The sequence below is a fragment of the Oncorhynchus tshawytscha genome, linkage group LG28 (genome assembly GCF_018296145.1).
Source record: "Oncorhynchus tshawytscha isolate Ot180627B linkage group LG28, Otsh_v2.0, whole genome shotgun sequence".
NCBI lineage: Eukaryota > Metazoa > Chordata > Actinopteri > Salmoniformes > Salmonidae > Oncorhynchus > Oncorhynchus tshawytscha.
In genome coordinates this window covers 8,406,110-8,528,376 of record NC_056456.1, presented here as the reverse complement: position 1 = coordinate 8,528,376, position 122,267 = coordinate 8,406,110, and the positions used below count along the sequence as shown (strand labels likewise).

Here is a 122,267-nt window from a genome sequence, read left to right as displayed (position 1 = left end):
CGTGTGAACACACACACACACACACACACACACACACACACACACACACACACACACACACACACACACACACACACACACACACACACACACACACACACACACACACACACACACACACACACACACACACACACACACACACACACACACACACACTATTCTAGTATTTACCAATATAGTCCATACAATCACACATACACACACACACTGCCTGAGAGCCATTCTCCCATCTCTATTCCACAGTAGCATAGAGAGCCTGTGCAGTTACTCATAATTTTCGCCTGTTGAGACCTTTACTGAGTAATGACTGTAACAGAAAAAACCCGAAGTGAAAAAACAGTATGGGTAAAATGTGTGTTTTGAGTAATTAAATAAATAAACAAACAATTGGATCTTTGATTTTCATTTAATTGAGAGAGAAATAAAAAAATGTTTTCGGTCAATGCAACACATTCTAATTTATAGACGATGTGTAGAGTTTTCTGACTTGTTTTGGCCTTTGATTCAAATGTAAACTAAAAGTACACTGCTGTTCAAAAGTTTGGGGTCAATTAAAAATTTCCTTGTTTTTGAAAGAAAAGCAATCATTTTTGTCCATTAAATATAACATAAAATTGATCAGACATTGTTAATGTTGTAAATGACAATTGTGGCTGGAAACGGCAGATTCTTTTATGGAATATAGGCGTACAGAGGCCCATTATCAGCAACCATCACTTCTGTATTCCACTTCTGTATTGTCTTAGTTCATCCAAGTTTATAATTTTAAAAGGCTAATTGATCATTAGTAAACCCTTTTGCAATTATGTTGGCACAGCTGAAAACTGTTGTTCTGATTAAAGAAGCAATAAAACGGACCTTCTTTAGAATAGTTGAGCATGAGCATTTGTGGGTTCGATTACAGGCTCAAAATGGCCAGAAACAAAGAGCTTTCTTCTTAAACTCGTCAGTCTATTCTTGTTCTGAGAAATGTGAGAAATTGCCAAGAAACTGAAGATCTCACACATCGCTGTGTACTAATCCCTTCACAGAACAGCGCAAACTGGCCCTAACCAGAATAGAAAGAGGAGTGGGAGGCCCCGGTGCACAACTGAGCAAGAGGACAAGTACATTAGAGTGTCCAGTTTGAGAAAATGCCTCACAAGTCCTCAATTGGCAGCTTCATTAAGTAGTACCCACAAAACACCAGTCTCAATGTCAACAGTGAAGAGGAGACTCCGGGATGCTGGCCTTCTTTGTAGAGTTGCAAAGAAAAAGCCATATCTCAGACTGGGCAATACAAAGAAAAGATTAAGATGGGCAAAACAGACACTGGACAGAGGAAGATTGGATAAAAGTGTAATGGACAGACAAATCTAAGTTTGAGGTGTTTGGATCACAAAGAAGAACATTCGTGAGATGCAAAAAAAATGAAAGGATGCTTGCTGGAGGAGTGCTTGACACTGTCTCGCAAGCATGATGGAGGCAATGTGGTGGTCTGGGGATGCTTTGGTGGTGGTAAAGTGGGAGATTTGTACAGGGTAAAAGGGATCTTGAGGAAAGAAGGCTATCACTCCATGTGGCAAAGCCATGCAATAGTCTGTGGACAGTGCTTAATTAGAGCCAATTTCCTCTTACAATAGGACAATGACCCAAAGCACAGTTCCAAACTATACAATAACTATTTATGGAAGAAGCAGTCAGCTGGTATTCTGTCTATAATGGGGTGGCCAGCACAGTCAACGGATCTCAACCCTATTGAGCTGTTGTAGGACCAGCTTGACCGTATGGCACGTAAGAAGTGCCCATCAAGCCGATCCAACTTGTGGGAGGTGCTTCAGGAAGCATGCTGTGAAATCTCTTCAGATTACCTCAACAAATTGACAACTAGAATGCCAAAGGTCTGCACTGCTGTAATTGCTGCAAATGGAGGATTATTTCAATTAAAAATCATTATTTATAACATTGTCAACATCTTGACTATATTTGCTATTAATTTTGCAACTCAACAAGGACATTTCTAAGTGACCCTAAACTTTTGAACGGTAGTGTACATTTTGTAAGGATCTTGCATGTCATCTAGTTTATGTTTCAGTATTGGGATGCAGAGGAGAGGATAGTCGTTATCAGATGATACTGCTGCCCTCTAGTGGCAAATAACCAGAATGACCAGACGTATTGTGTGTGTCTGTGAGTGTGTGCATGCTGTGCACGTCAGTATGAAATTGAATTCATATTGACTTTAAACCAAGAGGAGACAGATGTAACAGTGTAACAACATGCTTTAATGACAAAAAAGATATATTATTTTACAAGACAGACAGTATAAAACATATGTATAAATAAAAAAGCCTCCAGATAGTCGAGAGACAGATTTATATATATATGTACCTCTTCCTACAAGTCAATTTGCTGTGTGACTGGGTGAAATGGATTGAACACTTAGAGAATATATGCTAGAATATTATAGATACTTCCTATATCCTACACAACCATATCTACACTATTTAAAAATCAACAGTCATTTTACTCTGTCAGGCATGGCAGAAGAAACAGACAAGATGACATGATATATATATAGTATGTACAGTTCTGTTCTCCAAAGCCAAGGGTCCAAGCACTATTTGCAACAGGAAGTGGAACAGTATTTAGGATTTAGCATACTTCCATATCGCCATTGAATTAGAATTGTGATTTTGAGATTAGAACCTTTCCCCTGTAACTGTTTGTGTGTGTGAGTGTGTGTGTCCCTTGGATAACCTTCAGGTGGAGCGACGGAGTTCAGCACCCATTCCGAGGTTTCTCCAGTAATACTTAGACTATATAAAAGGTTCCAAACTTAACGAGGCTATATCGCAAAATACTTTACTACAATGAAACAAACAAATAGAGAGACAAACGGAGAAGCCACAATGTGTGTGTTTCTCATAATGGTCTTGAGTCGCTCCACACAACAACCTGAAATGGCTGTTATTTGAGGTTGCGCAGTGACTCCCTGGGAAGGTACACTTTGGGACCTCAGAGAGGGGTCCCTATAGAAATTAAAATAATAAAGAATAGATAAGGAAATCTATGGTGGTCCCATGGTGGGAATTTGAATGTTGTAGTACAGAGATACTTATTTTATATCTAAACTCTTCTTAGCAGTGGGAGAGGCTAAGTACAGCAGCTCAGACCTGGTTGAGAGAGATTATCTTCCGGGCACTGTCTTGTTTTAAAATATATTACATCATAATAACTTTGAACATAACATTGGAGATTAGAAACCTAGGAATGAGTGCTGGCCAGACTGTAAAGTATCCCTCCTCCCACTCCTGAGGTTTGAATCCTATTCTTACATGGCATTTATCTGAGTCACACATTCATGAAATGTAGTCCTAGAGTAGAACCTATGCACAAAACAAAAACAAAAGATTCCTTTAATTAGTCCTTCATTTACATTTCAAAATATACATGATCTGAGTTACTACAAGATCAAAATCCCCTGAGGTAAGTCTCTCTGTATTCACCTACATCGGTTCGAGAGCTTCAAGGTCCTAGGTGTCCAAATCACTAAGGACTTAAAATGGTGTGGATGCCAGGAGTCAGTGTTTTTAATGGCAGTTGGTTTCACTCAGTCCCATGGCTAGCATCTATTGCATCCATTTCTCTCCATACAGGTGTGAGTGAGTGGTTGGCAAGACCAGGCATGCATACTGTAGATTAAACATGCTAAACTCACAAGAAAATAAAACAGTTTTGCTTGAGAGAGAGAGAGAGAATTGATCCATCTCTTCAAAGTAATCATCAGTCTTACAGAAAGAGATGCAGTAATGGTTCTCTTTCAATTATTCTTTTCGATATCTCAAATGTGGGGTTTCACTAGGACCAGCTACTCTCTTGGAAGTACCTATCCAAAGCTTTTGTTGGAGACAGACAGGTAGAGTGGTGAATGAGGTGAGACCCTCACTTCAATAAAATTCATTTTCTACTTCTCAGTCTCTGTTGGTACTGTAACTAGCGCCACTGCTAGCTATTGAGCTTGCCGAGAAGCAAGGTAGCAACACGGTAGCATTACTAGCTCCCTTATCTCATCTAGTTTAACCTACATTCACCCATTCTGTTAACTAGACCAACCCTCACAGCCTTCTTGTCGGTTGCGGGAGCACTCTTTCTGAAGGCTAACTCAGTCACATGGTTTCCTTTAGCCAGCACTGAGCTAGCCACGACACATCTTCACCACAAGGTAGCTGCTAGCTAGCTAACACTCCACTAGCCTCGTGGCTATAGCGTTATACAGTGGTCGATATTGCTAACTGTTAGCCGCAAAGCTCCTAACTAGCTAGCCCATGCCATCTACATCTATGTTGTTCTTTCAACAGGCATTGCTTGGTCCCACTAGCAAGCCTTGTCCCTCACAATGGCCACTGCTATCCCTTCCCAGAACGAGGCCTAGCACTCGAACCCCCAAGTTCTTGCAGCTCCAAGATTGTGGGGAAAGAGTACCACCCTCTATGCATCAATTGCTTGGGACCCTGAATCAAATGACCACTGCAGACTGCTGACGAGGGCAGGTCTGAAGAGGAGGCTTAAACGTGCTTCTATTTCGATATCCCGTCTGGCCTTCGAGCCAACAGTGACAGCCGAGGCTCAGCACTCCGCAACTGAGCCAAGTTGGAGCGAGGTCATAGATAGCCTCGACTCCCTCCCCTCACTGACCAGAGTTTTTTCCCATCGGCAGTTACAACCCTGCTCACCAAGATGCTTTAGCCTTCGGGGCGTAGCCGGTGAAAAAAATGAAAAAAGGAGATGATACAGGCCACTTATGCACGCTCTCTGTTTTTACCGTTGGTGCGTTTATGTCGTGGAGAAGTGGTGTGACTATACAGATTTTTCATCTCTACACTCTGCTTTCCAGGGTCCTATGCTCCTGGTAGGAGAAGGTTTATCTTTGTTAGGGTCCTTTTGCCGCTTTCTCGGCCTGCCATGGTCCCGCCAGTGATACAGTTTATCCATAACTGTTGGGTAGTCTCTATGGTGGGCACGTCGCTTACGTCCATTCGCCAAGCTTTTAGCTGTCTGTGTCTATTGTGCTTAAAATCCTTTCACAGCAGCTATTAGCCAATTAAAAGCATTGTGACATAATATTCCTCCTTTCGCTTTACTACTGCCCTTGGTGTCCCTAAGCGTATGTGTGAACAGTGCTCTACAAGCCACTGTTCGCGCCCACAGTCTGTCCAGGTGGTTTTCAGGTTAATGTACTTTTTTCCATTGTCACACCTTGGAGCCTGTGGCTTTTTGCCTGTCTCCTTCCCTAAAAGGGCATCCCTGTCGTTTCCCCGATGTTCCCCCGACATTCCCCCTTAGTTTCCCCGTCATTTCCCAGTCGCTTCCCAGTAAGTGTGGTTCACATCTACTTGGATTATAGGAGAGCTCAGGCAAGGCTGTCATGCTCTTCGCTCATTTCAACGATATCCTGCCAGATCATGGGGACCATTATTTTGGCTGATGGCCTTCTGAGGTCCCTCTCCTACATAGGAGTTTACCTCCCGGGCACTGTTTGGGGCATATCTCATTAGATTGAGGTTGTATGCGTCTTGCTTCCCCTCACTTTGTTATGAGATTTTTCCCCTTGGGTTGTCTGTGCACCTTTTTGGTGCATACTCCCTTGGTTTCGGGACCTCTGAGGGTTGCTGATGTTGGGACTTCCCTGGTTTTGGAGAGCATGTTTTGCGATATGGGAGTTGGCAATATCCCCACATGTGAGATATCGAAACGAGTAATTGAAAGAGAACTTACTTGCTTAACCCCAGTTCTCTGAAATTATGAGTAATACATCTTACTGCATTCCTTTTGCTCGCAAGAGAGTCAGGAAGAGAAGCATGCTTGAGAATAACCAGAGGGCGGGACTGGCTCCTTTTATGGAATTGAGGGTCTCAACTTATTCGCCACTCATAATAAGTTACCTTAAGTTATTGATTGTTGCTATCATTGCTATTGAAACCTGAGGAGAGGAGTCAGAAAAGAGTTGAACTCTTTAAACATGATGTTAAAGGGGAGTTGAACTTCAGCTTCAGTTTCAATTCTTCTCATTAGGAAATACGACTGAGAATGAGATTTGGGTCTTGGAGGCCATGCTTTGATGTGGGTGTCTCTTGTGTGTGTGTGTGTTCGAACGTGGTAAGCGTTTGTACTTTCATTGTGCCAAAAAAAGTACACAGTTACAGTCATTCACTGTTCTAAATCAGGCTGGTCACTAGAAGTAGACTGGGATTTCAGATGTTTGAAAAGTTCCTGAGTATATATGCCTCACAAAAAGAAAGCAAACAAATTTCCCAGCACTGGGTGCAAAATCATTTCTTAAAATTGAACTAGACAAGTCAGTTACGTTTAATTACAATGACACCCTACAGTGGGTTAACTGCCTTGTTCAGGGGAAGAATGACAGATTTGTACCTTGTCAGCTCAGGGATTCAATCCAGTAACCTTTCGTTTACTGGCCCAACAGTCTAACACTGCTGCCTCATGAGGTTTGCAGCTGGAGCGTGCTGCTTAGACCACTGACAGTTCTCAATGCTATAGCAAGCCGTGAATACTGATGATACCTAGTGTGTTGCTTTAAAACTTTTTTTTAAGCCTTCCCCATACCGTAGCAAAATCTTAACAACTCTGAAGTAATGCCTAAACTGTTAACCTTTGAATTAATGTTGTTTTAACCCTGTAACGGAATGAATGCATTAAAAAAAGACCATCCATAATACGTTAGACGGGACACGATGAGATCTTGTTGTTCTAGATAACTTGAAACAGTCTAACCAGGTTTTGTGTCTGGAAGCAGCCTAGACTCACTAGCAAGCTAGCCAACTTCTTTAACATTAAAACAGTATATTCAGTTAAACGTTAGCCTTCGATGAGTTATTGTTCTCTACCTCACTAGTCAGGCAAACACTACAAGATATAAAACAAGAACCTTCAAGTTTCACCTACTGTCCCATGTCCCAGCTTCAGCCGGCCATTGTGGCAAAATTGGATTGATTTTGGATTATGGCTGGCCCGCTCATTAGGCAGGATTAGGTGGCCGCCAACAGTGGCAGATTAATGAGGGCGTCATTTTCTGAGCTAAACTGACCAAGACCCATCTCCAACAACAACACATAAATCCTCACATAATTCTGACCCAAAACAATGACAATTTGTCTCAAGCAATGGCATAACGGTTTTTAAGGTGAGCGTTGATGCTGCCCTGTGATAAGCAGAGCCCACTTTGTCAAAGGCAGGTGCACCAAATATTTTGCTTGTCCATTCCCAGTTTGCCTCTCCGAGGTGCTGTTGGAGTGACGCATTGCTGCAGCGCTCCACCAACGTTCCGTCAAAACAATTATCTAACATAAATCATGTAGCAGATATAGGATATGGTAGAATGAATACATGTCCTTTTCTGTAGCCTACAGGCTGGAGATAAAATGTATGACAATGTAATGAGACAGACACTTTTTACATCATGCAGGTTTCTCCGATCAAATAGAAACTGGCTACTCTTTAGTTGAATGATCTAGCTGGCAAGGTAACTGCTGTTTGATAGAAAAAATAGTACTTATTTCCAGTGCTGAGCTAGAAGTGTAACTGTTTCATCCCCTCTCGAGGTATTCTCGAGGTATATATATATATATATATACCTCGAGAGGGGATGAAACAGTAGCGAACATCACGACAGTTACACTTCTAGCTCAGCACTATATATATATATATAGACATGCATACATGTACACATACATATACATACATACAAATATACATATATATTATACTATATATTATACACACACATCTTTTTTAAATATATATTTTCCTTTATTATTCCCTGCAAACCCTACCACACCTTCCCTAATTGGAGTAAACTAATAAACAATAACAACTTCCAACTTATACGTACTATATACATTTTACAGACACAATCTATGTTACAATAGTTACATTTGGTTTGTTTTTTTGTCCTGGCTTTCCTCTATTTTTGATGTCCATCCAGTTTGATTTCTATTTTGATTGGTGGTTTTAAGTTTGTATCCATCAAAGTTGATCATAGCAAAAAATAAAATATGTTTTTTACATTTCCCGCTGTGTAAACACATTGAAAATGTATTCATTTTTTATTGAACCTTTATTTAACTAGGCAAGTCAGTTAAGAACACATTCTTATTTACAATAGTCTCACGATAACTCCTGATAACCTTGGGTAGCTGATATTCAGAGCTTAAATAGTCGAATTGATTAGTCACAGGATACAGGACTAACAAAGCCAATGAAATGGACTGTAATTACAAATGGTGGGCCTACCACATGGATGGGCATTCATACAGTTCCATTGTGTGTATGACATGGTAGGCTACACCCCAGTAAGCACAAGCCATCTTTTGGACGCCTTTTTTTGGTTCTGGTTCAGACCAGACCTCTTTTTTTTGTGTTCTACAAATGGTAGGCTTACCACATATTGGAGATTCATGAAATTATATTTCAGGCAACACTGTAGGCTACACCTCAGTAAGCATGGAACGAAGCCGACGCCTTTTGGATGTCTTTTGTTGGTGCAGTCTGGATTGGCCTTGATTTCCACATCCACGGACATTGATTTTTGGTTCAGTCCGTACCAAATCTGAACCAATCATAGACGTCTATGTTTGGTTCAGATTTTGTGCGGTCTGAACAAGCCTTGATTTGGCCCAAACATAGACGTCTATAAATTACTTCTTTTCAACATTCATTCAGAACCAAATATTTGCCTGATTTCAACACCCAGAAAATAAACGTTTTCAATGTCTGGAAAATACGTATTTTCACCTTTCATTCAGAACCTAAATTGAACAACTTCAACGTCTGGAAGTTACGTCTTTTAGACATCTTGTCAACGTAATTTTGCTTAATGGGACTATTCTAGTTTTGAGGGGGCTGCATTATTGGGGGTCTTGCCTAGGGCAGCAGAATGGCAAGGACCTGCTTTGGGTAGCCTATCTGTGGGGCTAGTTAGGGACTGTCAATAAATTACACAATGTAAATGGGACAATATTTTCATGTTGCACATCTGTTAGTCTCATTAAATGCTTTCAATATTTGTATATGAATTTCTACAATTTATAGTTAGTTTGAGGTCTTTAAGTCATTGCAATTGGAGCTATTTACATTTAAAAAATATTGTTCCATTGGTCCCATAAGGATATCAAATGTCAAACCAACTTGGCCATGGGCATTATCATGTGGTTGAGTCCAGACCGAATTGATGATTGCTGACAGATGTAGGCATGATTGAAATAAACCCAACCCAAGGAAGACTGTTACAGTACCCTTCATTCTGAAACGTACACATTTTTCCTAATTATCTCGCAAATCTCAGTTTTTGACGAGACTGACTTTATGACCAAAATGATCCTATTTACACGTGGTAGTCAATTTTGACATTCAAAGAAATGTTTCTGACTAATATCGAGGCCACATAGTTTGTTTTCTACCAAGTAATTTGTTTATTGCCTTCAGTTGCTCATTAATTCACAGACAGTCTGAGCCACAGTCAACGGAGCAAATTTCAGATAAATAAATGTCCTTTAATCTGCACATCTCTCTCATGTCTACAGGTATAGCACAGTTATGATGTTAAACACTCAACATTGAATGACTGTTTTTATTAGTAGGATATCAAATCAGTAAAATACTGACTTGCGAAGCTTACAGTCACTTTGTTTTCTATGATAGTGTTTTGTCATGGGTAATGACCTGAGTTGGTACAATGTCATTTGAGATCCAGTGCAGGCATATAATGGTCCCATCAATAACGTAGTTTGTGAACATGGCCGATGCATGTTATCTGATATGTCCCACTCTCACCTCTAGGGGCCAGTGTGAGCATACTGAAAGGGGGGTGACTGTCCACAACAGTATTCTGGTCAAGCCTTGATTGATGTAAATATCATGGTCTGTTTACATATTGCCTCTTGTGGGTTCCTTTAAAATAGTGGGTCCTTATTTGTTATGGGAATAGATTGTTTGAACCCTGAGTCATGGTAAGTCGACCCAAGGAAATAGCGACCTTGACAAATATTTGAGTCTGTGGAAAACATGGTTTTCTGCTACAAAGACAAAAGGTAAGAGGACGTTACCTATGAGAGTGAAACGTTCACAAAACCAGCTCCAAACCTCTTCCCGGGTGTCATATTTCTTATTATTTCAGACCAATTGGTTCAGTCATATCTAATATCAGACCTAATTTCCTATGAAACATGTTGTTGAGAGGATGATTGAAGATAAGGGAAGTCACATAAAAATTGTGTGAGGTGAGTGGTTAAAGTACTATTCTATCGTACTTTCCTACCCAAATAAGGGTGCTAAAAACAAATTATTTAGATGTTGTTATTAATGGGCTGGGCAGGGGTGGGGGTGGGGGATTACTGTCTCTGTAATAAAGAGCAGAACACCCTAACCTTGGTGTAAAATAGAGAACAAAACATCTATATATTTCAAAAGTTGTCCTGTAGCTGTTAATGATCCCCCTTTTATCGGAGACTATTGTTTGTGTATTTTCATCAGTGCATTCCCTGGGCCAAACATAAAGGGGTTTCCCATTAGGGGCTACCCTATTACAGGGGCCGCTGAAAAAGAGATGTCTCGCCACTAACAACTTACACACAAGCACACACACACACACACACACACACACACACACACACACACACACACACACAACACACTCCACAAGGCAAGGACAAACTGGGGGAGGCAGGGGAGAGCTCAGCCAAGATTCTCAAGACTTTCTCAAGACGAGACACTCACTCAGTCAGTCAGATGTCTCCCATTCTCCCGTAGAAACATGAAAGGCTAGAAGTATATTCTGTCTAGAACACTATAATGTTGTTCTATTCAGGAATGTTACAGTTGAATAGCAAAACCTTTTTGGCAGTCCACCCTTTAAATGTCATCCATTAGAATCAATTAGAATGTGCAGCACGCTCCACAAAGGGCTAAATGAATAGGTAACCTAGGAAACGAGTACTCTCGTTCAGGTAGAGAGGTAGAGGGATGGAGATATAGAGCATGTTGAGGGAAGTTCAAAAGGCTCTCAATTTGAAGTGCACCGAATGAAGTACACTTACAACCCCATTTCCTCTTACATTCAAGGACCCTTGAAGGTCGAATGGATTTCATATGTATGCAAATGCTTATCTTCAAACCTGAACAGCAGTACCTACCAGGGATCGAAAAATAACAAACTCTTCTCCCCTTGACACAATAAAAAAAAACTGAGATGTGCTCGTCTCAGATCGGTACAGAATGCTTTTGGTTTAGACCAGATTTTTTGAGCGTTTGAACAGTATTTCCCCCTTTTCTTTACTGTTGTGGGTTAGTGGCTTGGACAGAATATTTGCAGAGATGTTACATACATATAGTCTAGAGGTTTCTGTACCCAGAAAAATCTTCCAGAATGCAGTGTCTGGTTGGAATGGAAGGTTATAGAAGCAGGAGTTTGGGTACGGTGGTTCCAAGAGGGGAACCAACGTTTCAAGGAACCTGGGTCACCCTTTATCATTATTTCAGTTGCATAAGTCCCTGCTCCATGATTGATAACATTACTCAGAGCAATGACTCAAAACACAACAACATCGAATCACCGGCCAGATAGAACATGTGTCTATTGCACTCTTAGAAAACAATTTGCTATCTAGAACCTAAAAGGTTTCTTCGGCTGTCCCTACGTTTGAATAACCCTTTTTGGTTCCAGGTAGAACCCGGTTGGGTTCCATGTAAAACTCATTCCACAAAGGGTTCAATCTGGAACCAAAAGGGTTCTACATTGTACCAAAAATAGTTCTACCTAGAGCCAAAATGTGTTCTCCTATAGGGAGAGCCGAAGAACCCTTTTGGAACCCTTTTTTCTAAGAGTGACCATACTCCAGCTTAGTTACTGTGGATGGGGATAATGAGGTCTAGGCATGAACTGATGAAGAAGAATAGAAGGAGGGAAAGATAACAAAACTAAATACCTTCATCTAATCCTTCCATCTGTGATTGACGTTTACACCATCAACAACCACAACAGACATTCACAAAAACGGGAATATGGAAAACCACAGGATTGGAATGAGAAACATCAGGTGAGTCATGACCTCTATTCCCAAGACCGGAGCCAAGATGGATTCTCACACGTCTCTTCTGGCAGAGAGAAAACCAGACAAATGTCCTAATCTATTTCCATTCAGCCTCATTAAACTTTAATAAATACAAAATTGTTCATCATCACACAGGCCGTTTGGTCGATTTGTTCTACAGATGTACTAGAGGATAATTTTAGAGCCTTCAGAATTATTCTGATTTGAAAGCATTGTGACATTGCGTCCTACACTAAACTCCTTCTAATTTCCTAAACTTTTATCCGAATCATGGCAAAAGGTTAATTCTCCACACGCATGCATGCATGCATGCACACACACACACACGACACAAACCTTCAGTAATGGAAGCTCATGTTGAGAACAGGAGTAATCTCTCTGACGGATGCCAGAGTCTAAGTGGTTACTGGTAAATAGTTTATGTAAATGGTTTACGGAGAACCTCAACGGAGGTAAAGCAGAAAGGAGGGAACTAAACGAATGAAAACAGAACACATCATAATAAATCCCACTGTTACTCTCCACTATATGATGCACATGGCATGGACAACATGACTTAATTTACATTTTTCGTTATCGGTCTCCAGCCAGGGACCACTCCCGTAGGAGGACCAAGTGGGGGTGCAGGATAGCGTGGGGACACACTGGTCTAGTGGGGCACAGACAATTGCCCACTGGCCGTCTCAGAGTAGGAGAGCGAAAGAGTTTAGTAGAGAGTTTAGTTGTCAACACAGTTCTGTTGTGAGTGATAACAGGGTGCTGGGCCGTTCTGGATACTATAGCTCTGTAACGTTGTGACTGATAATAGGGGGCCGTTCTGGATACTATAGCTCTATAGTGTTGGGAATGATAATAGGGGGCTGTTCTGGATACTATAGCTCTATAGTGTTGTGAATGATAATAGGGGGACGTTCTGGATACTACAGCTCTATAGTGTTGTGAATGATAATAGGGGGATGTTCTGGATACTACAGCTCTATAGTGTTGTGAATGATAATAGGGGGACGTTCTGGATACTATAGCTCTGTCGTGTTGTGAGTGATAATAGGGGGCTGTTCTGGATACTATAGCTCTATAGTGTTGTGAGTGATAATAGGGGGCTGTTCTGGATACTAATAGCTCTGTGGTGTTGTGAGTGATAATAAGGGTCTCTTCTGGATACTATAGCTCTCTAGTGTTGTGAGTGATAATAGGGGCTGTTCTGGATATTTTAGCTCTGTAGTGTTGTGAGTGATAATAGGGGCTGTTCTGGATACTATAGCTCTAGTCTTGTGAGTGATAATAGGGGGCTGTTCTGGATACTATAGGCTCTGTAGTGTTGTGAGTGATAATAGGTTCTGTTCTGGATACTGTAGCTCTGTAGTGTTGTGAGTGTTAATATGGGGCTGTTCTGCATACTATAGCTCTGTAATGTTGTGAATGATAATATGGCACTGTTCTGCATACTATAGCCCTGTAGTGTTGTGAGTGATAATAGGGCGGAGTCTCACTATCTATCTGGCTGTCTACGCCACTCTGCCAGCCAAACTACTATGATAATTATGATAGCTCACAAAAATGGTAATGGTTGTAACAATGATCACTATACTTGCACGTGTATCATACAGCTACTGCTATCCATTGTAGGATACAAAAACTTCCAGCACTAATCTAATGCTTTTGCTTTATAATGAAAACTGTACGTTAGTAGCTTCAAAAAGGATTTATGTTTGTACATACGGTATTGCTAGAATTTTATCCTGTAAACTGTGTGTGTGTGTATATATATATATACAGTTGAAGTCGAAAGTTTACATACACCTTAGCCAAATACATTTAAACTCAGATTTTCACAATTCCTGACATTTAATCCTAATAAAAGTCCCTGTTTTACGTCAGTTAGGATCACCACTTTATTTCAAGAATGTGAATTGTCAGGATAATAGTCTACTACTAGAGAGAATGATTTATTTCAGCTTTTATTTCTTCCATCACATTCCCAGAAGTCAGAAGTTTACATACACTCAATTAGTATTTGGTAGCATTGCCATTCAATTGTTTAACTTGGGTCAAATGTTTTGGGTAGCCTTCCACAAGCCTCCCACCATAAGTTGGGTGAATTTTGGCCCATTCCTCCTGACAGAGCTGGTGTAACTGAGTCAGGTTTGTAGGCCTCCTTGCTCGAACACACTTTTTCAGTTCTGCCCACACATTTTCTATAGGATTGAGGTCAGAGCTTTGTGATGTCCACTCCAATGCCTTTACTTGGTTGTCCTTAAGCCATTTTGCCACATCTTGAGGTATGCTTGGGGTCATTGTCCATTTGGAAGACCCATTTGCGACCAAGCCTTAACTTCAAGACCGATGTCTTGAGATGTTGCTTCAATATATCCACAAAATGTTCCTTTCCTCGTGATGCCATCTATTTTGTGAAGTGCATCAGTTCCTCCTGCAGCAAAGCACCCCCACAACATGATGCTGCCACCCCATTGCTTCCCAGTTGGGGTGGTGTTCTTCGGCTTGCAAGCCTCCCCCTTTTCCTCCAAACATAACGATGGTCATTATGGCCAAACAGTTATATTTTTGTTTCATCAGACCAGAGGACATTTCTCCAAAAAGTGCAATCTTTGTCCCAATTTGCAGTTGCAAACCGTAGTCTGGATTTTTTTGTGGCGGTTTTGGAGCAGTGACTTTTGAGCGGCCTCTCAGGTTATGTCGATTTACTGTGGATATAGATACTTTTGTACCCGTTTCCTCCAGCATCTTCACAATGTCCTTTGCTGTTCTTCTGGGATTGATTTGCACTTTTCGCACCAAAGTACTGTAACGCTTGTCGTCTGGGGAAGGAGAGGAGGACCAAGGTGCAGCGTGGTAAGTGTTCATATTAAAACGGGTTTAATGAACACTGAAACAAAACACGACAAACAAACAGTCCTGAACGGTGCAACAAAACACAGAACAGAAAATAAACACCCACAACCAAAATGGGGAAAACAGGCTACCTAAGTATGATTCTCAATCAGAGACAACGAACGACACCTGCCTCTGATTGAGAACCATACTAGGCCCAACACATAGAAATATAACAACCTAGAAAAACAAACATAGACTGCCCACCCCAACTCACGCCCTGACCATACTAAAACAAAGACAAAACAAAGGAACTAAGGTCAGAACGTGACAAGTACGTTCATCTTTAGAAGATAGAATGCATCTCCTTCCTGAGCAGTAAGATGGCTGCAGATGAACGCGGTACCTTCAGGCGTTTGGAAATTGCTCCCAAGGATGAACCAGACTTGTGGAGATCTACACTTTTTTTCTGAGGTCTTGGCTGATTTATTTTGATTTTCCCATGATGTCAAGCAAAGAGGCATTGATTTTGAAGGTAGGCCTTGAAATACATCCACATGTACACCTCCAATTGACTCAAATGATGATAATTAACCTATCAAAAGCATCTAAAGCCATGACTTCATTTTCTGGAATTTTCCAAGCTGTTTAAAGGCATAGCCAACTTAATGTATGTAAACTTCTGTCCCACTGGAATTGTGATACAGTGAGTTGCACAAAATGCACAAAATATATGTCCTAACTGACATGCCAAAACTATAGTTTGTTAACAAGACATTTGTGGAGTGGTTGAAAAACAAGTTTTAATGACTCCAACCTAAGTGTATGGTAACTTCCGACTTCAACTGTATGTTTGTATTTGTGTGTGTGTGTGTTTGCCCTCTATATGACTTTGTGTTTGTCTTGAGAAAAGGTTCTGTGCACTTGTGAATGAGTGCAAATGTGATTGTGAATGTTTGTGTGCATGTATGCATGTGTAAAAACTGAGTATGTGTTCTGCACTGCCTGTGACTCTGAGTGTGTCGTGACTTCCATGCTGCTCCCCTGCCAGCTGTGTGGAGGTCAGTTCTGTCCCAGCACAGCCAAGTGCAGTCGGACGGGAGCAGGGTTAATAGGGAGGTTAGAGATAGGGGGCATATACACTCCCTTCTTCACCTCCCGCTCCCCACATCCCGCAGTGGTATGGTAGTAGTATTATTCAAAGGTTAGAAAGAGGAGGCATAAACATAATCCCTCTCCCTTTGTCCCACTGACCCCACTCCTCTCTGCTGCACTGGGCTGTGTATTGGTTATCATGATTACCGTGCAGCCCGTGCCCAATGGATTAAGCTTCCCAACCAAACCCTTGGGGCGTCGGGGGGTCATGGCAACCGTCAGCGAGTGGCTTTGTTCCAACTCACACAGCTAACCTGTGCAAACGGTCACGTCTGAAAGTAAAGTGGGCCCAATTTAGAATATATGGTCAGAATATACTTTCTCTTCATGTTTTTTTTATGTTTCTTCTGCTCTTTTTTGTCATGAATTTGAAAGGGTCAAATGATTGAAGTAATTTTCTGTATTAATTTCACTTGGATTCAATGTCTTTCTGGAGTCCTTGTCTCAGCACATCCTTCCTCAGTTCAGCTGTGGCCTTGATGCTGTCTTATAAATGTGACAATGGAAATCATATCCCAAATGTCTTACAAAAATGGCTTGTTTTTATTCAATTCTATAATCTTATTACTATACAACTTACTTTAAATTGCAATATTTACATGCTATTGCAATATTTCTCAAAAAGGCAGAATTTAAGAAAGCAAGACTACAAATACTGTGATAAGTTGATGACCGTGTCTCTCCATGCACTCTGTGCAATGACCACTACAAGTACACAGCTTCCAGGAAGAACTTTTCCCTTCCTGTGACGTCACTTCCTGTGAGAGAGACATAACTACAAGCATTTCACAACACAGTAATCACCCAGTAAAAGATCACACTAAATTCTTAACTTCTATAATTCTTATCAAGCTCAAGCTCAATGACAATGTTATATTTATTCACTGGAAAGATCTTATAATTATTTTAAATACATATTTGTACCACAAGCTGAATAAAACCAGTAAGAGCTGGTGAGATCAAGGTCATCATCAAATCGAATCTGGCCATGCCATGTGTGAATACTGTCTGGATTTAATTTCATTAAAAAAAAAAAGTCAGGGCTGTGTGTTTTGTCAAACACGTTTCCGGGACATGCTTATGCCTCCCCCATCTGGCCCTTGGCTGCGTTGTTTCATATCATCTTCATGTTGAATTTCCGGGCTCCTCCGGCACTACCCGTGGCCGCAGGCCCCTCGGCCTTCCGGAAAGGGGTCTCCACTGTGAAGTTATTCTTGCGCTGGCCCCGCCCCCTGCTCCATGCGAACAACAACAGGAAACAGAAGAGCACCACGCCTAGGAAGGTGATGCAGCCCATAGCCGTGGAGACAAGGATGGTGGTCAGGTCCAGGGTGAACTTGAGGAAGACGCGCGTGCTGTTCAGGTTTGTGTCGTTGAAGAACTCGCCACCGTACAGCGAGCGGTTGGCGAAGAAAGCCGACGCGGCATCCAGCGGCGCGCCCCGTACGGTGAGCATGGCAAAGTAGGTGTCGTTGCCGCCGGCGTTGCTGGCGATGCACATGTAGGTGCCACTGTCGGTGACCTGAGCATAGCGGATCTCTAGCGTCCCTCCTGGGAGGACAGTGATGCGGCCATTGCTCTTGGCTGTGATTATTCGGCGCTGAGGGGAGATCCACATGATGTTGGGGGTGGGCTCTCCCACTGCATTGCAGAGGAAACTCACTGGCTGGCCCTCACGAGCCGTCACCTTAGTGGAATGGATGAATGAATTAATGAATATATAAATGAATGAATGAATTAAGTATTAGGCACAAAACTGAAACAGGCAACAAAGCTGTAAGTACTACTTATCAATGTGTACCTACATTGTAGTTACATTATGTTTACGTGTACAGCAAAGTGGGATAATAACTCTTACCTGTTGAAGCTTGCGGTTGCGTATCTTGGGCTTCTGGCATGTGAAGTGATCGAAGAGCGCTGAGTCGGTGAAGGTGCTAAGGCTATACCCCTGCACCTCCTCCGGCCCAGCGCACACGGGCACCCTGCCGTCAAAGTTGAGGGTCTTGCGTCTCTGCAGGATCCACAACAGACGGCAGTCACACAGCAGCGGGTTCCCGTCCACCCGCAGCGTCTCCAGACTGTTGACAGAGTGGAACGATCCCTCCTCCAGGGTCTGGAGTTCGTTGGAGGAGAAGTTGAGGACCCGGATCTGTCTGAGGCCGCCCAGGGAGTGGGGCTCCACCGTAGCTAGGCCCGTGTTCACCATGATCAGCTCCTTGAGCCTCAGCAGCTCCCTGAAAGCCCAGGGCTCCAGAGTGGTAATGGGGTTGAAAGACAGGTTGAGGTGAGTGAGGTGGATCAGGTTCCTGAAGGAGGACGAGGGGACGGAGGTGATGTTGCTGTTAGTGATGGACAACCAGGACAGGTCCAGACCCTGGAAGCTGAGCGGGGAGATGTACTCCAGATAGGGCCAGTTATCGATCTCCAGCCCCCGCAGGTTGTTAAGCTTGCGGAAGTTGTGGTCTTCTAGGGCGGCAATGCTGAGGTGCCTTAATCGCAGAGTGACCAGGCTGCGTAGGTAGGACAGTGTCTGGCCAGAGATGGACGTCAGGTTGCAGTGCTCGATGGTCAGGTCCTCCAGCCCCAGAAGACCAGAAAAGGCCTTCAAATACAATCAGATTGAACTTGATTAGATGTGAGTGCCAATTGTGGAAACATAATATAATCAATAAAAGGTTAGAGAATGTACTTGGAAAACAGATGGATAACAGCTTACCTTATGAGAAATGTAGACCAGGTCGTTGTCTCCCACCTCCAGGTGTCTCAGACTCCTCAGGTCCTGGAAGGTGTAGTCCAACAGAATCACCATCTTGTTCTCACTCAGATCCAGCGTGGTCAGGTTTCCCAGCTTGGCGAAGGCGCCCATGGGTACCAGCTTCAGCTGGTTCCCCCTCAGCTGTAAAACCCGCAGGCTCTGCAGATTGGCGAACGCATTGGGCTCCAGCGTGGCAATGAGATTCTCACTCAAGTCCACTTCTTCAAGGTGTGGGTACGGTGCCAGGTCGCCCATTTCGACCCAGCGGAGCCGGTTCCGGCTGAGGTCCAGGAGGCGGGTTTCTGTAGGGATGCCCTCTGGGATGCCGGTGAGGCGCCGCCGTTGACACGAGACTGACCGGATCTGGGCCGAGCACTCGCACCGCGGGGGGCATGCCTGGCAACTACCTGGCAGCAGGGATATAATGGTAACCAGCAGCAGGGCCGGCCCCCAGAGACTCACCCACCGCCATGGGGTCAGGGACCACACACTGGGGCCCAGGGAGCCAATCATGGCCCTGGTGGTCATGGTCTGACTCCTAGCCTATCACAGGCAGGGTCAGTGTACTACACACCTATAGGGAAAGGGAGACAGAGGGAGGAGAGGTTATTGAGAAAGTTTGGGAATAAAGAGTAGGGGAGTAGGGAGGAGAAAGGGAGAAAATGTGGAGGAGAAGGTAGATAAAGACAGCGAGAGGGAGTTTGAAGAAAGAGAGGGAAAGATGGAGAAAAATAGAAGGGAGAAATAAGGTAAGAAATTTAAGAGATGGGGAAGGGATAATGGAAAGTACAGATAGAAAAGAGTGTGGGTGAAGGGAGGAGAGGAAGACAGATGGAGAAGTCTTTTAAAACACCTATCAACACATTTATGTTCATAAAAATTACATTCAGTGTCCTGAATAATCAATGCATCTTACTATACAACTGTCGTTATGCCCCTGATAACCAGAAAGCTTAGACATCACAGCTACTTTACAAAGCATTAAACCACCACTGACAACATCACTTTATCGCACATTATTTTGTTTATGAAAGTTAAGATACAGATGTAGGATCTTAATTGGATCACCGTTCAATGCAGGAAATGTTAAACTTGTATTAGAGGTTTAAAAATACTTATGAAGTTTGTAATTTCCAGACTTTTCCCTTATGAAAAATTGATCAACCCCTACAAAAATGTAAATTAATTATAATCCACATAATAATTCCCATTTCCTGTTGCTGCAGGAATATTTTCCTGCTGTTTGCTGTAGCAAACTGGCTCAAATTAAGATCCTACATCTGTAGTGAGGATACTTGTTCATTTAGCAGAAGAACAAGGACATTGGGAATCATGTGAGTGAGAAGCAGCCTGTGAATTCATGCATGTTTCCTCCCCTTCTTTCCTCCTCGCTATGTGCTTTCTTCGTACCTCGACGCACACTGAATTCATCACACACAACATACGATGCGATGCAAAGAGACAACAGGGTTACCGTGGAAACATCCCCTGAAATGCCTGTAAAATCTGTGTCTATATGTGTGTCACAGTGACATGAACACAACATTTTCTTCATGCAAAGACACATACACACACACACACATTTTACAGACATTTCAGACAACGTTTTCAGGCAAACCCTGTTGTCTCATTGCCACTATGAGTCATTTTGTGGGAATGTGTGTGCAAGTGACTGTGAGTGTGTCTTTGAATGTGTCATTTTACTTTGAATAAATAAAAAATGCATGTTGTTCTTCTCTCCACAAAAAAATAAAAAAAGCTAATGCTTAAACGTTCCTTCAAACAACCTGTCAAATCGCCCACTCAATGTTGTCATTGAGTGATTTGCCAGAGGACACCAGCCAAAAGGTTCAGAACGTTCAATACTGCCCCAATACGCATGCACGCACGCACGCACGCACGCACGCACGCACACACACACACACACACACACACACACACACACACACACACACACACACACACACACACACACACACACACACACACACACACATACACAAAGGTTCAGCATTGATTGCACCAATTCTAATTTACAACAACCTACGGAAGTCAGTGACCTTGGTTGAACATTTCATAAAGAGGATGTGATGCCCCTTCAAAGTGGACAGGGAGTGATGACAAGTTAGTGTTTTTATATTGGGACCAGAACCCAGACTTCACCAGGCCCCTGGCTTACAAACCTAGAGCTCCATCTCATTAGTCCTGTATCTCATTCCCTCCACGTCTCCAGTTAAACACTAGAAGAGAGCTGAGATCAGCTCAACACAATTAGCACATCAGAGATAAATGGGAGCGGGATCGACACTGACACCTATGGAACACGCTGTCAGGGATCAAAGATGAAACAGGTACAGTGCAGCCTGTTTAACAGGAATTAAAGAGCCACACAAGAATCTTATTATAAGGAAACATTGAAGATTATTTATTCTCTCTAAAATCTAAAGGCTGCTATTTTAAAAAGACCATGATTAAAGGATTGATGATGCAAAGTATTGGCTTCACTTAGCTGTTATTAGCTGTGAAACACCATGAAAAAAGCAAACAAACTTCTTCAGGTTTGGTGGGTCCCCTGTGGGACGGTTGAGCTAACGTAGGATAATGCGATTAGCATGAGGTTGTAAGTAACAAGAACATTTCCCAGGACATAGACATATCTGATATTGGTGGAAATCTTAAATTCTTGTTAATCTAACTGCACTGTCTAATTTACAGTAGCTATTACAGTGAAAGAATACCATGCTATTGTTTGAGGAGAGTGCACAGTTTTGAACATGAAAAGTTATTAAACAAATAAACAAATTAGGCACATTTGGGCACATTTGAACAGAAATGCAATTGTTCATTGGAACAGTCTGAAACTTTGCACATACACTGCTGCCATCTAGTGTCCAAAATCTAAATTGCACCTGGGTTGGAATAATACATTATGGCCTTTCTCTTGCATTTCAATGATGATGGTACAAAAAAAATACAAAAGAATGTTTTTTCTCTCTTTGTATTATCTTTTATCAGATTTAATATTTTATCAGATGTTATATTCTCCTACATTCCTATCACATTTTCATAAACTTAAAAATATTTCCTTTCAAATGGTACCAAGAATATGCATATCCTTGCTTCAGGGCCTGAGCTACAGGCAGTTAGATTTAGGTATGTAATTGTAGGCGAAAATGGGAAAAAAATAGATCTTTAAGAGGTCTAAGTCTGAGCTGCATTAAAAGTTGGGATCTTAAAGGGATAGTTCAGGATAATATCTTCCCCGATGAACTAGTGGACACCATTTTTATGTCTCTGTGTCCATTATGAAGGGAGTTGCTAACTAGTGTTAGCGCATTTGCTAACTAGCATTAGCTAACACTAGTTAACATTGGCTCACAAAACTACCTCTAACTTCCTTCATACTAGACACAGAGACATAAAAATGGTATCCACTTGTTCATCTGACTCTGGGGAAGTAAATAAAAATCCTGAATTATCCCTTTAAGATGAATGAGAAGGAGAGGGTGTTATAATATATTACACTGCCTTTACTGGAGGGATGTTAAAAAGCACTCGGAAGATTGGTTGTGTTTCAGGCAGAGCTAAACAGATTAATAATATATATGCTAGTTTGTGTTTATCGGGCCCCATTCAAGGGTTGAGTCACGGGGGCAAAGAGCCATCTTTCTGTCTGTCTCTGTCTCAAAGAGATGAAAAATATTCCCTACTGACATAGTTATTTCCTTAGGACTATTTATTTGCAGCTTTGATTGAACTTTGGGCAAGCAAAGTTCTCCCACATTTGGATGAGACAAAACGCTCACTGGAAATTGTGAAGGAATTGTTATGCCTATTTCTGTAAAATTATCACAAAAAAACTATCAAATTTGAGGCTTTCTACAAAATCCCAGCATAGGAGTATTTGATCTTCTGAAAATTGACAAATTTCAAACCCAATCAACATTCTCTTTAGATGAAGAGCAAATATGAGGTAGGATACCGAGGTTCATCTTCTATATGGTAATAGTCTATACATTATGCTGTATATTCTCCCAGGTTCCTAGAGAGAATACACGGCATAACTGAAGCATGCATGAGAGCACCAGCTCTCTCCGTAGCCGATGTGAGCAAGACCTTTAAACAGGTCAACATTCACAAAGCCGTGGGGCCAGACAGATTACCTGGACATGTACTCAAAGCATGACTGGACCAACAGGCAAGTGTCTTCACAGACATTTTAAACCTCTCCCTGACCGAGTCTGTAATACCTACATGTTTCAAACATACCACCATAGTCCCTGTGGCCAAGAAAGTAAAGGTAACCTGCCTAAATGATTACCTCCCCATAGCACACGTAGGTAGCCATGAAGTGCTTTGAAAGGCTGGTAATGGCTCACTACAACACAATCATGCCAGAAACCCTAGACCCACTCCAATTCGCATACCGCCCCAACAGATCCACAGATGACGCCATCTCAATCACACTCCACACTGCCCTTTCTCACCTGGACAAAAGGAACACCTATGTGAGAATGCTGTTCATTGACTACTGCTCAGCATTCAAAATCATAGTGCCAACAAAGCTCAGCACTAAGGCTCAGCACTAAGGACCCTGGGACTAAACACCTCCCTCTGCAACTGGATCCAGGACTTTCTGACAGGCCACCCCCAGGTGGTAAGGGTAAGCAACAACACATCCGCCACTCTGATCCTCAACACTGGGCCCCTCGGGGGTGCGTGCTTAGTCCCCTCGTGTACTCCCTGTTCACCCACGACTCCGTGGCCAAGCATGACTCCAACATCATCATTAAGTTTGCTGATGACACAACAGTGGTAGGCCTGAACACCGACAACGATGAGACAGCCTATAGGGAGGAGGTCAGAGACCTGGCAGTGTGGTGCCAGGACAACAACCTCTCCCTCAATGTGAGCAAGACAAAGGAGCTGATCGTTGACTACAGGAAAAGGTGGGCCGAACAGGCCACCTATTAACATCGACAGGACTGAAGTGGAGCGGGTCGAGAGTTTCAAGTTCCTTGGTGTCCACATCACCAACGAACTATCATGGTCCAAACACACCAAGACAGTTGTGAAGAGGGCACGACAACACATTTTCCCCCTCATGAAATGATATGGCATAAGTCCCCAGATCCTCAAAAGGTTATACAGCTGCACCATCGAGAGCATCCTGACCGGTTGCATCACCGCCTGGTATGGAAACTGCTCAGCATCACCATAAGGTGCTACAGAGGGTATTGCGTAAGACTCCAGTCACAGACTCCTGTCAAAGACTCCAGTCACCCAAGTCATTGGCTGTTCTTTCTGCTATTACATGGCTAGTCATCTCTCCTCCTTCCAGGCTTTTTCTTCTCTGGACTTTATATTGCGATTGGCAACTTTCATAAATTAGGTGCATTACCGCCACCGACCTTGTTAGTCTTTCAGTCACCTATGTGGGTATAACCAATGAGGAGATGGCACATGGGTACCTGCTTCTATAAACCAATGAGGAGCTGGGAGAGGCAGGACTTGCAGTGCGATCTGCGTCACAAATAGATTTTGCAATGCTCGCGCACGCGACGTGAGCGGTGTAGTCAGGGTATTATAGTGTCAGGGTAGGCAAGAGGTCAAAACCGGGAGGACCAGAAAAAACAGAGACTAGGAAAAACAGAAACTCGGAAAACACGCTGGTAAGCTTGACAAGACAAGACAAACCGGCAACAGACAAACAGAGAACACAGGTATAAATACACTGGGGATAATAGGGAAGATGGGCGACACCTGGAGGCGGTGGAGACAAGCACAAAGACAGGTGAAACAACTACAGTGAATACAATTTTTTGATGTAGAGCACACACACACACACACACACACACACAAAGCCCCTGGTAAACCCACACAGATTGCTGCCTGCTCTCAATCTTAGCCTGAGGCCTATCTGGAAGAGGTCCCCATCTCGATAGAGAGCTTGAATACACAACTAGATCTCAAGTTTAGAAAACCAGCCTCTCTCTTATACACACACACACACACACACACACACACACACACACACACACACACACACACACACACACACACACACACATCCCCGCCCTGTCAAAACACCTCATATATCTGAAGGATCCTGCCTGTTTTATGATAGCTGGAAATTGAATTTTTGGGGAGAACGTGACAAATATAGCTACTTCTTCATGACACAAACTCTGCAGCAACAGATGAGCGATCAAAATACCCGGCCAAGCTTCACTCTCACTTCATTGCAAACCAGCTTAACAAGACCACTGAACAACCACTCTCATAACTTATACCAGCCTATGGGTGTGTATGTGTGTATGTGTGTGTGTGCATGTGTGTCTGCATGTGTGTGTGTGTCTGTCTGTTAGTGTATATGTGTGTGTGTGTGTGTGTGTGTGCCCCTGCCTGGCTTCCCTGGCTGTTATTCAGTGTAATGGATGAGGTCTGTAGGTCTCCTCTCCCCTGTGTCATCCTATGGTTCACTGACTGAGTCACTGCATGAATGAGGACTGTGAACTGGGCCAAGGGCAGACCTCCCCCAGAGGCTCCAGTATACTCCATTCCATCACCTCCCCTTCTCCTCCCCTAGATCACTGTTCCGTTTGTGGGGTGAGTGATGGAGGCAGTGGGGCCTCTGTCTGTGATGGCTGGTCCTTTTATCCAACTAACTCTCACAGTCTCATGTCTGAATTAGACATTCATCCATGTTTTTCAAACATCAAATTTAGAAGTGTTTAAGGTGAAGTTTAGGCATTAACTCAGAATTTTTAAGGTTATGGTTAAGTTTAGGCATTAACTCAGAATTTTTAAGGTTATGGTTAAGATTAGGCATTAACTCCAAAATCTCCAAAACATGGCTCACTGGAGAGACACTATCGGAGTCGATGCAGCCAGCTGGTTTCTCCACGCATCGCGCCGACAGAAACAAACATCTTTCTGGTAAGAAGAGGGGCGGTGGCGTATGCCTTATGGCTAACGAGACGTGGTGTGGTCACAAAAGCATACAGGAACTCAAGTCCTTCTGTTCACCTGATTTAGAATTCCTCACAATCAAATGTCGACCGCATTATCTACCAAGGGAATTCTCTTCGATTATAATCACAGCCGTATATATTCCCCCCCAAGCAGACACATCGATGGCTCTGAACGAACTTTATTTGACTCTTTGCAAACTGGAATCCATACATCCTGAGGCTGCATTCATTGTAGCTGGGGATTTTAACAAGGCTAATCTGAAAACAAGACTCCCTAAATTGTATCAGCATATCGATTGCGCAACCAGGGCTGGCAAAACCTTGGATCACTGCTATTCTAACTTCTGCAATGCATATAAGGCCCTGCCCCGCCCTCCTTTCGGAAAAGCTGACCACGACTCCATTTTGTTGATCCCTGCCTACAGACAGAAACTAAAACAAGAAGCTCCCACGCTGAGGTCTGTTCAACGCTGGTCCGACCAATCTGATTCCACACTCCAAGACTGCTTCCATCACGTGGACTGGGATATGTTTCGTATTGCGTCAGACAACAACATTGACGAATACGCTGATTCGGAGTGCGAGTTCATTAGAACGTGCGTTGAAGATGTCATTCCCATAGCAACGATTAAAACATTCCCAAACCAGAAACCGTGGATTGATGGCAGCATTCACGTGAAACTGAAAACGCGAACCACTGCTTTTAATCAGGGCAAGGTGACCGGAAATATGACCGAATACAAACAGTGTAGCTATTCCCCCGCAAGGCAATCAAACAAGCTAAGCGTCAGTATAGAGACAAAGTAGAATCTCAATTCAACGGCTCAGACACAAGAGGTATGTGGCAGGGTCTACAGTCAATCACGGATTACAAAATAAAAACCAGCCCCGTCACGGACCAGGATGTCTTGCTCCCAGGCAGACTAAATAACTTTTTTGCCCGCTTTGAGGACAATACAGTGCCACTGACACGGCCTGCAACCAAAACATGCGGACTCTCCTTCACTGCAGCCGAGGTGAGTAAAACATTTAAACGTGTTAACCCTCGCAAGGCTGCAGGCCCAGACGGCATCCCCAGCCGCGCCCTCAGAGCATGCGCAGACCAGCTGGCTGGTGTGTTTACGGACATATTCAATCAATCCCTATCCCAGTCTGCTGTTCCCACATGCTTCAAGAGGGCCACCATTGTTCCTGTTCCCAAGAAAGCTAAGGTAACTGAGCTAAACGACTACCGCCCCGTAGCACTCACTTCCATCATCAGGAAGTGCTTTGAGAGACTAGTCAAGGACCACATCACCTTCACCCTACCTGACACCCTAGACCCACTCCAATTTGCTTACCGCCCAAAAATAGGTCCACAGACGATGCAATCTCAACCACACTGCACACTGCCCTAACCCATCTGGACAAGAGGAATACCTATGTGAGAATGCTGTTCATCGACTACAGCTCGGCGTTTAACACCATAGTACCCTCCAAGCTCATCATCAAGCTCGAGACCCTGGGTCTCGACCCCGCCCTGTGCAACTGGGTACTGGACTTCCTGACGGGCCGCCCCCAGGTGGTGAGGGTAGGCAACAACATCTCCACCCCGCTGATCCTCAACACTGGGGCCCCACAAGGGTGCGTTCTGAGCCCTCTCCTGTACTCCCTGTTCACCCACGACTGCGTGGCCACGCACGCCTCCAACTCAATCATCAAGTTTGCGGACAACAGAACAGTGGTAGGCTTGATTACCAACAACGACGAGACGGCCTACAGGGAGGAGGTGAGGGCCCTCGGAGTGTGGTGTCAGGAAAATAACCTCACACTCAACGTCAACAAAACTAAGGAGATGATTGTGGACTTCAGGAAACAGCAGAGGGAACACCCCCCTATCCACATTGATGGAACAGTAGTGGAGAGGGTAGCAAGTTTTAAGTTCCTCGGCATACACATCACAGACAAACTGAATTGGTCCACCCACGCAGACAGCATCGTGAAGAAGGCGCAGCAGCGCCTCTTCAACCTCGGGAGGCTGAAGAAATTCGGCTTGTCACCAAAAGCACTCACAAACTTCTACAGATGCACAATCGAGAGCATCCTGGCGGGCTGTATCACCGCCTGGTACGGCAACTGCTCCGCCCACAACCGTAAGGCTCTCCAGAGGGTAGTGAGGTCTGCACAACGCATCACCGGGGGCAAACTACCTGCCCTCCAGGACACCTACATCACCCGATGTTACAGGAAGGCCATAAAGATCATCAAGGACAACAACCACTCGAGCCACTGCCTGTTCACCCCGCTATCATCCAGAAGGCGAGGTCAGTACAGGTGCATCAAAGCTGGGACCGAGAGACTGAAAAACAGCTTCTATCTCAAGGCCATCAGACTGTTAAACAGCCACCACTAACATTGAGTGGCTGCTGTCAACACACTGACTCAACTCCAGCCACTTTAATAATGGGAATTGATGGGAAATGATGTAAAATATATCACTAGCCACTTTAAACAATGCTACCTAATATAATGTTTACATACCCTACATTATTCATCTCATATGTATAAGTATATACTGTACTCTATATCATCTACTGCATCTTTATGTAATACATGTATCACTAGCCACTTTAACTATGCCACTTTGTTTACATACTCATCTCATATGTATATACTGTACTCGATACCATCTACTGCATCTTGCCTATGCTGCTCTGTACCACCACTCATTCATATATCTTTATGTACATATTCTTTATCCCCTTACACTTGTGTGTATAAGACAGTAGTTTTGGAATTGTTAGTTAGATTACTTGTTGGTTATTACTGCATTGTCGGAACTAGAAGCACAAGCATTTCGCTACACTCGCATTAACATCTGCTAACCATGTGTATGTGACAAATAAAATTGGATTTGATTTGATTTGATTTTAAGGTTAGCCATTAACTCCAAAATCTTAATGTTAGGCATTAACTTCGAAAGGTTATTAAAGGTTTGAGATAGGCTTAAAACAAAAATCTCAAAAAATCTCTCAAAAAACAAAACTTTTTATCATTGGATTTGAACATGCAAACTTTGGCTCCAGAGGGAGATGCTTATGGGCAGTTGGTGCTTATGCCCATCCACCATCCCTGCACACAACACCCTTGCAAAACCGAAACCTACTTGAACGTAACAGCGCTCATTGTTGTGTGCTTTCCATGTGCTCTCCCGATGCCCTCGGACATGGATGGATGTTGAATACTGACCTGTGATAGGTGACCTGGCTGGTTTATCAGCTGTATCACTATCTGCTGTTGCAAACTATAAATACTGTAGATAAGTGATGTCATTGCAGTTGGTATAGTGTTGTCTCTCTTGTTGATGTACTGTATGTGTTGTTACTGTTGTTGATTCATTGTTGTTAGTATACTCGTGTCATTAGCCTGTCCATCTGTAGGATACCTCAGGGCAGAAATACATGGCTCTGATAGAGAGGATAACTCTGTATCTATACAGGAGCTTCATTTTTGACTCCCACACTCACAGACCAGACAGGTCTTACAGCCCTGTTAACATGCATCATTAGTGCAGCCAGATGGCAGTAGAATATCATGATCTCCTAAAAATAACATTTGGAAATCACACATATGGAAATCGATTTCAAATCAAACCCAATCGAGCTACCAAACATTAATAGCTAACTTTGAATATTGAATATGCAGACAAGACTGTGAAAATATTGATGCGAAAACTACAGTTTCTGTCTGGCTCTCCTCATTACTAGGCTGTGGGTTGGTTTGAGAGCTGGTTTCACCACCTGCCTAGACACGCACGCACACACATAAACACACACACACGTACACACGCACACACATGCACAGGCACAAACACACCACCTAGCTGCGCCCCTCTGTTGGCCAGGGCAGCACACCAGCGGTACCCAAACTCACACAGTGTTGTGAATGTCACACCAGCCAGATGTAAAGACTCCACCTGAGGGAGATGAGAAGGGGTAGAGGAGCAGACCCACCACTAGTCCCCAAACACACAGAACAGCATGATCCCACACTTCACCGAACATAGGCCAGATGTCCACGCAATACCACTGGCAAATTTAATTTAGGCCTAGATTCAATCTGTTCAGTGTTAACAGGCGATTACCGGCAACTGCATAGCATGTCATTGCTTTTGTTTAGGAGATGATGGAGGTGTAACTGTGTTGGAGCTGTCAAATCGGCTAGCGGCTGCTGTTGTGGTCATCTGTCCTTAAATCCCCCCTGTATTAGAAGTTCAGAACGAGAAAGTGCATGGAAAATACAATAAATAGACCATGTATAGAAATAATGACACTCAATGAAAATAATTAAATGATATAACAAGGATTTATATCAGGCTTTTTGAGTAGTAGATTACAGTGTTTGAGCTTGTAACACGGCTGCATAGGATTTGTACTAACGGAACTCGGTGCATCCAATGGATCTGCAATAGGGATAACGCCGGGAGCCGCTTGTGGATTTGACAGCTCCAATGCAGTTACACCTAAACAAAAGCTATAATATGCAGGTTAATGGTTAACTGATTGAATCTAGGCCTTTACCTTTATTCATACAGGTTAGTCGCAATAAGATGAATACTAACTTGAGGGACCATGTCTATGTTCTCACAGCCCTATGTTTCCTCAGCCCCATGTCCCTTCTGCCCTACGTTCACTCAGTTCTATCTTCTAAACCGGGGTTCGGCAATCCAAGTGAGAGGAGCCATTTTTAAACTTCCGGTCACAAATTATTGAATATTTCAGTCGATTCTATGTCATATAATTTTACATATCTGAACCAATCATTATAAACAATTACTTCAGTAGATGCTGATATATACAGTTGAAGTCGGAAGTTTACATACACTTAGGTTGTAGTCATTAAAACTTGTTTTTCAACCACTCCGCAAATTTCTTGTTAACAAACTATAGTTTTGGCAAGTCAGTTAGGTAATTTCTTCTTGGATGAAACAAGTAATTTTTCCAATAATTGTTTGCAGAGACATTATTTCACTTATAATTCACTGTATCACAATTCCAGTGGGTCAGAAGTTTACATACACTATGTTGACTGTGCCTTTAAACAGCTCGGAAAATTCCAGAAAATGAAGTCATGGCTTTAGATGCTTCTGATAGGCTAATTGACATCATTTGAGTCACTTGGAGGTGTACCTGTGGATGTATTTCAAGGCCTACCTTCAAACTCAGTGCCTCTTTGCTTGACATCATGGGAAAATCAAAAGAAATCAGCCAAGTCTTCAGAAAAAAATTGGAGACCTCCACAAGAGCAATTTCCAAACGCCTGAAGGTACCGCAGCCGTCATACAGCTCAGGAAGGAGACGCGTTCTGCCTCCTAGAGATGGACGTACTTTGGTGCGAAAAGTGCAAATCAATTCCAGAACAACAGCAAAGGACCCTGTGAAGATGCTGGAGGAAACAGGTACAAAAGTATCTGTATCGACAGTAAAACGAGTCCTAGTTCAGCAAGGAAGAAGCCACTGCTCCAAAACCGCCACAAAAAAAGCCAGACAACGGTTTGAAACTGCACATGGGGACAAAGAATGGACTTTTTGGAGAAATGTCTTCTGGTCTGATGAAACAAAAATAGAACTGTTTGGCCATAATGACCATTCTTACATTTTGAGGAAAAAGTGGGAGGCTTGCAAGCCAAAGAATACCATCCCAACCGTGAAGCATGGGGGTGGCAGCATCATGTTGTGGGGGTGCATTGCTGCAGGAGGGACTGTTGCACTTCACAAAATAGATGGCATCATAAGGCAGGACAATTATGTGAATATATTGAAGCATATTGAAACATCTCAAGACATCGGTCAGGAAGTTAAGGTTTGGTCGCAAATGGGTCTTCCAAATGGACAATGATCCCAAGCATACTTCCAAAGTTGTGGCAAAATGGCTTAAGGACAACAAAGTCAAGATATTGGAGTGGCCATCACAAAGCCCTGACCTCAATCCTATAGAAAATGTGTGGGCAGAACTGAAAAAGTGTGTGCGAGCAAGGAGGCCTACAAACCTGACTCAGTTACATCAGCTCTGTCAAGAGGAATGGGCCAAAATTCACCCAACTTATCGTGGTAAGCTTGTGGAAGGCTACCCGAAACGTTTGACCCAAGTTAAATTATTTAAAGGCAATGCTACCAAATACTAATTGAGTGTATTTAAACTTCTGACCCACTGAGAATGTGATGAAAGAAATAAAAGCTGAAATAAATCCTTCTCTCTACTATTATTCGGATATTTCACATTCTTAAAATAAAGTTGTGATCCTAACTGACCTAAGACAAGGAATTTTTACTAGGATTAAATCAGTCAGGAATTGTGAAAAACTTTAAATTAATTTGGCTAAGGTTTATGTAAACTTCCGATTGCAACTGTATATATATATTTTTACATGTCAGAACATGCATTTGGGCCTGCTGTAATATTGACCAAAGAATCAAGGTCATATTGATTGAAAATATTCAGCAGGTCCCATACATATTTGTCTAGATTTATTTTGTCATTGTTAGACATGGAGAGCTGAGGGAACATCAAATACATTTTTATTTGTCAAATGCTTCGTAAACAACAGGTGTAGACTTAGACTGAAATGCTTACTTATACGGGCCTTTCCCAACAAAGCAGAGAGAGAGAAAATAACTAAATAATATGAAAGTAATCACTCTTAATAATAAAAGTAATAATGGACACAATGAGTAATGATAACTTGGCTATATACACGGGGTACCAGTACCGAGTCAATGTGCAGGGGTACGAAGTAATTGAGGCAGATCGGTACGTATGGGTGGCAGGTAGCCTAGCGGTTAAGAGCGTTGGGCCAGGAACTGAAAAGTTGCTGGTTTGAATCCCAGAGCTGACTAGGTGAAAAATCTGTCAATGTGCCGTTGAGCAAGGCACTTAACCCTAGTTGCTCTGGATAAGGGAGTCTGCTAAATTTAAATGTAACTAGGAATAAAGTGACTAGCCAACAGGATAGATAATATGGATAACAGTAACAGCAAAAAGTGAACGTTAAAACGGTTAACGCAGATAGTTTGGTTAGCAGTCTTATGGCTTGGGGGTAGAAGCTTTTCAGAGTCATAGGGCTGAAGGAACATAGGTCAGACCCCCTTTTAGGATATCAACATGATAATTTTGAGAGAGACCTGCAAGATGCTAGTAGTTGTCAGCATACAAAGCACAGGGTTCATCCTGAGCATGTATAAACTGTTTTTTTTTAGCTCTGTCTGTGTGTCCACAAATACATATGTCTGTCTGACTCTGTGTGTCTGTTTCCATCCTTGGGCTGGTATCAGGTAGTGTGTGTGTGTGTGTGTGTGTGTGTGTGTTGTGTGTGTAAATAGGTCAGACATGTTGACTGGCACGGCTGGTATATGGGCCGTAGAGCATGGTCCTCCCTAAAGCCCAGCTTCTCTCTCCATAAGCCATGCCTGGGTTTAGAGACAGCAGCCTGCTCAACCATCCACAAATACAAAACTACACAGTAGACATTTACTATCGCTAGAGGAGGGACAAACACACACACACATGCTTTGTAAGCCTCGTAAACCTTCTCACACAAACCCAATTTAGTAGCAGTCAGGCGAGAGCAGTCATCCAGTCAGCAGGATATTCGGAGAGCTTCTACATTTCTTGTCACGAGACAAATTGAGGCGGGAACTTGACAAGTCTGTACTTTCCCAGGGAAAGTGCTTTCCATAGCTAAGTACCAGTAAGTCCCATATTCAATCCATGCTTAGTTTGCCCATTTTAAGCCCAAGCCAAGCGTAGCACAGGGCTTAGCATCACATTCCCATTGCTTTACTGTGGCAGTCCCACGGCCTCAATATGAGGTCACATAGAGAGAGAGAGAGAGAGTGAGAGAGAGAGAGTGATAGAGAGAGAGAAGGAAGGAAGGAAATGGAGAGAGAAGAAGAGATTTCGATAAAAGCCTAGCCGGAAAATATAAACTATGACCAAGACAGACACGAGTCCTCACATGAGCCTCAGCTCATTACAGAAACAAACACATTAACGAATCTCAATAACAACCATTAAATAAGAGTCAGAGAGACAGGTTACGCCAATGGTGATTCATATGTCCAAAGTTTTAGTCAAACGTTCTGACGAGGGCCATAGGATAATGTCTTCCTGCTAAAGAAATCAATACAAATATCAGTTTTCAAAATAAATATCTCCATCTTTTAAACTTGGCCAGAAAGCCTATGATAAGTTTTGTCACAGTCAAAGTTTTTTGTGAGATTTTGGGAGATGTCTATCTATATTTGATTGAAGAGTGCCTGTATCTTGAAAATGAATTACTGCATATCGATCCAAGGAAGGTATCCAAAAGCTGTCATTGACATTATGAAGTTGACAGGCCAAATTTTCAGGTGGCATGCTGTTAGCTATAAGTGGACCTCTGCTGCTCACTTTGGGCTGGCCACAAAAGTGTCCAGCAGACACGCACACACGCAATCACACTTGCATGCACACTCACACACATACACGAGCGCATACACACAAACACATACCGCATGCAGGCACCCACACATATAGACATGGACACACACTGCAAGGTAATAGCATCCCTCCATGGCAGGCACCACTGTTTATGACGTCAGGTGCAACCGATGAATATGGGGCACATTCTGTATGCTCTCCATGTCAAACAATGAGTGAGAACGAAAGAGTGTGTACGCGGCAGAGATGGAGAGAGAGCGATGAAGCGTTGAAAGACAGAAAGAGAGAGATGGGGAATTGAGAGAGGTGAGAGAGAGAGATGTAAGGAATAAAGGCCACCGGGAAATTTGTATGTGCTGATGACACAAACCTCTCTGAATGGAGATGATATGTGAAGGACAGACTCTCTCTCTCTCTTTCTCTCTCTCTCTCTCTCTCTTTCTCTCTCTCTCTCTCTCTCTCTCTCTCTCGCTCTCTCTCTCACCGTTCAAAAGTTTGGGGTCACTTACAAATGTCCTTGTTTTTGAAAGAAAAGCTATTTTTTTGTCCATTAATATAACATCAAATTGATCAGAAATACAGTGTAGACATTGCTAGTTAATGTTGTAAATGACTATTGTAGCCGGCCAAATCTAGCTAAAATAGTCATTTACAACATTAACAATGTCCACACTGTATTTCTGATCAATTTGATGTTATTTTAATGGACAAAATGTTTTTAAAAAATAATAATTTAATACTAGGAAATTTCTAAGTGACCCCAAACTTTCGAACGGTAGTGTTTATCTGTCTCTCCCTCTCTCATCACATTTTAGCAAGCATACCACATCTCTGGTAGTACAATAAGTTATTTTTTAAAAGCCTGCAAATCACACTGGAACTAGACATCAGCTAGGATGTCTGACACATCAAGTACAACTCCTGACATCCACAAAAGAGCAGAAAACAACAGTCAAAAAATAAAAAATTCAGATATATAGGTTCCTGATTTTTCTTATATCTCTCAGATATAGGACATACACTTAAAAACACATTTTATAACAAACTTTCTTTTGAGTTATTGTTTTTCTTTGTATGAATCTGTTATTCAATGCGTTTCTATGGGCTAATTGCAGTAAGGCTTAGACTTTTACCCTTTCCACGTGTGAGTTCCAAACTGTTGCCCCAGTCTGAGTTTTTTGGGGGGGTGATGTCAGAATGCACTCACTGCTCCAAAATTTGATCGTTACGCAACCGGACAGTTAACCCACGCTGCCCTAAAACCAAGGCACGCTGCCCTAAAACCAAGGCAGGCTGCCTGCTAATTATCTATAGGCTATGTTTCAACTTGACAATTTCAAATGATTTGAATTGAGCGTGTTCCGCCTACTCATTAATTCACATAAGAAGTAACCCATTTCACTGTTGCGGACATTTTATGTTTGTGGCTTTACTGAGCCGGACAAACATCTCTCTGATGAGAGACCAAGCTCTTCCCCTGTGTTTCCCCAGATCAAGTATGCAGACATTTGCGCATCTCTAGTCAGAACAGGCTTTTCACAAACGTTTCCCCCCTGGCACATTTTCTGGTGACTCTCACATTGCCTTCATTTTTGTTTTCCTTACAAATAATAACTTTGGACATGTGTGTGTTCCTATCAAAGTAAGTGCCTGATTTTCTCTATATTGTGTTGTCGTTTCTACAGTAGCACACATGGTTTCCATGTGTTGATGTCTTTCCATTCACTCCGTTCCAGTCAATATTATGAGCCGTCCTCCCCTCAGTAGCCTCCATTGGTGTGTTTGTGCATATGTGTGTGTGTGTGTGTGTGTGTGTGTGTGTGTGTGTGTGTGTGTGTGTGTGTGTGTGTGTGTGTGTGTGTGTGTGTGTGTGTGTGTGAGAGAGAGACAGAGAGTGTGTGTACGTGTATGTGTGGATTGTGGTGTTAAGCATAAAAGTTGCAATTTATTATTCAATACCGCACTCTAAGGGGAGTACACAGCCCGAGACAAAAAGGAACTAAGTGAGTCTTTGTGTGTCCCACTGTGTGTGTGTGTGTGTCCCTCTCCCCTTGTGTTGTAACAAGCCTAGAGACAGAGTGGAGCTCACCCCGTCCCATAACTCTCAGTAATAAGCCTGCTACCAAGAGAAAACAAAGAAACGATCAGCTCCCAGGTGTGTGTTCCTTCACCCTCCCAGTTTAATCAACCCCTATTAATATGAACGGGACCTTACATTTCTCATTGTGCTATCATTGTCTCTCTGCGAGCATCTCGACACACCCATTCCTCACTCAGTTATCTCACACACACACAGACACACACACACTCACATTTTGGAGGTGTGCACAGTGGACAGAACATTTCACTGCAATTACCACCCCATTGGTTTGGACCCCACCCCTTGCTCACTTTTTTTTCTTTTTGAATATTGACATCCTCTTCCTGTTGGTGATGAGCTTGAAGGGAACAATAGTGTTGAATGATGAACTGTAGTCAAAGAACAGCATTCTCATAGGTGAACTGTTCCTATTACCCAGGTGTGTTTGGGCCATATGAATTGCGATGGAAATAGCATATAACATGGATCTATTGGAGGGGTAGGCAAATTGCAGTGGATCCAGTGTGTCCGGCATTCTGGTCTTGATGTGGGCCAGGACAAGCCTCTCAAAGAACTTTATGATGACTGGGTGATAGTCATTTAGGCTTGTCACCTTGGTTTTCTTGGGAACTGGGATGATGGTGGTCTCCTTGAAACAAGTGTGACAGGGACAGGTTGAAGATATCCGAGAAGACGCCTACCAGCTGGTCAGTGCACACTCTGAGGACACGGCCAGGGATGCCATCTGGACCCACGGCTTTGTAAGTATTCACTCTCTGAAGAGTTTTCCTGACGTCAGCCTCGGAGAGCGAATGTACCTGGTCGTCAGGATCAACTAGAGCCCTCCTGGAAGGCTCGGTGGTGTCTGCCTCGAAGCGAGCATAGAATGCATTGAGCTGGTCTCGGAGGGAGGCTTTGGTGGCCACCAGACAGCTGGATTTGCCTTTGTAGTCCGTGATAGCCTGTAGTCCTGGCCACATGCGTTGCTAGTCTGAGTTATCGAACAGTGATTCAAATTTCAGGCTATATTGTCTTTATGCCTCCCGAATGGATTTGCGAAGCTCGTACCTATTTGCCTTGTAAGTATCGTGCGCAACCGACTCATTAGGGTTCGTTTGGCTGACATTGAATGCTGCAGTACGTTCTCTTAGCATGGTAAGGATTTCTCTGTTCATCCAGAGTTTTTGGTTGGGGTATGTCCAGATTGTTATTGTGGGTACAAAGTACAACAGAATCAACACATTTCCTGACAATTCCTGTGACTGACGATGAACAATATATTCCTCAGTGTTGATGGATGTATCTTTGGATGAGTCTTTGAACATTTTCCAACAAGTATTCTGAAAACAATCCTGCAGCATTGAGTCCGCCTCATCCGTACAGCACCTCACTATTCTCTATTCTGGTGAATTCCTCTTGGGTTGCTGCTTGTAGGTGGGGAGTAGGAACGGAAAGATGTGATCTGATTGGCCGAAGAGGGGGCGGGAGATTACTTTGTATGCATCACATATGTTTTTGTACACGTGGTCTAGCACGTTGTTGCCTCTCGTGGGGCAGGAGACATGTTGGTGATATTTTGGGATAATTTGTTTTGAACTTGCTTGGTTAAAATCTCCTGTGATGATAAATGCTGCATCCGGGTGAAAGGATTCTTGCTGGCTAAAATGGTCTTGTACAGTTTGCCGAGTGCCGCCGTTGTGTTAACATGTGGCGGTATGTAAACAGCAAACAGCGGTGATAATAACAAAAGTGAATTCCCTTGGCAAATAGTGGGGTCTTCCTCCCAAGGCACTTAAAGTATTCACACCCATTTCGTTTTTCCACATTTTGTTACAGCCTGAAATGAAAATGGATTAAATGTATAAAACTTTGGGTCACAGGCCTACACACAATACCCCACAATATGTTTTTATTTTTTTTTATTTTTACAAATTGATAAAAAACGAAAAGCTGAAAAGTCTTGAGTCAGTAAGTATTCAACCCCTTTGTTATGCCAAGCCTAAATAAGTTCAGGAGTAAACATTTGCTTAAATCACATAATAAATTGCATGGACGTAATAGGGTTAACATGATTTTTGAATGACTCCATCATCACTGTACCCCACACATACAATTATCTGATTCAACCACAAAGAGGTTTTCCAATCCTTCGCAAAGAAGGGCAGCTATTGGTAGATGGGTAAAACATTTTTAAACACTTTATTAATTACACTTTGGATGGTGTATCATACACCCAGTCACTACAAAGATACAATCGTCCTTCCTAACTCAGTTGCCGGAGTGGAAAGGAAACCATTCAATGGTGACTTTAAAACAGTTACAGATTTTATTGGCTGTGATAGGAGAAAACTGAGGATGGATCAACAACATTGTAGTTACTCCACAATACTAACCTAATTGCAGAGTGAAAAGAAGGATGTCTGTACAGAATAAAAAATATTCCAAATCATGCAATCCTGTTTGCAACAGATCTCTAAAGTAATACTACAAAAAATGTGTCAAAGCAATTCCTTTTTTGTCCTGAATACAGAGTCTTATGTTTGGGGAAAATCCAACACAACACCTTATTTTTAAGCATAGTGGTGGCTACATCATTTTATGGGTATGCTTGTAATCGTTAAAGGACTGTGGAGTTTTTCTGGATAAAAAAATAAACGTAATGGAGTTAAGCACAGGCAAAATCCTAGAGGAAAATCTGATTTAGTCTGCTTTCCACCAGACACTGGGAGCTGAATCCACCATTCAGCAGGACAATAACCTAAGCCAAAAACAAAATAACCAATAACAAAATAACCTCAAGGCCAAATCTACACTGGAGTTGCTTACCAAGAAGACAGTGAATGTTTCTGAGTGGCCAAGTTACAGTTTGGACCTAAATCTACTTGAAAATCTATGGCAAGACCTGAAAATTGTTGTCTAGCAATGATCAACAACCAATTTGACAGAGCTTTAATAATTTAGAAAAGATAAATGTGCAAATATTGTACAATCCAGGTGTGCAACGCTCTTAGAGACTTAGCCAGTAGAGACTCAGAGCTGATGTCGCTTCCAAAAAGGTGCTTCTACAAAGTATTGACTCAGTGGTGTGAATACTTATGTAAATGATGATATCGCTGTATTTCATTTTTAATACATTTGCAAACATATAAAAAAACATGTTTTGACTTCATCATTACAGGGTATTGTGTGTATATGGGTGAGAAAAAATATTGATTTAATCCATTTTGAATTCAGGTTGTAAGACAACCAATATGTCAAGGGGTATGAATACTTTCTGAAGGCACTGTATATTATTGTTTACGAGATGTTGTCCTATGACTATTGACGATTAAGTATTCTGTAACCACTCACTTTTCAATCAGGGTTGATCGGAAAATTCTTTGTTCAAAATAAGACATTGTATCATTGAATCTTTGTACTCCCAAAGTAGGGCATGCAGCCGAAACGCGTCAGAGCTTTTAAATCTTGGTTCCATTGACATACAAATAAAGGCATTTTTATTCATTATATGAAAAATGCCTTCGTCCACCTTTCTTTTTGGTGACCACTACAAAGACCTACTAATGTGTACCCTAGCAGCGCTTTCCTTCTTTTATTCCATGTCTCATGGTTAACGTTCTCTCAGAATCAGATAGGAACCTTTCCATAACATTCCCTAATGGACATCAAAATACCTTATTATAACGTTATACTGTGCCCAAACCCGGGACCTGTACTGAACGTCCTCTGATGGTCCTGAAGTTAAAGTTGTGTTTTAATGTTCCTAGAACGTTCTCAGAACATCAGTGGGACCTAATGGAAATGTCCCCACATGTCCTTAAGATGTTCCCTGTTTGCTGAGCAAGCACAGCCAAACAGCTATAGATGCTGTAATTGTTATTGTCGCATATGGATACACAATGAATCTACTGTATCCATAAAAACACACAGAGATGGTGGTCCAGGAGGAGATAGGGAGGTGATGGGTAAGAGAAAAGGCTGGAGTTGGGTGATTCATGACATGATTCAGCCTTGCTTCCCCCTCTCTACTGCTCCAGGTGTTATGCTAATGTAATAATCTTGCTAATGAGATGATGCACTCATACACACACACAGACGTGCGCATGCACACACACACACGCAAGCACGTACATGCACACACAGAAACAGACACTAATAATTCTAATGAAGGGTGGGTTGTTGTCTTGCTGGGATGAGTATGATTGGTTAACAGACCTCGTCATGCTCTGTCACCGCGGTAGGGATGCTTGTTCTGGACTCACTGGGGATCCAGTAGTCTGAAGTGTGGCTATCTGTCCTTGTCTTGGGCTGTTAATTCCCATCCTTTCACAGTATAGGGATTTCTGAAACAGGGTGCATCTCAAAAGTCTAAACTCACCTCTCCTTTCCTCCTTTTGAACTGACATGGAAGAACTGGATGGTTGAAAGACAATTCCTGTCGGGCATCCATATTGCTTAAACTTGCCTGTCTCGTCAGTTCAGTGCAGATGAAGGAGATGAGACAAGGAGACAAGGCCATTTTACACTATTGAGAGCTACCCCTGTGCTGAGTAACGATAGTATCTAAGTCGTACACTCTATACATCATAACTCCATAGCTGCAGTCAGTGGAGCTACAATAAGATCATGCCGTGGAACGTGTCCCTTAAGAGTAGGGCTGGAGATAACGCCTGTAGAACGGAACATTTAATTAGCTTTGGCTAAGCTAATGACTTAGACACCTTGCAGTGACCTGCTTTTCTCTATGACTCACACACATACTGTATATATGCACACTGCCAGACACACACATGGGTCCCCAAACACGCAAACACACACACACACACACACACACACACACACACACACACACACACACACACACACACACACACACACACACACACACACACACACACACACAAGCTGACTTGTACTCACCCACACGCAAATAAGGGGGCTTGGAGACATTATAAATATGAAGTAAATTGGAAGGGAGATTTTCCCAACATTGCAGCTTTGGGACACCGGGTACAGTATAAACAACAAGACTCACCATGCAGCCACTAAGCACTTGAACTTTGTTTTTGCTGAGCTGTTGAATAAAGTAACACTCTGCTACTTCTGTGCCTGTCAACAAAACAAAGAAACTCCTCAACGTTCCTCCGAGATGACACACTTATGCTAATCACACAGCTGATCAGCTCTCACATGGCACACGCATGTGTAATTCCATACATTCTATTTCTACACTGTGACATCCCTTTTTTCCCCCCTCCAGTGCCTAAAGCAGTCACGTGATTGGGTTCAAAGGTCAAGTCTGTGCTCTTTTACCGTAAATCCACCAGTTGCTGGGAAGTTTCCACCGGTCAGTGGGCAGACAAGGGAGATTGTTGGGGCTAAATGGGGAAGGGACTGGTATACATGATGACCAGAGCTATCTTTCTGGCGTCCTTCCTTGTAGCTTCCAATAAGAACAGAGAGCCATGGCATGCCATCATTTAGGGCATTGCGCTGCCATAAGTAAGTGAGCAAGTCTTTCTGGGTGAGATGAAGAAATCTCTGTGATTAGTAGATTGGCATTGTGCCCGCTAGTACACAGATAACAGACTTACAAGCCACTTACTCTTGTGTGTGTTTGTGGGTGTTAGTGTGTGTGAGTGTTTGCGTGGTGTTGTGTGTGTGTTTTTGTGTCGTGATTCAGTCATTTATTCTGGCACGCGATTGTTTGTGCTAAATTCTAATTAGCTAGTGAGAGTAGAGGTTATTTAGACTCTTAATACAATTAGGAAGACAGAGTGAGAAAGAGAGACACAGAGAGACAGACAGAGAGCGAGAAAGAGAGATACAGAGAGAGAGAGATAAACAGAGACAGAGACAGAGAGCGAGAAAGAGAGACAGAGAGAGAGATAAACAGACACAGAGAGAGTGAGAAAGAGAGATACAGAGAGCGAGAAAGAGAGATACAGAAAGAAAAAGAGAGCGAGAAAGAGAGATACAGAGAGAAAAAGAGAGAGAAAGAGAGAGATACAGAGAGAGATACAGAGAGAGATAATGAGAGAAAGTGGGAGACCAAGCAAACCCCTAACAAACTCTGCAGTAACCCTGAAGTTAGGCAACACTTTTTAATGACTGTACAGTTGTCTATACTTAATAAAGCATTTATAATTGATAAGTAAATCATTTTTTCATCACTTATTAATCATTACTTTATTCATAAGATGTTTAATATAGGTCCTTTTGAGATTTTTGTGTGGCCTCATCTAAAGTGTGGGCTAATTATACTTTATAAATACTTTATTAATGCATGATGAGCATGATGAGTGACCAGTGTAATTTTTCACAAAAAGATAGACATGCCATTGGTAGACGTTCCAGCAGTACCTGATGCACCTTAAGGTCTGAAAATAACATATCAATGGTAAAAGAATAAGCACACAACACAGGATGTTTAAGGAAATATACAGGATATATATATACAGTGGGGCAAAAAAGTATTTAGTCAGCCACCAATTGTGCAAGTTCTCCCACTTAAAAAGATGAGAGAGGCCTGTAATTTCCATCATAGATACACTTCAACTATGACAGACAAAATGAGAAAACAAATCCAGAAAATCACATTGTAGGATTTTTAATGAATTTATTTTTAAATTATGGTGGAAAATAAGTAAATTACACTTGTCACTCAAACTATTCATGAAGTATTTATAAAGTATAAATAGCCCACACTTTAAACGAGGTCACACAGAAAGACTTAAATAATGATTAGTAAATGGTTTTAAGGACCTATGTTAAACATCTTATGAATGGAGTAATGATTAATAAATGATGAAGAAACTATTAACTAATCCATTATAAATACTTAATTATGTGGAGTTATTGTAAAGCCCTACCTGAAGTTATAATTTGAAACATAAGAAAGCCAAAGTCCTGCCTAAACACAAGAGCCCATCACTGATGAAATGGTCTGAGGGAGAGAAAACAGGACAGGCAATGAGCATCAGTCAACACCAATCTGATTTCTGTGATCCCGAATGTTGTGTCAGGAAATGACAGAGTTCATATCTGATGTCCTGTAAAGGAATAATGACTGATTTGAAACAAATAGCTGCTGAGGTGAGAGATTGCAAAAAACATAATAATCTCACTGCCCCAGACCGGCCATAGATTGATGATAAGAAAAGGAATTCTGAGTAAGAAAAAATTTCCCTTGAGGAGTTTCACCTGAAAGAGACAAGGCCTATTCACCCTGTGTGTGTGAAACTGTGTGTGCACGCAAGTGTGTGAGAGTCTGTGCGCGTGCACGTATGAGTGAGTGTTCATTTCCCTGGAGGTTTTTTAGCTCAAAGTGAGCAGCCCTTCTAATGCACCCTGTGTGTGTGTGTGTGTGTGTGTGTGTGTGTGTGTGTGTGTGTGTGTGTGTGTGTGTGTGTGTGTGTGTGTGTGTGTGTGTGTGTGTGTGTGTGTGTGTGTGTGTGTGTGTGTGTGTGTGTGCGTGCGTGCATGCATGCGTATGTGTGTGCTCATTTCCTTGTGGAATTAAAGAGAAAAGGAATTAATTCAATCCTCTCTCTCGTTAGACAGGTGAAAACTGGGAATTTAAAACAGTGACTGACTAACTGAGGAGAGGGGGAGTAGAGGAGTGTATATGAAAGGGTAAAAGAGAAAGTGCGATAGTGATGGATAGAGAGTGGCTGATGAAAGTACATACAAAGAGAAAGGGAGGGACACAGAGAGGAAGAGGTAGAAAATTACAATGAAGAAGAGGGAGAGACAAATAGAAAGATATAGACAAATAGAGAGAGAGAGAAATAGCCAGAGAGAGAAGGGTGACGAGGAAGCGAGAGATAGACAAATAGAGTGAGAGAGAGTAATGACAGGGGAAGGTCAACTCCATTTCAGACAGAGCCAATCTAATGGATGCAAAACAGCTTGTATATCATTCCTCATACTATAGGAGAGCAGAGAGCAGGGGGTGGTGGGGGGAGTGGGCTGGTCTAACTCAAGGTGTCATACAAATATTTTCACATGACTCTCCCCTTCTACTGTAAAATAAATTGCACACCCCCTTCATATAATTAACTCAAAATAATGTTTACGGCCATAAATAACAATAAATGTAGCGACCCTGTGATAAATGTAGCTACCCTGTGTTTATAAACGTGGATATCGACTTTGCAATTTACAGAATGCTTTTGTGGCACAGTTGAAAGTCGCGTATATTCATGTATGCGAAGGGAAGCCAGGCTTCCCCCAAAAATTTACCAATAAAATGTTTTGAAATAAATAAATAATTGAACTTTCTTCTATCTGTGTTTCATAATTTTCCTTCAATTCGCAAGATGCTGAATATATCTCACAGGAGAAAGCATCCGAGACAGCGCCCCTCTGTCTCTCTATGTGTAGGCAGTCTATCTGATAGTGTCTGATCCAAACGAGTATGACATTGTTGCCGCCCGTAGCATTGAAGGCAAGGAAAGCAAGCGAGCGTCTGGCCTCCCATGACAAAAAAAGTATAAAAATGTGCCAATCAGCATTGAGCTAAACTGAGCGAGCTCAACTGTGAATGGTGTCAAGGAAGCCAGCTTGGATCTGGCATCCCAGCTAGCAAATCCCATTGAGAGTATATGTCATTGACAGTGGCTAGCTAGCCAGCTAGTTAAAATTGTCCCTTTCCTAAACTAGCCATGGATGGAGATAGGGGTTTGGAGTTGTGGTTTTACTTCATTCTCCGTACTGGCGAACGATTACAACGGCGATTCTGATCCAACCATTAATTCATACATTGTTGTGCCCCTGGCATGAGAGGATGGAATTTCAATACGTAGCTAGATGATGAAGGCTAATGTTGGTGAACCTACCAGGTTATAACCTAACCTACTAATGTTGATGAACCTACAATGAACCTACCAGGTACAACCCCAAATCCGTAAACACGGGCACCCTCTTAGATATCATCCTAACTAACCTGCCCTCCAAATACACCCCTGCTGTCTTTAACCAGGATCTCAGCGATCACTGCCTCATTGCCTGCGTCCGTAATGGGTCTGGGTTCAAACGACCACCCCTCATCACTGTCAAACGCTCCCTAAAACACTTCAGCGAGCAGGCCTTTCTAATCAACCTCTCTTTCGTATCGTCTGATGTCCCCAAAGATTGGAAAGCTGCCGTGGTCATCCTCCTCTTCAAAGGGGGAGACACTCTAGGCCCAAACTGCTACAGACCTATATCTATCCTACCCTGCCTTTCTAAGGTCTTCGAAAGCCAAGTTAATAAACAGATCACTGACCATTTCAAATCTCACTGTACCTTCTCCGCCATGCAATCTGGTTTCCGAGCTGGTCATGGGTGCACCTCATCCACGCTCAAGGTCCTAAACAATATCATAACCGCCATCGATAAGAGACAATACTGTGTATTCATCGACCTGGCCAAGGCTTTCGACTCTGTCAATCATCACATTCTTATTGGCAGACTCAACAGCCTTGGTTTCTCAAATGACTGCCTCGCCTGGTTCAACAACTACTTCTCAGACAGAGTTCAGTGTGTCAAATCGGAGGGCCTGTTGTCCGGACCTCTTGCAGTCTCTATGGGGGTGCACAGGGTTCAATCCTCAGGCCGACTCTTTTCTCTGTATACATCAATGATGTTGCTCTTGCTGCTGGTGAGTCTCTGATCCACCTCTACGCAGATGACACCATTTTGTATACTTCTGGCCCTTCTTTGGACACTGTGTTAACTAACCTCCAGACGAGCTTCAATGCCATGCTCTTCAACCGATCGCTGCCTGCACCTGCCCGCCAGTCTAGCATCACTACTCTGGACGGTTATTACTTAGAATATGTGGACAACTCTCCTTCTAGACTCACATTAAGCATCTCTAATCCAAAATTAAATCTAGAATCGACTTCCTATTTCGCAAAAAAAGGATCCTTCACTAATGCTGCCAAACATACCCCCGTAAAACTGACTGTCCTACCGATCCTTCACTTCGGCGATGTCATTTATAAAATAGCCTCCAACACTCTACTCAGCAAATTGGATGCAGTCTATCACACAGTGCCATCCGTTTTGTCACCAAAGCCCCATATACCACCCACCACTGCAACCTGTATGCTCTCGTTGGCTGGCCCTCGCTTCATATTTGTCGCCAAACCCACTGGCTCCAGGTCATCTATAAGTCTTTGCTAAGTAAAGCCCCGCCTTATCTCAGTTCACTGGTCACCATAGCAGCACCCACCCGTAGCACGCGCTCCAGCAGGTATATTTCTTTGGTCACCCCCAAAGCCAATTCTTCCTTCTGCCTCCTTTCCTTCCAGTTCTCTGCTGCCAATGACTGGAACGAATTGCAGAAATCACTGAAGCTGGAGACTCATATCTCCCTCACTAGCTTTAAGCACAAGCTGTCAAAGCAGCTCATAGATCACTTCACCTGTACATAGCTCACCTGTAATTAGCCCATCTAACTACCTCATCCCCATACAGTTATCTATTTGATTTATTTTGCTCCTTTGCACCCCAGTATCTCTACTTGTACACTCATCTTCTGCACATCTATCACTCCAGTATTTATTGCAATATTGTAATTATTTCACCACTATGGCCTATTTATTGCCTTACCTCCGTTATCCTACCTCCTTTGCACACACCGTTTACAGACTTTTTCTATTGTATTATTGACTGTATGTTTGTTTATTCCATGTGTAACTCTGTGTTGTTGTTTGTGTTGCAATGCTTTGCTTTATCTTGGCCAGGTCGCAGTTGTAAATGAGAACTTGCTCTTGAATAGAACTTAGGCTAGGGAGCAAGCATTTTAGCCAGGTAGCCTAGGACCCTTTGATCGTTGTATAATTTTCAAGGGGCTTTACTGGCATGGGAAATATATGTTAACATTGCCAATGCAAGTGAAGTAGATACTACACAAAAGTGAAATAAAATAAAATGAACAGTAAACATTACACTCATAGAATTTCCAAAAAGATAAAGACATTACAAACGTCCTATTATGTATATATACAGTGTTGTAAATATGTGCAAATGGTTAAAGTACAAAAGGGAAAATAAATAAACATAAATATAGCTTGTATTTACAATGGTGTTTTTTCTTCACTGGTTGCCCTTTTCTTGTGGCAACAGGTCACAAATCTTGCTGCTGTGATGGCACAGTCTGGTATTTCACCCAGTGGATGTGGGAGTTTAACAAAATCAGGTTTGTTTTCAAATTCTCCGTGGATCTGTGTAATCTGAGGGAAATATGTGTCTCTAATATGAACATACATTTGGCAAGAGGTAAGGAAGTACTGCTTAGTTTCCACCTCATTTTGTGGGCAGTGTGCACATAGCCTGTCTTCTCTTGAGAGTCAGGTCTGCCTACGGCAGCCTTTCTCAATAGCAAGACTATGCTCACTGAGTCTGAACATAGTCAAAACTTTCCTTATGTTTGGGTCAGTGACAGTGGTCAGGTATTCTGCCACTGTGTACTCTCTGTTTAGGGCCAAATAGCATTCTAGTTTGCTCTGTTTTTTTTGTTAATTCTTTCCTATGAGTCAAGTAATTATCTTTTTGTTTTTTCATGATTTGGTTGGGTCTCGTTGTGTTGTTGATAATTCCTTCTCGCATCTACGCTCTCCTCCTCTCACCTTCTCCCTTCGCTTGTGGACTTCAGTGCACAGCACATCAGCTGTCTGTGACCAGGCAGAAATAACTTCCCAAGCCAAACCTTCATATCATAACCACTTAACGCTACACACAGCCTACGTCGTTGTCACCATATTAATATGGCCCCAGGGGCAATACATTTATAAAACCAAAACCTTACCTTGACTTGTAAGAGTTCCAGTGTTGAATAGCCATTGCCAGCTAGGTTTGAGTAGGCTAAACTAGCTAGCTGCATTTGCTAGCTAAGTAAGTGGAAATTAAAATGGAGAAAAAAAAGAAACATAGCTGACCACTGTCACTCTCTCTCTCTCTCTTTCTCTTGCTTCCCCTTCATTTTTTAGGAAATTAATTAAAGAACTTTTCAACTATTGTCTTTTTTCTGTTTGAGTCAACTCCTCACCACATTTTATGCACTGCAGTGCTAGCTAGCTGTAGCTTATTATTTCAGTACTAGAGTCATTCTCTGATTCTTTGATTGGGTGGACAACATGTCAGTTAATGCTGCAAGAGCTCTGATAGGTTGGAGAACGTCCTCCAGAAGTGCTAATTACTGTGTAAGTCTATGGAAGTGGGTGAGAACCACAAGCCTCCAGAGGAGGACGAAAACTAGCTGTAGACCTTAATTGAAGATTTATTTAATAAATTATTTGGGACATGTGAATATATTTAGTATAGTTTTATCTAAAAAGGATAACTTAATGTTTCACTGTTATTATTCTTTATGAAATACACTGAGGAGGATGGTTCTCCTCTTCCCTCCTCTGAGGAGCCTCCACTGACATACACAGTACAAATATTTTTTTAAGTGACCGGGATTGCACAATAAAGTCAGGGATTTATTTCCATTGTGGTCCCTATTTTCTACATAAATACATATACAATTACATAGATAACAGACACATTACAGAGATACAGAAAAAAACAACGACCTCCAGATGAGTATGAGAGGGGAGTTTAAGCACAATTCTTCCAAGCTTGTTTTGGCTGGTCTGTAGCTTATTCTTTAGATGTTTGGGGCTGCTGGTGAACCATGATGTGCAGGCATAATAAAAGTGACAGAGTCTTTAGGGTGCATGTAGCTAGAAAATACAGTGGGGAGAACAAGTATTTGACACACTGCCGATTTTGCAGGTTTTCCTACTTACAAAGCATGTAGAGGTCTGTCATTTTTATCATAGGTACACTTCAACTGTGAGAGACGGAATCTAAAACATAAATCCAGAAAATCACATTGTATGATTTTTAAGTAATTCATTTGCATTTTATTGCATGACATAAGTATTTGACCACCTACCAACCAGTAAGAATTCCGGCTCTCACAGACCTGTTAGTTTTTCTTTAAGAAGCCCTCCTGTTCTCCACTCATTACCTATATGACCTGAATGCAAATGTCAGGTCTGGAGGAAACCTGGCACAGCTCATCACCTGGCCAATACCATCCCTATGGTAAAGCATGGGGATGGCAGCATCATGAGTCGGCAGGTAGCATTGAGCCAGTAACCGAAAGGTTGCTGGATTGAACCCCTGTGCTGACAAGGTAAACATCTTTCGTTCTGCCCCTGAACAAGGCAGTTAACCCACTGTTCCCCGGTAGGCTGTCATTGTAAATAAGAATTTGTTCTTAATTGACATGCCTAGTTAAATAAAGGTTAAACAAAACATTTAAAAATGAATATGCTGCTGGGATGTTTTTCAGTGGCAGGGACTGGGAGACTAGTCAGGATCGAGGAAAAGATGAACAGACGCAGGCTGCCTTATTGTTCCTAGAATTTCTAACCAAACAGCTGGAGGCAGGGCTTTCTCCTATATAAACACATTTTTATAGATTGGTCTGCCTATCCATGTGAGAGATGCTGTCTCCGTCTAGACCTTTAAGTTTTTACTGAAGACTAATCTCTTCAGTAGGTCCTATGATTGACTGTAGTCTGGCCCAGGTGTGCGAAGGTGAACGGCAAGGCACTGGAGCGACGTATCGCCCTTGCTGTCTCTGCCTGGCCGGCTCCCCTCTCTCCACTGGGATTCTTGGTCTCTGACCCTATTACGGGGAATGAGTCACTGGCTTACTAGTGCTCTTCCATGCCATCCCTAGGAAGTGTGTGTCACTTGAGTGGGTTGAGTCACAGACGTGATCTTTCCTGTCTGGTTTTGCACCCCCTCGGGCTCGTGCGGGGGAGGAGATATTTGTGGACTATACTCAGCCTGGTCTCAGTGTAGTAAGTTGATGGTCTGTTTATATCCCTCTAGTGGTGTGGGGTCTGTGCTTTGGCAAAGTGGGTGGGGTCATATCCTGCCTGGTTGGACCTGTCCGGGGATATAGTCGGACGGGGCCAGCCTCCAGTATCTATGATGCTATAGTTTATGTGCCGGGGGGCTAGGGTCAGTCTGTTATATCTGGTGTAATTCTCCTGTCTTATCTGTTGTCCTGTGTGAATTTAAGTATGCTCCCTCTAATTATCTCCCTCTCTCTCTCTCTCTCTCTCTCTCTCTCTCTCTCTCCCTCCACTCCCAGAGGACCTGAGCCCTAGGACCTGAGCCCTAGGACTAACTGGCCTGATGACTCCTGGCTGTCCCCAGTTCACCTGGTCATGCTGCTGCTCCAGTTTCAACTGTTCTATGGAATCCTGACCTGTTTACCGGATGTGTTACCTTGTTCCGGACCCGCTGTTTTGACTCTCTCTCTCTCTACTACACCTGCTGTCTCGACCTCTGAATGCTTGGCTATGAAAAGACAACTGACATTTACTCCTGAGATACTGATCCGTTGTATCCACTACAACCACTGTGATTATTATTTGACCCTGCTGGTCATCCATGAACGTTTGAACATCTTGAAGAACAATCTGGCCTTCATGGCCATGCACTCTAAAAATCTCCACCCGGCACAGCCAGAAGAGGACTGACCACACCTAGGAGCCTGGTTCCTTTCTAGGTTTTTTCATAGGTTGCTGCATTTCTAGGGAGTTTTTCCATGCCACCGTGCTTCTACATCTGCATTGCTTGCTGTTTGGGGTTTTAGGCTGGGTTTCTTTTTTATCACTTTATGACATCTGCGGATGTAAAAAGGGCTTTATAAATACATTTGATTGAATGGCGCAAAGTACAGAGGCATGCTTGATGAAAACCTGCTCCAGAGCGCTCAGGACCTCAGACTGGGTTGAAGGTCCACCTTGCAACAGGACAATGGCCCTCAGTACACAGCCAAGACAAAGCAGGAGTGGCTTTGGGACAAGTCTCTGAATGGCCTTGAGTGGCCCAGCCAAAGTTGGGCCCAGAATTGAACCCGATCGAACATCTCTGGAGAGACCAAGCTTCATGCTTCATGCCCAAGAATGAATGGTACTGAGTAAAGGGTCTGAATACTCTTCAAGGTGTTGAAAGCATTCCACAGTCAATGCTTCTCACAGTTGCGTCAAGTTGGCTGGATGTCCTTTGGGTGGTGGACCATTCTTGGTCACCATTGTAAGACTGGAGCTGAATGCATAATGTGAATGTTCTTCGCAATGCATCTGACAGTATATTGCTGTTCAGTTGTTGATAAAATGGCTACTGTGGATCAAAACAATTTGACAGGGAGCTAAGCGTCGTGGTTTGAGATGCACAGTCAATTTCAGTATGCAAGTGATATAGATAGGTATGTTTACGTGGATGGGATACTTGGCACGGTATGTAAGCAGTATAGCCAATGGGATGTTAGACACAGTGTGTAATCACGGCTGTACCAGTAGGTACTCTATGTGTGCGTGGATGGGATGCTCAGACCAAAGAGAGGTATTTGTACGTGGATCAGCAGTAGAGTGCGCTGTGTACATGGATGGATGGGTTGTGTGCAGTATGTAAGCTCTGTCAGTAGGTACGTGTGCGTGAATGGGATGTCTACTGCTCTGTATAATTGCACTGCTCCATGGGTAATGATGACCCTGTTGAACTGTGTGCTGATTGGCTCCCTGGCTCCCACGCTGTAAAGGCTCAACCAATAGGAACTGTCGCTAGGGTTTCAGAGCTAAGTGTAAAAGGGAGAGAGAGAGAGAGAGAGAGGGAGACTGACTGACTGAATCTCCATCACACCAGGTTCACACACAAACATGCACAGTTGTGGAGATTCTGTAAACAAGGACCTTGGCAAACACAGCAAAGCGAGTCGACAACATAGCAAGGCGAGGGTGTTTCAGGAACAGGCTAGGAAAAAAAGACAGAAGAGATTGAATGATATGGAAAGAAGAGGAGAGTGCGCAAAGAGGTGGGAAAAGAAGGGAAGAGTTGTGGGAAAAGAGGAGAGGAAGCTTGAGGCTACAGTATCTTCTACTCTGTGCTTTCTATTGGGGTTATTGGGAGGTCAGAGATGGTTTGCTGAATGAGAGCAGACTGGTGAAATAAAGGAGACATTCTGGAGATACAGCATTACTTACTGCCAACCCTTACGGAAAAACCACATGCATTTCACATGAAGTGTTCCAAAAACAAGTTTTCATTTGATCACATGATTTTATGTGAAGTTAATGCAATAACGTGTGACAGTATGTAAAGCGACATGTGATTACATGAAACTACACGTGAAAACATTTGGTCACTTTTGAACTGTTCCAAAAACACGTTTTCACATGATTTCATGTGGAATTTCATGTGAAATCATGTTATATTCCACATGTAAAATCATGTGAAATACTTTTTCTGTAAGGGAATCCTCATTATATTCTCCAGTCCCCCTATTACACACACACACACACACACACACACACACACACACACACACACACACACACACACACACACACACACACACACACACACACACACACACACACACACACACACACACACACACACACACAGTGGAGTTTTGATCAGATTGCCTGCGGGTCCCTCGTTAGCACCGATAAGCGGATGTGACATCCAACCTCAGGTATGGCTGAGGCTCGAAGGCTCCAGAGCTTCGGCAGGCAGCCCAGGGGAGATAGTGCTGTGGTCAGACTGTGCTTATTACCCTCCACACATCTTGAGGGGAGCTCGGGGACCTGGCCCGAGCAGACACACAGACACTGAGAGATGAGGCTACTCTCAAGGGGATAATCTGTTGACAGACAAGTCCCAGGCTGGAGTTCACGCTTGCCCTTTCTCTCTTCCACTCACTCACCCGCTCTTTTCTCCTATCCACCTGTCCTCTTCTGTCTCTCTCTTTCGCTCTCGGTTTTATACTCATTACTTTACTCTCTCGTTCTCTCTCTCTCTCTCTCTCTCTCTCGCTTACACACACTCCTCTCTGCCAGAGAGGTCACAGCTGATGTCCCAATTATGTCCAAGTGGACTGAGAATAATCAGTCTGTGTGCGCACAGCTGCTTGTGTGCACATGTGCTTGTGTGTGTGTGTGTAATCTCCCCATGCCTTCTGTGAACAGGGGTATCAGATTCACCGGCGGAATGTCATGAGGGGATTTAAAATTATGACCAGTACAACAGGCATTCCTCCTCCCTTCCCTCTTTCCACCCATCTTCTCCACTCCTTCCACTTAACTTTACAGATCTGTCTTCCAGCAATGAGTAGCAGAATAACTGATGGATTTACGAATGCGCAACATCCGTTGAATATGACTGGTCCGTAAATGTCAGCAAAAGAACGTAATTAAATTGTTGCCAGCAGCACAGCTACAGTCACCAACGTTCTAGATAACATGAAAGACTAACCAGCTCTGCTAGGGTGAGGAAAATGGCTAGTGAGGTGTTTTCTCATTTATGTCTGGAAGTAGCTAGCAAGCTAGCCAACTTTAGCCAGTTACCTTGGGTGCTTGACTGCTGTTGTGAGGTCTGAACGCTCGGATCAACCCTAGTCCTCGTCCAGTGTGCGCTCTGAATGCTCTGAGCGAAACACTCTGAATTTATGAACTCTGATAACGCTATGAATTTATGACTGCCCAGAGCGTACTCTGAGTGCACTCTGGCACTCCAGAGTGAATTTTATGAACGCACCCATAATGACAACTATGCCTGTGTTTGCGATGTCATATGGCCATTAGGTGGGTGTTTGTGTTGTCATATTGGCCAAATAGAACTTGGCCCGTGATATTTTATTTGCCATAATGGCCATTTAAAATGAGAACTCCGATTGTGACGTCATAATGGCCATTTGAGATTAGAACTCGGGTTGTGTTTGTGATGTCATAAGAACAGAACTCTGTGTTTATGACATAATAACAGTCATTTACATTCATAACAGGGTGTGCTTGTAATATTATAATGTCCATTGAAGATCTGGCTCGGAAACGACACCTGTCACTCATGAGTTTCTTCACATCATGTCCAAGAAACTCAAGACTCTTAAAGCCTTCTAAAACAGAATAAACTAAGCGCTTCTAAATCAGATGAAAGGCTTTTGGTTTTGGGAGAACACTGACAAATAATAGAAGAGCGTTTTTGGGGTAAATAATGGTGAGGTGCTTTTTTGCATCTACCCATAAACTATTCAGATAGCAAAAAAAGAACCACAAACAGATGCCCTAAGATGTTATACAGAGACGTTATACACAGACGTTATACACAGGAAAATAAATATGCAGTACTGCAAAAGCCACATGTGCACACACAGAGGGAGTCACACACAAAAACATGCTGATGCATGCACGTACACGCATACTGTAGATATATTGATGCACCACAGGATGCACCATATGCACATAAAGAAATAGCTGATTTTATCCAAGTATCTCAACCAATCCAGTGCCTCCCCATCTGCTTAGTATGCGCTGCACTTTATCCGAGGATGGATAAAAGTTTTTAAAAATCTGTTCTGTTCATCCAACAGCGGGACAAACAAAGTGGTGGTGGGAGGATGGAGGGACAGAGAAAAAGAAGGGAGAGAAAGAGAGAAAAGAGCTTGAGGAAAGATGCTGATAGCTCCCAGTGTTTAAAATAGTTTCAAGTTTCAAGTTTTATTAGTCGTATGTATCCTGAATAGCGACGTGCCAAAACCAAAAACAATTGTGATCCTAATTTTGCCCGGAAACACATTAATTATTAATTCTGGACCAATGACACGTGGAGAGAGGGACAAAGAGTCAAAGCTCTATTCTGACTCGCATAATACATTCATGAATCAATGTTAAAAAAGGAGGAGGAGGAGGAGAGAAGGAGAGGGAGAGAGAAGTGACGGGAGAGCCAAGGATTCAGAGGCCTTATGAGCCTTGGAGGGGGAGAGAAAAGGGAAATAGAAAGTGGAGAGAAGGTTAAGAATTTGTTATTAACTGACTTGCCTAGTGAAATAAAGGTTAAAAAAATAAAAAATAAATAACAGAGGCACAGAGAAACAGAACACCACACAAAAGCCAGGAAACTGACAGACTGCAGACAGGCTGAGATGAAGAGAGAGCTGTGTAGAAACAAATGAAAAGAGAGAGGGTGAATTGATCTTGTTTACAAACGTAGATCTTGGTAAACACAGATAAAGTACAGAAGCTAAATGAGATGTGTGAGTACAGGAGGAATGAAAAATAACCAATTTCTTTTGTTTTAAGGGAGGTGCTTGTGAGTGTATACTTGGGTGAAAATCCAAGGTGAAATACTGAAAAGAGAGACCTGTATAAGAGAGATGTAGCAACCAATTTAGACTTCTGAAAGCACAACATGTAGACACAAAGCAGATATTTATATCTATATCAAATGTTAAAAGAGAATTTAGCTTTTTCTTTTGCATCCAAATCATTATTTTTATGTAACTGGAAAGGGAAAGGGGGATACCTAGTCAATTGTACAACTGAATGTGTCTTCTGCATTTAACCCCTCATGTTATAGAAGGGTCCAGACGCGATTTCACTTATTCTTAAAACAGTTACCCCAACCAGCAAGTCATTTCCTGATCCTCATTGTGCAGTACAGAAGAAGCATTTTCATGTAATAAAAAACATGAACAAATGCTCCAAAAACACCAAAATACATCCTTTTAGAAAAAGAAAAACTCTCAATATAGGTCTTACGATGCTGTACACACAAAATGGAACATTATCCGCAAAGTTATATTCCATTTTGTTGTGACTCAAATTAACCTCTCCGTCCATTCTAGCAGCAGGCTTCACAGAGTGAAGGGAGAAGAACAACTGGATCGGGGAAACAGCTCTAGTTGCATAATATGGAATATAACATTGTGGATAAAGTTCAGAATGACATAATTGCATGTGTACAATATCTAAAGACCTGCATTACTATACTGAGAGCTTTTTGTTTCTAAAATGACCTATTTGGCTGTTTTTTGAGCATTTGTTCATGCTTTTTCAGAGCCCCAGTACTGCACAAGGTCCTGTGAGGTAAAACGGGTCCCGTGAGGTCCTGATAGAGAGAGAAAAAGGGAGAGAGCGAGAAATGATAAAGACAGAGAGAGAGGATATAGAGGCAGAAGAGGATGGAGAAACAGAGAGAGATAGAGAGAGGAGGACAGAGACAAAGGAGGATAGAGACAGAGAGAGAGGAGGCATCTTGTCATGGGTCATTTTAATCATTGTCACCCAAACAAGCCAGAAGGACAGAGGGAAATCAAGGGATTTACAATGCCACACACACACACACAGTCACGCAATGCCAAATACAGTATAGCATGCTATTCTTAAAACTCTCTTACACATGTACACAGACAGTACACATACGTAAAAACACACACATGCATGCACACATACACACACTCTCCTTTCTTTCTCTCTCTGACAGAAATACTGAGCTACTGTAGCAACATGAACAAGCAATAGCCTAAATGAAAATGTCACTTTCAACTCCACTCTACTCCACAATTCACTTAAAGGCCAGCAAGAAAAACGTAAGGAAAACGTTGAGTTGACTGTGCAATGTAGTGTATGATTCGACACAATTTTATAATAAGTGGAGCAGCTAGGCAAAGCAAAAGCATGCGTGTGTGTGTGCACCAGTGGAGACTGATGAAGGGAGGACGGCTCATAACAATGGCTGGAACGGAGAGAATGGAATGGCATCAAACACATGGAAACCATGTGTCTGATGTTGTTGATACCTTTCCCCTGATTCCGCTCCAGTCATAACCATGTGCCCGTCCTCCCCAATTAAGGTGCCACCAACCTCCTGTGGTGAGCATGTCCGTGTATGTGTGTTTGTGTGTGTGCGTGTTTGTGTGTAACTTGCACTTTAGTATCATATATAGTCACAGAGTATGTGACAAAGCAAAAGGACATTGTGACCGCTGTGTGCCTCCAGTCCCTGAGGAGTATGATGTCTGTGTGCGTGCGTGTGTGTGTATTGTATATTCACATTGGTGAACTGTCTTTGGGCTTTCACAGGGCCTGTTTGTGTTGCAGTGAGGCAGAACTAACGGCTGAAGCACTGCGCCCTCACAACATTGTGTGTGTGTGTGTGTGTGTGTGTGTGTGTGTGTGTGTGTGTGTGTGTGTGTGTGTGTGTGCGTGCACGCATATGGATGTGCGTCTGTGTTTGCATCTACAATGGAGGCTATATCAGCTGTGGCGTCAAAGAATACTGCGAAGCACTTATCTACAAAACCACCCAGTCTTAAAGCACCCTATTCCCTACAAAGTGCACTGCTTTTGACCAGAGCTCACTACATAGGGTATGGGTGTCATTGGGTGCCATCCAACCTGGAATACCTGATGGTCAAATGCTGACCCTTCTATCTCACTATAGCCGTGACGATAACATCTCAAGCCAACATCTCACTGGCACTCAATGATCTGTACGAGGCTCTAAACAAGCAGGAAACTGCGCACCCAGAGGCTGCACTTATTGTAGTCAGGGATTTTAACTCGTCACTAAGGGCCCTCAATGCCCTCCCCCTGACCCCCCTTCGGCAAATCAGATCGTAACGCTATACTCCTACTTCCTGTATACAAGCAAAAGCTCAAGCAGGAAGGGCCTGTGACACGCTCTATAGAGAAATGGTCAGATAAAGTGGAGGTTACGCTACAAGACTGCTTTGTTGGCACGGACTGGAATATGTTCTGGGACTGTGACGAGTGATGGCTTTGACGAGTTTTTGACATCATAAGAAAGTGCATCGGTGACGTTGTCCCCTCAATGAAAGTTTACTGCTTTCCCAACCAAAAGCCCCGGATGAACAATGAGATACGCGCCAAGCTAAAGGACAGAGACACCGCACATAGGGCTATAGCAGCTAAGGCTTTTCATACACTACACTACACTACACTATACACTAAACTTCTAAAATCTTACATTACACATTGATTCCGTAGTTGATCTTGCCCTGAGTTTCTCGATTATCGTTGGAAAAAAATGCAGACACACAAACAGTGAGTTGCTTTATTAGTGTGCACATTATTATGTGCAGAAACATCCCAAAAGATACAAAGGAGCAGAATATGGATTTAATATGAAATTATCTTTTTGGTTTCTGTCATGGTAGCACACAGATGTAATATTGGTGGAGTTCGTTTTGCACGAGATTTGACTTAAGGACCAAAGGAATGATCTAGAATAAGCAAACTCTGCTCATCTGGGGCATTGGGCCATGTAAAACAATCTCACCCATTTAGAAGGCAGCCACATTCTCTCCACAGCTCCACTACTCTGTCTTTCATCACGTCGGTCCACACGATGCGTGTTGCTTTTTTCTTCGCCATCGTTGTTTTGGTCTCACATGCTGAGTGCTCATTGGCTATTGGCAGCAGTCCTTGCCCAATCACGTCGCAGCACTGCTCATACTACATTATCGGGACATCCAACAGGGGTCCGGAGAATGGAAAAGCCATCATTGGTGTGTCCTTGACCTGCTCAAACTATGCGAGTCCCAATGTACTGATCCTAGCCCAAGTTCATAGGATTTCACCCCGATCATGAAAACGTGTCTGGAATGGCAAAATCATGTAGTGTATCCCCAGCATAACCCTGAGGCTACAGTCGAGGATAAGAACGCTTAGAAGAAGTTCCACTACCTCCACAGGCCATCAAACATGCGAAAAGACAATACAGGAATAAAGTGGAATCCTACTACACCGTCTCCAACGCCCGACACACGTGACAAGAACTACAGTCTATTATGGATTATAAAAGAAGACCCAGTTTTAAACTACCCAACGATGACTCAGACGAATGTAATGCTTTTATGTGACTCCTTATCAGACGAATGTAATGCTTTTATACACGCTTCAACAAAAACAACACAGAGCTTTGCTAGAGGGCCCCCGCTGTTCCAGAGGATTGAGTGATCTCGGTCTGACATTAGTAAGACTTTAATCGGGTCAACAATCGTTATTGGGCCCCCGGGCCAGACGTTATTGCGCCCTCAGGGCATGAGCAGGCCAGTTCGATGGCATCTTCACAGACATTTTCTACTTCTACTTTATCTTAGTCTATAATCCCTACATGTTTCAAACTGACTACCATCATTCCTGTTCCCAAAAACTCTAAGGCAATGTGCCACAATGACTACTGCTCTGTAGCAGTCAAATCAGTAATCATGTCATCATGAAGTCCTTTGAAATGCTGATCATGGCACACATCAACTCCATCATCGCAGACATCCTGGACCCACTCCAATTAGCATACCACCCCAACAGATCCGCATATGACGCAATCTCAATTGCACTCCACACTGCTCCCACCCAGACAAGAGAGAATTCTGTTCATCGACTACAGCTCAGTGTTCAACACCATAGTGCCCTCCAAGCTCATCAACAAGCTTGGTACCCTGGAACTGAACACCCCCCTTTGCAACTGGTGAGGGTAGGAAAAAAGCTCCTCCGCCACACTGACCCTCAACATGGGGGCCCATAGGGGTGTGTGCTTAGTCCCCTCCTGTACTCCCTGTTTACCCACAACTGTGTGGCCACGCATGACTCCAACTCCATTATTAAGTTTGCTGACAACATGACTGTGGTACGCCTGATCACTGACAATGATGACACAGGTGGAGGACAGAGTCCTTTTAGTGTGGTGGGGCAGCAGTGGAGTAGGTCAAGAGCTTCAAATTCCTCTGTGTCCACATCACTGAGGACCTAACATGGTCCTCTCACACCAGCACAGTCGTGAAGATGGCACGACAATGCCTCTTCCCTCTCAGGAGGCTGAAGAGATTTGGTATGGGCCCTCAGGACCTTTTACAGGTGCACAATCAAAAGCATCCTCACTGCTTGTATCTCTGCCCACAAACACAAAGCCCTATAGAGAGTGTTGCGGAGGGCCCAGCGCATCACTGGGTGCGAACTCCCAGCTATCCAAGACATTCATGCCACCTGAGCCATGGACTGTTTTCTCTGCTCCCGTTCGGTAGGCAGTACCGGAGTATTGGGTCTCGGACCAACAGGCTCAGAGACAGCTTCTCTCCCCAGGCAATAAGACTGTTGAATTAGCTACCCTTCTCCCACAGATTATCCACACTGACTAAATGCACTGACTCTATGCTCATCCATAGCTCTCTACAATTCAGGCACACACTCCTACACGGACACTCTTCTCATTCACGCATACACACATACCCACATACACACACTCTCATGCACCCCTGCTCAAACACTCACTACTGAGGCCACACACATGCTGCCATAGTGATTATAGTCACTACTATTACCATTCGCTGCTGCTACGTTGATTATTATGATTATCATTATCGTTGGTAGTTATCCTGCTACTAGTCACTTTACCCTTGTTTACATACCTACATGTACATATTGTACCTACCTCAATTATTCCAGTACCCCTGCACATTGGATTTATGGTATTGGCACTGACCTGTATATAACTGCATTATTGTGTTTCTCTTCTTTTTTTCCCCTCTTGTATTTTATGTGTTTTTCTTCTTATCTATAGGGAAATTCCACGTTAAAGCAATTATGCTGAGACTGTTTTTCACTTTAAAATGTATGCCGAACATATCAACCACCAACAATAAACGGCCATTAATAATTCAAATTTCCCGTTGCTGCAGGATTATTTTCCTGCTGTAGCAAACTCGCTCAAATTAAGATCCTGTACAACTCTATGCACAATGACTACTTTGAACAATTTACACAGTAAAAAAAAAACTATTTTAGAAACTGTGCAGACGCAAACACTGTATCTGCACAGATCGTCCTGTAAATGTGAAATTGTTAAAAGGTGTCCTTGTGCATAGAGTTCTATGGTTTATTAAATCATTGGTTTTAGACTCAGCGTATTTCTGTTACCATAGACTCATATTAGTACCTTTCATTCTGCATTGTTGGGAAAGAGCTTGTAAGTTAAACATTCACTGTACTGTGGTATCTTGTGTATGTGACAATACAACTTTGAAACTTGAAACATTTGTGCACAATACACACATTTTTCTCACAGCATGTTTCTAATTGTGAGGATAAAGGGTATCTGAACGAACCTCTGAAGTGTAATGAAAGAAACATGTCTATAGCAGTACCAGGACTGCACTTAATAAGCCAAAGGAGCACAGAGTATCAGAGCGGACAGGTCATAGAGATTGAACACTGATTAACACTCCCCTTTAAGCTCTGCTAGTCTTCCAAGAGCCATTCATCTACTGACAGAAAGGGGAATGGAGGGAGAGAGCGAGAGAGCGAGAGAGAGTGAGAGAGTGAGAGAGACAGAGAGAAAGAGAGAAAGAAAAAATAGAGTGAGAGGATAAGGTTGAACGTCAACAGCTAAATCACCAAGCAAACAGCGGATAGAGAAAACACAAAGACAGTGTGTGTAAACATCGATAACTGTGAGGCGGATGTGTGAAAGAGTGGAACAAGGCATAAGTGTGTGTGTGTGTGTGTGTGTGTGTGGAAATACAACTAGACACACATACACTAGAAAACCCTGGTATGAGAGGCCTTCCACTAGTATTATGTTGCATCTCTGCCCTGCCCTCCTCTCCTGACCAACAGATGGCATCGGATGCCCCCCACCCCCCACACACACACACACACACAGTGACATCGACAGAGTCTTAACTGTAAGGCATAACAACAAACAAACACACACTGAGACACAGCCACAAAAGTTAGAACCTCACTGCATTTATAAATGGCAAGAAAATCCAGAAGATTGAATTAAATCTACTCCCCCTCTCCTCCTACAAAACCTCAACAATCTCAACCACGTCAGCCAGCCAGGACTCTTTAAACATGAATCCAAATGGCCGAAGGCTATATTTTGATAAAACATTTCAATTTGCCACAGCTTACTGAAAGCATTGCTGATCTGATCACTAACCCTGGGCTTAACAAATGACAGACAGAGTTCAAGCAAACTTTCACACACCCCCACATACACGCACACACACACATACACAGACACACACACACAGACACACATAAGGATACACAGTAAAAGGACATTACACACACAGATACATATATGTTCAAGGTCGCAGACACACAGGCGAAAGATGAAAGGAAGGAAGCGGAGAATAGTGAGAGGAAAGGATCCATTTAACAACAAACGTTCCCACAAATGTAGAGAACTTTCCCTTAAGAATCTCATTAGGTCAAGCGAGATCCATACAGAAAGGGTTTGTTGAGATCGGTGTGGAAGAACTTGACTGACTGCACCGACTGCATTCCAACTAATTGCCCAACATCAGTGCCAGACCTCACTAATGATCTTGTAGCTGAATGGAAGCAATTCCCCTCAGCAAATGTCCAACATCTAGTGGAAAGCCTTTCCTGAAGAGTGGAGGCTGTTATAGCAGCAAAACGGGAACCAACTCCATGTTAATGCCCATGATTTTGGCATGAGATGTTCGACGAGCCATGTGGTGTATTTGTTTGTCCAACGGTTCGGTCTGGACAGTCGGTTTTGTGGAGAAGACCTCTTCGAAATGAGGACGTCCGCGACAGTTAGCTCAGACTACTGCTATAAAAGCTTGTGGATGTCGAAGAGCCAAACAACCGACATTGTTGTTTGTAGAGTCTCTTTCAATATTGGTGACATATTCGTTTATAGCTCACACGGTTTAGGTTTTACCAACTATTTTGTGACTACGTTCTTGTCCGGATCCTCTCATGTGTAGAAAAAGCTGTTTTCACAAGCCCCACATTAGGGAATTGGCTCAAACCTTATATCGGCGGAAAGAGGGGATTGAGCTGCAGCCACGACATGAAACAGTAAGTCTCTAGAAAAAACACACAGAGAGCTATTTAATATTCAAAATTACTTCACTGTGCGATTGACGCATGTATGTGTCAATCGGCTCTAAGTGAAATAGAATGTGCTTAACATGTTCTCAGAACTTAAGATATTAATGTTCTTCACATGTTTCAAATCAAATCAAGTTATATTTGTCAGATGCTTCGTAAACAACAGGTATAGACTAACAGTGAAATGCTTACTTATGGGCCCTTCCCAACAGTACAGAGAGAAAAAAAGAGAAATAATAGAAATCATATTTAACAAGAAGAATTTAATACACAATGAGTGACAATAACTTGCCTATATACACAAGCTACCAGTACCGAGTCGATGTGGAGGAGTACAAGGACATTGAGGTAGATAAAGTGCCTTCGGAAAGTATTAAGACCCGTTGACCTTTTCTACATTTTGTTACGTTACAGCCTTATTCTAAAATGTATTAAATACATGTTTTTCCTCAGCAATCTACACACAATACCCCATAATGCTAAAGTGAAAAAGTTTTTATAATTTTTTATTTTTGGCAAATATATTAAAATAAAAAACAGAAATACCTTATTTACATAAGTATTCAGACCCTTTGCTATGAGACTCGAAATTGAGCTCAGGTGCATCCTATTTCCATTGATCAACCTTGAGGTGTTTCTACAACTTGATTTGAGTCCACCTGTGATAATTGTTGTTGCAGAGATTGTTGCCCTCTTGGACGGTTCTTACATCTCCACAGAGCAACTCTGGAGCGCTGTCAGAGTGACCATCAGGTTCTTGGTCACCTCCCTGACCAAGGCCCTTCTCCCCTGATTGCTTGGTTTGGAGATTCCAAACTTCTTACGTTTAAGAATGATGAAGGTCACTGTGTTCTTGGGGACCTTCAATGCTGCGAAAATGTTTTGGTACCCTTCCCCATATCTGCGCCTCGACAAAATCCTGTCTCGGAGCTCTATGGACAATTCCTTCGACCTCATGGGTTGGTTTTTGCTCTGACATGAACTGTCAACTGTGGGACCTTATAGAGACAGGTGTGTGCCTTTCCAAATCATGCCCAATCAAATTGTAAAAACATCTCAAGGATGATCAATGGAATAAGGTTGCACCTGAACTCAATTTCGAATCTCATAGCAGTGGGTCTGAATACTTATGTAAATAATATATATTTTTATATATATACATTTGCAAAAATGTCTAAAAACCTGTTTTCACTTCGTCATTATAAGGCATTGTGTGTAGATTTATGAGGAACGTTTAAAATGTCATCAGTTTTAGAAAAAGGCTGTAATGTAACAAACTGTGGAAAAAGTCAAGGGGTCTGAATCCTTTCCAAATGCACTGTATGCTAATATGGCAAAAATTTGCTAACTATGGCAAAAATTTGCTAGCTAACCAACAACTTTAACAATGTATTTGAGAGTCAACAAGTGCTCACTGTGCTAATTAATTTTTATTTTCAATAAACATTGGAGACAAAAATATAGTTTTCATGTTTCTAAGCCAACCCTGTCTGTTTTGCCCCATAGTTGCACATGTATCTGTTTTGTTGCTAAACAACCAAATGTTATTATACCAGATAGAGTATATTAATGTCATTATTAATGTCACCTGAGTGTACAAGACATTAGGAACACCTTCCTAATATTGAGCTGCGCAACCTTTTGCCCTCAGAACAGACTGAATTTGTAGGGGCATGCTCTACAAGGTGTCGAAAGTGTTCCACAAGGATGCTGGCCCATGTTGGCTCCAATGCTTCCCACAGTTGTGTCAAGTTGGCTTGATGTCCATTGGGTGGTGTACCATTCTTGATTCATGCTGGAAAACCCAGCAGCGTTGCAGTTCTTGACACACTCAAACCGGTGTGCTTGGCACCTACTGCTATAACCCGTTCAAAGGCACTTAAATATTTTGTTTTGCTCATTCACCCTCTGAATGACACACACACAATCTATGTCTCAATTGTCTCAAGGCTTTAAAAAATCCTTCTTTAACCTGTCTCCTCCCCTTCATCTACACTAAGTGACATCAATAAAGGATCATAGCTTTCAAATGGATTCACCTGGTCAGTCTACATCATGGAAAGAGGAGGTGTACCTAATGTTTTATACACTCAGTGCAAAGAATGTGAGAGTAGGGTGATTCCCTAGGCACTTATGTAGATGAAACAACTTGAAAGGTAAGCCACAAGTTGAATGCACTTTAAAGTAAATCTCAGCTCTGTTAAAAGTACACTCAAGAAAAACTATTTCATTGATCACAGTGATTCAGGAGTATGATTTAAACAGGTTAACTTGCCACACCAACATTAGACAACTACTCAAAAAAACGTACATTTCTGAAATAAACCAATCAAATCAACGATGAGACTAGTCAGATTAACCAATAGCTGACACGGACATGGTGGCATAGCGGAGTACCGTGAACCAAGAGGTTGTGAGTTGAAGTCCCAGGTCGACAGCATGTTGAATAATAATTACTGTATGAATGAGCATGTGCAATGTAATCATCTACAGGAAAGTGTGTCAAATATGTACTGTGAGTTGTGAAAACACTGTATGTTAAAAGCACTGTGTGAGTATCCCTAACCTTGCCAAGAGACAAATAGCTATGAATGGATCAGTAGCTGACCAATCAGGGCCTTGATTGTTCCCATGAAATGTGTCATGAACATTAATATCTTATATTCTGAGAACATGGCAAGCATGTTCTGTGTATGTTTGGTGGGATGTTGATATTCTCCTAACCCACAGAGAATTGGACACACTAATCTTCTTGCAACATTCCCATGAAACATGTCTACAACATTCATGTTAAGTTCTGAGAACATGTTTACCACGTTCTGGGTAAGTTTTATTTTACATGAAGGGAATGGTCTCATGGAAATAGTCCTTGCACGTCACTGGAACACTCCTATGAAAATGTTAGGTAATGACCTTATAAGACTCTTAAGGGAACGTTCTCTAAAGTTGTGGGAATGTTTGTTGTTAGCTGGGCACACACACACCCTAGTTAGACAGGTGAAACAGTTTGACCCACATTAAGCATTCAATGAAGGACAAGGAACACGAGTCCTGACTTCCAGAGAACAGGTGGTGAGGAAAGAGGAAGGCAGCCAAACACCACCACGCGAAGAGACGTGAGCTGAGTCCTTCACTCTTTGTGAACAGGTGATGAGCCGTGAGATAACATTACTGGAGACTGAATATACACTCTCAGGAAAAAAGGTGCTATCTAGAACCTAAAAGGGTTCTTCCACTGTCCCCATAGGACAGGGATCATCAACTAGATTCAAACGCGGGCTTATTTTTTTATTGAGTGGATGGTTTGGGGGCTGGAACATAATTACAAATCATTTGTGCATTGGAAATTGACAGCAAGAAGCACAAACAGATATAATATTAGAATAAAACATAATTGCTAACCTTGCTTTGCATTTGTTTATGATCAAGTCTCTATATTATTCGTGGAAATACTTGGGAACAGATTTCCCAAATTTAAAACACTTGAAGCTGATTTCCTGGCATTTTTTTACAGTTCTTTTTACAACAATGAAAATTTGAATAAAAAAATAAGAATAATTTTGCTCAGAAAACTTAGGGGGGTCAAATAAAACCACCTGCAAGGCCAAATTCGGCTGGCCAGTTGGGGAACCCTGCCATAGGAGAACCCTTTGAAGAACCCTTTGTTCGGTTCCAAGTAGAACTGTTTTGGGTTCCAAGTAGACCATGTAGAGGGTTCTACATGGAACCCAAAAGGGTTCTATCTGGAACCAAAATGGGATTTTACCTGGAATCAAAAAGGGTTCTCCTATGGGGACAGCCAAATAAACTTTTTTTCTAAGAGTGTAGGCTGATAGAGAGTTTCAGGTCAGCCATCCAGCCATCAATTTATCCAGCCACCACCATAGACTGATGGAATATATAAATATATAATGATCTTATAATGCCCAATGATTAGAACAACCAGCCAAGAAAACCTCTGAATGAAAAAGAGAAAGACAACAAAAAAAGACAAATGGAGTGATCGATTCTCTAGTCACATCTGAGAAAATGTAGCCAAGAATGTAAATGAAAGTATATCGAATGGAATAACAGGGAGATGAGAGAGTGTTTAGTCTGTTCTTCCATCTCTATTTTTATTGTGACCTAGTTATCCAACACAATAACAAAATAGCTAGAGGGCTAACTCCTGGTTACACATAGAGCAGGGACGGGCAACTTTGATGGGGTTGGGGGCCACAAAAAAAACTGAACTCATCAAGAGAGGCTGCAGTGGCTGCAGGGGCTGCGTACCCACATATATACCCACACATGCAGTCAGAATTGGCCCTAACCTTCTGAGGGTCCATGCGAAAATTTGCATTTCCATACATTTTGTGATAGGGTGCAATATAAAATGTTGCCCATTTTTAAGCAAATTTCCAGCAACGTTGTCCTGACTAATGCCATGTTAATATGATATCTGAGTGAGGGTGACTAACAAAATCAATGGGGCCCCAGTCCATAATTCTACCATGATTACTACAAGTTTAGATAGCTGGCTAGACTAACTTACCAATGTAAACATTTTTTAGCTGAAATGTGCTAATTGAGTCAGTGACTGACATAAGAAGAAAACACTGCACCTAGTCTATTCTACAACTCTACAACAGCAAGTTGAGACCCCAACGGAGATCGTAAAAAATATTATTATCATATTGTGTGTGTGTGTGTGTGTGTGTGTGTGTGTGTGTGTGTGTGTGTGTGTGTGTGTGTGTGTGTGTGTGTGTGTGTGTGTGTGTGTGTGTGTGTGTGTGTGTGTGTGTGTGTGTGTGTAATTGACCTTCCTGGGTCTGATAGCTTCTTCTCCCCTAGCACGTCAGACAGACTGTCAGTTCCCATCTTTGTGCCAACCAGGCTAATTATATAATCCTCCACACCCTAAGAATGTGATTGTGTGTACGTGAGTGTGTGTGTGTGTGTGTGTGTTGAAGTCACCTTCTGTGGGCTAATTGTAAAATCCTGAACGCAGAGGACAACCTCAGCATGCTCACTATGGTTACCAATGTTTTTCAAGGTCAAAAGCATAAACGCCCCCCCGCCCCAACACACACACACACATACCCTTTCAACACCCCTTTCTTCCAAACCTTTCCTCTTTTCATCCCCCACCTCCCCTTCCTCCTTTCCCCCTCTTACTTCACTCCCTCTATCCCTCCCTATCTAGGCAACCTTCAGACACTCTCCTCCCTTCAAATTCCCAGCCCTTCATGGTTCTGACCATTTTCCTCTATGAGGTTTTTACAGATTCCAGGGACAGAGGAGACCACCACAATGGACAAGAGGATTTCACTCTGCTAACACTCTCTTTCTTTTCATTTCTCTCGCTCTCTTTATCTCCTATCGCATCCCCTTCTCTATTTCTCATCTCTCCTCTTCCAAAGCCTAACTCCCTGTGATGGTTTATGTGTGAGGTCCCTGCAGGTTGGCTAAAACCCCTCTCTCTCCTCCCCTCCCCTCTCTTTTTTCCCTCCCTCTCTCCCCATGGTTAGCAAAAACCATCACACCTTTCTCTCTACACTCCTCTCCCCTCTCTTTCACTATCCCCCTCTCTCCCCAGGTTTGGGTAAATTGTCATCTCCCTGCTGTGCCCTGAAACCAGAGAGACATCATTATTCCCTGCCCATCAATGAAGAGGCTAAGCATTTCACATCCTTTTGCGTTGCCCTGCCCCATTTAAATTCCTCATCCCACCTTCTACTCTGTTAATTTTCTATTTTCCTCCCTCCTCCCTTTTTAGTCTTTTCCTCATTCCTTTTATCTCTTTATGTTATCACCTATATACTGTACATCCATTTCCACCTAATTCTCACTACATCGTTATCTAATATCTCTCTTTCCACCTTTTCACTCCATAATGTTCTATCTTCCTCCCTATGTCTCTGTCTCTCTGAACCATTCCTCTAGCAGTGGGAAGCTTAGCAACAGCAGCAGGCAGCCTTCATGCTAACTCCACTAAAGGGATTATAGGGGTGTGTGTGTGTTTATGTGTGTATTTTGCACATGTATCAGAGAGAGAGAGAGAGAGAGAGAGAGAGGGGGGAGGAATAGAGATGGAGACGGAGAAAGCTGTAGAGTAAAAATTGTGTGCTATACAGTGCATTCAGAAAGTATTCAGACCCCTTGACTTTTTCTACATTTTGTCACGTAACAAGCCTTATTCTAAAATTGATTAATTACAAAAAGATCCTCATCAAACGACACACAATACCCCATAATGAAAATTAAAAACAGGTGTTTAGAAGAAAAAAAAATGCAAAAGCTGAAATATAACACTTACATAAGTATACAGACCCTTCACTCAGTACTTTGTTGAAGCACGTTAGGCAGCGATTACAGCCTCGAGTCTTCTTGGATATGACACTACAAGCTCAGCACACCTGTATTTGGGGAGTTTCTCCCATTCTTTTCTGCAGATCCTCTCAAGCTCTGTCAGGTTCGATGGGGAGCTCTGTCAGGTTCACAGCTATTTTTAGGTCTCTCCAGAGATGTTTGATTGGGTTCAAGTCCGGGCTCTGGCTGGGCCACTCAAGGACACTCAGAGACTTGCCCCGAAGCCTCTCCAATGTTGTCTTGGCTGTGTGCTTAGGCTCATTGTCTTGTTGAAAAGTGAACCTTAACCACAGTCTGAGGTCCTGGGCGCTCTGGAGCAGGTTTTCATCAAGGATCTCTCTGTACTTTACTACATTCATCTTTGCCTTGATCCTGACTAGTCCCTGCCGTTAAAAAACATCCCGACAGCATGATGCTGCCACCACCATGGTTCACCGAGGGATGGTGCCAGGTTTCCTCCAGACCTGACACTTTGCATTCAGGACAAAGAGTTCAATCTTGGTATCATCAGACCAGAGAATGTTATTTCTCATGGTCTGAGAGTCCTTTAGGTGCCTTTTGGCAAACTCCAAGCAGGCTGTCATGTGCCTTTTACTAAGGAGTGGCTTCCATCTGGCCACTCTACCATAAAGGCCTGATCGGTGGAGTGCTGCAGAAATGGTCGTCCTTCTGGAAGATTCTCCCATCTCCATAGAGGAACTTTGAAGCTCTGTCAGAGTGACCATCAGGTTCTTGGTCACCTCCCTGACCAAATAATAATTTAATAATTTAATCAATTACACAATAAGGCTGTAACGTAACAAAATGTGGAAAAAGTCAAGGGGTCTGAATACTTTCCGAATGCATTGTGACTCATTTCAGGACACTAGCCATACTTCACTTGTCACTCCTTCACAGGAGAGGCATTTGAAGAAGAACTGCAAAAGTGTTGCTAAGGCTCTCCACTTTCTTGAGTACCGAGTTTTGAAATCAGTGGAGTGCCCGGTGGAACCAGAGTATGATAGCTAAGAAGCTGGAGAAAATTCAGGTGTGATTGCAAATGCGGAGGGAGTTGAAAAGAAAGCACAGAAGGCTATTGTATAAAATGCCTGTCTCCGGTTTGCATCTTCAAACTAAGGGCAACTATGACATCCATGACAGAGGGAGAAGCGTTCATCCATGTATACAGGTAATAGTCTAGCTAGCTACATTTTCAGATATTATAAGTTTCTAATTTGATCAGAAAGTCATTTTCATTGCAGGTTAAAGTGTACTGTTAGCTAGCTAACATTTGCTGGATGGTTCGCTAGCTAATATTACAATCTGTGTAGAAATATTATTTGTATCTCAGAGCCATTTGCATTTCTGGTAATAGCCTAATGTTAGCTAGCTAGCTAACATTGAACCTAGTTGGTTAGCTACCTGTAGATTCATGAAGGTTAGTAACATTATGATTTGGGATTATGGTTAATTTTTTAGTTAGCTAGCTAGCTAGCTAGATGTCTAAGCAAAAGACTCCACTATGCAAGTAACCATTTCACTGTACCGTTTACACCGTCTGTATCCTGTGCATGTGGCAAAGAATCTTTGATTTAATGTGATATAGTGTGTGTTTACCAGAGACGGTAATGTGAAAAACAACATGACCTGCACCAAAGTCAAATTAGGATACAACTTTAGTTCAAATTCTAAAATTCTCCGGTAGAACGCCCTGATTTTAGTTTTTCACACTCAAAACCGTAAGCTATTTTCTGTAATTAGCTCGCCATTAACTTGTAATAATGATCTTGTTGTGAGTTTATTTTCCTGTAATAATGAAGACAAATGATCTAAGGTTAAGACTTTGTCAGCTATATGATATGGTCGTTATTTGAACTGGTTTAATGTGGCTTAACGTTAAGCTAGCTAGCTAACAAGATGGAAACTAACCAGAACATTGTTTAGAAAGTTGCTTATACTTGCCTGATTTGCCAGATTGACATATACTAAATGTACTGGTGTAAAAAATCAGCAGTTATGCTTTTTGGGATGACCAGGCTGCTGATGTCATGCAGCCTGTTGTTTTTGTGTATATACTTTTTCATTACGACAACAACAAGTTCATGACATCACTGCGACAACTGTATAGGGAAGGCCGTCATTGTAAATAAGAATTTGTTTACAATGATGGCCTACCCTATACAGGTTAAATAAATACAAAATAAATAGCTACAGACATGTCGATAGAAGTAGTATAAACCAGCCTTTAGTCTTGAAATCTTTGTTTAGTACACTACCGTACTCACTGTTAGCACATGGCCTCACATGAATCCTTAAAGAGATGGGTGGGGCTAAGGCTTAAGAGGGTGTGAACGATGCTGAATGGGTGTAGACAAAGAAGAGCTCTTCACAATGTGTACCAAAAGATGATCATGATCACTTATGCCAGGTTACGACAGCTGACATAACACGGTCAGTATAGAGGTTGTTAGCAGCCACCGAGCCAGCCATAGTTAGTGTTGCCTCTGCCCCAAAACACAGTAAGCCGATATTGTTGTTTGACCACAAAATACAAAAATACATGTAATCACCGTGGTGATTACTAGATTATTATCATGTTATTACCAGGGCTGGACAGAATCTGCAGGAAAGGAATATAATTACTGGTGGCTTTGTAATGATATAAATATAAAAATGCTTGCAATTCAAGCCTCACTACTAAAGCCTACTATATATTCATTATAACGTGCTGACCCAATGGAGCAAACATCATTACAGCTTGACCACATTTCCATTAAAGGGCTAATACAGTGCAATAAGACAGAGAATGCAAATACAGCCAAACAGAGACAATGCTATAGCAACCCAAAGTTTACCCTACAAACACTATTTTATAGTGTACCCATGGGTATACTTCATTTTCAAACAGTGCTACATAAAATTTGACAGCGTTACGCTACAGGATTTATGTGTTTACATAATCAAGACAGCTTATGAAATCTGTTATGAAATGCTGCTGCTGGAATAACAGAATTTATGACAGAGGGTTGAGCTACAAACCCAACTATACTAATTCCATATACAGTCGGCTATCAATCACTTATCTGCCTGGATACAATACAGCTACCAAACCAATCCACTGCAGACAATCATCCAATATTATTGGATGATTGTCAAGGTAAGCTCCAGGTAAACACTCGCTCACATTCATCCACAGGTAAACAAGCACACTCCTTTCTCCCTCTTTGATCTGATCTCACTCTCTTAACCCTGGAGATATGTGAGTGAGGAGACAGGGTCAGGGTTGGAAGAGTTGACACACCGTCAGGAATTTATTCTCAGTGTGCGTATACATCTGTGTGTATGAGTGCGTATGTGCAAGTATGTGATTGCATCTGTGTGTGTGTGTGTGTGTGTATTATGAGTGTGTGTGTGTGTGTGTTTGGCTTAGTAGATGTTAACTCACCCAGGACTGAAGCGTAGACTTTGTTCCCTCGTCATTGTTGTGTGTGTGTGTGTCCGTGTGTGTGTGTTTCCCGGTACTGTGTCCCTATCTCCTCTCTGTCCATAAGTTTGATCAGCTCTTCATGTGCCAGTCTTCCTCTCCTCCAATCCTCAGGTCTTCAGATCCCTCCTCTCTCTCTTCGTCAGCCTCCCTCTCTCCCTCAGCCCCTGGCATCAGCAGCTGTGCCAAACACGCCACTCATCCCTCTTTTCTTTGCTCTCTCCTTCTGTCTCTCTTCCCGGTTTGTGTATTTTGCAAACAAACAGACAAACACCTTTTTCTCAGCTCCTTGTTATTCAAAAATAAGTCCCAGAGAACCAGGTGGAGGGGGGTCTGTGAGATCTACTCCCCAGAGAAGGTGCTCCTCAGTGTGGGTGTGTGCTCACCGTCTCCCCTGGCATGGGTCTGGTTCTCTATGTGTGTGTTTGTGTGTGTATGAGAGAGGGAGCATGTTGGCTCTGTTGCTGTAGCTGTTGCCTCTGCCTCTTTCACAGCGTGTGTCTCTATCAGTGTGAGCGTCTCTCTCTCTTTCTCTGACTCTCTCTCTCCCTCTCTGTCTGCTGCTCAGGCTGTTTGGATTCACAATTGGCTCTGTCACCAGGCTCAGGGCTTAGGGATCCTCTAGCAAGAGCTGGACTTGAACAAAAACGTAGAGGGAGAGAATAGAGGAATTCAACTGGTCTGTATTTGGCACATTGTAAAACACACATGTCATAAATGTCAACCAATCACATGTTTGAGAGAGGGAGCGGGAGAGAGAGACAGAAAGACAGAGGAAAAAAAGAGAGAGAAGCGAGATAGAGAAAAAATGGAGTGGGAAACAGAAAGGCAAATTGGCAGACAGAAAGAGAGAGGAGGATTTACAGTATATCGTTATTTGTCGATTGGAAATTATGTTGGGAATACTGTGTAGCCAGGGACTGGGGATTATTGGGAATGATTGTGTCCAATAATGATGAGCAAACACGTTGAACAGTGAAACAGATTTTTTATTTGTTACTATGAACAACTCCCCTCATTGTCAATGGAGCGTGGACGGAGCTAGCACACACTCACAATCATTTCATATCACTGTTCCACCCGTAGAGAGCCAGTGTACTTTCTATGAGATTCACACAGACCTGCCTGTGAAATATGGATGAGTATGTTTTTGTGGCAATTTGTTAAATCAGATGGATTATGGCTCAGAGAGAGAAGAAGAGAGAGAGATAGAGGAAGGAAGAGATGGAGAGAGAAAATAGACATTTTTATTGTTCTGTCCTTCTGCCCTGTCAGAGTGGATAAAATCATCAGCCAGCTGGGTTCAGGCAAAGACACACACATACACCCCCCCACACACACACATATCCCCAAGACACACACACACACTCTTTGGCACATACCCACACACCCAGACTTCCTGCATGCCCTTAAAGTCAGTTAAGAGCTCATCACAGGAAAGGAGAAGTGTGGCCCTTGATCTAGAGGCCAAGGGTCTGGCATCTCAATAACCTCACCGGAGTCCAAGGCCAAGGAACACCTGCTGCCCAGCTAATACACACACACACAAACACACACATGAACGTGCATGTACATGCACACTCACACACAAACGGATACATGCTCACAAACACATAACCACACACACACACACACACCCCTCTCATCACATGCACACTCACGCATATATAGTACCAGCAAAAAGTTTGAACACACCTACTCATTCAAGGGTTCTTCTTTAAATGTATATATATATATATATATATATATATATATATATATACACACATTGTAGAACTATGAAACTATGAAATTACACATATGGAATAATGTAGTGACCTAATAAAATAAAAAAATCTAATCTAAATATATTTTAGATTCTTGATGACAGCTTTGCACACTCTTGGCATTCTCTCAACCAGCTTCACCTGGAATGCTTTTCCAACAGTCTTGAAGGAGTTCCCACATATGCTGAGCACTGCTTTTCCTTCACTATGCGGTCCAACTCATCCCAAACCATCTCAATTGGGTTGAGGTCGGGTAATTGTGGAGGCCAGGTCATCTGATGCAGCACACTATCACTCTCTTTCTTGGTTAAATAGCCCTTACATAGCCTGGAGGTGTGTTAGGTCATTGTCATTGTCCTGTTGAAAAACAAATTATAGTCCCACTAAGTGCAAACCAGATGGGATGGCGTATCGCTGCAGAATGCTGTAGTAGGCATGCTGGTTAAGTGTGCCTTGAATTCTAAATAAATCACAGTGTCACCAGCAAAGCACCCCCACACCTCCTAATCCATGCTTCACACCGGGAACCACACATGCAGAAATCATCTGTTCACCTACTCTGGGTCTCACAGAGACACGGCGGTTTGAACCAAAAATCTCAAATTTGGACTCATCAGACCAAAGGACAGATTTCCACGGTCTAATGTCCATTGTTCGTGTTTCTTGGTCCAAGCAAGTCTCTTCTTATTGGTGTCCTTTAGTAGTGGTTTCTTTGCAGAAAATTAACCATGAAGGTCTGATTCTCACAGCCTCCTCTGAACAGTTGATGTTGAAATGCTTTTGTTACTTGAACTCTGTGATGCATTTATTTGGGCTCCAATCTGAGGTGCAGTTAACTCTAAGGAATTTATCCTCTAACTCTGGGTATTCCTTTCCTGTGGAGTTCCTCATGAGAGCCAGTTTCATCATAGCGCTCGATGGTTTTTGCAACTGCACTTGAAGCAACTTTAAAGTTCTTGACATTTTCAGATGGACTGCGTGTGTGTGTGTGCGTGCGAAGTTCTGATCCCTGCAGTCTCCTCTGAACAGTTGACGTTGAGATGTGCCTGTTACTTGAAATCTGTGAAGTATTTATTTGGGCTGCAATTTATAAGGGCACAGGGCGAGACCCAAATGCAGACACAGGAGGCAGATGGTAGAGTGCTGATATTTATTATAACAAATGGAGAAGGCAAAGGCAGGTCGGGGACAGGCAAGAGTTCATCAACCAGGTCAGAGTCCAAACAGTACCAGACAATAGGCCGTCTCGAGGTCAGGCCAGGCAGGGGTCAGATAAAAGATCAGAGTCCAAAACAAAACAAGGGGATAGGCAGGCTGGTAGTCAGAACAGGCAGATTGGCAGGCAGGCGGGTTCGCAGTCAGGACAGGCAAGGGTTGAATCCAGGAGGACACGAAAAAAACAGAGACTGCTTGACAAACTGCTGGTTGACTTGGCAAACAAGACAAACTGGCACAGAGAGACAGGAAACACAGGGAAAAATTCTGTGGATAATAAGTGACACCTGGAGGGGGTAGAGACAATCACAAGGACAGGTGAACCAGATCAGGGTGTGACACAATGTCTGAGGCTGGTAACTCTAATGAATTGATCCTCTGAAGCAGAGGTAACTCTGGGTCTTCCTTACCTGTAGCAGTCCTCTTGAGAGCCAGTTTCATTATAGCGCTTGATTTTTTTGCGTCTGCACTTGAAGAAACTTTCAGTTCTTGAAATGTTCCAGACTGACTGACCTTCATGTCTTAAAGTAATGATGGACTGTTGTTTCTCTTTGCTTATTTGATCTGTTCTTGCGATAATATGGAATTGGTCTTTTACCAAATAAAAAAATCTTCTCTAATACCACCCATACCTTGTCACAACACAACTGATTGGCTCAAACACATTAAGAAGGAAAAAAATCCCACAAATGAACTTTTAACAAGACACACCGGTTAATTGAAATGCATTCCAGGTGACTACCTCATGAAGCTCATTGAGAGAATGCCAAGAGTGTGCAAAGCTGTCATCAAGGCGGCTACTTGAATCTCAAATATAAAATATATTTTGATTTCACATTTTTTTGGATACTACATGATTCCATGTGCTGTTTCATAGTTTTAATGTCTTCACTATTATTCTACATTGTAGAAAATCGTAAAAATAAAGAAAAACCCTGAAATGAGTAGGTGTGTCAGACTTTTGACTGGTACTGTATGTACAGTTTACATATACCTTAGCCAAATACATTTAACTCACTTTGTCACAATTCCTGACATTTAATTCCCAGTCTTAGGTCAGCTAGGATCAAATCTTTATTTTAAGAATGTGAAATGTCAGAATAATACTTGAGAGAATGATTTATTTCAGCTTTAATTTCTTTCATCACATTCCCAGTGGGTCAGAAGTTTACATACACTCAATTAGTATTCGGTAGCATTACCTTTAAATTGTTTAACTTAGGTAAAATGTTTTGGGCAGCCTTCCACAAGCTTCCCACAATAAGATGGGTGAATTTTGGCCCATTCCTCTTGACAGAGCTGGTGTAACTGAGCCATTTGGAAGACCCATTTGTGACCAAGCATTAACTTCCTGACTGATGTCTTGAGACGTTGCTTCAATATATCCACATCATTTTCCGACCTCATGGTGCCATCTATTTTGTGAAGTGCAACAGTCCCTCCTGCAGCAATGCACCCCAACAACATGATGCTGCTACCCCCGTGTTTCACGATTGGGATGGTGTTCTTCAGCTTGCAAGCATCCCCCTTTTTCCTCTAAAAATAACGATGGTCATTATGGCCAAACAGTTCTATTCTTGTTTCATCATACCAGAAGATATTTCTCCAAAAAGTTTGATCTTTGTCCCCATGTGCAGTTGCAAACCGTAGTCTGGCTTTAGATGGCAGTTTTGAAGCAGTGGCTTCTTCCTTGCTGAATGCCCTTTCAGGTTATGTCAATATTGGGCTCATTTTACTGTGGATATAGATACTTTTGTACCTGTTTTCTCCAGCATCTTCACAAGGTCCTTTGCTGTGGTTCTGGGATAGATTTGCACTTTTTGCACCAAAGTACGTCAATCTCTAGGAGACAGAACGCGTCTCCTTCCTGAGAGGTATGACGGCTGCGTGGTCCCATGGTGTTTATACTTGTGTATTATTGTTTGTACAGATGAACGTGGTACCTTCAGGCGTTTGGAAATTGCTCCCAAGGATGAACAGACTTGTGGAGGTCTCCAATTTTTTTTCTGAGGTCTTTGCTGATTTTTTTTGATTTTCCCATGATGTCAAGCAAAGAGGCACTGAGTTTGAAGGTAGGCCTTGAAATACATCCACAGGTACACCTCCAATTGACTCAAATGATGTCAATTAGCCCATCGGAAGCTTCTAAAGCCATGACATCATTTTCTGGAATTTTCCAAGCTGTTTAAAGGCACAGTCAACATAGTGTATGTAAACTTCTGACCCACTGGAACTGTGAAACAGTGAATTATAAGTGAAATAATCTGTCTGCAAACAATTGTTGAAAAAATTACTTGTGTCATGCACAAAGTAGATGTCCTAACCGACTTGCCAAAACTATAGTTTGTTAACAAAAAATGTGTGGAGTGGTTGAAAAACGAGTTTTAATGACACCAACCTAAGTGTATGGTAACTTCCGACTTCAACTGTATGTATGTATAAGCTGGAAGTAGAAGCCTAAGAATTGTTGTCCATTAGTTTACTCCAATTAGGGGTAAATTGGAAGTGATGCAGACAATTACATTGACAGAACCAACAATCTATCTGCATTATTAAAGCTTAACTACCCCCTACATTTTTTTAACAATAATAATACTTGTTTTTTTAAACACACACTAACATTTTAACCCCCTTCCCACATTGCTTTTTAACACACTGCACTGTTTATAGCTGGTATTATCCATTAGTCATGTCCTCTAAGAACGTCATGAATCATAAACAGTAAGCTGACTCAGACAATGGAGACAATGTCTATTTTGAGCTTTGATGGCTTATTTAATTTGATTCTGGTGCCTGGAATAACAGAATTGAGTTGGATTCCGGTATGGGCGAAATATAGCCTACTACTGTATGAGTTGATTGTGTTAAGTCACTTTGGATAAAAGCATCTGGTCATTAAAATGCCATAATATCCTATTACATTATATCGTGTCATATCATATCAAAACCAATATTACCCCACCACCAAAACCATGATATTCATAATATAAAGTAATACCCTCACTCTCCTTCTGAGGTTCAGTTTCACTCTGGTTGACATTTGCAGCCGGACAGGGTGAGCTACAGGGTGACATTTGAGAGAGCTGAGGGGCTCCATAAATATCTGAGATTTATGACTATTACAGAATGATGTTACACCCTGTGATCGAGCTGGCTACCGTAAAGTATAACACAACATACCAGAGCAAAGGCTTAAGTAGTATGGAAAGCAACAGAGTTAATAAAGTAGTGGGAGTTGTCAACATGATCCATTTGTGATGTATTGTTAGTTGTTGTTTTGGCAACTTTTCTGCGTATTTGTGCCTCGTCAGAATGAAACAGTGAGTCAGAGAGGCCAGACAGTCAGGAGACAAGAGACATTAACCCATACGGTCATGCATACCACACACAATCACAAACACACTCGTACACATACTCATGCACATCTCAAATGTGGTCATGCACATCTCAAATGTGGTCATCCCCCTCTCATCCACCTCTTCAAAGGGGAAGACACTCTAGCACCAAACTGTTACAGACCTTTATCTATCCTACCCTGCCTTTCTAAGGTATTCAAAAGCCAAGTTAACGAACAGATCACCGACCATTTCGAATCCCACCGTAACTTCTCCGCTATGCAATCTGGTCTCCGAGCTGGTCATGGGTGCACCTCAGCCATGCTCAAGGTCCTAAACGATATCATAACCGCCATTGATAAAAGACAATACTGTGCAGCCGTATTCATCGACCTGGCCAAGGCTTTCGACTCTGTCAATTATCACATTCTTATCGGCAGACTCAACAGCCTTGGTTTCTCAAATGACTGCCTCGCCTGGTTCACCAACTACTTCTCAGACAGAGTTCAGCGTGTCAAATCGGAGGGCCTGTAATCCGGACCTCTGGCAGTCTCTATGGGGGTGCCACAGGGTTCAATTCTTGGGCCGACTCTTTTCTCTGTATACATCAATGATGTCGCTCTTGCTGCTGGTGATTCTCTGATCCACCTCTACGCAGACAACACCATTCTGTATACTTCTGGCCCTTCTTTGAAAACTGTGTTAACTAACCTCCAGACGAGCTTCAATGCCATACAACTCTCCTTCCGTGTTCTCAACTGCTCTTAAATGCAAGTAAAACTAAATGCATGCTCTTCAACCGATCGCTGCCCGTACCTGCCCGCCCGTCTAGCATCACTACTCTGGACGGTTCTGACGTAGAATATGTGGACAATTACAAATACCTAGGTGTCTGGTTAGACTGTAAACTCTCCTTCCAAACTCACATTAAGCATCTCCAATCCAAAATTCAATCTAGAATCGACTTCCTATTTCGCAAAAAAAGCATCCTTCACTAATGCTGCCAAACATACCCCCGTAAAACTGACTGTCGTACCGATCCTTCACTTCGGCGATGTCATTTATAAAATAGCCTCCAACACTCTACTCAGCAAATTGGATGCAGTCTATCACAGTGCCATCCATTTTGTCACCAAAGCCCCATATACCACCCACCACTGCAACCTGTATGCTCTCGTTGGCTGGACCTCGCTTCATATTTGTCGCCAAACCCACTGGCTCCAGGCCATCTATAAGTCTTTGCTAGGTAAAGCCCATCTTATCTCAGCTCACTGGTCACCATAGCAGCACCCACCCGTAGAACACGCTCCAGAAGGTATATTTCACTGGTCACCTCCAAAGCCTATACCTATACCTTCCAGTTCTCTGCTGCCAATGACTGGAACGAACTGCAAAAATCCCTGAAGCTGGAGACTTATATCTCCCTCATTAACTTTAAGCATCAGCTGTCAGAGCAGCTCACATATCACTGCACCTGTACATATCCCATCTGTAAATAGCCCATCCAACTACCTCATCCCCATATTATTATTATTTTTGTTCTGCTCCTTAGCACCCCAGTATCTCTACTTGTACATTCATCTTCTGTAAATCTATCACTCTAGTGTTTAATTGCTAAATTGTAATTACTTCGCCACTATGGCCTATTTATTGCCTTACCTCCCTAATCTTACCTCATTTGCACACACTTTATATAGATTTATTTATATTCTGTTTTTGACTGTACGTTTGTTTATTCCATGTGTAACTCTGTGTTGTTGTTTGTGTCGCACTGCTTTGCTTTATCTTGGTCAGGTCGCAGTTGTGAATGAGAACTTGTTCTCAACTGGCCTACCTGGTTCAATAAAGGTGAAATAAAAAAATGTAATTAAAAATATGACCCAATTCACAGTGATGTGTTCTCATGGATGCCAAGGGAAGCCAGGCCCCCCCCAAAAATGACCAAGAAAAATAAAGAATATATATAAAATAATGTATCTTTCGTCTCTCTGTGTTTCATAATTTTCTTTAAATTCGCAAGAGGCTAAACGTATCTCACCGGAAAAAGCATCTGAGTGAGCGAAACAGCGCCCCTCTTTCTCAGTATGTGTAGCCCATCTATCTGATGCTGTCTGGTCAAAAATAGTATGACTTTGTTGCCACCTGTAGCATTGAATACAAGGGAAGCCAGCGAGCATCTGGCCAGCGAGCATTGTGATGAAACAAAGGTGTGGTTGAATTTATTCTGCCACTGTCCCTTCTTATTGTGGCAAGGTGTATGAACTAACAGGTTATAGAACAAACAATGCAATTATTAAAATGCATAAGTTGTAATATGGCTTTTCTTTCTGGCTTGGCTACACAAGTGATTTTACTCACTCACTGCTACTGCCAATTCAACTGATAGCATTACACCTACAACACACCCTCCTAACTCCCTCATACTGTATAATGCCCACAGCCAGAGATATACAGCTCTCAACTGTCTGTTCTCCATGATGATACCAAGATGTTCCATGACACCCTAACAAGGTTTATAAAATGGAAACCTTCTGGAACATATAACGCCAACTTGTTGTTCACTGAAATTACAAGGGGCTAGATTTAAAGACCTGTGCAGCTTTGTTATTTTAGGAAGGGGAAACAAATACAAAAAGACAGAGATAAAACTATGACATTGTCTCTTTATATTAACGCCATGATCTTGCTCTTAACACCATCATTTCAGTGTTGGTGTCACGCCATGGCCATAGAGAGGCTTTTTATTCTCTATTTTGGTTAGGCCAGGGTGTGACTAGGGTTTGACTTGGGTCAAATGTTTCGGGCAGCCTTCCACAAGCTTCCCACAATAAGATGGGTGAATTTTGGCCCATTCCTCCTGACAGAGCTGGTGTAACTGAGTCAGGTTTGTAGGCCTCCTTGCTCACAAACACTTTTTCAGTTCTGCCCACAAATTTTCTATAGGATTGAGGTTAGGGCTTTGTGATGGCCACTCCAATATCTTGACTTTGTTGTCCTTAAGCCATTTTGCCACAACTTTGGAAGTATGCTTGGGGTCATTGTCCATTTGGAAGACCCATTTGAGACCAAGCTTTAACTTCCTGACGTCTTGAGATGTTGCTTCAATATGTCCACATAATTGTTCTGCCTCATGATGCCATCTATTTTATGAACTTCACCAGTCCCTACTGCAGCAAAGCACCCCCACAACATGATGCTACCACCCACATGGGAGGTTTTGGAGCAGTGGCTTCTTCCTTGCTGAGCGGCCTTTCAGGTTATGTCGATATACGACTAGTTTTACTGTGGATATAGATACTTTTGTACCTGTTTCCTCCAGCATCTTCACAAGGTCCTTTGCTGTTGTTCTGGGATTGATTTGCACTTTTCGAACCAAAATATGTTAATCTCAAGAAGACAGAACGCGTCTCCTTCCTGAGCGGTATGACGGCTGCTTGGTCCCATGGTGTTTATACTGACATACTATTGTTTATACAGATGAACGTGGTACCTTCAGGCATTTGGAAATTGCTCCCAAGGATGAACCAGACTTGTTGAGGTCTACATTTTTTTCTGAGGTCTTGGCTGATTTCTTTTGATTTTCCCATGATGTCAAGCAAAGAGCCACTGAGTTTGAAGGTAAGCCTTGAACGACATCCACAGGTACACCTCCAATTGACTCAAATTACATCAATTAGCCTATTAGAAGCTTCTAAAGCCATGACATCATTTTCTGGAATTTTCCAAGCTGTTTAATGGCAGTCAACATAGTGTATGTAAACTTCTGACCCACTGGAACTGTGATACAGTGAATTATAGGTGAAAAAATCTGTCTGTAAACAATTGTTGGAGAAATTACTTGTGTCATGCTCAAAGTAGATGTCCTAACCGACTTGCCAAAACTATAGTTTAAGTTGACAAGAAATTTGTGGTGTGGTTGAATAACGAGTTAATGACGCCAACCTAAGTTTATGTAAACTTCCGACTTCAACTATGTTTACAATGCCAAAGCAAGTGAAATACATAATTAAAAAAGTGATCATTTATTTCAAAGATAAGCATTAAAGTTTTAGAGGAATTTAGATATTTCAAACCTGATATTGTGGCCATGTACAGTGTTAGAACGATGTGCAAAAACAAATAAACACAAATATGGGATATGTTTGTTTTTCACTGGCTGCCCTTTTCTTGTGGCAACAGGTCACAAATATTGCTGCTATGATGGCACACTGTGGTATTCACCCAATAGATATGATAGTTTATCAAAATTGGATTTGTTTTCAAATTCTTTGTGGGTCTGTGTGATCTGGAGGATATACAGTGCATTCGGAAAGTGTTCAGTCTCCTTCCCTTTTCCACATTTTGTTACATTACAGCCTTATTCTAAAATGGATAAACAAAAACTAATTATAATCAATCTACACACAATACCCCATAATGACTAAGTTTTTTGTCTTACTGAGATCTACTATCATGGCCCAAGTCTGACAGAATCTGTGTAGACGTCTAGGTGCTGCTGTAGCCCCCCCCCCTCACCCTCTCTCGCGCTCTCTCTGCTCACCCTCTTACCTCCCTGTCACCCCCCCACACACACACACACACAAACACTCCCTCTCTCCCCCGTACAGAACGATAGATAGATCAGTGCTGACAGCTTCATTAGTGGTAGCATTGGAGAGGCGGGAGAGGGTTAGCTGTTAGCGATGATGTGAGCCTCTTATCAGTGGAAACAGTCCTGTACGTTAGCAGGGTGGAGAGTAGAGGGGTAGATGGAGAGGTGATGGGAGTGGGGGATAGGTGGTTGAGGTATGTGTGGGGGGTGGGGGAGGGGCCTGTGATGGGGAGGAGGCGATAAAGGGCGATGAGATGGTGGAGAAAGGATGTTAAGATGGGGGAATGCAAAGAGGGGATGGGGGGTACAGGTGGAGAATACAGCACATGGATTAGTAAGGAACTGAGATATGGAGAGGAGAAAGGGGGAGAGAGGAAGATATTGGAGGGGAAAGTCCAAGGGGAGAAAAGGGGTTATGTGGAGCCGTTGGAGGACCGCGATGGAGGAGAAAATAAAAATAAAAGGAAGGATCTAGATTTGACTGGGGAATAGGGCCTTGGATGGAGGAGAGGGGGATGAAGCAGTGAGGAGTCAGAGAAGGTCAAGGTGGTGTGTCCCAGCCCTGCTCCTCTATAACTCACTCACACTCTCTCGCCATACAACTGACCTTGCCCTTTACCAACCTTGATGTTGACCTTTTCATTAAACATTTTTTCTCTATCACTTGCCCTGCGTTAACACCTACTGGACTCACTTTATCGCACCCCATGAAACCCCAATGTTATTTATAGATACCAGGTCATTTTTATTCGCACATCATAATTGAGCCATATAAATAAAATTAGTGGAATGAAGGTGCTAGTTCAAGGTGATGTTCTAAGACAAGTGGACTAGCTGCCATCTTGATGATACCATCTTTCAGAATGTAGTGTCTTTCACAATGTTCTATCCATGCTATACATTTTATAAGGCTGCCATATTGGACTGTGGCAAAATGTGGGCAGGCCTACATAAGACAACAGACTACTTTTAGTCTTAATTTCTTATATTGATGGCGTAGCTCTCTACAGAAATATTGTTCCTGTCCACACAGCCATCAGGGTTCTCCGTTCATCGCACAGACAGAAAGAAAGAACTCTCTGGTAAAAACAAAGGTGGAGGGGTATGCCTCATGATTAAAAATGGTGTGATTGTGGTAATGTACAGGAACTCAAATCCTTTTGTTCTCCCAAGATCATTTTTTGGGGGGGTTATTGTCACTGCCGTGTATATTCCCCTCCAAGCCGACACCACGACGGCTCTCAAGGAACTACACTGGATACCTCATATCCTGAGGACACATTTATTGTAGCTGGGGACCTTAATAAAGGAAATCTGAGGAAAATACTCCTCAAATTCTACCAACACATCTCCTGTGCTACACACGGAGAAAACATTCTTGACCATTGTAATGCTCCCTTCATGGGATGTCTACAAGGCCCACCCCCACCCTCCCTTCAGCAAATCAGATCACACCTCCAGGCTACTCCTCCCCGCCCATAGGCAGAAACTTAACCAGGAAGCCCGTGGTAAGGACTGTTCAATGTTGGTCTGACCAATCGGAATTTATGCTTCAAGACTGTTTTGATCATGCAGAATATTATCGACGTATACACTGACTCAGTGGCTGGGTTCATCAGGAAGTGCAAAGAGGTTGTTGTTCCTATTGTGATGATTAGAACTTATCTAAATGAAAAACTGTGGATAGATGGTTAGCGCAATTAGCGCAAAACTGAAAGTGCAAACCACCACATTTAACCACGGCAAGGGGACTGGGAACATGGACGTGTACAAATAGACAAGCTTTGACCTCCGTAAGGCAATCAAAGAGGCAAAACGACAGTACAGGGAGTGGAGTCGCAATACAGTCATTCAGACAGGAGAGATGTGCCAGGGACTCCAGACAATCACAGGTTATAAAGGGAAAGCCAGCCATGTCGCCGACACCGGCGCCTCACTCCCAGACAAGCTAGACATCTTCTTTGCCCGCTTCGAGGAAAACAACACAGAGTAACTGACATTGGCCCCCACCGCTGTGTGCTCCTGATCTCCGTGGCCGACGTGAGACATTCAGATCAAATCAAGGTTTATTGGTTGTGTACACAGTTTAGCAGGTGTTATAGTGGGTTCAGCGAAATGTTTGTTAGTAACTCCTAACAATGCAGTAAAATGTTTAAAAAAATGCAAATGTAAGGAAAAGAAAAAGACAAAAAAGAAATTAAGAACGGTGGAACGAATCTGATACTTAGCCTACTAGTCTGATCTCTTATACTGGGCCTACTCATATTAAAATAGCACTGTAGCAGTAATCAAATGCAATCTATACGTATGTACACTGGGATAACTTACACTAGATCAGCTAATAATGATGTGTACAGCAGTAGATATTAGAGTAAGCTATGTCAAGAATCCAGTGTATAAATAAACAATGTAACTACAATTTTGGAAAAGTTTTGGAAACCCTGACCTCCCCACCTGGACAAGAGGAATATCTATGTGAGAATGCTGTTCATCGACTACAGCTCAGCCTTCAATACCAAAGTGCCCTCCAAGCTCGTCACCCATGACTGCGTGGCTACGCACATCTCCAACTCAATCATCAAGTTTGCTGACGACAACAGTGGTAGTCCTGATTACCAAAAATGACGAGACAACCTATATGGAGGAGGGGAGAGCTCTGGTGGAGTGGAGCCAGGAAAAGAACCTCTCTCTAATGTCAACAAAACAAAGGAGCTGATCTTGGACTACAGGAGACAGCACAGAGAGCCGCCCCCATCCACATCGACAGGGAGAGAGGGTCGAAACCTTTAAGTTCACTGAGGACCTGAAATGGTCCCTCTTCAACCACAGGAGGCTAAAGAAATTTGTCTTTGCCCTTAAGACCCCCGCAAATTTCTACAGATGCACCATCAAGAGCATTCTGTTGGGTTGTATCACCGCCTGGTACGGCAACTGCACAGCCACAACCGCAGGGCTCTCGAGGGTGGTGTGGTCATCCCAACGCATCATCAAGGGCAGACTGCCTACCCTCCAGGACCTCTACAACACCTGGTGTCACAGGAAGGCCAATAAGATAATCAAGGACCTCAGCCACACAAGCCACAGCCTGTTCACCTCGCTACCATCTAGAACAGTGTTTCCTAACTCTGGTCCACAAGTACCCCCAACAGCACACATCTTTGTTGTAGCCACAGACAAAAACACCAAATTTAAACCTGTCAAGGGCTTGATGATTAGTTGACTAGTAGAATTAGGTGTGCTTATTCGGGGCCTCAACAAAAATATGTACTGTTGGGGGTAATTGTGGACCAGAGTCGGGAAACACAGGCGGCGACAGTACAGGTGCATCCAAGCTGGGACCGAGAGCCAAAACAACAGCAAAATTGTCACTGTCCCAAAACTTTTGTTGTACTGTATGTACTGTATTCTAGTCATGGCTCATTCTACAGCATATATACTGAACAAAAATATAAACGCAACATGTAAAGTGTTGGTCCCATCATGAGCTTAAATAAAAGATCCCCGAAAATGTCCATGTGCACAAAAAGCTTATTTCTCTCAAATTTTTGCACAAATTTGTTTACATCCCTGTTAGTGAGCATTTCTCCATTGACATGTGTAGCATATCACCAAGCTGATTAAACAGCATGATCATTACACATGTGCACCTTGTGCTGGGGACAATAAAAGGCCACTCTAAAATGTGCTGTCACACAACACAATGCCACAGATGTCTCACATTTTAAGGGAGCATGCAATTGGCATACTGACTGCAGGAATGTCCAACAGAGCTGTTGCCAGAGATTTTAATGTTAATTTCTCAACCATAAGTCCCCCTCCAACGTTGTTTTAGAGAATTTGGCAGCACATCAAACTGGACTCACAACTGCAGGCCGCGGACCTTCACATCCGGCTTCTTCAACTGCAGGTTCGCCTGAAGGGGGGGGGGGTGCTGAGGATTATTTCTGTCTGTAATAAAGCCATTTTGTGGGGAAAAACTTATTCTGATTGGCTGGGCCTGGCTCCCAGCAGAAGAGGCCAGTGGGAGGAGCTATAGAAGGACGGGCTCATTATACTGGCTGGTATGGAATTAAACTTTGATTTTATTTTATTGATGGTATTTTTGTATTGATGATTTATTTATTGAGATGTAGACTAGTTAGTTGCTTATCATGGTGTTTTACTGATGGTGTATGTAGGCTAGTTAGCTGCTTATCATGGTGTATGTAGGCTAGTTAGCTGCTTATCATGGTGTTTTAATTATGTATCTAAAGTGTATGTAGGCTAGTTAGCTGTAGGCTAGTTAGCTGCTTATCATATGCCCATATATTATTTTTTTATGTGCATCTCCATGTATTTTCCTGTGTGTTATGTATTTTTTTGTCCTACACCAAAGACCAAATTGGAAATAAGTGTTTTTACGCTTTCATGTGTCATCCTTTGGGTTTCTTGTACTTTTAAAAACGATTTGTTTTTGTACAAATTGTTTTACATTAAATAAAATCAATCAAAATCAATCACTATAACATTATAATTCTATAACTTATCACCCTGTCATCCCTAAGAATTGGGAGCATAAGGTTAGCACATCTTAGATTCAGCATGCGCTTTGGAGCCACCTCAACCTCACCCTCTATCTATCATACTGTGCCCTGTCCCCTGATTGGTTAGTTCTGTGACCCATACATCTTCATATAGGCACAGGGCGACAGCTGCACGTCTCTAGGTCATTCTCTCTCTCTCTCTCTCTCACACACACACACACACACACACACACACACAACACACACACACACACACACAGAATGCTCCAAAGAAAAAAGAAACAGAGTATAAAGGCATACCATGTTATTCACACACACTCAAGGAGTGCCTGCAAAGGCACTGTGGGGGGACCTACTTTATCACACTTACACTAACAGGGCCTACTTTATCTTACCTACACTAACAGGACCTACTTTATCACACCTACACTAACAGGACCTACTTTATCACACCTACACTGACAGGACCTACTTTATCACACCTACACTAACAGGACCTACTTTATCACACCCCAAAAACCCAACAGCTCTTTACTGATATCTGATCACTTTTATACCCACATGGTAATTGAGCCATAGACATAGAATGAGTGGAACTGAGATTCCAGTTCAAGGCAATGCACCATGGCAAGTGGACTAGCTGTAATATTGGGTGTATCATTTGGAATGTTTGAAGAATTGATAAGGATCATATAATCTTTCAGAATGTTGTCTTTCTCAGTGTTCTATCCATCTATAACTTCTACACTGTTTCCATTTTGGATGGACTACTAGCCTGCTATTTGGTAGAAAAAGCCCTATCTATACCCATTACAATTCTAAAACGTCCTTTTTTCAGGACCCTGTCTTTCAAAGATAATTTGTAAAAATCCAAAAACTCAGTCAGTGCTCAGACTGTCCGCAATAGGCTGAGAGAGATTGGACTGAGGGCTTGTAGGCCTGTTGTAAAGGCAGGTCCTCACCAGACATCAAATCAAATCAAATCATCAAATCAAATCAAATTTTATTTGTCACATACACATGGTTAGCAGATGTTAATGCGAGTGTAGTGAAATGCTTGTGCTTCTAGTTCCGACAATGCAGTAATAACCAACAAGTAATCTAACTTACAATTCCAAAACTACTGTCTTATACACAGTGTAAGGGGATAAAGAATATGTACATAAGGATATATGAATGAGTGATGGTACAGAGCAGCATAGGCAAGATACAGTAGATGGTATCGAGTACAGTATATACATATGAGATGAGTATGTAAACAAAGTGGCATAGTTAAAGTGGCTAGTGATACATGTATTACATAAGGATGCAGTCGATGATATAGAGTACAGTATGTACGTATGCATATGAGATGAATAATGTAGGGTAAGTAACATTACATAAGGTAGCATTGTTTAAAGTGGCTAGTGATGTATTTACATCATTTCCCATCAATTCCCATTATTAAAGTGGCTGGAGTTGAGTCAGTGTCAGTGTCAGTGTGTTGGCAGCAGCCACTCAATGTTAGTGGTGGCTGTTTAACAGTCTGATGGCCTTGAGATAGAAGCTGTTTTTCAGTCTCTCGGTCCCAGCTTTGATGCACCTGTACTGACATCGTCTTCTGGATGATAGCGGGGTGAACAGGCAGTGGCTCGGGTGGTTGATGTCCTTGATGATCTTTATGGCCTTCCTGTAACATCGGGTGGTGTAGGTGTCCTGGAGGGCAGGTAGTTTGCCCCCGGTGATGCGTTGTGCAGACCTCACTACCCTCTGGAGAGCCTTACGGTTGTGGGCGGAGCAGTTGCCGTACCAGGCGGTGATACAGCCCGCCAGGATGCTCTCGATTGTGCATCTGTAGAAGTTTGTGAGTGCTTTTGGTGACAAGCCGAATTTCTTCAGCCTCCTGAGGTTGAAGAGGCGCTGCTGAGCCTTCTTGTCGATGCTGTCTGTGTCAGTGGACCAATTCAGTTTGTCTGTGATGTGTATGCCGAGGAACTTAAAACTTGCTACCCTCTCCACTACTGTTCCATCGATGTGGATAGGGGGGTGTTCCCTCTGCTGTTTCCTGAAGTCCACAATCATCTCCTTAGTTTTGTTGACGTTGAGTGTGAGGTTATTTTCCTAACACCACACTCCGAGGGCCCTCACCTCCTCCCTGTAGGCCGTCTCGTCGTTGTTGGTAATCAAGCCTACCACTGTTGTGTCGTCCGCAAACTTGATGATTGAGTTGGAGGCGTGCGTGGCCACGCAGTCGTGGGTGAACAGGCAGTACAGGAGAGGGCTCAGAACGCACCCTTGTGGGGCCCCAGTGTTGAGGATCAGCGGGGTGGAGATGTTGTTGCCTACCCTCACCACCTGGGGGCGGCCCGTCAGGAAGTCCAGTACCCAGTTGCACAGGGCGGGGTCGAGACCCAGGGTCTCGAGCTTGATGACGAGCTTGGAGGGTACTATGGTGTTGAATGCCGAGCTGTAGTCGATGAACAGCATTCTCACATAGGTATTCCTCTTGTCCAGATGGGTTAGGGCAGTGTGCAGTGTGGTTGAGATTGCATCGTCTGTGGACCTATTTGGGCGGTAAGCAAATTGGAGTGGGTCTAGGGTGTCAGGTAGGGTGGAGGTGATATGGTCCTTGACTAGTCTCTCAAAGCACTTCATGATGACGGAAGTGAGTGCTACGGGGCGGTGTTCGTTTAGTTGTGTGAATGATGTATGAATTGTCCTACTCACACCAAGTGTGTCCAAAGTGGCAAGGGGTTTTGGGAGCTTGGCCTCTTTTATATCCCCACTCCTTCCCCCTTAGCCCCAAAACATTTCAAAGATTCTACTACGTGCGACCTTGCGTCTAGTTCAGTACACTGTTCGTCCTTTGAAGTGAGGCCTGCAGCCTTGCAAGGGTTAACACGTTTAAATGTCTTACTCACCTCGGCTGCAGTGAAGGAGAGTCCGCATGTTTTCGTTGCAGGCCGTGTCAGTGGCACTGTATTGTCCTCAAAGCGGGCAAAAAAGTTATTTAGTCTGCCTGGGAGCAAGACATCCTGGTCCGTGACTGGGCTGGATTTCTTCTTGTAGTCCGTGATTGACTGTAGACCCTGCCACATGCCTCTTGTGTCTGAGCCGTTGAATTGAGATTCTACTTTGTCTCTGTACTGACGCTTAGCTTGTTTGATAGCCTTGCGGAGGGAATAGCTGCACTGTTTGTATTCGGCCATGTTACCAGTCACCTTGCCCTGATTAAAAGCAGTGGTTCGCGCTTTCAGTTTCACGCGAATGCTGCCATCAATCCACGGTTTCTGGTTAGGGAATGTTTTAATCGTTGCTATGGGAACGACATCTTCAACGCACGTTCTAATGAACTCGCACACCGAATCAGCGTATTCTTCAATATTGTTATCTGACGCAATACGAAACATCTCCCAGTCCACGTGATGGGAGCAGTCTTGGAGTGTGGAGTCAGCTTGGTCGGACCAGCGTTGGACAGACCTCAGCGTGGGAGCCTCTTGTTTTAGTTTCTGTCTGTAGGCAGGGATCAACAAAATGGAGTCGTGGTCAGCTTTTCGAAAGGAGGGCGGGGCAGGGCCTTATATGCGTCGCGGAAGTTAGAGTAACAATGATCCAAGGTTTTTCCACCCCTGGTTGCGCAATCGATATGCTGATAAAATTTAGGGAGTCTTGTTTTCAGATTAGCCTTGTTAAAATCCCCAGCTACATTGAATGCAGCCTCCGGATAAATGGATTCCAGTTTGCAAAGAGTCAAATAAAGTTCGTTCAGAGCCATCGATGTGTCTGCTTGGGGGGGGATATATACGGCTGTGATTATAATCGAAGAGAATTCTCTTGGTAGATAATGCGGTCTACATTTGATTGTGAGGAATTCTAAATCAGGTGAACAGAAGGATTTGAGTTCCTGTATGTTTCTTCCATCACACCATGTCTCGTTAGCCATAAGGCATACGCCCCCGCACCTCTTCTTACCAGAAAGATGTTTGTTTCTGTCGGCGCGATGCGTGGAGAAACCCGCTGGCTGCACCGCCTCCGATAGCGTCTCTCCAGTGAGCCATGTTTCCGTGAAGCAAAGAACGTTACAGTCTCTGATGTCCCTCTGGAATGCTACCCTTGCTCGGATTTCATCAACCTTGTCAAGAGACTGGACATTGGCGAGAAGAATGCTAGGGAGTGGTGCACGATGTGTCCGTCTCCGGAGTCTGACCAGAAGACCGCCTCGTTTCCCTCTTTTTCGGAGTCGTCTTTTTGGGTCGCTGCATGGGAACCATTCCGTTGTCCTGTTTGAAAGGCAGAACACAGGATCCGCGTCGCGAAAAACATATTCTTGGTCATACTGATGGTGAGTTGACGCTGATCTTATATTCAGTAGTTCTTCTCGACTGTATGTAATGAAACCTAAGATGACCTGGGGTACTAATGTAAGAAATAACACGTAAAAAAACAAAACACTGCATAGTTTCCTAGGAACGCGAAGCGAGGCGACCATCTCTGTCACTGGCAACAACATTGCCTATGGGCACAAACCTATGGACCAGACAGGACTAGCAAAAAGTGCTCTTCACTGACGACTTGCGGTTTTGTCTCACCAGGGGTGATGGTCGGATTCGGGTTTATCGTCGAAGGAATGACCGTTACACCGAGGCCTGTACTCTGGAGCAGGATCGATTTGGAGGTGGAGGGTCTGTCATGGTCTGGGGCGGTGTGTCACAGCATCATCAGACTGATCTTGTTGTCATCCCTGTGTTACACGGAAGACATCCTCCTTCCTCATGTGGTACCCTTCTTGCAAGCTCATCCTGACATGACCCTCCAGCATGACAATGTCACGAACCATACTGCTCGTTCTGTGCATGATTTCCTGCAAGACAGGAATGTCAGTGTTCTGCCAGCGAAGAGTCCAGATCTCAATCCTATTGAGCACGTCTGGGACCTGTTGGATCGGAGGGTGAACCAATATACGTTCCTAACTTCCCTGAAAAGTTGCATATCGCGGGGGCTATTCGATGCGAATGCAGTACGCCACAGGATGTTTTTGTGCTCGTCAAGGGCAGTCAAATCTGGAGTGAACCAAGGGCTATTAGGAAAGTTAAGAAAGCAAAGGCTAGCTTTATCAAACTGAAAGTTAGGAACCAATATATGTTCCTAACTTCCCTGAAAAGTCGCATATCGCGGGGGCTATTTGATGCTAATGCAGTACGCCACAGGATGTTTTTGTGCTGGTCAAGGGCAGTCAAATCTGGAGTGAACCAAGGGCTATATCTTAGTTCTTTTTTTTGCTATAGATAAACGTATCAAAGCATGATGGCTTGAATGTGTACCTATATAATAACCTGGTTCTTTTTTTTGCTATGATAAACGTATCAAAGCATGATGGCTTGAATGTGTACCTTTATAATAACCTGGTTCAAAATATTTTGAACGGAGCATGCTTATTTAAGCTGGTGAGGAAAGCACTTTTAAAGAAAGAGGCATCCTCTACTGACGGAATGAGGTCGATATAATTTCAGGATACCCGGGCCAGGTCGATTTAGAAAGGGCTGCTCGCTGAAGTGTTTTAGGGAGCGTTTGACAGTGATGAGGGGTTGTCGTTTGACCGCGGAAGCATTACAGACTCAGGCAGTGATCGCTGAGATCCTGGTTGAAGACAGCAGAGGTGTATTTGGAGGGCAGGTTGGTAAGGATCTATGATGATTCCCGTGTTTACGGAGTTGGGGTTGTACCTGGTAGGTTCCATGATCATTTGGGTGAGGGCATCTAGCTTAGATTGTAGGACTGCCAGGGTGTTAAGCATATCCCAGTTCACCTAACAGTACAAACTGAAGATAAATAGGGGGCAATAAATTCACATATGGTGTCCATGGCACAGCAGGGGGCTGAGGGGGGGTCTATTACAAGTGACAACAGTGAGAGACTTATTTCTGGAAAGGTGGATTTATAAAAGTAGAAGCTCGAACTGTTGTTTGGGCACAGACCTGGATAGCATGACAGAACTCTGCAGGCTGTCTCTGCAGTAGGTCGCAACTCCACCCCCTTTGGCAGTTCTATCTCGGCGGAAAATGTTGGGAATGGAAATTTCAGAATTATTGGTGGCCTTCCTATGCCAGGATTTAGACACGGCTAGGACATCAGGGTTGGCGGAGTGTGCTAAAGCAGTGGGGGAAAAAAACTTAGGAAGGAGGCTTCTGATGTTTAACATGCATGAATCCAAGGTTTTTACAGTTACAGAAGTCAACAAATGATAGCGCCTGGGGAATAGGAGTGGAACTGGGGGCTACAGGGCCTGGGTTAACCTCTACATCACCAGAGGAACAGAGGAGGAGTAGGGTACGGCTAAAGGCTATAAGAACTGGTTGTGTAGGCCGGGGACAGAGAATAAAATGAGCAGATTTCTGGGCATGGTAGAATAGATTCAAGGCAAAATGTACAGACAAGGGTATGGTAGGATGTGAGTACAGTGGAGGTAAACCTGTGCGTTGCATGACGATGAGAGAGGTTTCGTCTCTGGAGGCATCAATTAACCTAGGAGAGGTCCCGCATGTGTGTGGGTTGGGATGAAAGGTCCTCACCAGGTATTTTGAGCGGGACTGAGGGCTCTACAGTGAATAAAAACTAGCCAAGAACGCAATAGACAAGGCATATTGACATTAGAGAGAGGCATAAAGCAATCACAGGTGTTGATCAGGAGAGCTAAGATCTCAACGGGTAAATGGCGATGAATGGGCAGAGCGAGTCAGTTAGGTACATACATGACCAGAGCTGGAGGCTGGGGCCGATAGGTAAACAAAATTAGGTACCGTGCTATTGAAACAGTCCAGGGGCCATCAGCTGTGTAGCTGAGGGATCATAGGGTCAAAAGAGCAGCAATAGGTGATTCAGGGTGCTGTTCGGTAGTCACTAACTATGCTAGGCAAGCAGGCGACACAGCGTTCAGAAAAGCTAGCGGGCCGGGGCTAGTAGATGGTTCTTCGGCGATATCGTAACAGAATAGCCTGTTGAGACCACATCTGGCGATCACGTCGGCAGTCCAGTTGTGATGGATCCGTGTCCAGTTAGCTAAGCCACTTGTTTGCAGCTAGTTAGCTGCAATGATCCGGAGTTATGATCCAGTGTAATGATCCAGAGCGGCAGGAATCCGGTGATATGATAGAGAGAAGCAGTCTGATATGCTCTCTGTTGATATCTGGCAGGTGATTGTCCGAGCTAGGCTGGCTGATGCCGGGGGGGAAAAAGCGAGGACCAATAGCCGTGGCTAACAAACATTAGTAGCTAGTTAGCTGGCTAGCTCCTGATGAAAGTTCCAGTTATTAGGAATAAAAATAACAGATCCATATCACATTGGGTGAGTCGGGTTTCAGGAATCCGGTGATATGGTAGAGAGAAGCAGTCCGATATGCTCTGGGTTGATATCGCGCTGTACAGACTGGCAGGTGTTGTCCGAGCTAAGGCTAGCTGATGCCGGGGAAAAACAGCGAGGACCACCCGCTTGCCGTGGCTAACAAAGACTAGTAGCTAGTTAGCTGGCTAACTCCTGATGGTTCCAATTATAAGGAATAAAAAATTGGGTGAGGCAGGTTGCAGGAAAATATATTTAGTTCGTAGATAGGAAGTGAGATTAAGATATATACGAAAAGACCGGCTATTTAAGGGATAAGACATGGGATAAGACAAAGAAAGATATACACATCCTACTGCACTGACATCTTTGACTAGATGCCTTCCCTTAGAGAAAAAAATTATAATTCACAAACATTATTGAGAGAGTGTCAATGAGAGCGGTAGGGGGGAGAGAGAGAATGAGAGAAAGAGAGGAGTTTCGTTCTCTGGCTGCTCTCTTTCAGGAAGGACCAGGATGAGTGGGCAGCGAAACATCGTTTACCAACACAAACAGCTTGTGTGTGTGTGTGTGTGTGTGTGTGTGTGTGTGTGTGTGTGTGTGTGTGTGTGTGTGTGTGTGTGTGTGTGTGTGTGTGTGTGTGTGTGTGTGTGTGTGTGTGTGTTTGTGGTGTGTGGGTATGTGTGTGCTTGTGAATTTGCGTGTGTGTGCATATGTATTCAGCTTTTCACCACGACCACAGATCACATTATATAACAGTCCTGAAATCAGAAGACACTATGCCAATAGCAGGTTGACGTTTATTGTCATGAATCTTGCACTGGAGGCAGAACTGAGCAATTTCCCCTAGATGGGCCAACTGCAAAGTCAAAATATGCTATATGGTAAAAATGCATGAATACCAACATTTACTTTTTGGTCTTAATTTAAGGTTAGGTTTAGGCATTCAGGTTAGCAGTATGGTTACTTTGCAGGGCTGCCTCCAGAACAAGATTCAAGACAGAAAACGTATTGCATGGCAATACAAACCAATAGCTTTGATAACACCACCAGCAGATGCAAATGAGCTTTTAAGCTAGCAAAATAGCAACGTCTAGTGCAGTTAAGCCAGTTGTGAGATTGAAATATCCTACATTCCAACCAGAGATGAGGTGTGAGTATTTGTGGAGGGGATGGGTTACTGAATTGCAGACAGGAGTTTAAACAGTGGCAGGCTTACTCCTGGGAGTGAGGGGGGTGTAGATGGGTGTATTGTATTGCGTTGTTTCTATAGGCCCCATATAGAAACAGACTGAAGTGGGTGCAGTAGGTTACATGCCCAAACCCCCCTGGACACAAAAGGTGCTGCCTTGGTTGGACCTCAGATTAGGAGAGGATAAAGTGGTCTGAAGTGGAATAAAATGGGCTAAACTTGGCCTCGGTTGGCCTACATACCACCACCAGTAACCCCAACAGTCCCCAAACTCCACAACAGGATAGAGAGAGACAGAAAGACAAAGAGACAGAGACAGAAAGGTAAGACTCAGAGCGGACACAATTCTATTTTTTGTTCTATTCTCGTATAGATGTCAATATGAGCTGTCGGCTGTAGCAGGTGTTTGTGAACACATTAGAATTAGAATCACAGATGCTCTCCTGCGTGTGAGATCAGAGGTGTGTGTGTGTGTTTGCGCACGCACCTTGGGTACATTCCCGCTTCGTTGGGTCCTTAGTTGCCGTGCTGACCTCCACTCTGATTGACAGGCACATTGCTAGGCGCAGCGGGATGACAGACACTGACCGTGATGTCATCCAAGTAAGAGCGACCGCGGTGTCAGCCATCTGACTGTGGCCATCTGTTTAGACTCACATATCACTGTACACCTCTTCACACACACACACACACACACATTGGTATTTATGCCTAAGGGGCATTCATGTAAGTTTTTCTCAAATACCATACTAGCTTTAAGCACCAACTGTCAGAGCAGCTCACAGATTACTGCACCTGTACATAGCCCACCTATAATTTAGCCCAAACAACTACCTCTTTCCCAACTGTATTTAATTTTTATTTATTTATTTATTTTGCTCCTTTGCACCCCATTATTTTTATTTCTACTTTGCACATTCTTCCATTGCAAAACTACCATTCCAGTGTTTTACTTGCTATATTGTATTTACTTTGCCACCATGGCCTTTTTTGCCTTTACCTCCCTTCTCACCTCATTTGCTCACATTGTATATAGACTTGTTTATACTGTATTATTGACTGTATGTTTGTTTTACTCCATGTGTAACTCTGTGTCGTTGTATCTGTCGAACTGCTTTGCTTTATCTTGGCCAGGTCGCAATTGTAAATGAGAACTTGTTGTCAAATTGCCTACCTGGTTAAATAAAGGTAAAATAAAATAAATAAATAAAATAAAATACAAGGATGTTTTTGGACTTAGTTACAGTACAGTAATGTTCTATGCTTAAATAGATATTCATTTCTGCAAAAGCAGAGGAAGGTCCAGTCTATCAGCCCTACAGCTGCTGTGCCCGCAAGGTCAAGTGTGTGTGTGTGTGTGCACTCAGGTGCTTACTCATGAGTGTGCGTGCGTTTGAATGCAACGTGTGTGTGTGTTTGAGTGCAATGCGTACACGTGCACCGTGTGTGTATGTGAAAAATGCAGCTAATTGGATGTCCTTCAGGATTAATGTACTGTCTTTAACCTTTCAGATCTCCATGGAGATGCCACAAGGCCTACAGTCAGGCTAAGCTTTATCAATTCTGACTGTGTGTGTGTACATGCGTGTGTGTGCACTTACTTCTTCTAATAAGCCAATTCTGCATTCACTGATAATAATTTGTGACACATTGGGAAAATGTATTATGAAAGTAATGCATAAATAGGTACACACCAGAAGGCCTACTCTACGTGAGGCAACAGCTTCCATTCTGGCCCATTCAGACTCAATTACAGGACATCTGTGATGTGATATTATAGGAGACACCCCATACCTGGATTCCTGGAGACTCACAAGCTGTACATAACTAGTGACTGGTAACAGGTAACTGCCAAAATAAAGGAAACACTTAGTATATGGTATATAGAAAGCAGACACTTCCACATGTGTGGTTCTTGAGTTAATTAAGTAATTAGCATCCCATCATGCTTAGGGTCATATATAAAATATCCAGTTACCCGTTATTTTGGCTACCATGGCTAGGAGAAGAGATCTCTGTGACTTTGAAAGAGGGGTCTCAAAGGAGCATTGGGGGTTTAAAGTGTGTGTGTGTGTGTGTGTGTGTGTGTGTGTGTGTGTGTGTGTGTGTGTGTGTGTGTGTGTGTGTGTGTGTGTGTGTGCTGAACACTTACGGGAGATTCAGGAGCGGCTTTTGAGACACCACTATATACACCACTATAAAAAACAACAACAAATGAAGTAATTCCTCATAGAGGAATGGTGTTGCATCCTTCCAATAGTTCCAGACACTTGTAGAATATATGCCAATACACATGTATTGTGTATGTTTTGGCGGCTTGTGGTGGTCTCTGCAGAATCTACCATTTGGGTTTTGGGTTGAGATCTGATAAGTGAGACCCACACCCACTCTTTAAACCCCCTATGCTCCGTTGAGACTGAGAGCTCTTCTTCTAGTCATTGTAGCCAAAATAATTGGCACGTGTTTAAACATGACCCTAAGCATGATGAGGTTAATTGCTTAATTAACTCAGGAACCACACCTGTGTAAAAGCACCTGCTTTCAATATACTTTGTATCCCTCATGTACTACAGTGTTTCCTTTATTTTGGCAGTTACCTGTTTATTGGCCCTTTATTTTGATACTCAATATACTGTACCTGTATTATTGTGACCAAAGTGTCTCTTGTATTACAGCAAAGGCCTTGGGGAGGAAACAATACTTTAATGTTCTTCACAGTACAATTCCCAAAAGAGTAAATTAAATGAGATAGAGATTAGAAAATAATTGTGTGTGTGTGCATGTGCGTGTGTTGTGAGAGCATAGTTGTTGAGGCAGCGGGCTGGAGAGCTCTGCTGTACCTAGTCAAACTCGAGTGCGATGCCCTGATTAAAAACCCCTGAGAGCACACACAGACACACACACGCACGCACACACACACACACACACACACACACACACACACACACACGCAGTCCATCGGAAAATGTCAAGAACTTTAAAGTTTCTTTAAGTGCAGTTGCAAAAACCATTAAGTGAAGGAGGAGGATGAAGGATGAATGAGCCATGTTGGTTAAGTGTGCCTTGAATTCAAAATAAATCACAGACAGTGTCACCAGCAAAGCACCCCCACACCATCACACCACCTCCTCCACGCTTCACGCCCTGTTAAGAACTCTTTTTATTTATTTAAATATGTTTTATATATATTGACTTTCAATGTTAGCAAGTCTCATAAACAGGTAACTGCCAAAATAAAGGAAACACTGTAGTACATGAGGGATACAAAGTATATTGAAAGTCAATATATATAAAACATATTTAAATAAATAAAAAGAGTTCTTAACAGGGCGTGTGTTTTTTTTTTACCCTCGCAGGTGTCGTCTCCTTCAGAGAAGGATGATGAAACTGGCTCTCATGAGGAACTCCATGAGGAAGGAAGACCCAGAGTTACCTCTGCTGCAGAGGATAAATTCCTTAGAGTTAACTGCACCTCAGATTGCAGCCCAAATAAATGCATCACAGAGTTCAAGTAACAAACACATCTCAACATCAACTGTTCAGAGGAGACTGTGTGAATCAGACCTTCACATTTCTGCAAAGAAATCACTACTAAAGGACACCAATAATAAGAAGAGACTTGCTTGGGCCAAGAAACACGGGCAATGGACATTAGACTGGTGAAAATCTGTCCTTTGGTCTGACGAGTCCAAATGAGAGTTTTTGGTTCCAACGGCCGTGTCTTTGTGAGAAGCAGAGTAGGTGAATGAATGATCTTCGCATGTGTGGTTTCCACCGTGAAGCGTGGAGGAGGTGGTGTGATGGTGTGGGGGTGCTTTGCTGGTGACACTGTCTGTGATTTATTTTGAATTCAAGGCACACTTAACCAACATGGCTACCACATCATTCTGCAGCAGTACACCATCCCATTTGGTTTGCGCTTAGTGGGATTATCATTTGTTTTTCAACAGGACAATGACCCAAAACACACCTCCAGGCTGTGTAAGGGCTATTTGACCAAGAAGGAGAGTGATGGAGTACTGCATCAGATGATTTGGCCTCCACAGTCACCCAACCTCATCCCAATTGAGATGGTTAGGGATGAGTTGGACCGCAGAATGAAGGAAAAGCAGCCAACAAGTGCTCAGCACATGTGGGAACTCCTTCAAGGTTGTTGGAAAAGCCTTCCTCATGAAGCTGGTTGAGAGAATGCCAAGAGTGTGCAAAGATGTCATTAAGGCAAAGGGTGGCTACTTTGAAGAATCTCAAATCTAAAATATACTTAGATTTGTTTAACAATTCTTTTGTAACTACATGATTTCATATGTGTTATTTCATAGTTTTGATGTCTTCACTATTATTCTACAATGTAGAAAATAGTAAAAATAAAGAAAAACCCTTGAATGAGTAGATATGTCCAAACTTTTGACTGGTACTGTAAGATAGTCTAGCTTGCTACATTTTCAGATATTATACGTTTCTGATTTTGTCAAAGTCATTTTCATTTCTGTCACGCCCTGACCTGAGTATTCTTGGTTTTCTTTATATATTTTGAATAGGTCAGGGTGTGACATGGGTGATGTATGTGTTTTTGCACTGTCAAGGGGTTTTGTAGGTTTATGGGGTTGATTACCATCTAGGTGTTTATGTATGTCTATGGTTGACTAGATTGGTTCTCAATTAGAGGCAGCTGTTTATCGTTGTCTCTGATTGGGAACCATATTTAGGCAGCCATCTTCTTTGGGTATTTCGTGGGTTATTGTCTATGTGATGTTGCATGTTAGCACTCACTGCTTCGATAGCAGGCAAGTTCGTTTTGTTATTTTGTTTGTTTGTTTAGTGTACTTCGTGTTTTTTCGTCATTCATTAAAAGTATGTATTCACACCACACTGCGCTTTGGTCTCCTGTGACAGAATAACCCACCAACAATGGACCAAGCAGCGTGGTAACGGCCAGCAGCAGCAGCGGCAAAGAACGCACGACTCATGGACTTGGGAGGAGATTCTGTACGGCGAAGGACCCTGGGCACAGCCAGGGGAATATCGCCGCCCCAAAGCAGAGCTGGAGGCAGCGAAAGCAGAGAGGCGCACAGCGTGGCTGGAAGCCCGAGAGGCAGCCCCAAAATTGTATTGGGGGGGGCACACAGGGAGTGTGGCACACAGGGAGTGTGGCGAAGCCAGGTAGGAGACCTGCGCCAACTTCCTGTGCTTACCGGAGAGAGAGAGAGGAACCGGGCAGGCACCGTGTTATGCGGTGGAGCGCACTGTGTCCCCGGTGCGTGTGCATAGCCCGGTTCGGTACATTCCAGCTCCTTGTATCGGCCGGGCTAGAGTGGGCATCGAGCCAGGTGCCATGAAGCCGGCTCTACGCATCTGGTCTCCAGTGCGTCTCCTCGGGCCGGCATACATGGCTCAGCCTTACGCATGGTGTCCCCGGTTCGCCAGCACAGCCCAGTGTGGGCTATTCCACCTCGCCGCACTGGCATGGCTACGGGGAGCATTCAATCAGGTAAGGTTGGGCAGGCTCGGTGCTCAAGATCTCCAGTGCGTCTTCACGGTCCGGTCTATCCGGTGCCACCTCCACGCACCAGCCCTCCGGTGGCAGCCCCCGCACCAGGCTGTCTCTCCGTCTCATCCCTACAGTTGCTCCCACCTGTCCAGCCGTCAGAGCCTTCCTCCTGCCCAGCGCCGCCAGAGTCTCCCATCTGTCCTGAGCCGCCAGAGTCTCCCGTCTGTCCTGAGCCGCCAGAGTCTCCCGTCTGTCCTGAGCCGCCAGTCAGCCGCCAGCCAGCCAGGAGCCGCCGGAGCCGCCAGCCAGCCAGGAGCCGCCAGAGCCGCCAGCCAGCCAGAGCCGCCTGTCACGCTGCCGATGCCGGAGTCGCCCTCCTGTCCGGAGCCGCCAGAGTCGCCCTCCTGTCCGGAGCCGCCAGAGTCGCCCTCCTGTCCGGAGCCGCCAGAGTCGCCCTCCTGTCCGGAGCCGCCAGAGTCGCCCTCCTGTCCGGAGCCGCCAGAGTCGCCCTCCGGTCCGGAGCCGCCAGAGTCGCCCTCCGGTCCGGAGCCGCCAGAGTCGCCCTCCGGTCCGGAGCCGCCAGAGTCGCCCTCCGGTCCGGAGCCGCCAGAGTCGCCCTCCGGTCCGGAGCCGCCAGAGTCGCCCTCCGGTCCGGAGCCGCCAGAGTCGCTCCTCAGTCCAGAGACGCCTTTCCGTCCAGTGGCGCTCTCTACGATGATCTTCAGTCCGGGGCCCGCTGCGAGGGTCGCCGCTCCTGAGGCGCCACCTAAGTGGGCCAAGACTGAGGTAGAGCGGGGTCCACGTCCCGCACCCGAGCCGCCGCCGTGAAAGAGGCCCACCCAGACGCTCCCCTTTAGATTAGGTTTTTGCGGCCGGAGTCCGCACCTTTGTGGGGGGTACTGTCACGCCCTGACCTGAGTATTCTTTGTTTTCTTTATATATTTTGGTTAGGTCAGGTGTGACATGGGTGATGTATGTGTTTTTGTACTGTCTAGGGGTTTTGTAGATTTATGGGGTTGTTTACCATCTATGTGTTTATGTGTGTCTATGGTTTGCTAGATTGGTTCTCAATTAGAGGCAGCTGTTTATCGCTGTCTCTGATTGGGAACCATATTTAGGCAGCCATCTTCTTTGGGTATTTCGTGGGTTATTGTCTATGTGATGTTGCATGTTAGCACTTAGTGTTTCGATAGCGGTCACGTTCATTTGTTATTTTGTTTGTTTGTTTAGTGTACTTCGTGTTTTTTCGTCATTCATTAAAAGTATGTATTCACACCACGCTTTGGTCTCCTCACAACGGCGATCGTGACAATTTCAAGTTAAAGCATACTATTAGCTAGCTAGCCAACATTAGCTGGCTGGCTCGCTAGCTAACGTTACATGTATGATCTATGTAGTAATATTATTTGTATCTCAGAGGCATTTGTCATGTATACTCCCTCTCCAGCCTCTAGGTCATCACCTGCTGATTATCCCGCACACCTGTCACCATTGTCTCGTGCAGCTGCGCCTCATGACACTCACCTGGACTCCATCACCTCCTTGATTATCTTCCCTATATCTGTCACTCCCCTTGGTTGCTTCCTCAAGTGTTATTGACTATCATGTTTGTGCGTTGTTTGTGTTTGTTTCATTTGTTAAAACGCTCACTCCCAGGACTTGCTTTCCAACTCTCAACGCACTCGTCACAGCATTGCTAGTTATAGCCTAATGTTAGCTAGCTAACATTTACCTGGTTGGTTAGATACCTGCAGATTCGTGCAGGGTAGAAACATTCTGAGTTGGGATTATTGTTCATTGTCTAGCTGCTAGCTACATGTCTAAACAAAACTCCACTATGCAAGTAACCATTTCACGACACCTTCTGTATCCTGTGCATGTGACAAATTAACATTGGTAAACACATACTATAATCATATAAAATCAGAGCCGGTAATGTGAAGAACATGACCTGCACCAAAGTCATATTAGGATATAATATTAGGCCAATGAGACAGTATCCAAGTTGTAAAATTGCCCTGCTTTACTTCGTCACACTCACAACCATAAACTATTTTCTGCAATTGGGTCGCCATTAAACTTGTAAATAATGATCTTTCTGTGAGTTTATTTTCCTGTAATAATGATGACAAATGAGCTAAAGTGAAGACGTTGTTAGCTGTATGATATGGTCATTATTTGAACTGGCTAGCCAGCTAACTTAACATTGTTAGCTAGCTAGAAACTAACCAAAACATTGTTTAGAAAGTTGCTTTTAGTTGCCTAGTTTGATAGATTGACAAATGGGGTTTTAAACGGGTGGTTTTATTGGTGTTAAAATATACTAGTTATGCTATTTTGGACCAGAAGGATGCTGATGTCATGCAGCCTGTAGTTACTGTAGTTTTTGTGTTTTTCATAACGAAAATGACAAATTTGATTCAGACAACAATACAATGTTCATGATGTCACTGCGACAACTGTCGATAGACGTAGTATAAACCAGCATTTTGTCTTCAAATCTTTGGTTGTTTAGTACATGGCCTGAATCCTAAAGAGATGAGTGGGGCTAAGGCTTAAGAGGGTGTGAACGATGGTGAATGGGTGTAGACAAAGAGCTCTCCAGTAGGTTTACCAAAAGATTCAAGGGCCATTTTCTCAAAGTAAGATTGCAAGTTTATCAACTTTCAAAGCATAATTACTTTCCCATTGTTCTTCAACTGTAGTGTTTGGAAGACCATTTTCTAGCTCTGAGTCTTTACTTTTATCCAATGTAAAAAACACAATTTCAAATGTTGTTACATAAGACCAAATCGAGCCGGTCGTTCACAAACAAACAAACAAACAAACAAACAAACAAACACACACACACACACACACACACACACACACACACACACACACACACACACACACACACACACACACACACACACACACACACACACACTCTCTCTCTCTCTCTCTCTCTCTCTCTCTCAGACAAGTACTTGTTCTCTCTAATACAAAACACCCTTTCTCTATGGCCTGCTCTGTTCTGACTCTCCTGAATTACATCTCTCCTCAGGGCTGAACTGAATACATTGTGCATAATGTGCGTTAGGTTGTAGTGCTCAGGGTAAAACAGCAGTATAATCCATTACCCACAAGCTTCGAGCAGGCAGGGCATTGACTGACAGCAAGCAGCAGTCACCTCTGCAGGGTGAGAGAACAACTATTCATTCTTAATTTCCATATTCCTCCACCTTTCTAACCACAGTCCTCCATTTCCGCCTCCATCCCTCTCTCTGTCTTTCGTCCCCAACCTTTTCATTCTGCACTTCCATCATAGCCTTCTGGCCTGACAACTACCCCGTGATCATCTCTGAGTGGTCGTACAGAGAGAGAGCGGGAGAGAGAGAGAGAGAGAAAAATACAATTATTTTTTCACCTCTATCTCTATCCCCATCCCCCTCTTTCCCACAACCCTTTAACCTGAAGCTTTCAAGCACCTAGTCCTGAAGACATAGTCATTTCCGCAGGGAGAGAACTACAATTAATTCTTAACCTCTTTCAGAACCCCCTCCTTCTAACCTTTCCCTTCATCCTGTCTTTCACTGCACTGCACCTCCCCCCTTGCAATCCTAGCCAGGTCAGTATTCGACATTCATCCATGTCTGAGGACTTTGGAAGGATGACGTAGAAACCGGCCACTAGGGGCAGCAGTGAGCGCTTCTACCTTCAAGTAGGTTTCGGGTTTGCTAGGGCGTTGTCGACAGGGATGCCATTGTGGCAGTAAGCATCTTCCTCTGATTCCAATGTTGGTAAGTTTGATTCCAATGATAGAAAGTTGTTTTTTAGATATTGTTTTAAGCCTATTCTAAACCTTAACCCTTACCTTAACCATTCGCAGTTCATGCGTAACCTTAAGATTTTGGAGTTTATGCCTAAACTTAACCCTAATCTTAAATATTCTGAGTTAATGCCTAAACTTGAAATTCAACGTTTGACGCACAACTTCGAAATTTGACATTTGAAAAACATGGATAAACGTCTAATTCTGACGTGAGACTGTGAGAGGTAGTTGTGCAATCCATGCCCTTACTCCACCACACACAAATTAAACTTGTTTCAGTTTTGCCTCTATTTTACTGTAACCCCTCCAACCATCCACGTTTCATTGCGGACCTTATCCTCTATTAGTCCACTTCCTCGTTCCTGTTCTACTTCCTGTCCTTGTCATGTCTCACCTCCCAGGATCTCCTCTGGAGGAGAAGAGGACAATTAATGACCTCAGGTACACCTCTGTCCCCTGGCTCTTACACACACACACCACACACACACACACACACACACACACACACACACACACACACACCTGACAGTAGCCCCTCCACTCCTTCTCATTTGGTCTGCTTTATATAAGAGAGTCCAAGGAGAGGGACAGGGGGAGAGGAGGAGTAGGAATTGGAGTAGAATTAAGTGAGGGAAAGGGGACAGGCACACAAGGTCAATCCCACAATGAGCAGAAAGATGGAACAGAAGAAAAGGAGGGAGGACCTGGAGAGAAAAAATGAACTAGGGAACAGAGAAAGGAAGAGGGTAGTGGGAGAAATTAAGAATAGACCTACAGCAAAGAAAATAGAAAGAAAAGATGAAGGACAGGAGAAGAAGGAAGAGAGAGAGAGAGAGAGAGAGAGAGAGAGAGAGAGAGGAGGGAGTCTGTGTTTGGCCTGTTGACATTGGCCTCTTTTCACTCTGTCTAAATACCCCGTTGTAGGACACACACGCATGCACACACATACACACACTGATTGGTGTGCCAATGAGTGTTAAGTCTCAGTGTGGACAAATATGCAATTTAGTCCAGTGGCTCAGATGAAACTACCCAAGTATTAGATATGCTTTAAAGGTTGATATTTGGTTGCATTGTCAACCAAACACAATTCAATAATATTTTCTATAAACAGTAAATAGCCAAAAGTTAAGGCTCTCTTACAAAGTAATCTAACAGCATTTATTCAACTTTAAAAAGAATAACACATCCATGGCCACATTTTGAGGTTAGCCGACTGTAACTATGTCTTCCTATGTAATCATAGAAAGTCTCCATGTTCAAGATCGAATGCAAAAGTCTCAGGTCTGTGGAGTATTTCACAATTGGTGTAATAATGTGCGCAGAATCTTGAACAGCAGTTATCACCTGCATTATGTACTTTTAATGTAATCTCAACTGCAATCCAGGTCATTTGGTTGTGCTATTAGACAAAGCACAGTGATAACACATTAAGTAGTTGTATTAATACAAAATATCAGTTTAATATTTTATATGTTTGGTCTATTCTCCTATTAAAAGGACAGGTGCAACGGCTGTGAGAGAGTTGTTAGCCATGAGTCCTGATGTACTACAATCTGCCTCCCTAGAGGTCTCTGTGTGTGTGTGTGTGTGTGTGTGTGTGTGTGTGTGTGTGTGTGTGTGTGTGTGTGTGTGTGTGTGTGTGTGTGTGTGTGTGTGTGTGTGTGTGTGTGTGTGTGTGTGTGTGTGTGTGTGTTTGTGTGTGTGGATGTATTTAACTATTCTTGTTGGGACCAGAAGTGCCCACAAGAATAGTAAACAAACAAAGCTTTGACCAACTGGTGACATTTTGTTGGTCCCCACGAGGTCAAATGCTATGTCTAGGGGGTTTAGTGTTAAGGTTAGAATTAGTGTTAGAATTAGTTTTAGAGTTAGGGTTAGGAGCTATGGTAAGGGTTAAGATGGGGTTTTTGGATAAAGGTTAAGGTTAGTATTAGGGTAAGAGTACGGGTTAGGGTTAGGTTTAGGTGTTGGGAAAAATTGGATTTAGAATGGGACTGAATTGTGTGTCCCCACAAGGTTAGCTGTACAAGACTGTGTGTGTGTGTGTGCAGTGATGCATAGCCCATATCTCTGAGCCGGACAGCTCATAATAAGGCAATCAAAGGGCCTGATGGAGAGTATTATCTCCCAATGGGAGAGCGGCTGACATGATGATGTCTTCTGCTGCGAAAAGGGCTAGCGTAGCAGGGCTAGCGTAGCACAGGCCAGCCATCCAACAGCTGAGCTCATGACAGTGACAACCAGGTCCTTGGTCTGGCTTGTTAAAAGCAATAGGCTGGGAAAGGAAATACGTCTTTTGTTGACACCACATCAGGGCCACCGGAAAACGTGTGGGGAGGCGGCATTTGCCACAGCACTTTTCAATCAGGTGTAGCCACGCCACATCACTTTTTGATTTAGTTCAAAAAAGAGGGGAAAGTGCAGTTTTTTTTGTTGTCAACAATTTCTCTGTTCTTCACATCCAGTGCTGCTGAAGGCTCTTTGTGTTTCTTGACCAATCACATTTACGGAACTCGCAGGTCACGTGGGCCGGGTACAAAGCTTAAGGAGCGCTCTCCACTTACCTCAGGTATTTATTTAGCAAGTGTGATAACACATCACTACAAGCAAAAACTCTTACATACATGTTGCAGCCTACACCTAAACATAGCAATCTGACATGCTGTATGGCATGGAAAATAGAAAATGTTTCCGTCTGATCAACTCTAGGCTACTAACAACCGCAGCTGCATGGTCTAGCTAGCCAATGCTTTATATAAACCCTAGAAGACTAACAGGGAGGCTGTTTTGAAGCCGCCGCGCCTCCAGCTTGGCACTTTGGAAGCTATAAAAATGCATTTATTAATGTTTACATTTGTTTTTGCAACGTTTATTATATTACAGACACCTTAATGCATACTTTTACATTATATTATGTGAGCTAAACATGCAATTTTGTGTGAAAACAAATTATAAAAATATTTTCCTTAAAATATATATTTTTGAATGTAATATTACTGTCCTCACTACAATAACAAAAATATTTTAATACATGTAATTTTGTCGTTGAAAATTGTAATTTAAATACTGCTTCTTCTGGGGAGTGCTATGGCCGACCAATGGCTTCAAAGCCTCTCACTGCCATTCACATTTGTTTTTTGAGAAAATGTGAATGGGATCACTTTTGATTGATATATTCAAACTTGACAAGTCTACATACAATTGTTCAATTCAAAATGATTCACCAGAATTAATCAATAATGGGTGGGCCCTAGTGGGCCAGTAACCGAAAGGTTCCCCAAGCTGAGGTAAAAATCTGTTGTTCTGCTCCTGAACAAGGCACTGTTCTCCGGTAAGCCGGCATTGTAAATAAGAATTTGTTCTTAACTGACTTGCCTAGTTAAACATATATTTATTTTTTAAATAAACACAATAGCTGACATAGCCTGTGAGTACATTGTTTATTAGGCCTACAGTTGCATAGGGCAGGGCTACACGATGCAAACCTGCATAAAGCAAGCTCAGCCCTGTGTTTGTGCATAGGATAGTCCTTCTTTAAAATATAATTAATATGAAAAGTACAAGGTTGCTACAGTTTGACAGGGTTTTCATCCTCCCCAAGGCCAGGAGTTTTTCCGGAAGATTTTTAAAACCATGTGACCTGATTAGAAAAACTCTGGTCCCATCATAGCCCATATGAAACCTTTTTACAACAAATTAATAACGTCATACCATATAAGGCCCAGAGTTTTACTTGATTTGGTTACCAGATCAGGAAAAATGACGGGCCTCAGCATGTTTTTTTTGCGCCACACCACTCTGGGACCAATTGTGGAGACACAAATCATTAATAGGAAAGCTAAAATATATGTTGATGACACCACGTCGTCATTGGAGATATGTAGCGTTAATGCTAACCGCATATGATCTGATATTACATAACAGCACAACTATGAGATATACATTATACTTTTGTTTACATTCTTTTAAAGATACTTGGTATAGCTGATATTGTATAGTAATATAATTGGCTTTTGGAAACAGTTAGAAACATAATTGTTCTGTTAGAGGTAATAGTTTGAAGGTAAAGCGTTTCCCTCTTAAGAGGAATGCCTGAAATGTCTGATTCACAATCAATCATTCACAGCTATACGCAAAGCACAATACACAATGATCACACTCTTATTGCTCACTGCAGGTGCACACACACTGACACACAGGCCTACATACACAAAATCGCACATGGAAACACACAAGCGTGTACATATCCACAAACAAACACACACACAATTATACACAAACCCACATCTAGCCTACACACACTCACAAAATGTATTGGACTCATTTGAATGATTTTCCCTGTTTTTGTTTACAATTCATTAATCGCCTACTTATATTTATCTTGTAAGAACTATAGGGGAGAGTGGGGTAAATTGAGCCCCCCTTGTTTCTAGGAAACTATACACAAAAGTACTAATTTGACCAAATATTTAGGAAGAGGTCATCATTTCATGGCATCTGTGAAGGAAGAAACCACATAGAAAAAGTGGTAATCAGGTTAGATCCAAAAAACAGATTTTCACCAAGTCAAATTAATTTATTGTGTTAGAGGTTTCATGATGCTTGTATCTAAACCAAAGTAGATAATTTTAAGATTGTTATATACATCAGTTGGGGTCTCTATAAGCTCCTAAACCTAGCATGAAAGTGCATCCTTGTAGCTGCGTGGGCTAATATCGTCAAAATGTTTGCCTTGGGGTAAGTTGAGCCAATGGCCATGGTGTAAGTTGAGCCAATTGTTGAGCCAATGGAAAGTTGAGCAAATTTAAGTGTTTTTTTCCCCTAGGCGTCATGCATTATCGCTGGGATATGAGGTAACAACATGGCCTGGCCTATGTTAAGTGTTTTAAAAAAGTACCATAGTGTTTGTTAGATGTTAAGCCTTAAAAGATGCTTAACATGATTAAAAGACAAAAAAATATATATTGTGATTGTGTTGAATTGTTTTTGGCAAATAAAGATAGACATGGTTTTAAAAAAGTAATAGTAATATTTAATTCAGTAAAGAAATGTGTAGACAGCTTAACTTACCCTGTCCCGTGGCTCCCAGGTCTTCCACAGGGCCAACTAAGAACTTAGACCATTCAACCAAGAGAACATTTGCCTTTTATTCAAAGATACCAGTACACAAGTTATGACAGTAGACAAGTTATGTCTTCCAAACTGTCATGTTTACATGAATTCTGATTATTTCCAGGGGTACACAACATCCTGAAATACATGTAGATATCTTTGTTAGGAAGAATACTATATTTCGCCTGATGGAGTGATGCAAAATGTTAAAAAATGGCTTAACTTACCCTACTCTCCCCGACAACTGTATGGGATTCACATGATATAAATACTTCACTGCACCTAAACCTAAACCTAAATATTGCTTACAAAATACTTTCTAACATGAATAACCAGGGATAAAAAGCCCTGAGGGGAAATACCTGACATGACTAAGGGGTTGTGTTCATAAAGACCTAAGAATAGAACTAGAGAATGAATGAATAAAGGTACCATTGGAGCATGCTCAATTCTGGATTCACAGCCTATAGTATTATGTTCCATGGATCCCTTCGTCTATACAGCTGGAAATATGTACGACAATTAGTGTGTGAATGCAAATGAAACTCAAATTAAGCCCATGTTCCCATATCCCAAAATACATTTTGCTTCCCTTGCTCTGTGTGCTCATGTGTGACCATTTTAAAGAAGAGCTAGAAAGATGTCACCACATATGCACATGAAGACACACACACACACACACAGCATCAGATTCACAGATGCTCGCCTGAGTGTGAGATCAGAGGTGTGTTAGCATGTGTGTGTGTGTGTGTGCGTGCGCATGTGTGTGTGGGTGGTTGGTCAGTGTGTGTGTGTTATTTGTCGATGTGTGTATCTGTGTGCTGTGCAGTTTGTCAGATTGAGTGTGTTTTGTTTACAGAGCTTTGCCAATGCCAAACAGCCATTAATCATGGTGGGGTGAGGGAGCAATCCATTCTCTGTCTGCAGGGCTGGCCAAGGGATACCTGGCAGCGGTAAGGCTCAAAAGTGACTGGGGAACCATTCCAATCACTCCAATAATGTATCCTTCCTTGCTTAATTCCTTCCCTTCTTAATCCCTTCCTCCCTGCCTCCCTCCTTTCCTCCCTAACTCCCTTTTGTGAGTCTATTAACTGTTCTTCCTTTGATCTCATCTTCTATTATCTTCTATTGCCTCCGGGTCAAGTGCACAGCTGTCAAGGCTTTCCATCTGAAATGTGGAGACAGACAGATGGGGTTCATGTTGTGTGAAGAGCTCCTTTAATCCTCCACAAGTTTCCACTGCAAGCACACAGCTTCTATAAGGAGGAAGCGGGGAAAAGAAAGAGAGATGCAGAGACAGGTAGAGACACAAATTGAGAAAGACACAAAGCGAATAGGCAAGCAGAGACAAGAGAATTATGGAGAGAGGAGAAAGATGGAGGAAGAGAGAGAGGGAAAGAGAGTGCGTGAATCCATATACCAGTTATTTATTCAAGCTATGTTACTTGCATTGTAATTGTATCATATTGCTTTAGCAACATTCAATTGTCCCTTCCATTCCAATAAAGCTCAATTTGAATGGAATATACTGAAAAAATATACAAGTGCAACAAGTAAAGTGTTGGTCCTGTTTCATGAGCTGTTAATAAATACATTTGTTTACATCCCTGTTAGTGAGCATCTCTCTTTGCCAATATATTCCATCCAACTGACAATAAATGTGCAGTTTTGTCACATAACACAATGCCACAGATGTCTCAAGTTTTGAGGGAGCATGCAATTGGCATGTTGACTACTGGAATGTCCACTGTTTCCAGAGCATGGAATGTTAATTTCTCTACCATAAGCCATCTCCAATGTTGTTATAGAGAATTTGGCAGTACGTCTAACCGGAATCACAACCACAGACCACAGCCACAGACATCCACATCCGTCTTCTTCGCTTGTGGGATCGTCTGAGACCAGCCACCAGGACAGCTGATTAAACTGGGGAGTATTTATGTCTGTAATTAAGCCCTTTTGTGGGGAAAACTCATTTTGATTGGCTGGACCTGACTCCCCAGCCCACCCATGGCTGCGCCCCTAATTCATTTCAATTGACTGATTTCCTTACATGAACTGTAACTCAGTAAAATCATTGAAATTGTTGCATGTTGCGCTTATAATTTTTGTTCAGTATGAAATATAATTGACATTTCAGCTAGACAGAGAGAGTGAGGTGGGAGAAAGAGCCTGAGTCACTCTTAGTGTTCATACAGCAGGGGGTTGAGAGAGGCGTGTAGCTGAAGCTTTAAACAATGACCTTCTCTCAGAACGAGGATTAGACACACCACGTGTCAGAGGGAGCTGGGGAGGCCGACGAAACAACTCTGAGGAAGGACAGGTGACGCGCAGATGTTGACACACAGCCAGAAGACCCGGGTTTTAACCCATGCAGTTGGTCACATAGAATGTCGGGTTCCTCTGCCTAAGATAACAATTGATAATCACATTCATCATCACATGGTTGCAAACTCGTTTTGAGATTAAAATTTTTCAAACACAATTTTTTGCTTCCAAAATATCCAAGAAATTGCCTTACCAATGCAAATGAGCATGTTATCATCAATGTTTGTTGCCAACAGAGAGGATAATGTGATTTGCCTAACTGTGCATTGATAGCTCCAGAACTACTGTATTTGCAGCATATTCTAACAGACATTCTATCAAATTCCCCCTGTGCCATTCTATCAGTTCTATTATGTTCCCTCTGTGGCCGTCGCTCTCTGAATCTGGAGAGAGAAATGAGGGCCATTGGCATCACTGTTCTGATCTACCTCTGTAAGTGCTTTTACAGAGAACGGGATGTGAAAAGTTGCCGTCAAATAGCTGTAATTATCTACAATCAGCCGTCTGCCAGTGGCACGCTAAAAGGCTCTTCACCATCCCGCTGCACACACAAACAACTAGAGAGAGAGAGAGAGAGAGAGAGAGAGAGAGAGAGAGAGAGAGAGAGAGAGAGAGAAAAGGAAAGAGAGAGAGAGAGAGGGAGAGAGAGAGAGAAGAAAAAAGGAAAGAGAGCGAGAGAGAGAGAGAGAGAGAGAAAAAAGGAAAGAGAGCGAGAGAGAGAGAGAGAGCGCTTTTCTATTATAATATTGAACACTGCACTGTTGGGAAGGGCTTGCAAGGTAAGCATTTCACTCTACTTGTGCATGTGACAAATAAAATGTGAAACTTAAAACTGAGATGGAGTTGGGGGACAGAGTAGAGAAAATTACCCAGAGAAAAAATAGAGGAGGAAGGGAATTCAGAGAAAGAAAGAAAATCATAGAACAGTAAAAGCGAAATCGGTAAACTCGAAAATCATGAAGCGAGAATATAGGGTTAAGGTAGAATGGACAGAGGGAGAGAGTATGAGAGTGAGACAAAAGCAGAGAGGAATGAGACAGACAGAACGAAAGAGAGATCAAGGAGAGCAAGAAAGGGACTTCCGGTGACGCAATTTAGGAAATGGCTGCCTAGTTTTTCGTACTGCACAAGGGTAAGGTATTTTCCCCATAAATTCAAGTATTTACTCTGAGCATTATTTTAACTTACACAAAATGGAAAAGGTGAAAATAGGAAAAGGTCATGGAGCAACAACAATAGCTCGTAACAAGACAGCAGAAGATATAATCGTTGACGAAACAGAGATGGCTAATTCTAGTGCAAATAAGCTAGCAGCAGCAAAAGAACCCTCATTTCGTGAGGTGATAAAGGAGGAATTGCACAAGGCGTTCACAGGCTTACAAGAGGAACATCGAGAAGCTGTACGAAAATAACTAAATGAGTTCAAGAAGGACATTAACAAGAAACTCGAAGAAAACAAAGAACTTCACAGCATATCTACAAGAATGGGGGGTGCAGAGGAGCCTCTTAAAGAAGAAGTTACAGGTCTGTGAGAGACAGAAATCTTGCTTGTTTGTAGGTGACCAAATACTTATTTTCCACCATAATTTGCAAATAAATTCATTAAAAATCCTACAATGTGATTTTCTGGATTTTTTTTCTGTAATTTTGGCTGTCATAGTTGAAGTGTACCTATGATGAAAATTACAGGCCTCTCTCATCTTTTTAAGTGGGAGAACTTGCACAATTGGTGGCTGACTAAATACTTTTTTGCCCCACTGTATATGCATCAATAATAGCCAACAGAATGGAAGACATAATCCCAGAATTGATTGACGGGGCTCAAACTGGTTTCATACAAAATAGGCAGACACAGGACAACATAAGGAGAACACTACATGTCATGGACCACATTACTCAGAATAAGACCAAGTGCGATATTAATCAGTCTAGATGCAGAAATAGCATTTGATTCAGTGGGATGGGATTATCTATTCCAAGTTATGGAAAGATTTGGTTTCAACAAAGAACTGATATAGTGCATCAAAACACTGTATTCATGTCACACTGCTAGAATAAAGATAAATGGACATTTGTCACAAACGATAAAATTAGAGCGAGGGGCAAGACAAGGCAGTAATCTATCACCCACGCTCTGCGCCTTCATCGAGCCGTTAGCACAGGCAATAAGACAGGACCCCTCTATAGAGGGAATAACAATAAGAGGCAGTGAACAAAAGGCAATGATTGCATGCTGATGATGTTCTGTTATTCCTTAAAGACCCAGGCTCAAGTGTACCAAGATTGATGGATGTTTTACAAACATTTGGAACATATTCAGGATATGTGCTTTAACGTACACAAGACCCAAGCCCTAGTATATAATTATACCCCACAGGAAGAGCTGAATCGTTAACTTCCAGTGGACCTCTTCATCCATTAAATATCTTAAGAGAAAATTTACCAAGCGATACACTCAAACTTTATGACATGAACTACGATCACATCAACAAGAAAATATATGATGACCTGGACAGGTGGAATTCACTTCCCTTGGATCTTAGTAGTAGAATTGAAACAATCAAAATGAACATTCTGCCGAGGTTACTGTATTTGTTCCAATCACTGCCCATAGAAATCCCACCTAAACAGTTTAGGGAATGGGATAAATGGATATCACGGTTTATCTGGAACAGTAAGTCCAAGAACTAGATATTCAACATTACAATGACCAAAAAACAGTGGGGGGCCTTACCAAACCTAAAATATGATTTTGTATCAGCCCAATTGAGACCTCTGGTTTGTTGGTGCAATTCAGAATACGAATCCAAATGGAAAGACATCGAGACTACTTTGACAGAGATAACCATACAGTCAGTTTAGGGAAATAAGGACATGGTAATAGAAATATACAAAATCAGTGGATGAATTTCTCTCTTATTAAGACATGGTTTTGTCACGTTCTGACCTTTATTTCCTTTGTTTTGTCATTATTTAGTATGGTCAGGGCGTGAGTTGGGGTGGTCAGTCTATGTTGATTTTTCTATGATCTGGGTATTTCTATGTTTCGGCCTAGTATGGTTCTCAATCAGAGGCAGGTGTCATTAGTTGTCTCTGATTGAGAATCATACTTAGGTAGCCTGGATATCACTGTGTGTTTGTGGGTGATTGTTCCTGTCTCTGTGTTTGCACCAGATAGGGCTGTTTTGGGTTTTCACGTTTCTTGTTTTTGTAGTCAGTTGTTCAGAACCATGGACACTTACCACGCCGCATATTGGTCCTCTGATCCTTTTCGCCTCTCCTCTTTGGAAGAAGAGGAGGAAATCCCTGACAGGTTTAGGGTAGTTAAGCAAAATCATTTAGACAGAGAGGTCAAACTGCTGACCCCAGCTTCATCCCTGCAACTCAGGACAGCAGATTTAAACAGTGGACACAGAAAGGCATCACATCATTCAGTACAATTATAAGGAATGGGAACCTAGATAACTTCCAGGACCTAAGTAACAAAACATGGCTTGGATAGACTATATTTTTTACAGATACCTACGACACTATTTCTTAAGGGAGATAAAAGTGATTGACCCTCGAGCACCTCAATTAATCCCAGTATTCACTAACGTATACAACTTGGGGAGTAACAAAAAAATGATTTAAAATCTTTACTTGGGTATTCCACCCTTAAATAAACATTCTACAAACTATATTAAACAGAAATGGGAGGAGGAACTTAACATTGAAATAACTGATGAAACATGGTTGAACATATTTGAGACTCAACTAAGCTCTACCAACTCAAGGTAATGGAGAGAATTATGTTGGAAGAATGTTATACGTTTCTTCATATCACCTAGACTGAAATCAAAACAGACTGGCTCCCTACACCCTTGTTGGAGAGAATGCGGGCTATCAAGGGTGGATCAATCTCATATATTTTGGTCGAAACTTACTGGGGGGAAATAAGATCTAAAAAATAATGTGATTTGACATAGAACAAACCATGACACGATGGATAGATATTGTTAAAGAAACACACCATAGGAGAGAGGTCAGGAAAAATGGGAAAAATGGGTTTTGTACTTTGTCTAATTAAAAGATGATGTCAATGTAACTAATGTGCGCTGTAACTGCCAGATCTTTTTTTGTAGTTATTTTACTTTATTAGTACTTTCTTTGTGTTCTTCAATAAAAAAAGTAAAAAAATAAAATAAACTAAAAAAGGATAGGGATTTAATAGTGTTTAATAGTCACATGTACAGGGTTGCAGGTGTGATTGCAGGGTACAGTGAAAATCTTAGGCTCTGAGCTCCAACATGTAGGACTGAAATGAAATAAGGAAAGCGATAAAAGAAAAACAATAACAATAGAAATAGCACTATATACAGTACCAATCCAAAGTTTGGACACACCTACTCATTTAAGGGGTTTTCTTTATTTTTTTATATTTTCAACATTGTAGAATAATAGTGAAGACATCAAAACTATGAAATAACACACATGAAATCATGTAGTTACAAAATAATTGTTAAACAAATCTAAACATATTTTAGATTTGAGATTCTTCAAAGTAGCCACCCTTTGCTTCAAAGTAGCCACCCAAAACTATGAAATAACACATATGGAATCATGTAGTAACCAAAAAAGTGTTAAACAAATCAAAATATATTTTATATTTGAGATTCTTAAAAGTGTCAATCGTTTGAATTCATGAAACACTCTTGGCATTCTCTCAACCAGCTTCATGAAGTAGTCACCACATACATTTCAATTAACAGGTGTGCCTTGTTAAAAAAATTGTGTAATTTCTTTCCTTCTTAATGCGTTTGAGCCAATCAGTTGTGTTGTGATGAGGAAGGGGTGGTATACAGAAGATAGACCTATTTGGTAAAAGACCAAGTCCATATTATGGCAAGAACAGCTCAAATAAGCATAGAGAAATGACAGTCCATCATTACTTTAAGACATGAAGGTCTGTCAATCCGGAAAATTTCAAGAACTTTGAAAGTTTCTTCAAGTGCAGTTGCAAAAACCATCAAGCGCTATGATGAAACTGGCTCTCATGAGGACCGCCACAGGAAAGGAAGACCCAGAGGTACCTCTGTTGCAGAGGATAAGTTCATCAGAGTTAACTGCACCTCAGATTGCAGCCCAAATAAATGCTTCACAGAGTTCAAGTAACAGACACATCTCAACATCAACTGTTCAGAGGAGACTATGTGAATCAGGCCTTCTTTGTGAAATGCTGCAAAGAAACCACTACTAAAAGACACCAATAATAAGAAGAGACTTGCTTGGTCCAAGAAACACAAGCAATTGACATTAGATCTGTGGAAGTCTGTACTTTGGTCTGATGAGTCCAAATTAGAGATTTTTGGTTCCAACCGTAGTGTGTTTGTGAGAAGCAGAGTAGGCGAACGTATGATGAACGAATATGTGGTTCCAACCGTGAAGCATGGAGGATGAGGTGTGATGGTGTGAGGGTTCTTTGCTGGGGACACTGTCAGTGATTTATTTAGAATTCAAGGCACACTTAACCAGCATGGCTACCACAGCTTTCTGCAGCGATACGACATCCCATCTGGTTTGCACTTAGTGAGACTATCATTTGTTTTTCAACGGGACAATGAACAAAACACACATCCAGGCTGTTTAAGGGCTATTAGACCAAGAAAGAGAGTGATTGTGCTGCATCAGATGACCTGGCCTCCACAATCACCCGACCACAACCCAATTGAAATGGTTTGGGATGAGTTGGACCACAGAGATGGCTACTTTGAAGAATCTCATATATAAAATATATTTTGATTTGTTTAAAACTTTTGTTTTTTTTGTTATTGCATAGTTTTGATGTCTTCACTATTACTCTACAATGTAGAAAATGTTAAAAAATAAAGAAAAACTCTGGAATGAGTAGGTGTGTCCAGACTTTTGACTGATACATTACATCATAACTGTAGCAGTGAATAAATGTCCATTGGGATGGAGGCAGAGTAAAGACCGTTGAAGGGGTGGGGGTAAATGACCATAGGGTGAGTAGGATGAACAAGTGAAATAAAAACAATAACAATTATTATTAAAAAAGTAAATAATATACATATTAACAACTGCAACAGTGATGAATGTTGTTGGGGTGGGGGCAGAATACAATTAAGTTGGGGGGTGGGGGGAGTCCATAGGGGTAGCCGCGTGTAAGATAAGTGACTGTTGTGGGGGGGGTCCTATGTATCCCCACTTGAAGTGGTGTGGAGAGAAAATGTCCATAGAGGAAGTAGCGGGTGGGGGTGCACGTATCACCCTCTTAAGTGACTTGCAATCCGCGGCGGTGGAATTGCTGTACCAGGCTGTGTTGCAGCCTGACAGTATGCTCTTGATGGTGCCCCTGTAGAACACTGTGAGGCACCTCAGGGACAGGCCAAATTTCTTCAGCATCCTGAGGTTGAGGAGTCGTTGTCGTGCCTTCTTCACCACAATGTCCATGTGGTTAGACCATTTCAGCTTCTCTGAGATGTGTACGTAGAGGAATATAAAGTTATTGACCGTCTCCACGGTGGCCCTGTTGATGAGGATGGGGACATGTCCAGCGTGGTTCCTCCTGAAGTCCACAATCAGCTCCTTAGTTTTGCTAATGTTGAGGGAGAGGTTATTTACCTGGCACCATGCAATCAGAGTTCCTACCTCCTTCCTGTAGGCTGTCTTGTTGTTTTTTGTAATCAGGCCTACTACTGTTGTGTCGTCAGCAAACTTGATGACGGAGTTGGGTATACAGGGAATACAGGAGGGGACTGAGGACGCACCCTTGTGGGGCCCCCGTGTTGAGAATCAATGTTGAGGAGGTAATGTTGCATACCTTGACCACCTGTGGGTCAGGAAGTCTAGGACCCAGCTGCATAGGAAGGAGTTCAGACCCAAGCTTTGTAATGAGCTTATAGAGCACTATGGTATTGAAGGCCGAGCTGTAGTCAATGAACAGCATTCTCACATATGCATTCCTGTTGTCCAGGTGGGTAAAGGCAGTGTGCAGTGCAATGGTGATTGCGTCATCTGTGGATCTGTCAGGGCGGGAGGCAAATTGGAGAGGGTTTGAGTGTGCCGGGTAGGGAGGAAGTGATATGGTCTTTGACAGAAGACAGATGACAGAAGTGAGTGCTACTATTCTGTAGTCCTTCAGTTCAGTTACTTTCACAGAGATGATAGTGGACATCTTGAAGCAGATGGATATAGCGGCCTGAGCTAGGGAGAGATTGAACATGTCAGAGAACAATAGGCTAGGGAGAGCTGATAGAACATGACAGGGACAGAGAGAGAGGAAAGATAGTCAGAGTCAGAGACAGCTACCATGTGAAAGATATCCATTCTAATGAGATCACAAATTAGGCCACTGATGAGCTGAATACTAAAGCAGGCTAAGGTGTGATAACCACACTGGCTCATATCTCTAACAAGAATATCTCTCTCCAAAATCTATTTCCAAAAAGCCCACAACTCTTCCAAAAGGCTGTTATCTTCTCCAAAAAGCTGTTATCTGCAGACGTTGGCGTCTTTTGAGACAGAATCAACACACAAATCAATCAGGGTTGCAGTAACAGGCGTTGAAAGAGACAATTTCATCCACCCACTCCTTTAAACTCCAGACTGTTGTCAAACAGTTTTTTTTTGGTCTGGGAAGAGTTGTGTGTTTTTTTATTGGGCACAGGGGAGGGTACTGTGTTTTTCCCCCATGGTTTACATTGTTATTTGCATGTTTTACAGTATAATTGCTTCCATCCTAGCCACATTTCCTCATCTGCTTGCATGCTGCTACCATTTATCAAGGTACTTCCCTGTGCTAACTTTCACTATACCACAGGTCACTCTACCAGTCTAACAGCTATCCTTTAATCTATCCACCATTCATAGTGACAATAGTGGTAGGTGGATCGTTTGTCCAGATCTACAATAGGCTAACTAGCAATCACACCACATATAAAAGCATTCAAAGCTGCATCAATTCTAATATGAATCCTCAAGAACAAATAGGAATAGCTGATAGGCAGCTGTCACGTTCTGACCTTTATTTCCTTTGTTTTGTCATTATTTAGTATGGTCAGGGCGTGAGTTGGGGTGGGCAGTCTATGTTTGTTTTTCTATGATTTGGGTATTTCTATGTTTCGGCCTAGTATGGTTCTCAATCAGAGGCAGGTGTCATTAGTTGTCTCTGATTGAGAATCATACTTAGGTAGCCTGGGTTTCACTGTGTGTTTGTGGGTGATTGTTCCTGTCTCTATGTTTTGCACCAGATAGGACTGTTTTAGGTTTCACACGTTTCTTGTTTTGTTGTGTCAGTTGTTCATGTGCACATTTACGTATTAAAAGAACCATGGACACTTACCACGCCGCATATTGGTCCTCTGATCCTTTTCGCCTCTCCTCTTCGGAAGAAGAGGAGGAAATCCTTGACAGCAGCGGAGAGGCCAGGTGCATCTTTGCGCATGAAAGAACAGTGATGACCTGACACACAACTCAAAAATTCCCCCTATTGATATTGTTTAGGGACAGTACAATTATCCTACCTAGACTAGCCTACGACACCACAATGCAATGAATAATTGCATTACTGTTTTCAAGTGAGTAAGTGAAAATGTAATTTGAATAACAGCGCAAAAGCCCTGTGATTTGCATGTTTCATTCGATTTGGATCAGTTGTGTCTACTCTCGACAGTATATAAG

At 42.7% G+C, this 122,267-nt stretch overlaps 1 protein-coding gene across 1 annotated transcript; it reads right to left on the bottom strand.

Moving 5' to 3' along the window:
• Window positions 1-16,607: 16,607 nt before the first annotated feature.
• On the bottom strand, window positions 16,608-73,452 carry LOC112226598 (leucine-rich repeat and immunoglobulin-like domain-containing nogo receptor-interacting protein 3). The gene is made up of 4 exons (XM_024391029.2): window positions 72,865-73,452; window positions 18,811-19,423; window positions 17,953-18,696; window positions 16,608-17,781 (listed from the first exon to the last, which is right to left on the bottom strand). The coding sequence occupies exons 2-4, from the start codon at window positions 19,375-19,377 to the stop codon at window positions 17,209-17,211; spliced, it is 1,884 nt and encodes a 627-aa protein (XP_024246797.1). The 5' UTR covers window positions 19,378-19,423; window positions 72,865-73,452; the 3' UTR covers window positions 16,608-17,208.
• Between the last annotated feature and the right edge of the window lie 48,815 nt (window positions 73,453-122,267).

Coding starts and splice junctions, on each gene's coding strand:
- LOC112226598 (XM_024391029.2), bottom strand. CDS start 19,377: ATGACCACCAGGGCCATGATTGGCTCCCTGGGCCCCAGTGTGTGGTCC. Junction 18,697..18,810: donor TGGTCTACATTTCTCATAAG/GTAAGCTGTTAT, acceptor TTGTATTTGAAG/GCCTTTTCTGGTCTTCTGGG. Junction 17,782..17,952: donor GCAACCGCAAGCTTCAACAG/GTAAGAGTTATT, acceptor CATTCCACTAAG/GTGACGGCTCGTGAGGGCCA.